Raw genomic sequence first — 109,007 nt, forward strand, 5'->3', positions numbered from 1 at the left:
AGGGAACCCAATATAGGGGTGTGTGCTAGTTTTGCCTGACTCTTGGACTATGGCCTCTATGCCCCTCTGTCCACAGGATTATCCTGGCAATAACACTGCAGTGGGTTGCCATTTCCTCCTCCAGGGCATCTTCCTGACTCAGAGACTGAACTGCATCTCCTGCACCGGCAGGTGGATTCTTTACCACTGAGCCACCTGGTGAGCTGCCAACATAAGGGAGACAGAAGTAATTCCTAGGACGATGGTGAAAAGAGATCCCAGGATGACAGCTGTGCACTAGCCACAGAAGGCAAAAAGTTCAGAATGGACAAAACAGATTATTGCTTCAGGAGCAACTTCTTCAAGATGGATGAAAGTGATAAACAACTGGTATGTCTGAAAGTAGAGTTTTGGGTTTAATTAGCAATAAGTACACAGAAACCTACACAAACAAAGTTAATTATTAAGTCAAGGAAATAAAAAGGCAGTACAGGGTAAGAGTAACATATCACTTAGCTGTACAGTGTTACATAATCTCAATCGTGCATACATTCTTAATCACAGTCAATAATGAAAGCACTGAAGTACATACACTGGGAAAAGGGGAGCAGGACAGGAAAGTGTAATGGCTGGGAAGCAGCAGAACAAAGTTTTATATTAGAAATTAAAGAAACGCCTCAAACTGGAAACAGGTAAAGCAAGATAAGCATGCTATTTAGAGATACGGTAATAAATAACAAAAAAATCAGTGAAACAGCTCACTCTGGGGACAGGAAATAGGAAGTGGTCAAGGAAATGGTAATTTTTATTAGAAAAAAAGATTTTTATAGACCTACTTGAATCTAAACTATGTGTATTTATTTGATTCTGACTATGTGAAACCTTAAGACAACAGATCTCCACCCACTGCCCGCCCCTCCCCCCGCAAACGCAGCATGGTGCCTGATCCATAAAAGTTCAGAAATGTTATGATGACAAGACAGACGGCAGCATTTTCATATCACCATTACACTCATGCTACGGATAACAATGCTTCCTCTGCTACAAATGCTACTTGATCCTTTTAAAACAAGTTATTTACTATGCTTGGAACATCTGTGCATGCTTAACCAGGTAAAAAATAAAATGTTCAAAATTTTTGTTGTACTTAAGCAAAATACCTAATTTTATACAATTTAAACACAACTTTTCACTTTAGTAATAGAAACAATGAAACTATTTCACTTCTGACATTTAACAATTATTAATGTAAGACTTCAAACTCCCCAAGACATGCACTACAACCATAGAATAGATTCTGTCATCAATATGATGGTCTTGCATCTTGCATATTATGTTTGTACTTTAAATCTTATTTACCAAAATAAAAACAGGTTAAGATAATGATCAGGCAGTTCATACAAAGAGAAAACAAACAGCCAATAATAACACTGCCATAGTAACCTTGTAATGAAAGAAACACACTTTTAAAATATAAGGTACCATTTTTAACTTATATTGGCAAAGATTAAATTTTTTTTTTTTTAAAAGATCCTATCTATGATGACCTACAGATGACCAAGTCTGTAGGCTGATGGAGGGTGGGGGTGGTGAGAGAATGATCAAACATGTAACACTAACTGGAAATAATTATGCAGCCTTTTTGGAGAAAAATTTGGCAATACTTATTGAGGCTCTAAATATATTTAATTCTTTTGGACATAATTAAACATGTACTTCAAAATGTGGCTACAAAGGATATTCAATAAACCACTGCTCACAGTAAAAACTGCAGACATTCAAAATGCCTAGCAGAGAGGACAGAATCAGTCAGCTGTGGCACACCTTCCTCATGGCAGGCAGTGGGCCTCCCCTAGGTATCACTCCCCCAGACTCTGCCTTAGGCTTCTTCCTTACTAAGAGTTTTCTTTCCACAGAAGCCAACAGTGTCAAGTTCAGCTTTCTCAGTGATCTGATCAGGGTCACCAGAAACTTTGCGGAAATTTTCTGGGGGCTCTTAAGAGGAAAAAAACCTTCCTCACTAACAAAACTGAGATGTGAGAGGCAAAACAGCCTTTTCTGCCTTTCAGATGCTTGAGGCAGACCAGGCTAAAGCAAAACAAATAAGCTAAGATGGAGGCAAAAGAAAAAAAGGCCTTAATGGGCAACTTTAAATTGTTTGTTATGTGACACAATAAATGTCCTTGGTTACTAAGTCAATTACAGTTGAACTGTATTACCTCTGGTCAATTGCATCTTGATAGTAGCTGGAAAACAGAATACTTAAGCAGCGCTAAAAGTTATGCTACACCAGTATATTTACGGACCTCAGATGTAGAGTCAAGACAAAAACTAAATACAGTATTTTCTATTAAAAAAAAAAGTATATTAATAGGGTATCATTTGCCAAGAAAAAGATCTGGGAAGATACTCCATGTTTTAAGGATAGGTACCTCTAAAATAGTTCTCTCTGAAAAACACAAATTTGAACATTCTCTATTTTGTGTATTCCGTTTTATCACTTTAGGACTCTATTTTTTTTTTTTTTAGCAAATCCAATATGATTTTGGAGAGGAAGAAGAGGTAAACACGTATTCTAGTCGTCTATCTTGATCTGAGAGTCCGCCTTTTTAATAGGAAAAGTTGTTTCTTCTTTTTAAAAATGTTTTGTGAAATAAAATTTGATACTCTCAGGCATTTATTTTAGTGAATGCAGAAGACTACAGTTTTCACTTCCCTTTGTTACTCAGAAAATCGTATCATGACTTTGTACCATTTCTTATTGAAATCTCTTCTGTAAAGCAAAAACAGTCCCAAAATGAAGGATCTTCAGGGGTCATAGGAACTGCAGATGATATTAAATCATTAAAGGTGAGAATAGTAAACTGCCTCTGGGTTGCTTTAGAATCATCTTGAGATGTAACCTAAAAGGGGGGGAAAAAAACCCTTAGATTACCTCAAAATTATAATGTGTATTAATCTTATGGTCAATTTTATAATTAGGAAAATAAACCAGTAATCACAATTCAGTAATATTAAATTACACTTCAATAACATTAAATAACACAGTGGGATTTTAGATAATTGTTTCTATTTCTTGTATTAGTGCTGTCAACATAAATAAGAATAATATGAAATAATCTGATTCTTAAACTTTTTGTAGATAAAACTGCCTGTGGTATTTGTGTAAAATGTAGATTTATTGAGCCATACGTCCAACAATTCTGATTCAATAGAAAAGGATCCCCAGATAGATAACTTTAACAAACATGTGGGTTATTCTGACAGGGAGAGACCACCAGGTAATCTTCTGAGAAATACTCTAGAGGGTGCATCTAATAAAATTCCCATAACTACTTAGAGATGCAGTACTTCATTAGTAAGTGGTTCATTCAACACTAAATCGAAATTATATCTTCTACTCTGTGATATAGCCCTTGTTCAAAAACTTAGCCCAGTGTGGACTGTCTTTAACATTCTATACATTCTAGTAAAGACAGTACTTGGGTCTTCTGCAGTGCTTTTACAGGGTCAATGTGTTTCATATGATTTAATTTTCATTATTATGTTGATACGGTTATGTTACCTCAATTCTACAGATGGGGAAACTGAGGCTCAGTAAGATCAGTCAATGTATACAAGCGTACAACATAGCTTAAATGGTAGACCTGGACCTGGAACCCTTGCCCTTTTCTCACTATGATACCGCTGCCCAAACAGACTCTCTTCAAGGAAATATGGTACTGCTATGTGCAAATGTTACAAAAAATATAAAGCTCTATGGAATCATAAGGTATCTGCAGAAAGGGCAATGCTGAGACTTCAGCATACAAGGACAGCTAACCTGTTTCAGAACATCTTCAGATAAAAGGAGTCAATTTTAACATGTTTTCCCTTTTAAAATAAAATAATTTATGAAGAATTTTACTTTTTTAATCTATCAAAGGCATGATCTGTATTGAGCTTTCATCCTAGAAGTAATGAAAATATACTGATCACACTACATTCCCTTATGCAGATTCCCTAAAATAATCATATGCATTTAATTTCAATTATTGTAACATTATCAGTATTCCTTAAATAAATACTTCTACAGAATCACAACTGTACGTAGACTAGAGTCAAGACCCTAAGGTGTCTCATAAAAAATTTCCCAACTTACCAATTAATAGGAAAAGAAAGTAAAAACAGATTTTAATTGGAAGAATTGATGTTATGCTAGAATATAACATAAGGTCTCTCACATGTTTGATATTTGGGGAATAATTTAGGAGAGAACTATAAAAAGAGGAAGGAGATCAATTTGACAGATAATCTCATTGTTCACTACCCCTCAACTTAGTACCATTATATTCATCAGTTCAGTTCAGTTGCTCAGTCGTGTCTGACTCTTTGCGACTCCACGGACTGCAGTATACCATGCCTCCCTGTCCATCACCAACTCTCAGGGTTTACTCAAACTCATGTCCATGGAGTTGGCGATGCCATCCAACCATCTTATACTCTCTCGTCCCCTTCTCCTCCCGCCTTCAATCTCCTCCAGCATCAGGGTCTTTTCCAATGAGTCAGTTCTTTGCATCAGATGGCCCAAGTATTGGAGTTTCAACTTCAGCCATCAGTCCTTCCAATGAATATTCAGGACTGATTTCCTTTAGGATGGACTGCTTGGATCTCCTTACAGTCCAGGGGACTCTCCAAAGTCTTCTCCAACACCACAGTTCAAAAACATCAATTATTTGGCACTCAGCTTTCTTTATGGTCCAACTATCACATCTATACATGACTATTGGAAAAACCATAGCTTTGATAAGACAGACCTTTGTTGGCAAAGTAACGTCTCTGCTTTTTAATATGCTTTCTAGGTTGGTCATAGCTTTTCTTATATTCAAGACAGCCCCAGTTCACCAGGAAATAAACCATTGCTAAGATGACCAAGATAGTAATTACTTGAATTTCTACTGAAAATACGAATATTGGAACAGTACTACAAAATTTTTTTCTCTGTAATACTTAAGTGTATTTGAATGTGAAGTAGCTGGTAACATATTTTAAAAACATTTCTGTGAAATCCCAAATGATCTTAAGGATTAGATAATGAACACTTCTAAAGTCTATCATTAAAAAAAACAAAAAGCTAAAACCTCTACCTGATATAAAACAAACGATTATTTCCATCAATAACAAATTCAACTTTAATACATGCTTTTTAGAAAAACAAAAAAAAGCAAACAGAGAAGTCTTACATTCTGATGTCTAGATCCACTGGGTTTCCTAAGAGCTACTGCAACAAAATGGTGCTCATCTATTTTGCTTTCCTGAAAAATAAAACATAAGTAAATAGAGAATCGGAGAAGGCAATGGCAACCCACTCTAGTACTCTTGCCTGGAAAATCCCATGGACGGAGGAGCCTGGTAGGCTGCAGTCCATGGGGTCGCTAAGAGTGGGACACGACTGAGAGACTCCACTTTCACTTTTCACTTTCATGCATTGGAGCAGGAAATGTCAACCCACTCCAGTGTTCTTGCCTGGAGAATCCCAGGGACAGGGGAGCCTGGTGGGCTTCCGTCTATGGGGTCGTACAGAGTCGGACACGACTGAAGCAACTTAGCAGCAGCAGCAAACAGAGAATACTAAATACAGAAACTTAGATACAGTTCTATTTTCATCTAAAATAATCTCACAACCAACCACCATACATACACACACACACACACACACACACTCACTTCCCCTGAATAGTTTAAGGTAAAGTCACATACATTTTGGCCCTTTACACTGAAATATTGCAATGTATCTTCTAATAGGGACACTCTCACATACCCACGGTAGTTAATAACTTCAATAAATTTAACATTGAAATAATACTTAAATCTACTCTCTGTATTTCGGATTATGTGAATAATACAATAATGTCCTTTACACCATTTCCCCACCTTCAGTATAGGAACCAGTTTGTGGTCAAGTATTGCATTCAGTTGCCATGCCTTGCTAAATGTTTCGTCTTTTATGACACTAATATTTTAAGATGCAAGCTCCACCCCCCACTTTTTTATTAATAAACACTGCTTATTTTTTGTCTGATGGCTCTTAATGATTATTTAGATTATAGATTCTTAATAGGAATACGATATAGATAAAGCATCATACCTAGAGGCGTGTCTAGAGAGTCATCTGCCCTCATTGGTGGTGTTAGTTTTGTACATGCTTAAAGTCATTAATATGCAGATGACACCACCCTTATGGCAGAAAGTGAAGAGAAGTTAAAAAGCCTCTTGATGAAAGTGAAAGAGGAGAGCGAAAAAGTTGGCTTAAAGCTCAACATTCAGAAAACGAAGATCATGGCATCCGGTCCCATCACTTCATGGGAAATAGATGGGGAAACAGTAGAAACAGTGTCAGACTTTATTTTTGGGGGGCTCCAAAAATCGCTGCAGATGGTGACTGCAGCCATGAAATTAAAAGACGCTTACTCCTTGGAAGAAAAGTTATGACCAACCTAGATAGTATATTCAAAAGCAGACACATTGCTTTGCCGATTAAGGTCCGTCTAGTCAAGGCTATGGTTTTTCCTGTGGTCATGTATGGATGTGAGAGTTGGACTGTGAAGAAGGCTGAGCACTGAAGAATTGATGCTTTTGAACTATGGTGTTGGAGAAGACTCTTGAGAGTCCCTTGGACTGCAAGGAGATCCAACCAGTCCATTCTGAAGGAGATCAACCCTGGGATTTCTTTGGAAGGAATGATGCTAAAGCTAAAACTCCAGTACTTTGGCCACCTCATGCGAAGAGTTGACTTATTGGAAAAGACTCTGATGCTGGGAGGGATTGGGGGCAGAAGGAGAAGGGGACGACTGAGGATGAGATGGCTGGATGGCATCACTGACTTGATGGACGTGAGTCTGAGTGAACTCCAGGAGATGGTGATGGACAGGGAGGCCTGGCGTGCTGTGATTCATGGGGTCGCAAAGAGTCAGACACAACTGAGCGACTGAACTGAACTGAACTGAAAGTGATTAAAAAAAAAAAAGTCTGCAACATTGGTTTATAAGCATTAAGTTAACTACATATTACAGCTTAAGGAAAATCATGTGGAAACTCATAGGTACAACTTAAAATATGCAATTTCCTATTTTCCCCTATGTGTGAGACAAATGGAGAGGGGGCTTTAAAACAGACACTGAGGCAGTTACTAGAGAAAAGTATGAACAACTATTAAAAACTAAACAAAATTTCACTGAGAAGCCACTTTACTAAGGCAGCACTCCATAAGAAATCAGTTGAAATAGGAAACTACAATCAGAAATAATGTTAGAGACTTTTCAACCTTTATCCTCCTCTGTGTATCTTCGTACCTTAAGATATCCAAATTTGTAAAAAACAAATAAAAGAAATTCAAAAGAGATAAATTTAGGAAAATATTTCAAGAGAAAAAAATAACTAAGTATGAGAAAGATTTCATAGGCTAAAGTTTGTTAGTAACATTATAAACAGAACTATTCTTTTTGAACACGGTCCTCCCATTCTTTACACTGAATATATTGATAATACAAACACTGTAACACAGAGGTGTTTTGGCTATAGTTACTATTGGAAAACTACTTAGATCAGCAGTTTTGTATCTGTATCTAAGGAGGAATATCAGTGTTCAACATGGGCAGCAGACCATTTTCATTCAGTCTGTCCTCTAAAATGCCAAGGTACCCTGCTCAATTTGTCTGTTTACTTCATAATGAGCCAAAATTTAATGAGACTGACTTCAAAATAAAGATTCACTGTATCTACTCACCCTTCATCAACATCACATAAATATGAAATTTAACACCACAAAACTAAAGAAGTTATTTGACAATGATTCCAGTTATCAAACATTAATATTTGATGTCTTACCAGAATAAAAGTTCTATGCAATTAACTTTACCCTAAATCCCTTCTGCCTAGTATGTCTATAATATTAGTTGAAAAAGGAAATGAAACTAGCAAGCCAGCTAGCTAAAGTCAAGGCAATACATTCAACACTACTGAACTTAAGACTTAATTTTAAGACTTTCTAAATTTAAAATTTTTTTCTAAGCTTAGGTTTTTATCCATAAAATTATGAATAGCAAAAATTTCCTTAAAAACACCAACAAACCCAAAGAAACAATATTTTATTTATTCAAGAGGTAGTTTAGCATTAGACTACAAAGGTTAATCTGCTTCAGTTAAATTGTGTGTCAGTCATTTTCTTAGCATAATTTTAGTTTGTTTATAAGATAAAATACAAAGTTTAACTTAGAACATTCAAGTTTTACAATGCTTTCCCAATGGTAAAGTGCTGAATAAAATCTGTCATAAATATTATGCTTTCTACGTTTATAATGCCTCCTTTCAAAAGTAAAGCAAAGAATTAATCTAATCTCATCATTTTAAACTATGATGGTAAATTTAACTTTCTAAATAGAAACTGGTTATGAAAACTGAGAGCCTATGAAAACACAAGATTCCTCTTGGCATAAGAATTCATACTTCTGAGTATTATTTTTCTAGGTGTGAGATACATGTGTGCCTACTAAGCTGCCTGGGTCGTGTCTGACTCTGGGCTACCCTACGGACTGCAGCCTGCCAGGCTCCTGTGTCCATAGGGTTCTCCAGGAAAGAATACTGCAGTGGGTTGCCATGCGCTCCTCCAGGGGATCCTTCTGACAGAGGGATCAAATTCACGTCTCTTCAGTCTACCTGCACTGGCAGGCAGGCTCCTGACCACTAGCGCACCCTGGGAAACTCCATGAGATACATCTCTCTTCCCGACTCTGGGTGTTCCCTCATTCACTATGCCTCACCAGGCAAAGTAATGATAACACTTGTTGTAATGCAGCTTTTAGAACCCTGGGTCATATCAAGTATCCAGTGTGGGTGAATTCAGTGGATGAAAAGAGGGCAGATGGGGAGGAAAGGCCAGTGAAGACCACTTACACCGCAGGTGTCCACTGTGATCACAGCCATCCCTCCGCTGCACGCCTAAAGGCTGGCTCTTTATCGTGTGTGGGTACTCAGAGATGCCCCAACAGGAATTCCCATCTGTGTTCCTTGACTCTAGGCATGCCTCCCCTGACTCCAGGCTCATCATTCTCCCCTCAAACCCTGGCTTCTGACTGTTCATACCACCAGACTCATTCTGTTAAGGTCACTCTCTCTTCCCAGGCCTGTTTACAGTATAATAAATAGCCCACACTTAAATATATGTATCTAACATATTATTTGTATATTTTCCTAACTGGTACACTGAACAGACAAAACGCTCAGGTACATTCAATTCAATAAAGAATTTTTCTTCCATAGATGTTTCCAAATGTGCCCTGCTAGATCTCCATTCCCAGTTCCTGGACAAGCTGAGGCAAACCTGATAGCTCCTCAGTCACTTTCAGCTTAAAAAAAAAAAATCTTATTTCAGTTCTTAAGATACATTCTTCCTGGCCTCACCTTCCTCTTCCTCTGGTTTCCTTCAGGCAGGTGGCAGAGAGGAAAGCGATGGAGAACAGGCAAAGTAATGACCAACACTGTTGCAACCCACTTTTTAGAACCCTGGGTCACATCAAGTATCCAAAAGCTAGGTTAGTGGGCATGTGAGGGATTTTCAGAGAAACACTATCTGTTCCTCTGCCCTATACCACTGCATGGGCCTAGCAGTGTATTTAAGAGCTGACTTCTTGTATTTCCTACCCTCAGCAATTAATACACAGTAGAATGCCCACTGCTTCTTTCTTTTGGAAATCCTCTTAGGTATCTTTTCAAGATACTGCAGGCCCTTTTTCTATAGCATTTCACAGGCCCACAGGAACTCAGACATCTTTGTCACCTAAAAAGTTGAAGCACAGCTGGCCCAATCACTGATTCTTTCCTCCTCATCCGGCTACTAGGTCTATTCCATCTGGCACCATTAAGAATAAAGGAATCTCCATGAATGAAATGGCTGACATCTGCCCCTTTCATAATGAGAAAAAAATTTTTAATTGTATTAAAAAATAGTATGCTAAATATAATTTACTCTTTAACTGATAGAATCCCTATCTTATTTGGTATGATAGCAATTTTGCTAACTTTCTGCCTTTGGATCACCTAAATCTACTTTCTGTCATTAAAAATATTTATATATATTTATTTGGCTGCACAGGATCTTCATTGCAGCATATGAGATCTTCCTTGTGTTGTGCGGGTTCTTCTGCTGAGGCACCAACTCCAGAGCTCAAGCAGCACTCAGGCTTAGCTGCTCCACAGCTCGTGGGATCTTAGATCTCTGGCCAGAGATCGAACCTGTGTCCCCTGCACTGCAAGGTGAATTCTCAACCACTGGACCACCAGGGAAACCTCTACTCTCTTTAATTTACATTTTGGTTATTCTTCCTCGGTCTCCTCTTCACCCCACCTTTAAGCAGCATTCTCAGGACTGTACTAGGTCTTTCTAAATTCTAATTTAGGTACTCTCTGTAAATCCCATGGTTTCAGCTACCACTCACATGTTAATGATTACCTTTCTTCCTTTAGCCCAGTCTTTCACTCTATTCGCCTGCTCAATGCCTTCACTTAGATGTTTCTATGTATCTCACACTTAAATCCCACTTGTTTTCTAATATTCAGTATCTCAACACAGTCCTATAAGTCACAGAATTGATAACTTCTTTGATACGTCAGATATGATTCTGATCTTACATCTATTTACAACTTGTTAAAATTCCCTCGAGAAAATGAATGAACATCTCCTATTTTACCTACTCATCATGAATTCTTTTTTTTTAATGCAATTAATTATTTTATTTTTGGCTGTGTCAGGTCGTGGCACGTGGGACCTTGTGTTGTGGCAAGCAGGCTCTAGAGCGCATGGGTTCAGTAGCTGTGGCTTGAAGTCTCAGCTGCCCTGCGGTACGTGTGCTCTTAGTTCCCCAACCAGGGATTGAATGTGTATCCCCTGCATTGGAAAGCAGATTCTCAACCACTGGACCACCAGGGAAGTCCCTCATCATGAATTCTTTATTCTGGATACTGATGTTCTCCGCACAATTCAGGTGATGACTGCAAGAACTACCACATTATAGTACAGACCATTTGGATGGGCTATGGACACTTGATACCAGTTGTAACACACTTCCTTGGCTAAATAAAAAGAGTTCTGAGTTTTCCAGTCTCTAATTCTCTAATTCTAGCCAATTCTGCAATTTGGTTTTAGGAATCACTCTAATAACCTATCATAATGTCTTTTTGGCTAAAATGAGTTTGTTAAGATTTCTCTCATTAGCAGCCAAGAACTGCTAGTGACAGAAACCAGATAAGTAAGACACCAAAATATTAACCAACTCATAATGCCCTACATGATCTTATCAGCCTGAATCAGCATCTCTCTCCAGCCTCCTCACCTCAGCACAGTGACAGAATGGCAGCCTTTAGTGGTTCTATTACAGGGGCTCCTTGCCTCTTCTCTTTTACTTTATCTACTATGACTTACCTTTCATGCATCAGCTTAAATGTTACATGTGCTCCCAGTATCTCTGACTTCACCTTCAGAGCACCCAGACTGGATTTTGAATGTGTCAAGTTTCAATGACTAGCCTCCCCAAGCTGAGCTTATAGCAATTCTGATAAATTTCTTACCTCAAATGCCCATTCTTTTTCTTCTTCTCCATCCAAAAATAAACGTGTTTCTTTATAAACTTGGCCTATATCCAGGTTTAATGGGGATATATCGAATTCAAGCCGCTGCAATTCAAATCCTAATCCAACACCTACTGCTTTTATGAAGCTTTCTTTCAGTGCCTAAGATACAGACAGACATTTTCTCTTAGAGCTTCAGTAGATAAAATTGTTCATAAAATCTTCAACCCTCAAAAAACATATGGATTTTTAATTCTCTACTACATTACAACTATAAGCTACTTATTTTCACCTTTATACTAGCACAGAAGCCAGCCAGCTGTGAAAGTTGAAGACAAACCATTGGGCTCTCCGTGCCTCCATTACCCCATGTGTAACATGCAATAATAATAGCACCTTCTTCATGGGGTTATGACAACTAACTTATGAAAGGCTTACAGTAATGTCTTTTGGTACATAATAAATATTATGTGTTTTTTAATTAAGTTCTATTCTGTATGAGATTCTTTACGACAGAAACCATTAAACTTTACTAATAATGATAAATAAAATGACTTATTTTAGTTTTAAGAGTAAGGATCTTCTAATTGAATATTGAACATATGTTAAATTTTCTTAAATGTCATTATAATATAATAATGTGTACAAAAAAATCATGAAGTTCCCAAGTAGTGACTTATGTACTTCAAACACTGTACAAAATATAGGGTTATCAATGGACTTTTGCTCCTGCTTTTAACACCACAGGGCTTACTCTCAAAATTAGAAAGAAATTATACCCAATTCCTATAAAACATATCCAGCTGAGTCCATTCATCCTTAAAGCTTCTGATTGTTTCCCATTCTTTGATGGTGAACTTTCTTTTCATAATATGAAAAAATTCTGGAATTGAACCACGACCTGTCAATTGAGGAAATAGAGAATTACCAAACTGTTAAAGATAGCACACAAAAGGAAACAACAGTCCAACATTACTTTTGAACACAGTTACAATACTGCTAATCAAAGCAAGTTGAGAATTAAAAGGATAACATGCAAGACAAGCGTGGGTTAGTCCAGAAATAGAAGGGTGACTTAAGAGAGTGGTGAGACTCTCTGAGCTACTAAATAGTTAAGGAGAAAAACACGGTTATATAAACAGATGCCCACCAAAAATCTGATAAATTTTTATAGATCTTAAAATAACTAGGGGAAGTTTCCTACATACGGTAGAATATCAGAAATCCAAAATAAGTACTCTTTAGAATTTTACTTTGCTATTTAACAGGAAAATCAGGAACAATTTCTTTACAATTTTGGGGGAATTGGTAGAAAGCTAAGAAGTGTTCCTTTAAGTGAATAACATGACTGGAAAGTTAATATACACTTATTTCCTTCACAATAACTGTTTTTAAACATGTATTCTAATATGATTTTTCCAAATAAAAATAGATTTGACTTCTGTTCTATTGGCTCATTTAAAAAAAAATACTGTTCCACATAAAATATTACACAGCATCCAAAACATCAATAGAACTCCAAGAATCTGATTCCCACAATTAAGAGCTAAATTTGTAATTTATATATTACAAATTATAATATATAGAATGCTTTTCATATTACATTTTTCAAAATATTATGTGTTTATCGTTACTACTGAACAGGAACCTTCTATCATGATCCATTTACTTATTCTACAATTATGCAGAATGTGTACTAGTATTATACCGTTATGAACTGAACTAATGGTTAAAAACAAATCGGTCATGATTCTTACTCTCACACAATTACAGCCTAAGTGGTCTATCAGAAAAATCCGGCCACAAGGTGCATGCGTGCTAAGTCATTTTACTCATGTCCGACTCTTTGTGATCCCGTGGACTGTAGCTTGCCAGGCTCTTCTGTCCATGGGATTCTCCAGGCAAGAATACTGCCCTCCTCTAGGGCATTTTCCCACTCCAGGGATCAAAACCCAGGTCTCCTGCATTGCAGGCAGATTTGTTACCATCTGAGCCACCAGGGAAACCCAGCAACGAGGTAGGTAAATCATAAATGTTTACTATATGAAAAAATTTATGTTAACTATTACCTGCTAAATTAAATGCTCTCTTGTCCTATATCTTTATTTCATGATTACATTACTTCCAGCAAGCATCTTGAAACAGTCCTTCTGCAGCTTCTGTTAACATAGTTTGTCTACTCCTGAACTTCCATTTCTAAAATACTTAACTTCAAAATCTGACATTCCCAACTGGCTGGAACTATAGCATGTCTGGAAAGAAAAAAGATGTCAAATCCCCCTACTTCATGCTTTCCTGGCATTTAATCACTAACTAACCCCATGAGAATTCAACAATTAGAATGCACACTATATTATCCACTCTAAAAGTACCTTTTCCATGGTTATCTCAAGGGCAGAAAATATTAAAAACCAGCTCTTTCACAGAATTGCCCATAATTCCCCCACCATCCTGACTTCGAAATAATAAAAACAGCCTCCTCTCGTTTACATAGGTAATATTCCTAACGACCCTCTGATGATATGTGATCTTTTAGTTCAAGGCAAAGATTCTCAATTATTTTCAAGTTCATCATACTCATTTATCTATCTACTCAGTCCTCTACTGTTTTCAAGAATGAAAACTTTACAATCCATTTTTATGAATCAACTAATGTTTATTGTTTGTATTCATATTAATGTTATAAGGCTATCATTTCTGGGACTTTCCTGGTGGTCCAGTGGTCCAGTGGTTAGGACTTCACCTTCTAATGCAAGGGGTGCAGGATCCATTCCTGGTCAGGGAGCTAAGATTCCACATGCCTCGAGGCCAGAAAGTCAAAACAGAAGCAGTATTGTAACAAATTCCATAAAGACCATAAAATTTTTAAAAAGGTAGATTACACACACACACACACACACACACACACACACACACAGAGCTATTACTTCCTAAAATAGCTCTGCAAAGCTGTAAAGTCATTTCATGCAAAAGCACTGAAATATTAAACTGGGATCTTAGGAGTCCTGGGGGGATTCTAAGCCTTTTGGGGCTATGAACACTCTTTGATAGGCTGGTGTTTATTCCTTAAGCCTCTTAATAAGACTGTCTTGTTAAAATGCAAGCATCACTAGTATATCCTGGCTTGACAGGTAAATCACTAAAGAAAGTAAAGACGGTAAGCTAAGCTTGCTTTTTCAAAAGTGACAGAAGAAAATCTGGAGATTTTAAACACTAGGAGCACTAAACACATACAAATCATAAACTGTTTTCTTTTGAATAGATTCTGTTACAAATAGGATAAATAATAACGGAATGAACAGCTACCTTGAATTTGGAAGACACCATTTTATATTTTGAGTGGAAGGGAAAGTCATTCAGTGGTGTCAGACTCCTTGTGACCCCGTGGACTATACAGTTCATGAAATTCTCTAGGCAATAATACTGGAGTGGGTAGCTATTCCCTTCTCTAGGGGATCTTCCCAACCCAGGGATTGAACCCATGTCTCCTGCACTGCAGGTGGATTCTTTACCAGCTGAGCCACAAGGGAAGCCCATTTTGAATGGAACTGCAGCTTTAACAGAATACTATCCAAAAAACCCTAAAATTTTAACAGATATGCTGTTCTCATCTATAGTGTCATTATGTTCGTTGGTTTCCTTAAGCTATAATTTCATAACCTTCAATAAGTCCTCTGATTTTTACCTAAATATGATGGGGCAATCAAGGAAAAAAATTTAGTCATGCTAGTAAAAACACTCATTTAACATAAAAAAGCAATCTAGCACAATCACTGAAAAAAGTAATAACTGATCATGCACACTAAAAAAAAATCTGCTATGACTATTTTCATATACTTTTGAGAGCATCATACGCCAGAAAAAAAGAGACTGACAGCAACAGAAAACAGCTTTGTAAATATTCAGCCAAAGAACCACAGTGCCACACTGTGACTTAAGGTGAAAATACACATGCACTGGATGAGTACTCTGTTAAGGACTCAGTTTATCTTCAATATTAGAATTTAAAATATCAGTAAGAAATATCAGAATAGAACACCCTCAAACTAGCTGAAAATGACACAATCATTAGTTACATAAATTGGCAAAGCTTCTAAGTAATACCAACACAATTCATGTCTATTACAACCTTCAATTTAACAGACAGGTGAGAACTTAAGTACATAAAAGTACATACATAAAGATAAAATAACTGAAAAACTTCTATAGAATGAATCACTAACCAGGTTGAGAAAAACAGGATTCCCCCACCTTACAGCTTAATCTTTCGGGAAAGCAGCACTAGATATTAACTAAGTGTTCTGCAATGATCAATTAATCAAGGTCACAACTAAAAAAATAATTTATATAGTTGAGCCTTGAATAAGGCGGGTTTGAACTGTGAGGGTCTAGTTGTCCTAAAACTCATGCCCACACAGAAACTTAAAATGTGACCTTATTGGAAACACAGTCTTTACAGATGTAATCAAGTTAAGATGATGTCATCTTGGATTAGATAAGTCTTATATCCAATGACTGATGTCCTTTAAGGAGAAACATTTAGACACACAAGAGAGAATACAGGGGAAAAGGAGCCCTAGGAAACTAATACATATATGCAAACAATTTAATCTATATATACAGACACATTCATATACTCAGCTTTAGTGTTATGCCACTGGAGTCAAATGTTCAAATCTTGGCTCTATCACTTCTTTCAACTTTTTATTTTATATTGGGGTATAGGTAATTAACAATGTTGTGATAGTTTCAGGTAAAGAGCGAAGGGACTCAGCCATACACATACACATATCCACTCTCCTCTAAACTCCCCCCATCCAGTCTACCACATATTGAGCAGCGTTTCATGTGCTATACAGTAGGTCCTTGCTAGTTATTAATTTTAAATAACAGCAGTGTACATGTCCATTCTAAACTTCCTAACTACCCCTTCCCCTCTTCCCTCTGGCAGACATGAACTATTCTCTAAGTCTATGAGTCTCTTTCTATTTTGTAAGTTAAGTTCCTTTGTATCATTTCTTTTTAGATTCCACATATGAGGGAATGTCATACAATATTTCTCCTTCTTTACCTGACTGAATTCTCTCAGTATGACACTCTCTAAGTCCCACCACCAACAGTGTAGGAGGGTTCCCTTCCCCAGTATTTATTTATTAAATTTCTACTTATTTATTTGGCCATGTCACACAGCATGTGGGCTCTTAGTTCTTCAACTAGGGTTGGAACCCATGCTCCCTGCTGTGGAAGCCCAGAGTCTTAACCTCTGTGCCACCAGGCAAGTCCTCAGCATTTATTTTTGATGATAGCCATTCTGCCTGGTATCACTTCTTTACTATTATTTAACTTCTCTATGGCTGTTTCTTAAGCTGTAAGATAGGGGAAAGAGTTGGATAGTTCAAGAAAGAAACATATAAATGACCTGGGCCTGGAGCTAATAAGTACTTAATAAATATTAGCTTTAAACCTGCTGCAGTAATTGTTATATATATATCGCTCCTCTTTTGTGAAATGTTTTATCAAGCCCTTCGTCCATTTGTTAGGTAAGTTTTAAGGGGCTTTTCTAGCAATACTTACAAAGTACTTTTATTAACCATATTAACCTCTGTGTGTCTTATTTGCCCCTGTTTGTGTGAGAGAAGAGACTTAACATGAAATCAATGACATCTGCTAACTTTGTGGGTTCTTCTTACCTTTTTAAGTTTAAAAGGTATCTTTCTTTCAGAAGTCTGGCCAAATATACAATTCTATTGTGTTCTAGTAACCTTTGTTAAAACCCAGTTCTAATTAACTTTGTTGTACATCGTGAAACAAGATCTAATGGCTTTCAGATAATCTTACTCATTAAAAAATGTTGACAGGTTACAATCTTCTTGTTGGTTCCATAAATTTACATCTAATACAGTGTTTCCCGAACACTAGTATGTCTAACAATCACCTGAGAAACTGTTTTGAGTATAGGATCACTGGCTGCATCTAAGAAATTCTAGTTTGAGAGGTCTGAGATGGTTTCAGGGAACCTGCACAGGCATCCTGGCTGATTGTAACATCCCGATCACTATTTCAGAAACACCATTCTATACATGTAACAACTATCACAACCACCTTAGACTAACATTTACTTATAAAGTACTTAATAATTCCAGGAACTTTATATGCTTATTCCTAATCTATCCCATGCTGATGGTGCTAAAACTTTTGTGCCGTATGATGTAAAATATATACACAAAAATTCTAGGGGAATTAAAGATTTAAAGGTAAAAGAGAAGGTACAATTTTAAAACAAAAACTAAGAGACTCTATAACTTATTGTTGGAGTAAATCTTTTACCAATTTATTTATTTTTTTCAAATGAGACAGAGTTCAGTATTTATCAAGGAAATGTTAGATATATTAATTTAAAAAAGATAAAATTCAGACACAAAAAAACAAAAACAAATTCAAGATAAATAATATAGTGGGAAAAATATTTGTAGGGGCTTCACTGGTGACTCAGTGGTAAAGAATCTGTCTACCAATGCAGGAGACACAGGTTCAATCCCTGATCTAGAAAGATCCCACGTGCCGAGGAGCAACTAAGTCCATGCACCACAACTACTGAGCCCATGTGATGCAATTACTGAAGCCTGCGATCTGTAACAAGAGAAGCCACTGCAATGAGAAGCATGCGTATCATGGCTAGAGCAGCCTCTGCTCTCTGCAACTAGAGAAAAGCCTGCACAGGAACAAACACCCAGCACAGCTGAAAATAAATATATAAATAAATACAATTAAAAAAAAGAAAATAATTGTAACAGATATTAAAGAAGTGTCACTATCCAAAGTACATAAAGAGCTTTCATATATGGGTTAGAAAATATTAACAAGCAGTTTACGGAACAGCAAGTTCAAGTAGCCAACCAGCTCGTGATTAATGTACCCTAGTGATTAATGTACCACTTAATAAATAATCTTTAACTACTGAATTGAAATATTACATATAAGAACTAATCAGTACTAGTTGTCTTTTCTTTCACTAACATCACGCTTTTTTGTTCAGGATGCCTCAGTTTAGCTCAGTTCAGTCACTCAGTCGTGTCTGACTCTTTGCGACCCCATGGACTACAGCACGCCAGGCCTCCCTGTCCATCACCAACTCCCGGAGTTTACTCAAACTCATGTCCATTGAGTAGGTGATGCCATCCAACCATCTCATCCTGTCGTCCCCTTCTCCTCCCATCTTCAATCTTTCCCAGCATCAGGGTCTTTTCCAATCAGTCAGTTCTTTGCATCAGGTAGCCAAAGCATTGGAGTTTCAGCTTCAAGGAGATCAGTCCTTCCAATGAACCCTGAGGACTGATCTCCTTTAGGATGGTCTGGCTGGATCTCCTTGCAGTCCAAGGGACTCTCAAAAGTCTTCTTCAACACCACAGTTCAAAAGCATCAATTCTTCTGCACTTAGCTTTCTTTATAGTCCAACTCTCACATCCATACATGACTACTGGAAAAACCATAGCCTTGACTAGACAGACCTTTGTTGACAAAGTAATGTCTCTGCTTTTTAATGTGCTGTCTAGGTTGGTCATAGCTTTTCTTCCAAGCAGCAAGCCTAGTATAAGTTTAAACAATAGTAAGGCCAGTTCCAGCTCACTTTTGTATACTCTTCTGAGACATCAGTTCCTTCCTCAAAACTTTAAATTCATTTAACCCAGTTCCATAGAATTTTTAAGTATTTTGTACCTGCAAATTCTTAGCATTTAACACACAGAAGTTGCTCAATAAACACTAGTTCTATGTTGTGATCCCACTGAATTCCTCTGCACAATGGGAAAGACCTATTCTATAACCTGGGAAAAGGGAAAAACTACCTGCCAGTAAACACCTGCTTTTCCAGTAGCAGTTCAAAGCACAAAAAGAAGTGTGACTTATTTAAGCTGCTTGACAGCTGTAAACTCCCAGTTTAAAAAAACCCAAAAAATCCCCCAAAACAATGCTTTAACTAAGCATATCTTTCAAAATGCAGATCCAGAAGAATGTAGATCAGCTTAAAAATGTAGATCAGAAATGACAGTGGAATGCAGTTCTTTGATTTATGATGTAGTTATGTCCTGATAAACCCACTGTTAAGCTGAAAATATTTTAGGATTGAAAACGCATTTAATATCCCTAAGCTATGACACGTCACAGCTTAGCTTTGCCTACTTTAAACGTGTTCAGAACACTTACATTAGCCTACAAATGGGCAAAATCATCTAACAAAAAGCCTGTAACAGAGCGTAGAATACTTCATAAAATGCACTGAATACCTCACTGAAAGTGAAAAAAACAATGGTTGTACTGGGTGTTTACCCTTGTGACTGTGTAGCTGACTGGGACCTATGGCTCACTGCTGCTGCCTAGAATTAAGACATACGGCTAGCCTGAGAAAAGGTCAAAATTAAAAGTATGGCTTCTACTAAACTGCTTTTAAACCATCATAAAGTTAAAAAATTTTAAGTCAGAGACTGTAGATTGCAACAGTAACAAAGTTGGAAACTGAATCTGATAGGGATGCAAATGCAGGAGAGAAGCAGCTAGGGAGATTATGGAGGGTGAGGAAGAAGACGTGAAGGAAGAACTGTTTGTAACCACAACTCACTAATGAGAGCAGTTTATACTCCAACTACAATCTGATATGAACATCACTGTTTACTGTAGCTGCAAACCAACTTTTCAACAAATTTAAGGAATATTTTAAGTGAAATTGAGAATTTCTATTATTTGTTCATTCAATGAATTTTTACTAAGCACCTTCAATGTGCTATACACACTAAGTACTAGGTCTGCATGGCTCCTGAACTTATTTAATGAAGGGGAACAGAAATGAAGGATAATAATCAAATAACTAAGTTATAATTAGAAATGGGAAAGGCCATGAGAGAAAACAAGAGCAGGTGGTTGTCAGGAAAGCCCTTTCTGAAGAGGTACTAGAACCGGTTACTCCCCAGCCTTCAGATCTCTGGTACTCAAGAAGAGTGAGAAGAACAGGCAGAGGGATCAGCATTTTTTAAATGACCCTGAACCAGAAAAAAATTTGCTACATTCAAGGTAATAAAAGATGAGTGTGGAGAACAGTGAGCAGAGAAGAGATAAAAATACAAAAGGAGAGATTAAGGAGAAGCGACAACAAGACGACACAGTCATGTTAGGAGGAATTCAGTTTTAAGACAATCGCTTTAAAAAAATTTTTAAAGACCACTCTAACTCTGTACAGACAATGTACTAAGTGAGAACAGAAGTAAAGAGGGAGAACCAATTAAGAAGCTACTAAAATAGTGCTACCAATTAGTATGGTGGAAGGAGACAACAAATAGACTCTACCAAAGCTATCATATAATACCATCACTTACTTTATACTTACTGTTCTTAATTTAGGTAGCAACTGTTCAAGAGAAACAGTTCTATGATGCACTCATTTCAAAGCTATTAAATTAGCATTAAATCTCATAACACCGAGTCATTTTTGTCCTGCCAATTAATATCCAGAAAAGTTTATAACAAAAACATGAACTACAAGTATAAACTCGTGGGGAAAAGTATATTGGGTCTTTCTCCAAATTCTAATAATTTTTGCACTGTATCTATCTTATCTTGGCCTTCTCTCATAGTTCAGTTGGTAAAGAATCTACCTGCAATGCAGGAGACCCCAGTTTGATTCCCAGGTTGGGATGATCCACTGGAGAAGGGATAGGCTACCCACTCCAGTATTCTTGGGCTTCCCTAAGACCTGGGTTCGATCCCTGGGTTGGGAAAATCCCCTAAAGAAGGGAAAAGCTACCCACTCCAGTATTCTGGCCTGAGAATTCCATGGACTACAGTCCATAGGGCTGCAAAGAGTCGGACACAACTGAGCAACTTTCATCTTTTTAAAAAATTAATTAATTTAACTGGAAGCTAATTACTTTACAATATTGTGGTGGTTTTTCACTTCCATCTTAACTTGGCATATCTTCTAAGTATGGGTACAAAACTGAACAATTTACAAAACTATCCATATACTTCTAACTGCAAAAGCCTTTAGTGGCAGACAAAAATTATTAGAAAAGGAAGGAAAAACCACCAATATTTCCCAACTGGGTGCAGCAGATTATAATGATGACCTATAAAACACCCACCCCCGGGGTTAGGATTATATTGCACTGGCAATTTATCTATACTGGAGCCCCAATATCTTATATTAATAACTCCTTCTCTGGATATTCAGTAAACAAATAATTACTGAGTGCCAAATATACACCAGTTACTTTTGTATAAGGTTCCTCTCTCCATTACGCAGAGAAAATAGTGGTAGGTGCAACAGTGTCCTTGATTGTGGGCATCTGGCTAGAAGGAAGAAGCCCCAAAACTTCTTAATCCATGATATATTCTCTCCTACCCTGTCACAGCAACAAAGAGAACTAGGAGAAGGTGAAAAATGATCTGCACCTAGTAGGAATGTCTAATGCGACAAGGAAAGACTCCACAAGTTCCTACGTGATGTTTGCATGTTAAGTCACTTCAATTGTGTCCAAACTCTTTGCAACCCTATGGACTGTAACCCACCAGGCTCCTCTGTCTGTGGGATTCTTCAGGCAATACTGGAGTGGGTTACCATGCCATGCAGACAAAATGGGAGTAATGGAACTAAGTCTTTCAATATACTGATGATGCCCCCAAAGTCTATGAAGTTAGATAATCTTAATAACAACATTCAGAACAAAGTACAATACTTCCCTTGCTGCTATACTGTTTTACCCTCCATCATTTAGCAAATCTTAGGAAATGTCTCCTGCTCAGTTTCCTCACTCTGATAAGCAGAGTAATTCAATGAATTGTCAGTGAAGTAAACCAGCGTCTACTTCCTGAGAAACAATCCTGTATCCATTAATCTTCTCAATATTAGTGACAGAGTAACAATACTAATTAAAACTGGAAAATATCTCTTCCTCAGTGCATTACCGGATATGTCAACAGCTTTTTGGCAATGAAACAGCTAAAGAGTAAAAGGCCTGGATACTGTGATTAGGCAAATTAGAGCAAAGAAAAAAAGACGGGGGATAAAAAAGGCTAATAAAATATAATTAACAGATTATATTGTGTCTCACAAGCATGATTTTCAAGCAGATATCAACCTGATGAGCCAACCATTACTATGTAATTATGCTGACTGCATTCTAAGGAGCAATGGCCTCTCCAGTAATTTCTGATTTTAAGGGAAAATTCATATAAGAAACACAGAAAACTGTGACGTTTACAGGCTCATTTGCATGCTCACTCTGAATCTTCTAGAGCAGTGGTTCTTTCACAATACACCTTCTATGACACTGCAGAAAACTAGATAATCTCTTTGAGAAAAGCATATCTGTGCATACGAAATGTAGAGAACAATTTCAGAAGGTTAAAAAAAATGCTTATTTGGGGTCAAGAACCCGTTATAATTAGTACGGCTCCCTTCTGAACAAAGAATAGAGTTTTAACAGATTTATGAATAGGTTAGAGAAAAACCAGCTGGTGGGAAAATTCAACATAAGGGAGAGATGACAGTCACAGCCATATTCTGAAGCCTTACTATTGTAGCACAGAATGCTTATTCATTCATTTAACAAATATTTATTATGTGTTACTTTGAACTAGGTAAGGGGTAGATGTGATAGCACAGCGGGAAGACAATCATCCTGATAAATAACTATAAAATGAAGTATATTATTGGAATGAAGGAAATATATTTTATGAGAGCCTAGAGCAAAGCAACCTAGCTTACTCCCTAAAATAAGACTAAAGTGGAAGCTAACCAATAAATAAGTTATCTGTGCAGAAATGCAGGTGGGCACGATGTTTTATCACAAATATTCCAGTCCAAGGGAAACACAAGCAAAGAACCTGTGGTGGATGCAGTGTGGAGATTAAGAAATTGCACAATGAAATTAAGATTGCCGGGAGCCAGCGTGAGGAATTCCACCCGTGACAAGGTCATGCGGCAGAGCTCTGATGGCAAGGCTAATCAGACCTCAGGTTTTCCCCCTGGAATTTCCTGAGCATCCACCCCCCCAAAAATAAGAATCTGCCTGCTTTTCCACTCTTCGGATATCCTCTGGAAAAAAGTCAACTCAGGGCTTTAGTCTTCTGCATTTGAAAGGGATGTTTCAGTTAAACCCCCTCTGATAACTCTCTAACTTGCCTAACAGGTTCCCCCGACCTCTTACAGCTTGTGAATTGCTTACAGCCCCCCAACCGCGAGAGGCACAAAGCTTAAAGGCATCTTAAAGATACAGACCCTTTTCTAAAGAGTTAAAAGTCATATTGGTGACGGGTTTTCACTGTTGACTTAATGACTGCTGCCAGGCCTCCATATTCTTTACCTTTTAGGCACCTGGGATGATGTTAATCAATGTAAACAGGATATGGAAAAAGATATATAGCAGTTTTGATGTTAGCAACACTAGACTTTTGAGTTAATTACTTTTCTCTTTGTTATATATCACTGCACTCCTCTTGTGTCCTTGCTATGTAAGAATGTAACTTTATTTAGTGCTTTCTGAGAATGGCACCAGACTTTGGGAAGATCAACACAAGTAAGTCTTCTGGTTGACAAACCCTTATCAGAAAAAAAGCTGTAAAATGTTAATTGGCCCTTTTGGCTGGAAGATGATGTAAATTACTTAAGACTTGTGTATACAATTAGGTATGCAGAGAGAAAAGCCTGGTTTTGATAAGAGTCTGGGCTGCTAACGCTGCATAACCTTGTGTTACCCATTGATCTACATGTTTTATCAAAAGTATAAAAGGTCTTCTGAACAATAGAGGATGGAGCCAGTCGCTGGACTGGTTTCCCCAGTGCCTCTCTCTCTCTCTCTCTCTCCTTTTCTCCCTTTCCCTCCTTACTTTAATTTCAGGCTGAATTCCCATCTGGGGCGCGGAGGCTTGCCCTGGCTGTTAAGACCCGCAAGAAAGGGAACCTAAGGCGAGGCATCCTTAGATATTCAAACTAGCGCTGGTGGCCCAAAGTAGATGGTGCAAATTCCTTGTCTGGAATTTTATTGGTCTTCCACGTAATCCAAGTTATTCAGCCCTCTTTCTCCACTTAATTTTCCTACTACACTATTTCTTCCTAATCTAATCTTATATTAATAAATAAATAAGTTTTCCTCGCCAACGCCGTCCACCCTTCGAATTCCCTGGATCCACCAGGGCTGGACCCCGGCAGAGGATATGGTTCTCTTATTTTAACAGCTTTCTTCTTACCCTGTTACTTATCTTCTGAAAAGTCCCACTCAATATGTAATATAATATACATAAAGCACTGAGTAAAATGTCTTGGCACACAGTAACTGCTCATTAATGTTACTGATGATAAAAATTACAGAGGAGTTGAGAGCCTATGTTCTATTAAAATTACTTAAGTATAGTCAACCACACAATAAATGTCAGCAGTTCTGACAGTCATCAACTGCAAATTTCTAAGGCAAAATATAAATATTTTAGTAACTATTTGCTTTTTCTTTTCATTGTATATAAATGTGCTACAAAGAACTATATTTAGATATAATACAAATACACGTTATCTCTGCTTAGGGATTATCATATACTTCACTATTGAGATTATTATTTTTTAAACAAGTTAATTAGCGTTAGTCACTCAGTCATGTTTGACTCTCTGCGACCCCATGGACTATATAGCCCACCAGGCTCCTCTGTCCACAGATTTTTCCAGGCAAGAACACAGGTGGGTAACCATTTCTCCAGGGCATCTTCTTGACCCAGGGATATCGAACCTGAGTCTCCTGCATTGCAGGCGGATTTGGAGCCACCAGGGAAGGCCACCAGTTTGATCCTCCTGACAAAGGGATAGAACCTGGGTCTCCCCTGGTGGCTCAGAATGTAAAAGATCAGCCTGCAATGCAGAAGACTTGGGTTCAATCCTGAGTTGGGAAGATCCCTTGGAGGAGGGCATGGGAACCCACTCCAGTCTTCTTCCCTGGAGAATTCCACGGACAGAGGAGCCTTGAGGGCTACAGTCCCTGGGGTCGCCAACAGTCAGACACAACTGAGCAACTAAGCACAACACAAGAACTAAGACAAGACATTTAATAACTCATGTATTACAAAAATGCAACATTACCTGGAAAACTAGTCTTCATTATATCAATTCCAACTTGTAGCTCAGATTCTGCAGCAAGTACAGCATAGTCTCCTTGATGAGAGATGTTAAAGTTGAAATTGGGGTAAGGATTCAATGAGTCTTTTGCAAGAACTGGTTTTCCTTTTGCAGTTCTTTGCAAACGAATATTATTCCAAGGTATATTCAATTTTTCTGCAACTAATTTCCTTATCATCAGACGACCAGCCTGTTAATAAAACATTTGGTAAGTACTGCTGTCTATACTAAAGATTCAAGTAAAACTGCCTATAACATACAAAGTCTGTTTTTGTGGTTTCTAAAATACTTCTTAAAGTATTAAAACTACGTAGGTATGAAATATCCTGCATTAAGATTTAAGAAGTGCTTAAGACAGAACAGTCAAGTCCCTCTTTAGCAATTCCCTTCATCCCATCAATAAGTAACCAATGTTGACAAGTATTCATCCTTCATCTTTTGTCTAAGTATCCAAATATATGCTCATTTGCATTTGCGATCCATCCATTTATTTGAAATCCCACTATATGTACTATTTTACCATGTATGAACTTTTTCATTTCTAAGCATTGGGGATTATTTTATGTCTGCACATAACCAATGGCCTGTGCATTTTTAAATGTAGCATAGTATTTCATAGCATCAAGGTACCAAAACTTGACTATCCCCCTATTACTGGATATTTTAGGCTGGCTCTGGTTTTGCTATTATATTAAAAAAAAAAATTCCCCAGTGGGCAATCCTGTTGTACTTACATCTTTGTGCACATGTGCAAGTGTTTCTAGATCACATGTACTTATCACGTGCCTCCATGATAGCAAGACATAACCTATCTTTTTTCACATATACCCATTCCACTCTCTCCGATTAAGGTCTAAAATCACAAAAAATACCCAAGGACATAAGAAAACAAGGTAGATAACATTTTGCAAAATCTTTCTCTAGTTTTTTTTTTTCCTTCAGTTCTAACACTGACTGCAACACTTTGAATTTCACGGAAATAGTCACTAGTGTGCCTTCAAAAATCAATTAGTCTACATTTCGAAAGAAAAAGTCCTTTGACAGAGGGACATTTTCAGGATAACGAGTCTTTGACGAGATGGCACCCAGAAGCTGTGCCACACTGCGCTACATAGACATCATTTGAAACCTAAGTTTCCATTTGTTGCTAAAAATATATACGTAAAATAAACGATTATATTCAAAATAGTGTTTTCAGAGCTAAATAGTTAAGGTATGCCTAAGACCGCATCCTTTCTTGGCTTCGGTTTCATCGGTAAAAGGAGGCTAGACTCTTCCAGTTCCACGGTGTGCAAGGTTACACTAAGTGATACTATCAGTATTTTTTTAGGGCCTACCACGTTCACGGTGCACACGGAGACTGGTGGGATATTTAACAGGCTCAGACTGTGCTATGGGCCCAAGCAAGAAAATTAAAAATAAGGAAAATCCTATTGACAGACCTCCGCAACAGCTATTTTAGGGTTTAGCAGGACCTCTCTTTTCAAACGCAACGAGGGAGGGGCTGACTTTTTCTGCGGACGAGGCGACGACAAAGGCGGCGGAGACTAGGCTGGGCACACCCCGGAGTCGCCCGGGGCGGCCGCCAAGGCTCGCGTGTGGGGTCTCTACTGCGCGGCCCACCACCCCGACGGCTGCTCCCCGACCCGAAGCGCGCAAGACCCGCGGTACCAGGGCGGCCTTAGCGTCCCGGGCGAAGACGAACTGGCCGATGCGCTCCTTCTCCTCGGGCTGGATCGATCGCACCGCTAGCAGCCATTCGGCGCGGCTGGGTAGCCACGTGCCACAGGGAAAAGCCCAGCGCACGCCCTCCATCGCCGGCAGCACGCAGAGTCGCTGGGCAAGGAGAACCATCCACCAAAGGCCCTCGCCGCCGCCCCGGGCTCGATGGCGCGGACGCGGGCGGAGAGCCTCCCAGCTGCCCCGGCGCCGCGTGCGTGGACTGGGCGCCGCGTGCGTCCGCAGGACCTGGGTCACGGGGGGCGGGGCGCCGCGTGCGTCCTCCCGCGCGGGGGCGGGGCGTCGCGTGCGTGGGAGGGGCGCCGCGCGCGTCCGCGGGACGTGGCTCACCGGTGACCCTCACTTCACATCACCCGCGCGGCCGCCGCCTCCCCTGTAGCGGGAGCCGGGACTCTGCTCTGCGCTCTGCGTCCTCTGCGTTCTGCGGCAGCGCGTGACCGCGCGCGGGGCGGGGCCTCGGGGGCGCGAGGGGCGGGACGGAGGCGCGGCTCGTGCCGGCCGTCGCTCAGACTTGAAGAAGAGGTAGCGCGACAGCGGCGGGAGCCAATCGCAGCCAGGCCTCGGGAGCGGGGAGGCCGGGCTGGAGACTTCAGAGACCGCGGTGCAGGTGGGTGATCGCGGGGCGCCTCGTTCCCGGGGCAGGGCCGGCCCCGTCGTCCGCAGAGAGGAGGGCTCTTTAGCCTCGGCCACCCATGCCGCTCGTCCTGCGCCGGGGCGAGGGGGCTTCCGTGACAGAGGGCGCCGCGGGGCGCCTCGGGAGTTGTTTCCCGGGCCCCGGGTTGCCTCCCCCAAGACCCAACCCCGGAGGCCTGAGCGCCCCGAGGCCCTTCCGGCCCTGTGGCCGCCCCGGCCCCCGAGCCCCGCCTCACTCCTCCTGGAGCGGCGCGGCCCCCGCCTGAAGGCGAGACTTCGGGCGAGCCGCGGAGCCGTGCCGAGGCCGTCAAGGGAGCCAGGGGCTGTTTCTGCGGTTGTCGAGCCCGGGCCGGAGCCCTGGGGAGAAAAGTGAGGTTTCTGTTGTTGAGGCGTCGGTGGTTCCGTTGTTATTACGGGTCCTGGCTCTGAAAGCTGCGGAACCAAGTTACATAGTTTCAGGAGCCCTTCATAGTTGCTCTGCGCCTTTGCTCAGTTGTTTGTGATCAAAGATCTTGCGGGTTTGGGGCCAGGGAACAGTTGAGATCTGTAGATGAATATAAATGCCCATCTTTGAGATTAAATGCCACGCTGTGTGATTCAGCCGATTCCCTTCTTTGGCTGCCAGAGAGTATTAACTAAAGGCCAGCAGTAGCACTTAACAGTTACCTGCGGCTTACTTCCATCTTTTTTAAAATGGATTCTATTCTATTTTCATTTATATTTATTTCTGTTAACTTTTCGTGATATCAGCCCCCTCCAATCATTTACAACTAAATGAGATGTTGAACACAAGCAAACACAAATCCTCAAAGGGCTTTAGAATTAATTACTCGCTTCACATATCAATTTAGCCAATACTAAAAACGTGTCAGGTGCTTTATCTGCTTACAGTCTGACAAAGAAGATGAAACATGTACAAAAAAGTACAGAAAGAGAAAATGTAAAGATATGTAAAGTATGAAGTGCTCATAGCCATACCAGCAATGATTGTTACTAATTTCTCTACTTTTAACGTTATGTAGCTAAGCATCGTATTAAAACTTTTACATTCTTGTTTATTTGAACTTTTACAATTTTGGTATATTTATGTTTCTGTTTGTAAACCTCTTATATGTTGATTATCTCGCGTGTTCTATGCAGTAATTTTTACTGATGCAGAAACTGAGATGAGAAAGAGAATTTATGGGATTACTTAAACTCAGATTTAGAAATTTATGGTCTACTCTTTTACTATTCAACTAAGCTCTGTGTATTCAATCTATAGAGCCCAATGTAGGCAGGTAATGTAGTGGTTATTTGTACTTGTTCTCTCAGAATATTCTCCGCAAATTCCATCATCGCCTTCCTTGTTTTTCTTTGTCATTCAGGTCTCAAATGTCATACCAAAGAGAATGTTTCCATGGAACATATATAAAAAGCTCACTCTTCCCATTCCCTAACCCCCAGCCCTGAGCCTTACCTTAGTCGACACTCTAATCCCCTTCCCCATCTACCTTTAAAATTCTTACTTGTCCTTGAAGGCTTAGCTCAAATCTAAAGGACTACCACAGTGTACTAAAAAATACATACATATACATATACACATATAGTCTATACAACTCGTTTGACAATTATTCTAGTACTATTTTATGACATCTCTTCTGTTGGCCTGAATTATTTATATGTGTGTTATCTTGCAAATTAGAATATAAACTGCTCAAGGGGGATTTCCTGTGTATCTTGTCCTTTACAAATAGTTTACTTCAGCAAATGTTTTTGATGAACTTTTAATAGACTTTACTCTTCATAAGCCAATACTGATATTTATACTCTACCTTTACTTTTTTCTTAAAGACGTGTAAAGTGTGCAGTTAATAGCTTGCCTAATTATATGCAATAAACCGAAAAATGTATTGCAGTATTTTTTACTGCATTGATTAGGGGAAAAAAAGGACTAAAGCTTCTGAAAGCATTCATCTTGCCAGATCCTGATCTGTGGCTTCTTAGGATTATGAGAGACTTGTGTTCTATTTCAGTTCTGTCACCAGTTATCTTTGTGACTTTGGGTAAATGACATAACCTCTCCCAAGTATCAGTTTTAGTAGAAAAGTATCAAGTGAAATCCATCTCTAAAATTTGGTGATTTTTTTTTTTTAGTTCATTAGTTTTTTATTCTATTGCAAAATCTTGATTTCCCCTATTCCTGTAATTCCTGTATCCGATCTGTCCCAAAGTTCTACTGGTTCTATTTCTAAAATAGAGCTAAAATCTATTTCTAATCTCTAGTCTAAACCACCGCCATTTCTAACCTGAAATACTGATTAGTTTTCTATCTTGTTCAGGAAAGGGAAACATTCTCTTCCTGTGTCTGTCCTCCATGACAAGCACTCCTGAACCAGTCTTCAGAGCTAAGTTTATAAGGCCATGCTATTAAGCACAGTGCTATAGGCCTCTTTATTTAAGCTAAGGAGAGAGGAAACCTGAAAGTGTTGTGGCACAGAAAAGAAGGGGGAACTAGTTAGCAGTGTGAACACTTCTGAGAGGTTATAAAATGAGGGGAGAGAAGTTAGCATTTGACTGCAAGTTGAAAGTGTGGTGACATTGACATAAACAGTTTATTTTCATTTTTATTTGTATTATTGAAGTAAGGTGGCTTACAGTGTTTCGAGTATACAGCCAAATGATTACATTATATATATATATGTATATATGTAAATGAGACTTTGAATATAGTGCCCTGTGCTATACAGTAGGTCCTTGTTTATTTTATATATGTAGTGTGTATCCTTTAATTCCCAGGTCTCAGTTTATCTCTTCCCCTATTTCCCTTTTGGTAACCATCAGTTATTTTTCTATGTCTGTGAGCTTATTTCTGTTTTTAAAGTTAAGTTTATTTGTATCATTTTTTAGATTCCACATAATAAGTGATATCATATGATAGTTATCTTTCTGTGTCTGATTTATTTCACTTAGTGTGATAATCTCTAGGTCCATCCATGTTGCTGCAAATGGTATTATTTCATTCTTTTGAATGGCTGAGTAATATTGCATTTGTATATATATCACATCTTCTTTATCCATTCATATGTTGATGGACATTAAGGTTTGTTCGTTGTCTTGGCTATTGTTAATAGTGCTGCTGTGAACATAGGGTGCATGTATCTTTTCTAATTAGACTTTGCTTCTTTCTTGAAGTGGCTGTACCAGTTTATATTGCTACCAACAGTGTAGGAGAGTTCCCTGTTCTCCACACACTGTAGCATTTATTTGTAGATTTTTTTGATGATGGCCATTCTGACTCATGTAAGGTGGTACCTCATTGTAGTTTTGATTTGCATTTTCCTTATAATGAATGACGTTGAGCATCTTATTATGTGCCTGTTGGCCATCTGTGTGTCTTCTTTGGAGAAATGTCAGTTTAGGTCTTCTGTCTATTTTATGATTAGGTTGTTATTTTTGATATTGTGTTGTATAAGCTGTTTGTATATTTTGGGAATTAAGACTTTGTTGACTGCACTGTTTGCAAATATTTTCTCCCATTCTGAAGGTTGTCTTTTTGATTTGTTTATGATTTCTTTTTCTGTGCAAGAGATTTTAAGTTTAATTAGGTCCTATTTGTTTATTTTTGCTTTTCTTTCCAATATTCTAGGGGAGAGATACAAAAAATGTTGCTGGGATTTATGTCAAAGAGTTTGTTTTCCTCTAGGAGTTTTATAATATTGGGTTTTGCATTTAGATATTTAATCCATTTTGAGTTTTTTTTTTCCTGTATATGTGTTAAAGATTATCCTAATTTTATTCTTTTACCTGTAGCTGTCCACTATTCTCAGCAGCTCTTATTGAAGAGACTATCTTCTCTGCTGTGTTGTAATTGATTGACTATAAGTGTGTGGGCTTATTTCTGGGCTTACTGACCTTTTGCATTGATCTCTGTGTGTGTGTTTGTGCCAAATTTTTGGTTCAGTGACATGAACAATGTTAATAGAGTGAAAGAGAAGAACCTGATTGTTGTGGGTTGAGATAATAACTGGTTGCAAAGTTACTGCAGACAGTTCTTTAAAAAACTTTTTTCTGGGAATAAAAGAATAGAAAGATAGCTAGCAGAGAGTGCAATGTCAAATGGTAAGATTTTTGTTTGATGTTTGTTTAAACATGGGAGATAGTAAAACTTGTATACTGATAGGAAATGTTCAGTAGAGTGGGAGAAATTGTGGATGTATGAGTTAGTATGTGTGTTCACCACTCAAAAGTGTACTCCACAGTGGAGGACCTTGTCTCTAATATTTTTGACTCTGTGTCCAATCTCTGGAACAGTGCTTACTACAATAATAGTTACTTCATAAGTATTAAATATTTGTTGAATAAATGAATAATTTAGACTATTTATCTTCTTTCAATTCATTCTTAAAAAAATTTTTTTTTATTATTTACACATCAGCCAGATGGATTATTTAAAAAAAAAAATCGGATTATGTCCCTGTCTAGTTCAGTCTTCCATAAATCCAGTAGGAAGTCAAGAAACACCTGAAGTAACAGGCAAATTTGGCCTTGGAGCAGGGCAAAGGCTAATAGAGTTTTGTCAAGAGAACGCACTGGTCATAGCAAACACCCTCTTCCAACAGCACAAGAAGAGACTCTACATATGGACATCACCAGATGGTCAACACCAAAATCAGATCAATTATATTCTTTGCAACCAAAGATGGAGAAGCTCTATACAGTCAGCAAAAACAAGACCGGGAGCTGACTGTGACTCAGATCAAGAACTCCTTATTGTCAAATTCAGACTTAAATTGAAGAAGGTAGGGGAAACCGCTAGACCATTCAGGTATGACCTAAATTAAATCCCTTATGATTATACAGTGGAAGTGATAAGTATATTTAAGGGACTAGATATGATAGAGTACCTGATGAACTATGGATGGAGGTTCGTGATATTGTACAGGAGACAGGGATCAAGATTTACTTTTCCCCAAGAAAAGTAAATGCAAAAAAGCAAAATGGCTGTCTGGGGAGGCCTTACAAATAGCTGTGTTAAAGAGGGAAAGCAAAAAGCAGAGGAGAAAGGAAAAGATATACCCATTTGAATGCAGAGTTCGAAGGAATAGCAAGGTGAGATAAGAAAGCCTTCCTCAGTGATCAATGCAAAGAAATAGAGGAAAACAATAGAATAGGAAACACTAGAGATCTCTTCAAGAAAATGAGATACCAAGGGAACATTTCATGCAAAGACAGGCTCAATAAAGAACAGTAATGGCATGGAACTAACAGAAGCAGAAGATATTAGAAGAGGTGGCAAGAATACACAGAAGAACTGTACAAAAATGATCTTCACAACCCAGATAATCACAATGGTGTGATCACTCACCCAGAGCCAGACATCCTGGAATGTGAAGTCAAGTGGGCCTTAGAAAGCATCACTATGAACAAAGCTAGTGGAGATGATGGAATTCCAGGTGAGCTATTTCAAATCCTGAAAGATGATGCCTTGAAAGTGTTGCACTCAATATGCCAGCAAATTTGGAAAACTCAGCAGTGGCCACAGGACTGGAAAAGGTCAGTTTTCATTCCAATCCCAAAGAAAGGCAATGCCAAAGAATGCTCAAACTACCACACAATTGCACTCATCTCACATGCTAGTAAAGTAGTGCTCAAAATTCTACAAGCCAGGCTTCAGCAATACGTGAACCGTGAACTTCCAGGTGTTGAAGCTGGATTTAGAAAAGACAGACGAACCAGAGATCAAATTGCCAACATCCACTGGATCATGGAAAAAGCAAGAGAGTTCCAGAAAAGCATCTATTTCTGCTTTCTTGACTATGCCAAAGCCTTTGACTGTGGATCACAACAAATTGTGAAACATTCTTCAAGACATGGGAATACCAGACCACCTGACCTGCCTCTTGAGAAATCTGTATGCAGGTGAGGAAGCAACAGTTAGAACTGGACATGGAACAACAGACTGATTCCAAATAGGGAAAGGAGTATGTCAAGGTTGTATATTGTCACCCTGCTTATTTAACTTATATGCAGAGTACATCATGAGAAACGCTGGACTGGAAGAAACACAAGCTGGAATCAAGATTGCCAGGAGAAATCTCAATAACCTCAGGTTTACAAATGACACCACCCTTATGGCAGAAAGCAAAGAAGAGCTAAAGAGCCTCTTGATGAAAGTGAAAGAGGAGAGTGAAAAAGTTGGGTTAAAGCTCAACATTCAGAAAACTAAGATCATGGCCTCAGGTCCCATCAGTTCATGGCAAATAGATGGGGAAACAGGGGCAGACTATTTTTTGGGGCTCCAAAATCACTGCAGAAGGTGACTGCAGCCATGAAATTAAAAGACACTTGCTCCTTGGAAGAAAAGCTCTGACCAACCTAGACAGCATAGTAAAAAGCAGAGACATTACTTTGCCAACAAAGGTCCGTTTAGTCAAGGCTATGGTTTTTCCAGTAGTGATGTATGGATGTGAGAGTTGGACTATAAAGAAAGCTGAGTGCCGAAGAATTAATGCTTTTGAACTGTGGTGTTGTAGAAGACTCTTGAGAATCCCTTGGGCTGCAAGGAGATCCAACCAGTCCATCCTAAAGGAGATCAGTCCTGAGTGTTCATTGAAAGGACTGATGTTGAACCTGAAACTCCCGTACTTTGGCCTTCTGATGGGAAGAGCTGACTCATTTGAAAAGACTCTGATGCTGGGAGGGATTGAAGGCAGGAGTAGAAGGGGACAACAGGATGAGATGGTTGGATGGCATCACTGACTCAATGGACTTGGATTTGAGTAAGCTCTGGGAGTTGATGATGGACAGGGAGGCCTGGCGTGCTGCAGTCCATGGGGTTGCAATGAGTCAGACACAACTGAGCGACATAACTGAAATCCAGCTGCACTTAGAATAAAATTCCAGTTCCTTGCATCTTACAAGATCCTGCACGAGGTAGCATCAGCCTTCTGTAGGCCTGTCTCTCCAACATTCTTGCTGTCATTAACTACACTCCAACAATGCTGGCCTTATGTCATATTCTAAAACTGAAGGACCCTTTCCCACTTTAGGGCTTAATACATAACTTCTCTCACCACCCCTTCTTATTTTTCAGATGTTAACTTATGACACCAGCTCAGGAAGGCTCTCCCTGAAATTATAGTGGATTGAAAGCATGTTCTCTGGAGCCAAACTTTCTGGGTTTATAGCCCATCTCCCTGCTTACTTGCTATCCATTATTATTTTCAAGATTTTGTTTCAAGACACTTTGAAACCATTTTTCATATTTTAATTTACATACATAGGTAATGACAACTATGTCATGACTTCTGCCCGACAGAAGTGATTATAAGGTATATATCCATTTTCAGGTATGTTAAGCCTCATATTCTCTGGGTCTATAAAATAGAGATAATAGTAGTATCTATTTTATAGTTGTTTTGGAGATTAAAGAGTATGTAAGGATGTAGTTACAGAGTCTGGCACAGAGTAACGTTATGTAAGTTTTCGCTGTTACCATTGCATTATCTGCAACTGAATACCATTCACTGTTCATTTTTATTTTCTTTTTCCAGTTGTTTCTTCACAGAGTTTATTGTAATTTATAATTTGTCAATCTTTTCTATATACTAAACCTCAGGAAAGCAGCGATCATGTCTACCTTTATTCTCCTTGCTATCTCTAGTGTATAATTCAGTGCCTGGCATATAGTTAGCACTCTGTAATAAATATTGAAATAGAATAGCTAGAAATGTCAGTGACCAAACTTCTGTCAGTGGGAGACTTAAAGAAATCAGAGCCTGCATCAGTCATAGCACAGCTTTAGTTTAATATTCCCCTTCTATCAATTTGCATATGTTCCTTTGTTGTTACTTAATATCAAAGGCTTGGCTATTAGGCTTGGTGCCTGTACTTTTAGTGACTAAATTTTTTAAAATCAAATTTTAATGGAAGACATTAAAAGAAAAAAAGTGAAATTTTGAAAATTGATTCAGTGTTGGTCAGCAGGAAGGTGAAGAGAAAAATGCCATTTAACTATGACACAGCTTTTCATGACTTGGAAGTTTTCATTCTTATGGCAAGCTCTTTTAAAAATAATCGTATATCAACCTTGTACACACATTTTAAAAAGTAAGCAAAATTAATTTGCTGAGATAATCACATTCAGAGTCTTAACTCTTCTGTTCACCTTCAACTTAAAGTTGCAGTGTCCAGGTTTTTCTATATAATATTGTTCTCTGTTATCAGGAACATTAGTGATGTCTCATTTTTTAAACAAAATCAGTGTCCATTTTTATCTTCATGGTTTTCTTCCAAGACTGATACACATCTTTCACATTTTGATGCACATAACACATGTAATAACAAATATGTTATGACTGCTGTTTAACTAAAGTGGTTATTAGATACATTTCTATCAATTTCAGATGTGTTAAGTATGAAAAGTTGTGTCTTAAAATTAGTGAAATATGATATTGAATTTATAGAATATTTTGGAGAAAAAGAAATGCCTACAAATCTTTTATCCAGATTTAAGAATTGTCTAACATTTAATAATGTTTATTGCTAAGTATACATTATTATTGATTTTGACCACTAATAATTATATACCACTTGACAACATTAATATTCATGTCATTTAAGCATCACTGCAGTACAGTGTAATTTAGTGTGTCCATTTTGCAGTTAAGGAAGCCAGAGCCTTAAAGAGCATCAGTAGGGGTCACTAGTCAGTGATGCATCATCTGGGAACCTATTCCTTCACCTCTCAATCCCAGGTGGTTTGCCATTTGCAAAATACACTAATATTAGGAGTGAAAGTAAAAGTCACTCAGTCGTGTCTGACTCTGTGATCCCATGGACTGTAGCCCACCATTCTCCTCTGTCCATGGGATTCTCCAGGCCAGAATACTCAACAGGTAACTGTTCCCTTCTCCAGGGGTCTTCCCAACCCAGGGACTGAACATGGGTCTCCCACATACAGGTGGATTCAGGCTTCCCTGGTGGCTCAGTTGGTTAAAGAATCTGACTGCAATATGGGAGACCTGGGTTGGGAAGATCCCCTGGAGGAGGGCATGGCAACCCACTCCAGTATGTTGGCCTAGAGAATTCCATGGACTGTATAGTCCATGAGGTTGCAGAGTCAGACATGACTGAGCAACTTTCACTTTCTTTTACCCCCTGAGCTACCAGGGGAGCCTTGTATTATTAGAGACTTACTCAAACCAAATTTAAGAATAGAAAGTTTCAGGTTCTTGGATTTATCCTTGGATTTTACCTGTTTCATTCATGATAGTGTATATATTTCAATGCTACTTTCTCAATTTGTCCTACATTTTCCTTCCCCTGCTGTGTCCACAGACCATTCTCAATCTCGTGGTTGGCATTTATTCTCCGTAAATAGGTTCATCAGTACTATTTTCTAGATTCCATATGTATGGGTTTTTTTTATATGTATGTTTTAATATGCAATTTTTGTTTTCCTGTGACTTATATTACTCTGTGTAACAGGCCTTCATCCACCTCACTACTTCTAACTCAAATTCCTTCCTTTTTATGGCTGAGTTTGGGCTTCCCTGGTGGCTCAGCTGGTAACGATTCCGCCTGCAATGTGGAAGACCTAGGTTCGATCCCTGGGTTGGGAAAACCCCTGGAGAAGGGAACGACTACTCACTCCAGTGTTCTGGCCTGGAGAATTCCATGGACTGTATAGTCCATGGGGTCACAAGGAGTTGGACTCAACTGAGCAACTTGCACTCACTCACTCGTTCCATAGTATATATGTACTACAGTTTATCCATTCATTTGTTGATGGACATCTAGATTGATTTCCGTGTCTTGGCCATTGTAAACAAGTGCTGTAGTGAACATTAGGGTGCATGTGTCTTTTTGAATTGTGTTTTTTTAAGGGTATATGCTCAGAATTGAGATTGCTGGCTCATAATGGTATTTGTATTGTTAGTTTTTAAACAAATTTCCATATTGTTCTCCACAGTGGCTCTACCACTTTCAGTTCAGTTCAGTTGCTCAGTCTTGTCCGACTCTTTGCGACCCACTGAATCGCAGCACGCCAGGCCTCCCTGTCCATCACCATCTCCCGGAGTTCACTCAGACTCACGTCCATCGAGTCCGTGATGCCATCCAGCCATCTCATCCTTGGTCGTCCCCTTCTCCTCCTGCCCCCAATCCCTCCCAGCATCAGAGTCTTTTCCAATAAGTCAACTCTTCACATGAGGTGGCCAAAGTACTGGAGTTTCAGCTTTAGCATCATTCCTTCCAAAGAAATCCCAGGGTGGATCTCCTTCAGAATGGACTGGTTGGATCTCCTTGCAGTCCAAGGGGCTCTCAAGAGTCTTCTCCAACACCACAGTTCAAAAGCATCAATTCTTTGGTGCTCAGCCTTCTTCACAGTCCGACTCTCGCATCCATACATGACCACAGAAAAAACCACAGCCTTGACGAGATGGACCTTTGTTGGCAAACTAATGTGTCTGCTTTTGAATATGCTATCTAGGTTGGTCATAACTTTTCTTCCAAGGAGTAAGCGTCTTTTAATTTCATGGCTGCAGTCACTTGTACATGACCTTTATTGTGTTGAGGTATGTTCCTCTCCTATCCACGTTCTGGAGAATTTTTTATAATTGTATTTATTTTAAATTGATTGATTGCTTTATAATATTAATTTAATTTCTCTCATACATCAGTATGAATTAACCATAGGTGTACATATGTCTCCTCCCTCTTCAACCTTCCTCCTACCTCCCAACCTTTCCCACCCCTCTAGGTTACCACAGAGCCCCAGTGTGAATTCCCTGAGTCATACAGCAAATTCCCTTTGGCTGTCTGTTTTACATGTGTTAGTGTATGTGCCTCCATGCTGCTATCTCCATTCATCTTGCTGACTCCTTCTTCTCTCCTGCCCTTGTCCATAAATCTGTTCTCTGTGTTTTCTCCATTGCTGCCCTGCAAGTAGGTTCTTTATTACCATCTTTCTAGATTTCATAAATACGCATTAATATATGATATTTGTTTTTCTGACTGACTTCAGTCTGTGTAATAGGCTCTAGGTTCATCTACATCATTAGAACTGACTCAGATGTGTTCCTTTTTATGGCTGAGTGGTATTCCGTTGAATATAGGTACCACAGCTTCTTGATCCATTCATCTGTCAGTGGACATCTAGGTTGCTTCCGTGTCCTAGCTATAGTAAATGGCACTACAGTGAACATTGGGCTACATGTGTCTTTTTCAGTTTTTGATTCCTCAGGGTATATGCCAAAAAGTGATATTGCTATTTTATATGGTAGTTTTATTCCTGATTTTCTAAGGAATCTCCATACTGTCTTCCATCATGGCTCTGTCAATTCATATTCCCAGTAGCAGTGCACGAGCGTTTCCTTTTCTCCATACCTTCTCCAGCACTTGTTTGTGGACTTTTTGATGATGGCAGTCTGACTTGTGTGAGGTGATAGCTCATTGTAGTTTTGATTTATATTTCTCTAATAATGAGTGATGTTGAGTATCTCTTCATGTGTTTATTAGCCATCCATGTATTTTTGGAGATATGTCTGTTTAGGTCTTTTGCCCACTTTTTGATTAGATTGTTTCTCTGGCATTGAGTTGTATGAACTGTTTGTATATTTTGGAGATTAATCCTTTGTCAGTTGTTTAATTTGCTATTATTTTCTTCCATTCTGAGGGTTGTCTTTTCACCTTTACAGTTTCCTTTGCTGTGCAAAAGCTTTTAAGTTTAATTTGGTCCCACTTATTTATTTTTTTTATTTCCATTGTTCTAGGAGTTGGTTCATAGATGATCTTATTATGATTTATGTTATGCAGTGTTCTGCCTATGTTTTCTTCCAAGAGTTTTATAGTTTCTATAATTTCTATAAAACTAGTTTTATAGTTGACATTTAGGTTTAATCCTTTTCAAGTTTATCTTTGTATATGGTGTTAGGAAGTGTTCTAATTTCATTCTTCTACATGTTGTTGTCCAGTTCTCCCAGCACCACTTATTGAAGAAGCTTTTTTCCCCACTGTATATTCTTAACTCTTTTGTTAAAGATAAGGTGTCCTAGGTACATGGGTTTGTCTCTGGGCTTTCTATCTTGTTCAGTTGGTCTACACTTTTCTTTTTGTGCCACTACTGTACTGTCTTGATGACTGTAGGTTTGTAGTATAGTCTGAAATCAGGTAAGTTAATTCCTTCAAATCCATTCTTCTTCCTCAAGATTGCTTTGGCTATTTGGGGTCTTTTGTGTTTCCATACAAACTGTGAGATATTTTTCTTCTAGTTGTGTGACAAATGCCATTGGTAATTTGATTGGGATTGCCTTGAATCTGTTGATTGCATTTGGTAGTTCAGTCATTTTCACAATATCGATTCTTCTGAGCCAGGATCATGGAATATTCCTCTATTTATATCATCCTTGATCTTTCATCAGTGTCTTACAGTTTTCTGAATACAGTTCTTTTGTCTCCTTAGGTAGATTTATTCCTAGGTATTTTATTCTTTTTGTTGCAATGGTAAATGTGATTGATTCTTTAATTTCTCTTTCTGATTTTTCATTGTTAGTATATAGGAATGCATGTGTTTTCTGTGTATCGATTTTGTATCCTGCAGCTGTACCATATTCACTGATTATCTCTAGTAATTTTCTGATAGTATCTTTAGGGTTTCTTATGTACAGTATCATGTTATCTACAAATAGAGTTTTATTTCTTCCTTTCCAGTCTGGATTCCTTTTCTTTCTTTTTCTTCTCTGATTGCCATAGCTAGGACATCCAAAACTATGTTGAATAACAGGGCACCCTATCTCACAAGTGGTCACCCTTGTCTTGTTTCTGATCTTAGAGTGAATGCTTTTAGTTTCTCACCATTGAGAATCATGTTTGCTGTTGGTTTGCTGTAAATGGCCTTTATTTTTATGGTAGATTCCTTCTGTGCCCATTTTTGGGAAGAATTTATTTTAACATGCATGGGTACTGAATTTTGCAAAAACTTTCTCTGCCTTTATTGAGATTGTCATATGGTTTTGTCTTTCAGTTTGTTAATATGGTGTATCACATTGATTTGTGTGTATTGAGGAATCCTTGCATTCTTGAGATAAATAAACCCCACTTGATAAGGCAATATCTGATGCTTTTAATATGTTGTTGGATTCTGTTTGCTAGTATTTTCCTGAGAATTTTTGTATCAGTGTTTATTAGTTATTGACTTCCCAAGTGACACAGTGGTAAAATAATCTACTTGCCATTACAGGAGACTCAGAATCACAGGTTCAATCTCCAGGACAGGCAGAACCCCTGGTGTAGGAAATGGGAAACCACTCTAGTATTCTAGCCTGGAAAATTCCATGGACCGAGGAGCCTGGTGGGCTACAGTTCATGGGATGGCAAAGAGTCGGACCTGAAAGCATGCATGCAGCACATGTCATCAGTGATACTGGCCTGTAATTTTCTTTTTTTGTGTATGTTTATCACGTTTTGGTATCACGGTGATGGTGGCCTCATAAAAGGAGTTTGGGAGTCTTCCTTCCTCTGCAGTTTTCTGGAAGAGTTTGAGCAGCATATGGGTTAGCTCTTCTCCAAACTTCTGATAAAGCTTGCCTTTGAAGCTACCGGGCTTTTGTTGGAAGATTTTTTTCTTAGAGTTTTGATTTCAGTGTTTGTGATTGGTGTGTTCATTTTTTTCTATTTCTTCCTGGCTCACTCTTGAAAGGTTGTACTTTTCATAGAATTCATCCATTTCTTCCAGCTTGTCCACTTTATTGGCATATAGTTGCTCATAGTGGTGTTTTATAATCCTTTGTATTTCTTTATTGTCTGTTATAACTTTTCCTTTTTCTGTTTTATTGATTTGGGTTTTCTCCTTTTTTTTTTTCTTGATGAGTCTGGCTAACAGACTTATCAAGAGTCTGTCAGTTTTGCTTATCTTCTCAAAAAACTAGCTTTTAGTTTCACTGATTTTTCCTATTGCCTTCTTCATTTCTTTTTCATTTATTTCTGATCTGATCTTTATAATTTGTTTCCTTCTAACAACTTTGGTTTTATTTATTTATTTTTTGTTGTTATTTTTCTAGTTGCTTAAATGTAAAATTAGATGGTTTATTTGATGTTTTTCTTGTTTCTTGAGCTAGGTTTATATTGCTATAAATTTCCCCCATAGCACTGGTTTTACTGATTCCAATAGATTTTGAGTTGTTGTGTTTTCCTTTTTTGCTTTTCCCTCTTTGAGATCTTCAGTGAACTCGTGGTTATTTAGAAGCATATTGTTTAGCCTCCCTGTGTTTGTGATTTTTTTTTTTTACAGTTTTTTCCTTTAGTGCATATCTAATTTACAGCATTGTGGTTAAAAAAAAATGCTTGATATATTTTTAGTTTTACTTTTTTCAAACTTCGTTAGTTAAGTCGCTCAGTCATGTCCGACTGTTTGTGACCCCATGAACTGTAGCCCATCAGGCTCTGCCCATCCATGGAATTCTCCAGGCAAGAATACTGGAGTGGCTAATTTGTGACCCCAAGATGTTATCTTTCCTGGATTTTCCAACCTAGATAGTATATTCAAAAGCAGAGACATTAGTTTGCCGACTAAGGTCCGTCTAGTCAAGGCTATGGTTTTTCCTGTGGTCATGTATGGATATGAGAGTTGGACTGTGAAGAAGGCTGAACACCGAAGAATGGATACTTTTGAAGTGTGGTGTTGGAGAAGACTCTTGAGAGTCCCTTGGACTGCAAGGAGATCCAACCAGTCCATTCTGAAGGAGATCAACCCTGGGATTTCTTTGGAAGGAATGATGCTAAAGCTAAAACTCCAGTACTTTGGCCACCTCATGTGAAGAGTTGACTCATTGGAAAAGACTCTGATGCTGCGAGGGATTGGGGGCAGGAGGAGAAGGGGACAACAGAGGATGAGATGGCTGGATGGCATGCATCACTGACTTGATGGACGTGAATCTGAGTGAACTCCAGGAGTTGGTGATGGACAGGGAGGCCTGGCATGCTGTGATTCATGGGGTCGCAAAGAATCGGACACGACTGAGCAACTGAACTGAACTGGGAGAGAAAAGTGAAATCTACTGTTTTTGGATGAAATGTCCTATAGAAATCAATCAAGTTCATCTGGCCAAATGTATCATTTAAAACTTGTGTTTCCTTAGTAATTTTTGTTTATGGATGACCTGTCCATTGTTGTGAGTGAGGTTTTAAAGTCCCCTTCTGTTATTATGTTACTGTTGATTTCTCCTTTTATAGTTGTTAGCATTTCCTTAAATATTGAAGTTCTCCTATGTTTGGTGCATATATATTTTTGATTGTTATATCTTCTTCCTGGATTAGTCCCTTGATCTTTATGTAGTGTCCTTCCTTGTCTCCAGTAATGGTCTTTTATTTTAAAGTCTATTTTATCTGGTTAGGCTACTCTTAACTTCCTTTTGATTTTCACTTGCATGGAATATATTTTTTAAGTTAAGCTCCATACTTTAAATCTCTATGTGTCCCTATGTCTGAAGTGGGTTTCTTGCAGATGGCATACATAGGGGTCTTGTTTCTGTATCCGTTCCAGTCTGTGTCTTTTGCTTGGAGCATTTAATCCATTTACATTTAACTTAATTAGTGATGCAATCACTTAAATGTAATTTTATGTAAATGGATTAAATGCTCCAAGCAAAAGACACAGACTGGATGAATGGATACAGAAACAAGGTAATTAGTGATATGCATGGAGAAGGAAATGGCAACCCACTCCAGTGTGCTTGCCGAGAGAATCCCAGGGACGGGGGAGCCTGGTGGGCTGCCGTCTATGGGGTCGCACAGGGTCGGACACTACTGAAGCGACTTATCAGCAGCAGTGATATGTATGGTCCTGTTACCACGTATTTTATTGTTTGGGTTTGTTTTTGTAGGTCTTCTCTTACTCTTGTGTTTCCTCTTTAGAGACGTTCCTTTAGTATTTGTCGTAAAGCTAGTTTGGTGGTGCTGAATTCTCTTAACTTTTGCTTCTCTGTAAGGCTTTTGATTTCTCTGTCAAATCTGAATGAGATCCTTCCTCTAAAGAGTAGTCTTGGTTTTAGGTTTTTTCTTTTCATCGTTTTAAGTATATCCTGCTACTCCCTTCTTGGACTGCAGACTTTCTGCTGAAAGAGCAGTTATTAGCTTTATGGGAATCCCCTTGTACATTATTGTTGTTTTGCCCTTGCTCTTGCCTTGCTCTTTTAATAGGTTTACTTTGTGTCTAATTTTTGTTAGTTTGATTACTATGTGTCTTGGTCTGTTTCTTTTTGGTTTTATCCTGTGTAGGACTCTATGGGCTTCCTGGGCTTGTATGGTATTTCCTTTCCCATATTAGGGAAGTTTTTGACTATAATCTCCTCAAATGTTTTCTCATACCCTTTCTATTTGTCTTCTTCTTCTGGGACCTCAATAATTCAAATGTTGATGTGCTTAATTTTGTTATAGTTGTCTCTGAGACTGTCTTCATTTCTTTTCATTCTTTTTTCTTTATTCTACTCTGTTTCAGTTATTTCCACCATTTTATCTTCCTGCTCACTTATTGATTCTTCTGCCTCAGTTATTTCTGCTCTTGGTTTCCTCTAGTGTATTTTTCATCTCAGTTATTGTGCTTTTCATTGCTGATTATGTGTTCTTTGTTTCTACTAGGTACTTATTAAACATTTCCTGTATCTTTTAAGTCTATGCCTCCATTCTGTTTATCTGTGCTTCCATTTTCCACATTTTTGGATCATCTTTACTTTAATTACTCTGAATTTTTTTTCAGGTAGACTGCCTATTTCTTCTTCATTTGTTTGGTTTTGTGGGGTTTACTGTGTTCCTTCATCTACTGTATATTTCCCTGTCTTTTCCTTTTGTTTAATTGACTGTGCTTGAGGTTTCCTTTCTGTAGCTGCAAGGTCATAGTTCATGTTGTGGACTCGGTCCCCAGCTGGTGGGTTTGGACCAGTGCCTTGTGAAGTGTTAGTTGTTGGTGGGGATTGGTGCCTATGTTCTCGTGGTTGGAGTTGGATCTTGTCTCTCTGAAAGGCAGTACTGCATCCAGTGGTTTGTGTTGGGGTGTCTGTAAACAAGATATGGCTTTGGGAGACCTCTCTGCTACTGAGCAGTGTTGTGTTCTTGTTTCGCTGATGGTTTGGCATCAGACATCTGGCATTGGAGCTTGCTGGCCTTTTGTGTGTTGCATGGTCTTAGTGTTGAGATGGCGGCCTTTGGGAGAGCTCTTGCTGTTTAATGTTCCATGGGATTGGGAGTTCTCTCATGGTGCAGCATCCTGTACTCAGGTTTCCTACCTTGGAGATTCAGGTCTGACTCCTTACTGTAGCCCCAGGACTCCACAAGCCACACAGCACAAAAGGGAAAGAAAAAGTCATAAAGGGCACAAAAAAGGAGTGAGAAAAGAGGAAAACAACAGAAAAGAAAAGAGGGGAAAGAGTGAAAAAAAAAAAAGAAATGAAAAGCAAAAGGAAAAAGAAGACGTCAGATATAGAAAGAAAAAAAAATGGACAGACAAAACCCAAGACAAATGGTGAAGCAACACGAACAACAATCAACACACAAGAATAAACAAAGGAGCTTTCATATTCACAAAGAAAATAGAAAAAAAAAAAAAAGAGCGAAGAAAAGAGAATAACAATAGGAACCAAAAAAGGAAGAGTACGTTCAAGCCAAGAAATAAATGCTGCTGCTGCTTCTGCTGCTAAGTTGCTACAGTCGTGTCCGACTCAGTGCTACCCCATAGATGGCAGCCCACCAGGCTCCCCCGTCCCTGGAATTCTCCAGGCAAGAACACTGGAGTGGGTTGCCATTTCCTTCTCCAATGCATGGAAGTGAAAAGTGAAAGTGAAGTCGCTCAGTCATGTCAGACTCTTCGTGACCCCATGGACAGCAGCCCACCAGGCTCCTCCACCCATGGGATTTTCCAGGCAAGAGTACTGGAGTGGGTTGCCATTGCCTTCTCCAAAACAAATGCTCAGTGAAAACAAATACTAAAAACTAGAATAGCAAAAATATAAGATCAAAAACGTGGGAAAAAATGGAATATATCTAGAGTACTGTAAAAATAGGAAAAAAATATATTCAAAAGTAAAAGGTTTTTAAAAAGGAAAAGTTAAAAAATAAAAATTAAAAGAATAATAAAGAACACCATTACAACAGTATGAAAAAGAAAAAATACATACATACATACATATATAGAGAGAAGAATGTCCTCCTGAATCCTCCGTTGTCCTTGTGTACAGTGCGCACTAGGCATTCTGTTTACTCAGGAAGTCCTCCAACTTTTCTGGGAAGGTCTCTGGACCTGTTGTGGGTGCTGTACGGTCAGCTCAGACTCAGATCTGGTCCTACTCCAACTTGTTCTTGTTCCCAAAGTCCACAATTGCCCCCAAAGTCCACAGCCTTAGGCTCTTTGTGGGGATTTAATCTGCTGCACCTGTGGCTAGAGGAGCACATTCCCTTCCTCTTCTTCCATCCTACAACCCCTGGTGCTCAGCTTTGGTTTTGGCCCTGCTTCTGCTTGTAGGCCACCCTCCAATGTCTGTTCCCTACCCAGAGAAGAGTCAACGAGAGTAGCAGCTGATCAGGGCTCACTTGCTCAGTTTGACTTGGGAGAGGGAGTGATACAGCAGACACACGTCGGAGTGCTCACTGAGGTGGAGGCCTGCAGGAAGTTGCTATAGTCAGACCATATGTGTTCCCTCAGGGGCATTGGCCGTGGTTCGTCCCTCAGCAGAGCCAAGCTGCAAAGGTTCCCTGAAAGGTGTGGGCAGTTACCTGTGCCTGCTCATTGCTTGGTGAAAGCTGCTGCCTCTGGGGTTGGGACCACAGTGGCATTTTGTCAACAATCTCTGGCCCTTGCCTTGGCTTTAGAGGTGGCCAGTCAGCCTGCATTCCCCGCTCTCGGATCGTAAACTGCAGTCGTGGCTAGTGCCACACCTGGCACTTTTGCCAGCTTTGGCAGTGGTGGCCAGTGTACCTGCCTCTGGGGTGGCAGTCCACATCTGTGGCTTCTCCCGTCTGTGGCTCTCACAAAGGCAGAGTCCTGTAGTCTGCATGTGTGGAAGTTTCCCTGCAGCAGTGATCCCTTGATTCTCCTGAAGGCCCATGCTTTACCCTGGACTTGCTCAGCTGTGTTGTACTAGTTCCCTCAGATTAGCATCATTGCTGTCAACCCCAGTTTTCTCCCTGGGGTCCAGTGCCTGAAACCTGAGCCTCAGCACTCAGCCCCAAATCACTGTAGTGGGCATGCAAACAGCATCTCAACTGGGAAGTGCTGGTCAGCAGTTATCTCTGTGGTGAATCTTTTTCATTTTGGCTTCCTAATGTTGCTGTGTTCCCCTTTGAGGTTCTGAAGATGCTTCTGTCCCCACCCATGAGGGGGTTTCTGAGTGTGCAGACTTTCCCTCCTTCACGGCTCCCTGGCTGAAGTTCAGGTCCCCATCCCAAGTCCTTTGTCTTTCATTTTTCCTGTATCTTTTGCCCTACTTCATTCTGTGGAGATTAGCTTGCCTTTTTGGAAGGCTGGCGTCTTCTGCCAGCATCCAGAAGGTGTTCTGAATGAGTTGTTCCACATACAGATGGTTTTATGATGTATTTGTGGGGGACAGTGATCTCCCCACCTTCCTTTATGGTATAGTCTTCATGGTATAGTCTTACTTTATGGTATAGTCTTAGTCCTCTGCCATTTTGAAAGTCCCCCAGAGAACTTCTTTATACTTATATCATTGAGTTTAAGTCTTTAATTCTTCATGAACAATGAGACTCAGTAATTGACTTAATCTAACAATCCAAATTACATTCATATTTTTAACATCAGTGAACTTAATAAAAAAAATTATGATTGAGTTTTTAAAATTGATGTTCTCAAGGTCTGTGCCACAATGAAGAAATAGAGATTTTATCCTTTTGAAAGTCTCAGATTTGGATATCTTCTTGTTGTTTTACATTCAACTTATTTTTAAAAACTGAGGAACCAGTTACACCAAAAATAAAAGGAAATTTTCTTGAAGTATTCTGAGGGTATTGAACAAGAACAAAACTGTAAGGTCAAAATAGTTTCTAATTTGAATTTATATGTCATTGTCTTTTTCTCTTCATTTTTAAAAGAGTAACTACAGATACACAGGAAGTTACAAAACTAGTACAGAGAGATCACATGTATCCTTCACACAGTTTCCCCAGTTTTATATCTTACATAATTATTGTTCAAATTCAAAACCAGGAATTTGACATTGATACAGTGTGTATATAATTTCATGTCATTTTTATCACCTGTGTTAGATTCCTGTGGCTACTGTCACAATCAAGTCTCCTTTGTGTATATCCACTTCCTCCAACCCCCCACAACAGAGTCTTCAATCCCTGGAAACCTCTAATCTCTTTCTCATGCCTATAATTTTATCATTTAAAGGATATTTTAGAAGTAGAATTATAAAATATGTGACCTTTAGAGACTGAATTTTCATTCATGATAATGCTCTTGTTGTTCCTTTTTAAAGGTGCATTATATTTCGTGGTATGGATGTACCAGTTTGTATTCACATCCGTTTGTTTAGCAATATTTTGGTTGTTTCCAGTTTTTGATTATGTAAATAAAGCTGCTATGAAAAGTTATATACAGGTTTTTATGCCCACATAAACTTTCGTTGCTCCTAGGTTAAATGCCCAGGTCTGTGATTATTGGGTTGTATTATGATATGTGTTTAGTTTCCTGCCCCTAGTTTTATTGAGATATAATATATCTCAATAAAAAAAATATATATTTTATATACATGTAATATCCTATAATAATAATACATATATATAATAATACATATATATAATAATAATACATGTATATATGTAATAATATATATAACATTGTATTTTTGGTGTACATCATGATTCCAGCAATGCATCAGATGCAGGAAACATGGGTTTGACCCCTGGGTTGGGAAGATCCCCTGGAAGAGGAAATGGCAACCCTCCCCAGTATTCTTGCCTGAGAAATCCCATGGACTGAGGAGTCTGGCAGGCTAAGTCCAAAGGGTCACAGAGAATTAGACACAACTGAGCAGATGAACACACGCATACATGTATTGCTAAATAATTACCACAATAAGTTAGCATCTATCTCCTGAAGTTAGTTTTTTCTTCTGATGTGAACTACACAGATGTGAGAGCTCTACTCTCTTAGTAACTTTCAGATATTCCACATAGTATTGTTAACTTGTCATCATGCTGAATGTTACATTTCCAGAACTTATTTATCTTATAACTGGAAATTTGTATATTCTTACTACCTTTACCCAGTTCTCCCCTGCACACACACACCCATCCACCTCTGGCTAACACTAATTTGTTCTTTTTCTATGACTTTAGGTTTTTAGATCCCACATGTAAGTGACATCATACAGTATTTTTCTCCATCTAACCTAACATAATGCCCTTAAGGTCAATCCATGTTGTCACAACTAGCAATATTCTTTTTTATGGCTGAATAATTTTCCTCTGTGTGTGTGTATGTGTGTATATCATTTTTTCTTTATCTTTTTACTTACCCATGGGCCTTTACAATGTCTCCATGTCTTGGCTATTGTGAACAATATTGTGAACAGTGAAGTGGGGGTACAGACAGCTATTCAGGATGTTGATTTGATGTAGTTTGGGTATATACCCAGAAGTTGAGTTGCTGAATCATGTGGTACTTCTCCCTGGAGGAGGAAATGGCAACCCACTCCAGTATCTTTGCCTGGTAAATCCCATGGACAGAGGAGCCTAGAGAGTTGCAAAGAGTTGCAAAGAGTTGGACGCGACTGAAGCATGAAGTGGTACTTCTGTCTTTTTCAAGAAACGTGCAGACTGTTTTCTATTTGACTATACCTGTTTACATTAACAATAGATGTATACAGAGGTTTCTTTCCTTTTATCCACATCCCCAACACAACTTGTTATTGCTTCTGTTTTTGGCAGTAGTCATGCCAATAAGTGTGAGGTTATCTATTAGGGTTTTGATTAGTGATGTTGAGTACCTTTTCATGTTCCTGTTGGCCATTTGAACATCTTTTTTGGAAGAAGAAATCTATTTGAGTTCTTTGCCCATTTTTAATGGTGCTATTTGGATTTTTTTGCTATTGAGTTGTTTGAGTTTGTTATACAGTTTGGATGTTGATGTTTTATTAGATGTGTGGTTTCATAATATTTTGTCGCATTCTATATATTGCCTTTTCATTTTGTATATTGTTTCATTTACTGTACAGAAACCTCTTGGTTTGCTATAGTCTCACTTGTTTATTTTTTTGTCTGCGCTTTAGATGTCATACCCCACCCCCCCACCCCCAAAATCATTGCTATTACTGTGGTCAAGGAGTTTATTCCTCACTTTCCTTCTCGGAGTTTTATGGTATCAGATTTTACATTTAAGTCTTCAATTAATTTTGAGTTAATTTTTGTGGATATTGTGAAATAGGGATGTAGTTTCATTCTTTGGCATGTGAATATTCATTTTTTCCAGCTCCATTTTTGAAGAAATTTGTTTTTTTACCACTGAGTTTGTAGCCTTCTTGTCAACATTAGTTGAACTTATATGTGTTTCCCATTAGTCTATGTATCTGGTTTTGTCCTAGTGCATACTGTTTTAATTACTGTAGCTTTGTAATTTAGTTTAAAATCAAGACATGATGTGTCTAGCTTAGTTCTTTCTCAGGATTGTTTTGGCTCTTTAGTGTCTGATAGTTCCATATAAATTGTAAGATTTTTTTTTTTCTGTTATTTGTGTGTGTGTGTATGTGTGTGTGAGAGAAATGCCTAGGAAATTATGATAGGGATTGTATTGACTCTATAGATGGCTTTGTGTTGTACAGACATTTTAATAATGCTAATTCTTCAAATCCAAGAACATTTAATATCGTTACACTTATTTGTGTCTTCTTCAGTTTCTTTCATTAATATCCTGTACTTTTCGGTGTGTTAAGTTTTTCACCTACATGGTTAATGTACTCCTAAGTATTATATTGTTGTTGATGCTTCCATAAGTGGGAATGTTTTATTTACTTCATAGTTAATTTCATTCTTAGCATATACAAGACCTGGAGCTGACTGTTGCTCAGATCATGAACTCCTTATTGCAAAATTCAGACTTAAATTGAAGAAAGCAGGGAAATCCATTAGGCCATTCAGGAATGACCTAAATCAAACCCTTATGAGTTTACAGTGGAAGTGACAAATAGATTCAAAGGATTAGATCTGATAGAGTACCTGAAGAACTATGGATGGAGGTTCATAACATAGTACAGAAGACAATGGCCAAAACTGTACAAAAAAGATCTTAATGAGCTGGATAACCCCAATGGTGTGGTCATTCACCTAGAACCAGACATTCTCAAATGTGAAGTCAAGTGGGCTTTAGGAGGCATTACTATGAACAAATCTAGTGGAGGTGTTGGAATTTCACCTGGGCTATTTCAAACCCTAAAAGTTGATGCTGTGAAAGTGCTGCACTTGATATGTCAGCAAATTTGGAACTCACCACTGCCCACAGGACTGGAAAGGGTCAATTTTCATTCCAGTCCTAAAAAACGGCCTTACCTAAGAGTCCTCAAACTACCGTACAGTTGCACTCATTTCACATGCTAGCAAAGTAACGCTCAATGTCCTTCAAGCTTGGCTTCAACAGTATGTGAACTGAGAACTTCCAGATGAACAAGCTGGATTTAGAAAAGGCAGAGGAACCGGAGATCAAATTGCTAATATCCATTGGATCACAAAAAGCAAGGGATTCTAGAAAAGCATCTATTTCTGCTTCATTGACTATGCTAAAGCCTCTGACTGTGTGGATCACAACAAACTGTGAGAAATTCCTAAGAGATGGGAAAACCAGACCACCTTGCTTATTTAATTTATATGCAGAGTGCATCATGAAATGCTGGGCTGGATGAATTACAAACTGGAATCAAGATTGCCAGGAGAAATATGAACAACCTCGGATATGCAGATGATACCAGTCTGTTGGCAGAAAATGAAGAGGAACTAAAGAGCCTCTTGACGAAAGTGAAAGAAAGTGAAAAAGCAAAAAACTAGTGCTGGCATCTGGTCCCATCACTTCATAGTAAGTAGATTGGTAAAAAGTAGAAACAGTGCAGATTTTATTTTCTTGGGCTCCAAAATCACTGCAGATGTTAACTGCAGCCATGAAATGAAAAGACAGTTGCTCCTTGAAAGAAAAGCTATCATAAACCTTGTCAGTGCATTAAAAAGCAGAGACATCACTTTGCCAACAAAGGTTCATATTGTAAAGGCTATGGTTTTTCCAGTAGTTGTGTATGGCTGTGAGACTTGGACCATAAAGAAGGCTAATTGCCAAAGAATTGATACTTTCAAACCATGATGTTGGGGAAGACTCTCAAGAATCCCTTGGACAGCAAGATCAAACCAGTTAATCCTAAAGGAAATCAACCCTGAATATCCACTGAAGGACTGATGCTGAAGCTGAAGCTCCAGTACTTTGGCCACCAGATGGGAAAAACCGACTCATTGGAGAAGACCTTGATGCTGACAGAGATTGAGGGCAGGATGAGAATGGGTTGACAGAGAAGGAGATGATTGAATGGCATCAATGAATCAGTGGTCTTTGAGTTTGAGCAAAGAGGTAGTGAAGGACAGGGAAGCCTGGCATGCATGAGGTGCAAAGAGTCCATGAGGTGCAGAGAGTCAGACACAACTTAAGAACTGAACAATTTTTGTATGTTGATATTGTATCCTGTAATTTTGCTTAATTCATTAATGCTTGTATTTCTTGGTGGAGTCTATGGAATTTTCTACATAGGTAAAGACTTCTATTGCCATTTTGTTAATAGTGTTGAGTTTCTTTTTTATCTCTTTTCTTTGTGACTTGACTCTTTGTAGTAATATTCTTTGACTGGCTTCCCTGATAGCTCAGTTGGTAACGATTCTGCCTGCAGTGCAGGAGACCTGGGTTTGATCCCTGGGTTGGGAAGATCCCCTGGAGAAAGGGAATGGCTATCCACTCCAGTATTCTGGCCTGGAATATTCCATGGACTGTATAGTCCATGGGGTCACAAAGTTGGCCACGATTGAGCAACTTTCACTCCACAGTCTTTGACTCTTTTGTCATAATCATTAGTGTAACTACTATAGGTTTTTTGTTTTTGGTTACCATGAGACTTACGTAAAATTTATGTTTTTAACTTATTTGTTAAAATAAATTTTAATCTGTTTTAATCTGACACAGTTTCAATTGCATATATAAACTTTATATTTTTACTTCTCCTTTTCCATTTTAAATTATTGATGTTTTAGTTTATATGTATTTTATAGTGTGCATCTAATACATTATTTTAGTTATGGTTATCTATTAATATTTATTTAAAATTTTTGAATTATGTACCACCATTATAATATTAGAGAATCTGACTTTGTATATTTACCCAGTTAGCTTTACACTTACATTCATGTGTTTTTATTATCTTTTCATTCCTACTTGAAGAACTCCCTTTATTATTTCTTTTAAGGCAAATCTAGTGGAAATGAATTCACTTTTTGTGTTTTCAGAAAAGTCTTTATCTTTCATTAATTTCTAAAAGATGATTTTGTTGGGTAGAGTATTCCTGAAGACAGTGTTTTGTTTTCTTTCGGTATTTTGAATATATCACCTCATTCTGTCCAGGACTACAAAGTTTCTGTTGAGAAATCTGACCATAGTCTATTGGGAGTGGTCCCTTATATATGATGTATTGCTCCTCTGCTCCTTTTAAAATTCTTTCTTGTCTGACTTTTGACAGTGTAATTACAATGTGTCTCTATAACTGTTTTGGAGTAGTCTATTTGGCGTCCGTTGGGCCTCATGGCTCTTGATATCCATATCTCTCGCCAGGTTTGTACAGCCGTTATTGCTTTAAAAATATTTTCTGTTCTTTTTTCTTCTGGGATTCTCATAATGCAGTTGTTACTTATTTGATGGTATCCTGTGGTTCTCATAGACAATTTTACTCCTTTGCACTTTTTTGCTCCTCCAACTGAATGATTTTAAATGCCCTGTTTTCTATTCATTGATTTTTTTCTGCTTGACCAAGTCTGATGTTAAAGCTCTCCATTGAATTCTTCATATCAGTCATTGTGTTCTTCAACTCTAGAAATTTTTTTTTTAATGGCTTATTTCTTGGTTGAACTTCTTGCTTTGCTCATGCACTGTTTTCCTAATTTTGTTTAATGTCTGTAAAGAAGCTCACTAAACTTCTTTGAGGGGATTATTCTGAAATCTTTGTACACAGTTCAGAAATCTCTGATTCTTTAGGGTCAGCTTGGAACTTTTACTTTCCTTTGATGGTGCTGTGTTGTAAGCAGGGTGGTACGTCGGTCTCAGCTTTCTGCCCCATTGCTGTTGTAAGCAGGGTGGTACGTGTGGCTGCACAGCTTCCTGAGTTTTCTGTTTAGTTTTTCTGATTGGGCAGGCATGGAAGCTGTATTCAGGCCAGGCTTTAAATTTGCTTTCCAACCTGGGGGCCACGTAACAGCATTCACAGCTGGTATGACTTGCTGGCTAAAGATCTTAATCAGTCAGAACTGTTCACTAAGTTCCGTGGTCAGACAGAATCACTGGCTTGGTGCTCTTCAAGTGTTGCTGAGCTGCTCTGTTTCCTGGATGCTCTGGGCAGGTTTCCAGGTAAGTGGGGCTGGGGTTGCATTCACCAGTAAAGCTAGGAATTAGCTTCCCTACATGGTCCAGCTTCAGCAGCAAAGCAGGCGTCAAAGCCAGCAAGGCATTGTTGGGGATCTTGCATCATAGTCTTGAAAACACAAGCTAAACCAGTTTTTAAGAAACGAGCAAATAATTTCCACTAGCAATGTATGGATGGTCTAGTGTCTCTGAATCCTCTCAAGCTTTTGGTGCTACCACTGTTTTTAATAATATATTAGCAATTCTAATAGGTAATAATATTTCCACTGTGGTCTTAACTTTATATTTTTTCATAGTGGAATATCTTGGAGGTATAGACAGGTTGGTTCCAGACCTCTGCAATAAAGCAAGTTATATGTAGTTGTTGTTTTTCCCAATGCTTATAAAAGTTATGTTTACTCTACTAATAAGTATTAATATCAATAGCACTATGTTAAAAAACACTGTACATACAACCTAGATGTCCATCAGCATATGAATGGATAAGAAAGCTGTGGTACATATACACACTGGAATATTACTCAGCCATTACAAAGAATACATTTGAATCAGTTCTAATGAGGTGGATGAAACTGGAGCCGATTATACAGAGTGAAGTAAGCCAGAAAGAAAAACACCAATACAGTATACTAATGCATATATATGAAATTTAGAAAGATGGTAACAATAATCCTGTATGCGAGACAGCAGAAGAGACACAGATGTATAGAACAGTCTTTTGGAATCTGTGGGAGAGGGAGAGGGTAGGATGATTTGGGAGAATGGCATTGAAACATGTATAATATCATATAAGAAACGAATTGCCAGTCTAGGTTCAATGCAGGATACAGGATGCTTGGGGCTGGTATACTGGGATGACCCAGAAGGATGGTATGGGGAGGGAGGTGGGAGGGGGATTCAGGATTGGGAACATGTGTACATCCATGGCGGATTCATGTTGATGTATGGCAAAACCAATACAATATTGTAAAGTAAAAAATAAATAATAAAATTTAAAAAAAAAAGAAAAAAAAAAGGTTGCCACAAATTATCAAAACTGCAATATATGTGAAGTTTAAAAGAATGAATTATGTCTTTAATGGCTAATGATATGAACGCCTCTTAATGTGCTTATTTTCCATCTGTATGTTTTCATTGGCCAAATATTTCTTCATGCCCTTTGGCTATTATTTAGTTGGATTGTTTGGGTTTTTTTCAACCCATTGAATTTCTGGAGTTCTTTATGTGAATCTTTTATCAGATTTCATTTGCAAGTATTTTCTTACAGGCCATAGCTTGTCTTTTCATCATCTTTACGTGGTCTTTCATAAAGGAAAAGATTTTAGTTTTGGTAAAATTAAACCTATCATTTTTTTCCCTCTATTTTATGGATTATACTTTTTCTTTCATATCTGAGAACTCATATTGGCTAACCCCTAGTCACAAAGATTTTCTCCTATAATTTCTTTCTTCTACAAGTTTTATAGTTTAAATTTTTTCCTTTAAATTTATGATGCATTTTGAGTTAATTTTTGAATAAAGGGTGATGGTTAGATCAAGGTTCGCTTTTTTTTCTGCTTGTGGATATCTATTTGTTTTAATATCATTTGCTTCAGTACTATTCTTTGAATTACTTTTGAACTTTGGTCAAAAATCAGTTGACTTTACTTGAGTGGGACTGTTTGTTGGTTATATATTCTGTTCCACTGATCTGTGTATTTCGTCTTCGCCAGTATCATACAGGTTGGAGAAGGCAATGGCGCCTCACTCCAGTACTTTTGCCTGGAAAATCCCATGGATGGAGGAGCCTGGTGGGCTGCAGTCCATGGGATCGCTAAGAGTCGGACACGACTGAATGACTTTACTTTCACTTTTCACTTTCATGCATTGGAGAAGGAAATGGCAGCCCACTCCAGTGTTCTTGCTTGGAGAATCCCAGGGACTGGGGAGCCTGGTGAGCTGTTGTCTGTGGGGTTGCACAGAGTCAGACACGACTGAAGCAACTTAAGCAGCAGCAGCAGGAGTATCATACAGTCTTGATTACTGTAGCTATATAAGCCTTAAAATCAGGTAGACTGATACTTCTCACATTATTTTTCAAATTTGTGTTAGCTATTCGGCTTTCTTTATTGCATCCATGTTTTGGAATAAAGTTATCCGAAGCTTAACTTTATATTAACCTTTATATTTTTATATTTTAGAAAAACCTTTCTGGGATTTTGATAGGAATTGTATTAAACTAGTCTAGTCAGTATGGGGAGAACTGACATACTTACTATGGTGATTTTTCTAACTCATGAATGTGGCATATCTTACCATATATTTAGGTTTCGTTGATTTCTTTGATTAGCATGTTGTAGTTTTCAGTGTGTGAATCCTTGTACATGTTTTATTAGTTTTATACCTGTGAATTTCTCTTTCCCTTTCTCCTTTTTTTGATATTGTAAGTAGTATTATCTATTAAATTTTGGTTTCCATGTATTCATGGCTATTTTATAGAATAACTGTTTTCATATGTTATATCCTGTGGCATTGTTGTACTTACTTATTAGTGTGTGTGTGTGTGTGTGTGTGTGTGTGTGCGTGCGCGCATGCACACGCATGTGCTCAGTCATGTTTGCCTCTTTGCAGCCCCATGGACTGTAGCCCACCAGGCTTCTGTGTCCATAGGATTTCCCAGGCAGGAATACTGAGGTGGGTTGCCATTTCCTACTCCAGGGGATCTTCTTAACTCAGGGATTGAACCCTCGTCTCTTATGTCTCGTGCATTGGCAGGCAGGTTCTTTACCACTAGTGCCACCTGAGAAGCCTATATAAATATATGTGTATGTATTTACATATACAAATATGTATTTATATATATATATGTACATAAATTTTATCAAATACTTTTTCACAGACAAGTTTAAGGTCTATAAATAGTTTATTTCTTCCTTTCAAATATGTATGCTTTGTATGGTATTTTCTTGCTTTGGTGTGCTGGCTAGAACTTCTAATATTATTATGAAAGGCAGTGGTGAGAGTGGATATCCTTGTCGTTTTATCTCATCTTAGAACATTCAATTCCTTGTTGTTGTTCAGTCGCTAAGTCATGTCTGACTCTTTGTGACCTCATGGACTGTAGCATGCCAGGCTTCCCTGTCCTCTATCTCCCAGACTTTGCTCAAACTCAGTGGTGCCATCCAGCTGTTTCATCCTCTGTCACCCTCTTCTCTTCCTGCCCTCAATCTTTCCGAGCATCAGAGTCTTTTCCAGTGAGTCTGCTCTTCACCTCAAGTGGCCAAAGTATTGGAGCTTCAGCATCCGTCGTTCCAGGGTTGTTCAGGGTTGATTTCCTTTAGGATTGACCAACCAGTGACCTCCTGTCCAGCTCTCTTACCCTTTAGTATATAATGTTATTGATAAATTTTATTGTAGATGTTCTCCATCAATTTGAGAAAGTTCTCTATTTCTTATTGGCCGAAGAGCTTTTCTCATTAATAGGTATTGGATATTTAATGCTTTTACTGTGTTGATTTTCTTTCATAGAATCCTTCAAAGGTGGATTACATCTATTGATACTTGAATATTGAAGTATTCTTATATCCCTGGATAAACCTACATGGTTGTAATATAAAGTTTCTTTTGTTTATTGCTGAACTTTAAAAAATAATTTTAAAAAGTTTTACATCATATTTGTAAAGGTATTAATTTATATTTCAGGCTTTTTTCTGTAATTTCTTTGGGATGCTACAGTAAAATTGACTTTATAAAATTAATTAAGAAGTATTCCCTCTTCTTTTATATTGTGGAAGAAATTGTATAGATTTAGTGTCCATTCTTTAAACTTCTAGAAAACTTAATTTGTTTAATAGTAACATAGCTGTTCAAATTTTATATTTCATTTTGAGTGAGTTCTAATGTGTGCTTTTTGAGGAATTAGTCCATTTCATCTGTACTATCAAATTGTTATGTGAACAGTTATTTATATTAATAATACTTCCTTATCCTTTTGATGTTTACAAGGCCTATAGTAATTCCTTTGCTTCATTCCTGGTATTATTAATTTGTGCTTTTTTTCTTCTTTCTTTGTCAGTCTTGCTGTAGGTTTGTCTACTTTATTGAACTTTTCAAAGAATAAGCTCTTTGTTTCATTGATTTTTCTCTGCATTTAAAATTTTCTATTTCATAGATATTTGCTCTTCATCATTTCATCTCTCTTGCATAGAGTTCATTTCGCTCTTCTTTTTCTAGTTTTCTAGGGTGTGAGCTTGTTATTGGTTTGAGAACTTTATTTCATAACATAGGCATTTACTGAGATTAAATTTTCTCTCAGCATTGTTAGTAGCTACATCCCACACATTTAGATATGTTATAGTTTTGTTCCAATTAAATGTAGTTTAAAAAAATTTCCCTTGAGACTTTTTCTTTGCCTCATGTATTGTTAGGAAGTGTGTTATTTAATTTCTAGGTGTGGGGAGATTTTAGTGTTAACTATTTTCTTAATTTCTAGTCTCATTTCATTGTGGCCACATAACATAGTGCTTGTGTGATTTCAATTCTTTTAAATCATTGGAAGTTTCTTTTTGTGAGTCAGAATATGGTCACCCTTAATATATGTTTTATAGGCACTTAAAGCTCATGTGTATTCTGTTCATTACCGAGTTCTTATGTATCATTGCTGATTTACTGTTTTCTTGTTAATTTTAGAGAGAAAGATATTCAGGTCTCCAGCATTAGAGCTATAATAAATACTTTTGTCTGTTCTTTTCAGACCTATCCTTTTTTGCTTCACATTATTGTAGCTCTTTTGTTTGATGTACACGCACATCTGATTTACCCTGTCTTCTTGGTGGATTGACCTTATGTGATATTTCTCTCTGTCCCTGGTACTTTTTCTTGCTGAAGTCTACTGTATCTGATATTCATATAGCCCCACCTGTTTTCTCTTAATTCATGCTTGTATAGTATATCTTTCTTTATCCTTTGACTTCTAGGCTACTTGTATCATTCTATTTGAACTGACTTACTTGTAAGAAGAATAAAATTGGGGTAACTTAAAAACAAAATATCAGCTGTTCTCTGCCTTAGATTGATATAAATATGTGGGGTGTGTGTGTATGTACAGTTTACATTTAGTACAGTTGTTGATATTTTAGTACTTAAGTCTGCTTTTTGGTTTTCTGTTTATTCTGTTTTTAATGTATTTTTTTCCTGTCTTCCTGTGGGTTACTTGAACCGTTTTTAGGATTCCATCTTGCATTTTCATAACTCTGGGTTTATCTCTTTGTATAGACTCTGTAGTGGTTGTTTTAAGTATTAGATCACTTACATATTTTGTCCTCCATATCAACAGGTTCTGCATCCACAGATTGAGAGGACTGACCATCCTTTGCCAGCCATTTTAAAAATTAATTAATTTTTTTATTGGAGGACGATTGCTTTAAAGAATTTTGTTTTCTGTCAAACTTCAACATGAATCAGTGATAGGTATACATATATCCCCTCCCCTCGGAACCTCCCTCCCATCTGCCTCCCCATCCCACCCCTCTAGGTTGACGTAGAGCCCCTGTTTGAGTTTCCTGAGTCATACAGCAAATTCCTGTTGGCTCTCTTTTTTTACATATGGTAATGCAAGTTTCCATTTTACTCTTTCCATACATCTCACCCTCTCCTCCCCTCTCCTCATGTCTGTAAGTGTGTTCTCTATGTTTGTCTCTCCATTGCTGCCCTGTAAATAAATTCTTCAGTACCATTTTTCTAGATTCTGTATATGTGCGTAAGAATATATTTATCTTTCTCTTTCTGACTTACTTCACTCTGTATAATAGGTTCTAGGTTCATCATTAGGACTGACTCAGATGTATTCCTTTTTGTGGCTGAGTTTTATTCCATTGTGTATATGTACCACAACTTCCTTATCCATTCATCTGTCAGTGGACATCTAGGTTGCTTCCATGTTCTATCTATTGTAAGTAGTGCTGCAGTGAACAGTAGAATACATGTTTCTTTTTCAGTTTTGGTTTACTCAGGGTGTATCCCTAGGAGTGGGATTGTTGGGTCATATGGTGGTTTTATTCCTAGTTTTTAAAGGAATCTCCATACCGTCTTCCATAGTGGTTGTATCAGTTTGCATTCCCACCAACAGTGCAAGAGTGTTCCCTTTTCTCCACACCCTCTCTAGCATTTATTGTTTGTAGACCTTTTGATGATGGCCATTCTTACCGGTGTGGGGTGATATCTTAATGTAGTTTTGATTTGTATTTCTCTAGTAATGAGCATGTGGAGCATCTTTGCATGTGTTTGTTAGCCATCTGTGTGTCTTCTTTGAAGAAAATCTTAGGTCTTTTCCCACTTTTTGATTGGGTTGTTTCTTTTTCTGGTTTTGAGTTGTATGAGCTTGCTTGTATATTTTGGAAATTTATCCTTTGACAGTTGTTTCATTTGCTGTTACTTTCTCCATTCTGAGGGTTGTCTTTTCACCTTGCTTATAGTTTCCTTTGCTCTACAAAGCTTTTAGTTTAATCAGGTCACACTTGTTTACTGTGGTTTTTATTTCTATTACTCTAGGAGGTGGATCATAGAGGATCTTGCTTTGATTTATATCATAGAGTGTTCTGCCTATGTTTTCCTCTAAGGGTTTTATAGCTTCTGGTCTTCCATTTAGATCTTTATTCCATTTTGAGTATAGCTTTGTGTATGGTGTTAGGAAGTGCTCTGATTTCATTCTTTTACATGTAACTGTCCAGTTTTCACAGCACCATTTATTGAAGAGGCTGTCTTTCCCCATTGTATATTCTTGGCTCCTTTGTCAAAAATAAGGTACCTATAGGTGCGTGGGTTTATTTCTGGGCTTTATATCTTGTTCCATTGGTCTATATTTCTATTTTTGTGGCAGTGCCATGCTGTCTTGATGACTGTACCTTTGTAGTATAATCTGAAGTCAGGAAGGTTGACTCCTCCAGCTCCATTTTTCTTTCTCAAGACTGCTTTGGCTATTTGGTGTCTTCTGTGTTTCCATATGAATTGTAGTTTTTTGTCCTAGTTCTGTGATAAATGTCATTGGTAATTTGACAGGGATCGCATTGAATCTGTAGATTGCCTTTGGTAGTATAGACGTTTTCACAATATTGATTCTTGCTACCCAGAAACATGCAATATGGAATATGATACATCTGTGGAGTTTGGTATTAGATGAGGTGGAGTGTCTTGGAAGCAACCCCCTTTGGTTACCAAGGGACCAGTGTATATAATATATATGTGTGCATGCTTCTATGGTGGCTCAGTAGTCAAAAATCTGCCTGAGATCAAAAACACTCTGGAGGCAAAAAATAGTAGAATAACGGAGGCAGAAGATAGGATTAGTGAAGTAGAAGATAGAATGGTAGAAATAAATGAATCAGAGAGTAAAAAGAAAAAATAAATTAAGAGAAATGAGGACAATCTTAGAGACCTCCAGGACAATATTAAATGCCCCAACATTCGAATCATAGGAGTCCCAGAAGAAGAAGACAAAAAGAAGGACCATGAGAAAATACTTAAGGCGATAATAGTTAAAAACTTCCCTAAAATGGGGAAGGAAGTAATCACCCAAGTCCAAGAAACCCAGAGAGTCCCAAACAGGATAAACCCAAGGCAAAACACCCCAAGACACATATCAATCAAATTAACAAAGATCAAACACCAAGAACAAATATTAAAAGCAGCAAGGGAAAAACAACAAATCACACACAAGGGGATTCCCATAAGGATAACAGCTGATCTTTCAATAGAAACTCTTCAGGCCAGGAGGGAATGGCAAGACATATTTAAAGTGATGAAAGAAAATAACCTACAGCCCAGATTACTGCAATATGTAAGACAAATGCTAACAAGTATGAAAGGGGAAATTAACAATAATACAATAATAATGGGAGACTTTAATACCCCACTCACACCTATGGACAGATCATCTAAACAGAAAATTAACAAGGAAACACAAACTTTAAATGATACAATAGACCAGTTAGACCTAATTGATATCTATAGGACATTTCACCCCAAAACAATGAATTTCACCTTTTTCTCAAGCGCACGCGGAACCTTCTCCAAGATAGATAACATCTTGGGCCATGAATCTAGCCTTGGTAAATTAAAAAAAATTGAAGTCATTCCAAGCATCTTTTCTGGCCACAATGCAGTAAGATTAGATGTCAATTACAGGGGAAAAACTATTAAAAATTCCAACATGTGGAGGCTGAACAACATGCTTCTGAATAACCAACAAATCACAGAAGAAATCAAAAAAGAAATCAAAATATTCATAGAAATGAATGAAAATGAAAACACAACAACCCAAAACCTGTGGGACACTGTAAAAGCACTGCTAAGAGGAAAGTTCATAGCAATACAGGCATAACTCAAGAAACAAGAAAAAAGGCAAATAAATAACCTCACTCTACACCTAAAGCAACTAGCAAAGGAAGAAATGGAGAACTCCAGGGTTAGTAGAAGGAAAGAAATCTTAAAAATTAGGGCAGAAATAAATGCAAAAGAAATAAAAGAGACCGTAGCAAAAATCAACAAAGCCAAAAGCTGGTTCTTTGAAAGGATAAATAAAATTGACAAACCATTAGCAAGACTCATCAAGAAACAAAGGGAGAAAAATCAATAAAATTAGAAATGAAAATGGAGAGATCACCACAGACAACACAGAAATAACAAGGATCCTAAGAGACTACTATCAGCAATTACATGCCAATAAAATGGACAATGTGGAAGAAATGGACAAATTCTTAGGAAAGTACAACTTTCCAAAACTGAACCAGGAAAAAATAGAAAATCTTAACAGACCCATCACAAGCATGGAAATTGAAACTGTAATCAGAAATCTTCCAGCAAACAAAAGCCCAGGTCCAGATGGCTTCACAGCTGAATTCTACCAAAAATTTAGAGAAAAACTAACACCTTTCCTACTCAAACTCTTCCAGAAAAATTGCAGAGGAAGGTAAACTTCCAAACTCATTCTATGAGGCCACCATGCCATCATCACCCTAATACCAAAACCTGACAAAGATGCCGCAAAAGAAGAAAACTATAGGCCAGTATCACTGATGAACATAGATGCAAAAATCGTTAACAGAATTGTAGCAATCAGAATCCAACAACACATTAAAAAGATCATACACCATGACCAAGTGGGCTTTATCCCAGTGTTGCAAGGATTCTTCAATATCCACAAATCAATCAATGTAATACACCACATTAACAAAGTGAAAGATAAAAGCCATATGATTTTTCTCAATAGATGCAGAGAAAGCCTTTGACAAAATTCAACACCAATTTATGATAAAAACTCTCCAGAAAGCAGGAATAGAAGGAACATACCTCAACAAAATAAAAGCTATATATGACAAACCCTCAGCAAACATTATCCTCAATGGTGAAAAATTGAAAGCATTTCCCCTAAAGTCAGGAACAAGACAAGGGTGCCCACTGTCACTGCTACTATTCAGTATAGTTCTGGAAGTTTTGGCCACAGCAATCAGAGCTGGAAAAGAAATAAAAGGAATCCAAATTGGAAAAGAAGAAGTAAAACTCACTGTTTGCAGAAGACATGATCCTCTGCATAGAAAACCTAAAGACTCCATCAGAAAATTACTAGAGCTATTCAATGAATATAGTAAAGTTGCAGGATATAAAATCAACACACAGAAATCGCTTGCATTCCTATACACTAACAATGAGAAAATAGAGAAATTAAGGAAACAATTCCACTCACCATTGCAACAAAAAGAATAAAATACTTAGGAATATATCTACCTAAAAAAACTAAAGACCTATATATAGAAAACTACAAAACATTGGTGAAAGAAATCAGAGAGGACACTAATAGATGGAGAAATATACCATGTTCATGGATTGGAAGAATCAATATAGTGAAAATGAGTATACTACCCAAAACAATCTATAGACTCAATGTAGTACCTATCAAGCTACCAGCGGTATTTTTCACAGAGCTGCTGCTGCTGCTGCTGCGAAGTCGCTTCAGTCGTGTCTGACTCTGTGCAACCCCATAGACGGCAGCCTACCAGGCTCCCCCATCTCTGGGATTCTCCAGGCAAGAACACTGGAGTGGGTTGCCATTTCCTTCTAGAATAAATAATCTCACAATTTGTATTGAAATACAAAAAACCTCGAATAGCCAAAGCAATCTTGAGAAAGAAGAATGGAACTGGAGGAATCAACCTGCCTGACTTCAGGCTCTACTACAAAGCCACAGTCATCAAGATAGTATTGTACTGGCACAAAGACAGAAATATAGATCAGTGGAACAAAATAGAAAGCCCAGAGATAAATCCACAGACCTATGGCCACCTTATCTTTCACAAAGGAGGCAAGAATATACAACAGAGAAAACACAGTCTCTTTAACAAATGGTGCTGGGAAAGCTGGTCAACCACTTGTAAAAGAATGAAACTAGATCACTTTCTAACACCATACACAAAAATAAACTCAAAATGGATTAAAGATCTAAATGGAAGACCAGAAACTATAAAGCTCCTAAAGGAGAACATAGGCAAAGCACTCTCTGACATAAACCACAGCAGGATCCTCTATGGCCCACATCCCAGAATACTGGAAATAAAAGCAAAAATAAACAAATGGGACCTAATTAAAATTACAAGCTTCTGCACAACAAAGGAAACTATAAGCAAGGTGAAAAGACAGCCTTCAGAATGGGAGAAAATAATAGCAAATGAAACTGACAAACAACTAATCTCAAAAATATACGAGCAACTCCTGCAGCTCAATTCCAGAAAAATAAACGACCCAATCAAAGATAGGCCAAATAACTAAGAAGACATTTCTCCAAAGAAGACATACAGATGGCTAACAAACACATGATATGATGCTCAACATGACTCATTATCAGAGAAATGCAAATCGAAACCACAATGAGGTACCATTTCACCCCAGTCAGAGTGGCTGGGATCTAAAAGTCTACAAGCAATAAATGCTGGAGAGGGTGTGGAGAAAAGGGAACCCTCTGACACTGTTAGTGGGAATGTAAACTAGTACAGCCACTATGGAGAACAGTGTGAAGATTCCTTAAAAAACTACAAATAGAACTGCCTTATGACCCAGCAGTCCCACTGCTGGGCATAAACACCGAGTAAACCAGAATTGAAAGAGACACATGTGCGCCAGTGTTCATCGCAGCACAGTTTATAATAGCCAGGACATGGAAGCAATCTAGATGTCCATCAGCAGATGAATGGATAAGAAAGCTGTGGTACCATAGACACACTGGAGTATTACTCAGCCATTAAAAAGAATACATTTGAATCAGTTCTAATGAGATGGATGAAACTAGAGCCTATTATACAGAGTGAAGTAAGCCAGAAAGAAAAATACCAATACAATATACTAACGCATATATATGGAATTTAGAAAGATGGTAACTATAACCCTGTATGCGAGACAGCAAAAGAGACACAGATGTATAGAACAGCCTCTGGAGTCTATGGGAGAGGGTGAGAGTGGGATGATTTGGGAGAAGGGCATTGAAACGTGTAATATCATATAAGAAACGAGTCGCCAGTCCAGGTTCAGTGCAGGATACAGGATGCTTGGGGCTGGTGCACTGGGATGACCCAGAAGGATGGTATGGGGAGGGAGGTGGGAGGGGGGTTCAGGATGGGGAATATGTGTACACCCATGGTGGATTAATGTTGATATATGGCAAAACCAATACAATATTGTGAAGTAATAAGCCTTCAATAAAAATAAATAAATTTATATTAAAAGAAAAAAAGAATCTGCCTGCCATACAGGAGACACAGGTTCATTCCCTGGGTTCTAATGTTCCTCTGGAGAAGGAAATGGCAACCCACCCCAGTATTCTTGCCTGGGAAATCCCATGGACAGAGGAGCCTGGCAGGATACAGTCTATGGGGTCACAGAAGTGTCAGAAAGAACTTAAGATCTAAACAACAATGTAAAATATACTTTGTAATTGTTCATTAAAGCTTTTCCAAGATCAGTTCAGCCGCTCAGTCCTGTCCGACTCTTTGGGACACCATGGACTGCAGTACACAAGGGATCTTGTCCATCTCCAACTCCTAGAGCTTGCTTAAACTCATGTCCATTGAGTCAGTGATGACATTCAACCATCTCATCCTCTGTCATCCCCTTCTCCTCCTGCCTTTAGTCTTTCCCAGCATCAGGGTCTTTTCCAGTGAGTCAGTTCTCCACGTCAGGTGGCTGAAGTACTGGAGCTTCAGCATCAGTCCTTGCAATGAATACTCAGGATTGATATCCTTTAGGATTAACTGGTTTGATCTCCTCACAGTCCAAGGGACTCTCAAGAATTTTCTCCAACACTGTAGTTCAAAAGCATCAATTCTTCAGTGCTCAGTCTTCTTTATGGTCCAACTCTCACATCCATCCATGACTACTAGAAAAACCATAACTTTGACACATGGTACTAACTAAATGTTAGCTCTTATTATCATCATATATGTCTTTCTTATTCAAAATGACCTTAAATTGTCATGGTAACTTTTGGCCAGTACATTTATATTTGGATATTTTGAGCAATAAAATACTTTTTGAGCTTTCAGTTAATATTAAAATCCAGGGTCAAAATAGTATTGAAAATACCATGGACTTTGAGTGAAGCAAACATAGTTCTGTTAATTTTGTGTCTAAATCTTATTGTTTAACTTGGCTTCAATTTCCCATTTTGGAAAACTGTTAATCTTAAAGTATTATGAATGTTGAATAAAATAGCTCTATAAATTGCTAATTATAAAATTTAATACTGTCAGGTCTGTTATAGCACAAACTATGAAATTTGAGTCTCTAATCATTCATTTATTTATTAATGTTTACATGTTAACAGAAAGTGGAGTTTTACCCGATAGTATTTTTCTCTAGTTTATTACTTTACCGGTCCAAAAAGATCTGCATTGATAGGGATGTAAGTTCTTAATTCCCCTTCATGGATCACTGCCTTATGGTGAAGAGGCTAGTGTAACTCAATGAAAGTATGAGCCAGGCCATGCAGGGTCACCTAAGATGGATGGGTCATAGTGAATAGTTCTGATAAAACATAGTCCAGTGGAGGAAGGAATGGCACACCACTCCAGTATTCTTGATGTGAGAACCCCATGAACAGTATGAAAAGACAAAAAGAAACGACACTGAAAGATGAGTCCCCCAGGTCATAAGGTGTCCAGTAGGCTACTGGGAAAGAGCACAGGGTAATTACTAATAGCTCCAGAAAGAATGAAGTCGTTGGGTCGAGAGTCAGTTGTAGACGTCTCTGGTGGTGACAGTAAGTCCAATGAACAGTATGTTGCTTAGGAACATGGAAAGTTCGGGCCATCAGTCAAGGTAAATTGGACTTGGTCAAGTCAACAAGAGAGTCTGAAATGCAGTACTTGGGTGCAATCTCAAAAACAATAGGATGTTCTCGGTTTGTTTCCAAGGCAGACCAATATTACAGCAATCCAAATCTGTGCCTCAGCCACTAATACTGAAAAGCTGAAGTTAACCAGTTCTGTGAAGACCTACAAGACTTTCTAGAACTCACACCAAAAAAAAAGATGTGATTCTCATCACTGGAGATTGGAATTCAAAAGTAGGAATTCAAGAGATACCTGAAGTAACAGGCAAGTTGGCCTTGGAGTGCAAAATGAAGCAGGGCAAAGGCTGACAGTTTTGTTAGGACATGCTCATAGCAAACATCTTCTTCCAACAGCACAAAAGATGACTCTACACATGGACATCACCAAATAGTCAGTAACTAAAGCAGATTGATTATATTCTTTGCAGCCAAAGGTAGAGAAGCTCTATACATACAGCAAAAGCAAGACATGGAGCTAACTGTGGCTAGATCATGAGCTCCTTATTGCAAAATGCAGGCTTAAATAGAAGAAAGTAGGAGAAGCTACTAGCCCAGTGAGGTATGAATCATATGGTGGAGGTGACAAATAGATTCAAGAGATAAGGTCTGGTAGGTAGAATACCTGAAGAACTATGGACAGAAGTTTGTACCACTGTAGAGGAGGCAGAGACTAAAACCATCCCAGAGAAAAAGAAATGCAAGAAGGCAAAGTGGTTGTCTGAGGAGGCTATACAAAAAGCAGCGAAAGGCAAAGGAGAAAGGGAAAGATATACCTAACTGAATGCAGAATTCTTGAAAATAGCAAGGAGCGTTAAGAAGGCCTTCCTAAATAAACAGTGCAAAGAAATAATCAAATGGAAAAGAGATCTCATCAAGAAAATTGAAGATATCAAGGGGGCATTTCATATAAGGATGGACATAATAAAGGACAACAACGGTAAGGGCATAACAGAAACAAAAGATATTAAGAAGAGGTGGCAAGAATATGCAGAACTGTACAAAAAAGATCTTAGTAACCCAGATAACCACAATGGTGTGGTCACTCACCTGGAGTCAGACATCCTGGAGTGTGAAGTGAAGTGGACCTTAGGAAGCATCACTATGAACAAATCTAGTGGAGGTGATGGAATTCCAGCTGAGCTATTTCAGATCCTAAAAGTTGATGGTGCTAAAGTGCTGCACTCAACATGTCAGCAAATTTGAAAAACTCGGCAGTGGCCCCAGGACTGGAAAAGGTCAGTTTTCATTGCCACCCCAAAGAAGGGCAGCCAAAGAAGGTTCAGACTACTGTACAGATGTGCTTATTTCACATGCTAATAAAATAAGGTTCTGCTCAAAATCCTTCAAGGTAGGCTTCATCAGTACATGAACCCAGAACTTCCAGATGTACAAGCTGCATTTAGAAAAGGCAGAGAGATTTAAATTTGGGAAAGGAACAGGACAAGTCTGTATGTCTCTGGTTATTTAACTTCTATGCAGACTACATCATAGGAAATGGTGGGCTGGATGACTTACAAACTGGAATCAAGATTCCCTGGAGAAACGTCAACAACTTCAGATATGCAGATGATACCACCCTTAATGACAGAAAGTGAAGAGGAACTAAAGAGCCTCTTGATACGGTGAGAGGGGAGAGTGAAAAAGCTGGCTTGAACTCAACATTTGAAAAACCTAAGAACATGGCTTCTGGTCCCATCACTTCATGGCAGATAGAGGGGGAAAAAGTAGAGGCACTGACAAGTTTTATTTTCTTGGGCTTCAAAATCTCTGTGGACTGAGATTGCAGCCATGAAATGAAAAGATGCTCCTTGTAAGAAAAGCTGTCACAAACCATGTCAGCATATTAAAAAAGCAGAGACATCACTTTGCCAGCAAAAGATGTCTAGTTAAAGCTATGATTTTTCCAGTAGTCATGTCCAGATGTGAGACTTGGACCGTAAAGAAGGCTGATCACTGAAAAATTGATGCTTTTAAATTGTGCTGGAGAAGACTCCTGAGAGTCCCTTGGACAGCAAGGAGATCAAACCAGTCAATCCTAAAGGAAATCAATCCTGAATATTCATTAGGACTGATATTGAAGCTGAAGCTTCAATACTTTGGTCACCTGATGGGAAAGCTGACTTACTGGACAAAACACTGATGCTGGGAAAGATTGACAGCAGGAGCAGAAGGGGGCAGCAGAGGATGAGTTGGTTAGGTATCATCGCTCACTCACTGCATATGAATTTTTTTTTTTTTTTTTTTGCATATGAATTTGAGCAAAGTGTGGGAGATAGTGAAGGACAGGGAAGTCTGGAGTTCTGTATTCCATGTGGTTGCAAAGTGTCAGATTCAACTTTTGACTGAAGAATAACAATAAAAAGAGCTGAATTTAGATTGTTGTAATCATTATCAAAAAATTTTCTCCACTTTTCCCCCCTTTCTTCTCAGTGTATTTGCATGCTTAAATTTCTCCCATCTAAGCAAAATAAAATTCCTTAGAATCTTGATGGTTCTCTAGTTCCAACCTCACTGAACCTAAAAAAAAGAAAATTATATAAAATACGCTCATTATCCTGTCTTAAAACCACTGTAATCTGGCCTCTCCCTATCCCACCCTCAAATCATCAGTGACTTCTTTTCAGTACTTATGTTACTTTAACTTTTTCAGCCTTTGATGATGTGGGAGCTACTTCATTTTTGACATTCTCCTCCCATGGCTTCCACCATCTCTCCAAATTAATTTTCCTCCATTTCTGTCCCTGTTCTTTTTATGTGTTTTTCTCAGCTCTAGAACTTTTTTGCCTGTGTCTTCTACAGATAATATTTCTCATATTTTGTTTCCATCTAGGCTGTCACCTGGTATGTGGCAGATGCTGCATAAATAATTCTTCAGCTTAGATTGTCTATCCCTTAAGGTTAATTATCCTTGGTGTTCTATCCTTAACACGCTTCTCTAGAAATTCTACGTGTCTTCTTTGATTGATTTTTATTAATTTCAGTGGATTTAGTTATCTTGTGGATTAGTTCCCTCTTTCCCTTTCATATATTTTCCAGGGCCCTTTGTTTATGATAGTGCTTGTAATTGTTGATTAAGTAAAGTCTACATACAGAAATTTATTCAAGCCAAATTGACCAAATAGGACATTTCAACTTCTCTGCTTAACCACTGTACATAGAGTAAACATGGAGAGTTTTAACTTTCAGGCACATTGCAAAAGTGAATACCCTTGTGTAATACTAATGTATTATTATGTCAGTACTTGAAAATTTCCAATAAAGCCATTTTACTTATATTACTAGTCATAGAAATAAAAATCACTATGTGTATATATCATTGTATTCACTTCTTATCTATGAACTATTAGCTTCAGTAATTTAGACTTACTCTAATACAAGTTCCAGATTATTTATATATTTATATAATAACAGTATAAGTAATTAGGTATAAATTAGATATACACACTTATATAGAGATATTTTTAAAAGTATTGCAACCCATGTTGCTTTTATTCATCAGTGTTCAGGAGGTCTTAGCTACTACTGTACAAAAAAAGCCATCTCAATATTTACAAATGATATATTTTTTATGCATTAAACCAAAAAGTTAAGAATCAACAGATAAATATTTAGATTAATAAATATGTTTAATGAGTTGCTGAGATTAAAATTAATACTCCTCAGTTAAGATAATCCTATTTGGGTTTTACCTAGGAGCTCAGTAGTTAAGAAGCTGCCTGCCAATGCAGGGGGTATAGGTTCAATCCCTAGTCCTGTAAAATTCTGCCTACCAAGGAGCAGCTAAGCCTGTGCTCAATAGCTGCTGAGCCTGTACTCTAGAGCCTGTGTACTGCAACTACTGAGCCCCCAGTCACTGCAACCAAAGATAGCCTGTGCTCAGCAGTGAAGACCTGGTACAGCCAGAAATAAATAAAATTTTAAAAAAAGACCCTATTTGTTATAATAGCTGCATTTCAGTGACTTAACAAAATTAGTTTTTCATTAAAGTGGATTTTAAAAAGTTGATACTCATTACCAGTGCCACTGCATAGGCATATCTGTCTCATTAGATAGTAAACTCCGTGAGCATAAGAACCTCATCTTTGTTACTTACTGCTGTATTCTTAGCAGAATTTCTAAATGTAAATCCAGTGGTATGATGCCAGTCCTTCTTAAAAGTTTACTGTATGTTCCGTATTCCCTATAGAGTGAAACCCACACCCCCTTTCATGAGGTAAACACCCTGTTTACCACTTAAGCTTTCTTTTGTCCTGTCCCCTGTCCTCAACTTTGTTTTTCTCCATAGGGCCATAATAACTCTTTTATCCATGCCTTTGCACTTACAACTTAATTTTTTTCTCTTAGAAATGTTGGTCTCACCTTCTTTGATAACCATTTTTCTTAACAGCTCAAGTACCATACTCATCAGAATGGTTTCCTCAGTCCTCCCCTCTCTACTCTGTCCTCTCCACGCTTGAAGCAAGTCTGAATGTTGTTCTTCCTCTGTGCATCCGTAGTACTTGCTCATATCACTTTTATGACCCTTGTACAGTTAACCTGGGGCTTCACTGCTGGCTCAGATGGTAAAGAATCCGCCTGCAATGCAGGAGACCAGGGTTCAAGACCTGTTTCGGGAAGATCCCCTGGAGGGGAATGGCTACCCACTCCAATATTCTTGCCTGATCCCATGAACAGAGGAGCCTGGCAGGCTACATATAGTTCACGGGGTTGCAAAATTTGGACAAAACTGGGTGACTAACTTTCACAGTTTACTTATTTCTCACCACACTAGCCTATAAACCTGTAAGAGCAGGAATCCTGTACCTCATTTATCTTATATTCCCAATGTATGTGCAGGTTTGAAAACCCGAAGATTCAAATAAAAGTTTATAGAATAAGGAGTATTAGTGTGGAGGCTGTTGGGGCAATTCAACCCCAGTCCAACCCCAAGTGAGAGTAATGAGAGCCTCAACTAAAAGAATGACAGATAGGGAAAGAACTGGTTTTAAAATGAGTGTGTATTATTGGTGAAATATGACTTCCTGTTGTCTGACTTGGAGAGTATAGAAGCCATTCATCTAGATGAGAATTAGAAAAAAATTTTATAGAGTTATGGGGGGAGAAACCCTATATTGTTATTATAGAGTATGGATGCTTCAGCCCATTGCTGAACTTGAGAAACAAGCCAAGAATAACACCTTGGCCTCATTGTGTTGTTGAGAAAATACTTTGATCCTTTGCACCACATTAACCCATGTCTGTCTGCCTAGTGCCAGTCTTGGTGGTGATTTGCTTTGTTATGCTTCCCTTTTGTGTTTAAGTACTCCCTGGCTCATCCCTATGAGTATTCCTTTCCGTCATCATGGAGTCAGAAAGAGAAGGCTGGTTCATGTCTCTACCAGCTCTCTCTCTACTCTTTCATTGTTACTCCATATAAAACTACTCTGCAGTGATAGCTCTTATGCTCAACTTTCTCTTAAGCTCTCAGTTCAGGTCAGTTGCTCAGTCATGTCCAACTCTTTGTGACCCCATGAACTGCAGCATGCCAGGCCTCCCTGTCCATCACCAACTCCTGGAGTGCATTCAAACTCATGTCCATCGAATCGGTGATGCCATCCAGCCATTTCATCCTGTCTTCCCCTTCTTCTCCTGTCCCCAATCCCTCCCAGCATCAGAGTCTTTTCCAGTGAGTCATGGAAAAGTCACCTTCGCATGAGGTGGCCAAAGTATTGGAGTTTCAGCTTTAGCATCACTCCTTCCAAAGAACAGCCAGGACTGATCTCCTTTAGAATGGACTGGTTGGATCTCCGTTGCAGTCCAAGGTACTCTCAAGAGTCTTCTCTAACACAACAGTTCAAAAGCATCAATTCTTCAGTGCTCAGCTTTCTTCACAGTCCAATTCTCCCATCCACACATGACCACTGGAAAAACCATAGCCTTGACTAGACCGACCTTTGTTGGCAAAGTAATGTCTCTGTTTTTAGTATGCTATCTAGGTTGGTCATAACTTTTCTTCAAAGGAGTAAGCGTCTTTTAATTTCATGGCTGCAATCACCATCTGCAGATTTTGGAGCCCCCAAAAATAAAGTCTGACACTGTTTCCCCATCTATTTCCCATGAAGTGATGGGACCAGATTCCATGACCTTAATTTTCTGAATGTTTAGCTTTAAGCCAGCTTTTTCACTCTCCTCTTTGCCTTTCGTCAAGAGGCTTTTTAATTCCTCTACACTTTCTGCCATAAGGGTGGTGTCATCTGCATATCTGAGGTTATTGATATAACCTCTCCCGGCAATCTTGATTCCAGCCTGTGCTTCCTCCAGCCCAGCGTTTCTCATGATGTACTCTGCATAGAACTTTAATAAGCAGGGTGACAATATACAGCCTTGCTGTACTCCTTTTCCTGTTTGGAACCAGTCTGTTGTTCCATGTCCAGTTCTAACTGTTGCTTCCTCATGTGCATACAGGTTTGTCAAGAGGCAGGTCATGTGGTCTGGTATGCCCATCTCTTTCAGAATTTTCCACAGTTTATTGTGATCCACACAGTGAAAGGCTTTGGCATAGTCAATAAAGCAGAAATAGATGTTTTTCTGGAACTCTCTTGCTTTTTCAATGATCCATCAGATGTTGGCGATTTGATCTCTGGTTCGTCTGCTTTTTCTAAAACTAGCCTGAACATTGAGAAGTTCACAGTTCATGTATTGCTGAAGCCTGGCTTGGAGAATTTTGAGCATTACTTTACTAGCATGTGATATGAGTGCAATTGTGCAGTAGTTTGAGCATTCTTTGGCATTGCCTTTCTTTGGGATTGGAATGAAAACTGACCTTTTCCAGTCCTGTGGTCACTGCTGAGTTTTCCAAATTTGTTGGCATATTGAGTGCAGCACTTTGACAGCGTCATCATTCAGGATTTGAAATAGCTTACCTGGAATTCCATTACCTCCACTAGCTTTGTTCATAGTGATGCTTTCTAAGGCCCACTTGACTTCACATTCCAGGATGTCTGGCTCTAGAGGAGTGATCACACCATCGTGATTATCTGGGTCGTGAAGATCCTTTTTGTACAGTTCTGTGTATTTCTTGCCACCTCTTCTTAATATCTTCTGCTTTTGTTAGGTCCATACCATTTCTGTCCTTTATCGAGCCCATCTTTGCATGAAATGTTTCCTTGGTATCTCTAATTTTCTTGAAGAGATCTCTAATCGTTCCCATTCTGTTCTTTTCCTCTGTTTCTTTGCATTAATCACTGAGGAAGGCTATCGTATCTCTCCGTGCTATTCTTTGGAACTCTGCATTCAGATGCTTATATCTTTCCTTTTCTTCTTTGCTTTTCACTTCTCATCTTTTCACAGCTATTTGTAAGGCCTCCTCAGACAGCCATTTTACTTTTTGCATTTCTTTTCCATGGGGATGGTCTTGATCCCTGTCTCCTGTACAGTGTCACGAACCTCTGTCCATAGTTCATCAGGCACTCTATCAAATCTATTCCCTTAAATCTATTTCTCACTTTCACTGTATAGTCGTAAGGGATTTAATTTAGGTCATACCTGAAATGTCTAGTGGTTTTCCCTACTTTTTTCAATTTAAGTCTGAATTTGGCAATAAGGAGTTCATGATCTGAGCCACAGTCAGCTCCTGGTCTTGTTTTTGCTGACTGTATAGAGCTTCTCCATCTCTGGCTGCAAGGAATATAATCAGTCTGATTTTGGTGTTGACCATCTGGTGATGTCCCTCTGTAGAGTCTTCTCTTGTGTTGTTGGAAGAGGGTGTTTGCTCTGACCAGTGCGTTCTCTTGGGAAAACTCTATTAGCCTTTTCTCTGCTTCACTCCATATTCCAAGGCCAGATTTGCCTGTTACTCCAGGTGTTTCGTGACTTCCTACTTTTGCATTCCAGTCCCCAATAATGAAAACGACATCTTTTTTTTTCTTAAGTTCAAGGAATTATTAGAGAAGGCAGTGGCACCCCACTCCAGTACTCTTGCCTAGAAAATCCCATAGACGGAGGAGCTTGGTGGGCTACAGTCCATGGGATCACGAAGAGTTGGACATCACTGAGCAACTTCACTTTCACTTTTCACTCTGCTGCATTGGAGAAGAAAATGGCAACCCACTCCAGTGTTCTTGTCTGGAGAATCCTAGGGACAGAGGAGCCTCATAGGCTGCTGTCTCTGGGGTCACACAGAGTTGGACACGACTGAAGTGACTTAGCAGCAGCAGCAGCAGCAGGAATTATAAACTGTTTCTACTCTCCTCCCCCCATCACCTTATAAACATTTTGATTAATGTCGTTTAAATGATTTTTTGACTTTTAAGTGGACTTCTAATGGAAAACTGGCTTCCCTGGTGGCTCAGATGATGAAGAATACACCTGCAATGCAGGAGACCCAGGTGTGATCCCTGGGTCAAGAAGATCCCCTGGGGGAGGAAATGGCAACCTACTCCAGGATTTTTGCCTGGAAAAGCCCATGGACAGAGGAGCCTCATGACTTACAGTCCCTGGGTCACAAAGATTGGAACTCAACTGAGTGAGTAAGCACACATGCACACACTAACTTTCATTTAGCACACAGTAAATTCTAAATTATGTATTATTTTTTAATCTCAGCAACACAACTAGATAAATAAAGTTTATCCTTATTTTACAAATGAAGAAAATGAGAATCAAAGATTAGTAGTTGCTTACCTCAAGTATATCACAAGTATATTACACAGCCAAGATTGGAACTCAGATCTATCCTATTCTGTGTGTGTTAGTTGCTCAGTTGTTTCCCAGCTGTTTGCAACTCCGTGGACTTTAGCCCACCAGTCTGCTCTGTTCACAGAATTTTCCAGGCAAGAATATTGGAGTGGGTTGCCATTTCCTTCTCCAGGAGATCTTTCTGACCCAGGAATCAAACCTGGGTCTCCTGCATTGCAGGCATATTCTTTACAGTCTGAGCCACCAGGGAAGCCCATCCTATTCCAGAGCCCCTTTTCTATTTCATATTATGTCATAGCTCTGGGACAGTATGATCTCTTAGTTATTAGACAAGGAGGAAAAACATGCATGTTTTATAAACATAGTTTTACAAATGACTTAAGTATGCCTTGTGAGGTAAAGAATTACCATTGGGACAATAGCCGTATATAATTATTGGTACACATATTTTGTACCCTACTCTGACTTGGAATATTTTTTTAATTCTTGATCAGATGTTACCAACATTATTTTTTGTTGTTGTTTTGTTTGGCCATAACATACGGCTTGGGGAAATCTTAGTTCCTCACCAAGGATTGAACCCAGAACCCAGCAGTGAAAGCACAGAGTCTTAACCATTGGACTACTAGGGAATTAACCTCAACAGTCTTAAAGATTTGCACCACTGTGATGATTTTCTCTGTAGCTCACTTTAACTTGGAGTATTCTTTTGCATCCTAGATCAGATTTATCAACATTCTTAGGATTTGCACAGTTGCACTGTTTGCAGTGTTGTGATGGCTTGGTACTGGGTGCCCAGACATTTGGTCAAATGGTTATTCTGGGTATGCCTGTAAGGGTGTTCCTGGATAAGATTAATAACACTTGAGTAGATAGACTGAGTAAATTACTGCCACTTCTAATCCATGTGGGCCTCATCCAATCAATTGAAAACCTGAATAGAACATTAGTCATTTCCTGCCTTTGGCCTTTAACTGAAAAGTAATCTCTTCCTAGGTTTCTAGCCTGCCAGCTTTCAGAGTAGAATTGACACCATCAGCTGTCCTGGTTCTTAGGCCTTTGGATTCAAAGTAAAACTACACCATTGGCTGTTCTGAGTCTCTGACTAGCCAACCATAATCTTGGGACCTCCACAATGTTATGAACCAATTATGTGTATGACAACAGACTAGTTCCAAATAGGAAAAGGAGTATGACAAGGCTGTATATTGTCACTCTGCTTATTTAACTTATGTGCAGAGTACATCATGAGAAATGCTGGACTGGAAGAAACACAGGCTGGAATCAAGATTGCCGGGAGAAATATCAATAACCTCAGATATGCAGATGACACCACCCTTATGGCAGAAAGTGAGGAGGAACTAAAAAGCCTCTTGATGAAAGTGAAAGAGGAGAGTGAAAAAGTTGGCTTAAAGCTCAACGTTCAGAAAACGAAGATCATAGAATCTGGTCCCATCACTTCATGGGAAATAGATGGGGAAACAGTAGAAACAGTGTCAGACTTTTGTTTTTGGGGGCTCCAAAATCACTGCAGACAGTGATTACAGCCATGAAATTAAAAGACGCTTACGCCTTTGAAGGAAAGTTATGACCAACCTAGATAGCATATTCAAAAGCAGACACATTACTTTGCCAACAAAGGTCTGTCTAGTCAAGGCTATGGATTTTCCAGTGGTCATGTATGGGTGTGAGAGTTGGACTATGAAGAAAGCTGAGCGCCGAAGAATTGATGCTTTTGAACTGTGGTGTTGGAGAAGACTCTTGAGAGTCCCTTGGATTGCAAGGAGATCCAACTAGTCCATCATAAAGGAGATTAGGCCTGGGTGTTCATTGGAAGGACTGATGCTGAAGCTGAAACTCCAATACTTTGGCCACTTCATACAAAGAGTTGACTCATTGGAAAGGACTCTGATGCTGGGAGGGATTGGAGGCAAGAGGAGAAGGGGACGACAGAGGATGAGATGGCTAAATGGCATCACCGACTCGATGGACATGAGTTTGGGTAAACTCTGAGAGTTGGTGATGGACAGGGAGGCCTGGCGTGCTGCGATTCATGAGGTTGCAAAGAGTCGGACATGACTGAGCAACTGTACTGATATACATATATACTATATTTACATACACTCATATACATATACACACACAACCCACGCAGATATCACACGTATAACAGTAGTTATATATATAACAAATAGGCTTATAGCCAAATATATAGCCTATTGGTTCTTTTTCTATGAAGAACTCTAATACAACTTTTCTGTGTTACGTTTCTTTGGAACCCAATCTTTTTATTACCTTTCTCCTTTTATGACACTTCATTCTTTGTGTTTATTTGTATGTGAGCTCAATTTTATTGGCAACAAATAGTCTCAGTTCTTTTCCTCAAAATGGCAGGCTCACTTCCTTCACTTTTGAGCTTATCTGCCAAATACACAAGATAGAATAGCCAGAGTGTGTCTGTCCTTTGACATTCTGTATAAATGGTGGCTGCATCTGTGCTTTTCCTCAAGATGGCGTAGTTCTTGGGCACGTAGCAGAAGTGCTCTATATGGGCTTCCCATTTTGTCACATGGAATTAAAAAGATGTATCCTTAAGGAGCAAGCTTTAATAAAATCCAGAATTTTTAGCACTTCACTAAGGACAGTTTTAAGTGAAGTTGACTTTTTCCCCCTTCCGAGTGTTTGGGGTGAAGAATACAATAAATAGGTGTATTCCTAGATGGTAGCAATTTCATTCACATTTCTTTTGTACCATCAGTGGAAGTGTCAGAATAGTGAGAAAAGCAACTACTTAATGTTAGTATGAAAATAGTTTTAACTTCACAGATTCCTGAGAGGGTTTTAGGGACCTTTGGTGGTCCATGGGCTACGTTAGAGAAACAGTTTGAGATACTGTCTCACAGAATAGATGTGGTTGCTGATGATGAATATGAGTGATACTTGACCTTCTTTCTCTCCCTTCTTGTGATTTTTTTTTTCATGATATGTCAGCAACTGAAGTTCCATCAGATGCCTGTAGCATCTCTCTAAAGGAGAGTGGCAGAACAAATTCACCATTTGTTCCTTCATATTGTATGTCTTGCATCTGCTTTGTTTGATCTTATAAATTTGAAACCAGTAACATGGAACAACAGACTGATTCCAAATAGGAAAAGGAGTACGTCAAGGCTGTATATTGTCACCTTGCTTATTTAACTTATATGCAGAGTACATCATGAGAAATGCTGGACTGGAAGAAACACAAGCTGGAATCAAGATTGCCAGGAGATATATCAATAACCTCAGATATGCAGGTGACACCACTCTTATGGCAGAAAGTGAAGAGGAACTTAAAAGCCTGTTGATGAAAGTGAAAGAGCGGAGTGAAAAGGTTGGCTTAAAGCTCAACATTCAGAAAACGAAGATCATGACATCGGTTCCATCACTTCATGGGAAATAGATGGGGAAACAGTGGAAACAGTGTCAGACTTTATTTTTGGGGGGTTCCAAAATCACTGCAGATGGTGACTGCAGCCATGAAATTAAAAGACGCTTACTCCTTTGAAGGAAAGTTATGACCAACCTAGATAGTATATTCAAAAGCAGACACATTACTTTGCCGACTAAGGTCCGTCTAGTCAAGGCTATGGTTTTTCCTGTGGTCATGTGTGGATGTTAGAGTTGGACTGTGAGGAAGGCTGAGCGCTGAAGAATTGATGCTTTTGAACTGTGGTGTTGGAGAAGATGCTTGAGAGTCCCTTGGTCTGCAAGGAGATCCAACCAGTCCGTTGTGAAGGAGATCAACCCTGGGATTTCTTTGGAAGGAATGAGGCTAAAACTGAAACTCCAGTACTTTGGCCACCTCATGCGAAGAGTTGACTCATTGGAAAAGACTCTGATTGTGGGAGGGATTGTGGGCAGGAGGAGAAGGGGGCGACAGAGGATGAGATGGCTGGATGGCATCACAGACTCGATGGACATGGGTTTGGGTGTACTCCGGGAGTTGGTGATGGACAGGGAGGCCTGGCATGCTGCGATTCATGGGGTCGCAAAGAGTCAGACACGACTGAGCGTCTGAACTGAACTGAACCGACACCAGTAAGGTTCTAAGATATGGAGATCAGAGAGAAAACAATAGCAACTGGGAAACAAAACTTTGACCTGGCTAGAGTAAAACCGTAACTATTGTACACTCACATTTAGAGCCATTCCTTCAATATGTTTTTTTTCCAGAGCTATTTCTCATCATTACTGTATATTTCAGCTTGTAAGTGGCCATTTTGGAATTTTCCTAAATTCAGATTTATAACATTTGGTAATAACATTGAATCTGTGAGGCACACAGAAAGTGAGGCATGCTGTCAGAATCAGAAACAATTCTACTTCCCAAGACCTGTAATCATCCAATTTGAAACTCTTTGCATACTGGCAATATATTAAAGCATATGTAGCAGGCACAGAAGTGAAAATGGAAATTTACTACAGGAATCCTCAGTTTATGATATGTCATGATCCCGTACCTAAATCTGCAGAAAGAGGCATCCATTTTTTATACCCTTAAAGATACTGTTTTTGAAAGTTTCCCTTTTTTCATCTCTACCTATTTGATTTATGTATTGTTTCATTTCCACAAAGTTCACTCCCACCTTCATTCTTAATATATCTCCCTCCTTACTCAGAACACTGCTCACAAAATCATCTCTGCAGGTAACTTATTTTTCTAATACTTACTGCAAATTACATCATATTACTGCCTCCTGCACATGTGTGCACACACACTCTTTAACACAGGCACATTATTTTATAGTACATCAGCTAGTCAGTAACTTTCTATGATGATGAAAATACTCCTTATTTGCTGTATAATACAGTACACTGCAGTAACCATTAGCCACATGTATTAGTGTTCTCCAGAAAAACAGAGCCAATTGGAGGGAAGATAGATTGATTTACTCTGTAGAGTTAGCTTGTATGCTTATGGAAGCTAGGAATTCTGAACATCAGAAAACTGGTCCTAGTAGTAAAACTAGCAGTAAAGTTGTAATCCAAGTTTTAGTCCAAAGGAAGGAAAAGTCTGATCCTCCAACTTAGACAGTCTGGCAGAGAAAAAATTCTTTGTTACTGGACCTTTTGTTCTTTGCAGGCCTTTAATGGATTCAGTGAGTTCCACTCACATTAAGTAAAGCAACCTGCTTTCCTCAGTCTGCTGATTCAGATATTAGTCTCATCCAAAAACACCTTCACAGACATACCCAGATACAATGTTTAGCCAAATATCTGGGTACCCCCATGGCCCAATCAAGTTGACACATAAAAGTAACCATCATATTACATATAACTGCGGACTACTTAAAATATGGCTAGACCAAGGAACTAAACTTTTAAGTTTTATTTAATTTTAAATAGTTTAAATTGGTATACATGGCTCATGCTTACTATTTTGGATAACACAGAGATGATTGTCTCAGTCTTAGAATGAAGCTTTGATTGATGTTGTAGGACAATTCAGACTGCTTCTCCATCGTTTAGCTTTCACCTGGGCTTGAAACTCCTCCTCTAGAACACAGCTACCATGTAAGAAGTCTAGCTACCCTGAGACTGCCATGCTATGAGGAAGTATTGCTTTGGCCGCCACCTGCGAAGTGTTGACTCATTGGAAAAGACTGATGCTGGGAGGGATTGGGGGCAGGAGGACAAGGGGACGACAGAGGATGAGATGGCTGGATGGCATCACCAACTCAATGGACATGCGTTTGAGTGAACTCCAGGAGTTGGTGATGGACAGGGAGGCCTGGCGTGCTGCGAGTCATGGGATCGCAAAGTCAGACACTGCTGAGCGACTGAACTGAACTGATGGATAGAGTGCATCAAGAGGGGGAGAGAGCTCTGTCTGTTCTAGCTGTCCATCCCATCTGAAGGAGATGTGAGTGAGGAAATCATACTGGACCTCTCACCCAGGTTAATCAGGCCTTCAGGTGAGCTGCCACCTGACTGACCATATGAAAGCCTGCAAATAAGAAGCTCCATCTAACCCTGCAGAACCGTGAGAGACTAAGTTGTCTTAAACCACTAAGTTTTGGGGTGATTTGCAAAGCAGTAAATAACCGGAACAGAAGTATGCTAAGGAATCAAGGTTTCCTATTTCTGTGACTCACCTAGATCGCAGTCTTACTGTTTTTCTGTTTCCTGCTTTCTTGCTTTTTGTGGTATAAACTTTAATGCTCAAAACTAAATTTGCGGTTTGGGAAAGTCGGTTAATCTGGCCTTCAACTATCTTGGATTTCTGACCTCACTTAAAAGGCTTTCCTACTTTGAAATAGGACAGCTTGAACCAATGTTGACTTTTCCTTCCTTGCTAAAGGCCATAACCAATTAATTTAACACCGTTTTCTTTTTCAACCAGTTGTTTTTTAAAAGTGTGATCCCAGAAGACACATACCAGTGCTTCAATATCAACATTTTAACATCTGGTTTGCTACCAGAAGAAAAGGATGGGAGTAGAGAGGGGTGTGTTGGATAGATATTCAAATGATACCTGCTTATAAAAGTGATACCACTTATATGTAACAAGACTAGACATGTAGTCAGGTTCTATGTCAGTTTTTAATACAGTTCGTAATTGTACTATTTAATGCAGTTATACAGCCTCAAACTTTATTTATAAATAACATTTTTATTTCAGTGAGCTCAATATTTATAAAAATTTAAAAGGAATTTACTGTTAAATGTCATGAAAACAAGTGTGTGGGACAAGATTTACCATTATGATTGTTTTTAGTGAGCATTTTTTGTGATTTACACTAAGGGCGAATTTTAGATCTGAAAATTCATTAAGATTCTGCTACATCAGTGATTTTTTTTTTTCCTTCTAGTTCTAAGAACAGATAGAAGTGGCTATGGATAATTCATATGATTTCAATCAAAAAGGCTCATGTAATGGAATTCCATCTGAGAAGAAAAACAACTTCCTTGTGTCAGAAGATCATGGACAGAAAATCTTAAGTATACTACAGAATTTTCGAGAACAAAATATCTTTTATGATTTCAAAATAATCATGAAAGATGAAATAATCCCATGTCATCGTTGTGTGTTAGCAGCATGCAGTGACTTTTTCAGGTACTTTTACCTTGTCTGTCTATCCCTCAGATTTTATGATACCAGTAATTAAGTTATTTTTGTGACTGTAACTCAATTTTTCCCCTACAGAGCATGGAATAGTAATCTTTAATACTTAAAAAGAGATACTTAGAACCTAGATTAACTAATGATTTTTTAAATATGAAAATATAAGAATACCTTTTTTGAACCTCAAGTCTTTCCAGGCTAGGATTTCCCAAAGTTGAACATTAGTCCTTATTGTTCTGGAAAAAAAAAAAGTTGTTTTGATGTGGGGTCAGTTTTGTTTGGTAGGTCCCCTGCACTGTATAATTTGGCAAAAGAGAAAAGGATAGACTGAGCAGAAATGGAAGCCAAGCTCAAAGAAAATGAGGCATCTGAGAAAAAAATACATCTTGGATATGGGTTGTATTCCATGGATTGTCCAGGGAAGAGGTACTCTAATGCAGAGAGTTTCTCTTCTCTTTAGCCTGGATCGTCCTAAAGTGGGGAAAAGTACTTCCACAGCCATTTCTGGAGAGCCCTCAACTTGTTTTGATTCTAATTCTGAGTATAATTCAGTTCCCCAAGTAGATCATCCTCCAAGGAATGCACTAGTCATAACACTGTTAGAATCCACTATGACAGTGGGTTTCTGATTCTTCGTGGTTAAGGGTCAGACACATTACCTTAGTATTGTGGTAACTGTATGAAGATAATACCTGTGAGACCTATTCATCAGACAGGCAAACTTCTCTTGCTGACATCCTGATCTTCAGGCCTCCTAGTCATACTTTAATAAACTTAAATCCTAATTGCAGTATTTTGCATTAAGTTCAGTTTTAGAAGCAATTCTAAGTAAGCAGAGTTTAAATCTCTAACAAACTTAAAAAAAAGAGCAAGATATAAGATATAAAAACATCTAGATACAAGTTAACTTATACTGGTTTTAATCCTTAATTTAACTCTTGTTTTACTACCAACATATAATTAAACCATACCCTTATTGCTCAAGATTAAATCTTATAGGTTGCACTTCATTCAGCAAGTTTATTGATATCTGGTACTCACTAAACACCTTTTTTTTTTTTTTTGACTCTCCTATGTGGCATGCGGTATCTTCATTCCCTGATGAGGGATCAAACCGTGCCCCATGCATGGGAAGTGTAGAGTCTTATCCACTCGACCACCAGTGAAAGTCACTAAACACCAGTTTCTCTAGGGTTTCCTGCTTTGAATTTGAGAGCAGTGGCTCAGTGCTACATCACAGTTTACTGAGGACAAGGGGAACTACACCTTTTACTAGCTTTTTGCCTAACTAGACTATATGTCTTCATGTATTCTTTTCATTTCTTCTCTCAGGTAACCTAAGTTGTTATTCTTCAGCCTCCACTGGGGCCCTAACTGGCCTTATGCTCTCCCAGTTTCAGATTCCACTAGTTTCTTTCCACCTCCCTTTGAATTCAGTTTTTCTTCCAAGGAACTCTTATTTGTTCCCTTACCCTTCATATCACCTCTTCACTAGAGGAAGCAGTATAGTATAATAGGTAAGTATTTGGCCTCTTTATGCACATGCCCTAAATCTAAATTCTAGCTCCACCACTTATTAGACTAAACTTTATGCTTCAGTTTCTCTTTATGCTTCAGTTTCTTTATTTGTAAAAAATTAGGATAAGACAAATAGGACCTAGCTCATAAAGTCATTAATGAGAGTTGAATGAAATAACATATATGTAATGATTAGGTCAGTCTTCCCTGGTGTCTTGGTGGTAAAGAATCCACCTGCCAGTGCAAGAGAGGCAGGTTCAATCTCACAGTCAGGAAGATCCTGTGGAAAAGGAAATGGCAACCCACTCTAGTATTCCTGCCTGGGAAATCCCATGGACAGAAGAGCCTGGTGGGCTATGGTCCATGGGGTTGCAATGAGTTAGACACTAGAGACTAAATAACAACAATTGATTAGTGTCCACTGCTTTCAGTTATTATTGTTGAATTAAATTGTTATTAAGATGAATTTAGTATTATTTATTAATATTATCATTAGCTGAATTTTTTTTAGCTGAAATTATTTCCAAATCTAGCCAAAAAATGGAAATAATTTGGTATGAACATGCAGTCTTATTTCCTTATAAAGTTTTCATGTTAACAAAATAAGAAATTCATGTGAGCATTTGAATTGGCAGTCCTCTACTCTTTATGTTGGAATTATGCCTACTGCTTAGCTTTTTAGGGATCTGTTTTCAGTTTTACAAAATAACTGTTGAAACAGTGTTTTTAAAAATTTGTAACTGTTCTGAAGTAAAACAAATGACAATTTTATAATGACCTGAATCTTTTATGATATATAATATTTTACTAAATGAGTATATAGTTCACTTAAAAATGCATACAAATGTAGTTAGAAGGTCTATATAATTTACACTCTTGTAGATAAGGCCACTAATTCATAATTTTGTGTTATGATCAAACTCACTGGAGTATTGGGCTATAAACTTACAGGAATATTGGGGTATATAAAATTAAAAATAGCAGAAAAGTACACAGTGCATGGTAAATGCCTTTTATAATGTTTTTGGAAAATGAAAATTATGATTGAAATGTAAAGTCCCTGGAGACAAGATTCAAAAGGAAGCACAGTATTGTATAACCAGTTATGATAACACAGTAAATTTGAGATAGAAGTTAACTGAATACTTCAAAGATGAATAGGATGAAGTATAGAAATGTGATATTACATGTCTTCTCAGAGACAGTGTGGAAGCTGATGGTAAATTAGAAATGCATACGATTTTAGAAAACTTGTTTTTTCCTTAAAATGATAGTAACAGCTAATGAGCTCAGTTGCAATGCAACCCCATGGGCTGTAGCTCGCCAGGCTCCTCTGTCCATGGAGTTTTTCAGGCAACAATACTAGACTGGGTTGCCATTTCCTACTCCGATAACAGCTAATATTTTGCATCAGTTAACTTAGTTGTTCCTCTCATAACTCTGTGGCATAGGTACTACTAGTATCCTCATTTTCAGAAGAATTTGAAGTATGATTAAGTTGTTAGCTCCCCAAGGTCACACAGTTAAGGCAGCCCTGAAGAGGCCATGCTTTTACTATTACCTTAAACTGACTATCAGTTCAGTTCAGTTCAGTTGTTCAGTCGTGTCCGACTCTTTGCGACCCCATGAATCGCAGCACGCCAGGCCTCCCTGTCCATCACCAACTCCCAGAGTTCACTCAGACTCGGTCCATTGAGTCAGTGATGCCATCCAGCCATCTCATCCTTTGTCGTCCCCTTCTCCTAAACTGACTATAGATATCTTAATAATCTAATATGATTATCACCACAGGTTAATGTTTCTAAGTTGATCACATTTTTGAAATATCCTGCACAATGTGGAACATGTATACATTTTTGTAACCATGTTTATTTGTTATTATATTAAGAAGTATTGAATATCCCTATTAGAAAGGGGCTTTATCATCCTTTTCCTAAGGAGTGTTCTGTATTTGGAAGCCTCCTCATATTTTTCAGGTGGACTCTAGTGTTTCTTTAGTAGCTTTAGTTACTCTCTAGAATAGACTTTAATAATGAAATTTATTTTCCCCCAGGACTACTTGGGGGCTTCCCTCATAGCTCAGATGGTAAAGAATCCACCTACAATGCTGGATATGTGGGTTTGAAACCTGGGTTGGGAAGAAACACTGGAGGAAGAAATGGCAACCCACCCCAGTATTCTTACCTGGGAAATCCCATGGACAGAGGAGCCTGGTGGGCTACAGTCCGTGCAGTTGAAAAGAGTTTAACGTGCTAACCAACTAAGCATGCCTGCAGAGTACTTGGGCACTGCTCACAAAGGTATCCTGGACAATACTGGTACAAAAACAAACCAGTGTTAAACCGGGCCCAAAGTCAGATGATCTTTAGTCTTAATGAATGTTCAACTGGCAATCTTTGTTCTTTGTTGTAGCCCTTTCCTCTTTAATCTTAATTTTTATTTGCAGTTCTACTGAAAACCATCTTAATGGGTTTATTTAAAGTGTAAACATTAGTAACTCTGGATATAAAGTTAATTAAGGATGGATGGCAATATTGTTCTTACCAAAGCCAGTCATGAAATATTCTTAGTCTCCTGCCTAAACATTTCCAAATAATTTATATTTTTGCTTAAAATGAGCCAAAAATGTTCCCAATTTCTTAGAGTGGTATAAACATTACTAGATGGGGATAATGTATATGTAAGTTTATCCTGTATTTTAAGTAATTTTAGTTATCACCTGCAGAGTTCATACTAAATTAATCCATAGGTAAATAAATTCAGCCATTAGATTTTACCCCAATTTTATGAATAATATATAAGAACATCAAATCAGACACAAAATTTGAATCTTTTTATAGCCTTTGGATTCATTGCTATGGCTTAGCTGTAATCTATATTTTTTTTCAGTGTGATATTGTATAATATATGTATTTTACAGATAAATAATATGGTGTCTATTATAGATATTAATTTATTAGAATGCTTTAAAAATGTATTTTGTAAATTTATTTTATGTCAACCTAAGAGTGAAGGAAATCTCTTTAAGGTCATATTGAAAATTGTCTTGGAATAAAATATTCCTGTTTATTTGTTCTTCTGTGTTCTTCATTTTTGCAGGGCTATGTTTGAAGTAAACATGAAAGAAAGAGATGGTGGAAGTGTTACCATTACTAATTTGTCCTCCAAAGCAGTAAAAGCATTTCTTGATTATGCCTATACTGGAAAAACAAAGATAACAGATGATAATGTGGAAATGTTCTTCCAGTTGTCATCATTTCTTCAAGTTTCCTTCCTATCCAAAGCTTGCAGTGACTTTTTAATAAAAAGTATTAATCTTGTCAATTGTTTACAATTATTATCTATATCAGATAGCTATGGCTCTGCCCGTTTGTTTGACCATGCTTTATACTTTGTACAACATCACTTTTCTTTATTATTTAAATCCAGTGATTTCTTAGAGATGAATTTTGGAGTACTGCAAAAGTGTTTGGAATCAGATGAATTAAATGTTCCTGAAGAAGAAACTGTACTGAAAGTTGTCCTTAGTTGGACTAAACATAACTTAGAATCAAGGCAAAAACATCTGCCTTATTTGATTAAAAAAGTAAGATTATGTCAATTATCTGAGGAGACACTTCAAGATTGTCTACTCAATGAAGAGTGTTTACTCAAAAGCACAAACTGTTTTGATATAATCATGGATGCAATTAAGTGTGTGCAAGGTTCTGGTGGACTTTTCCCTGATGCTCGACCATCCACAACTGAAAAATACATATTTGTTCACAAAACTGAGGAAAATGGAGAAGCTCAATATACGTTTTGCTATAATATTAAAAGTGACTCATGGAAGATACTGCCACAGTCACACCTGATTGATTTGCCAGGATCTAGTCTGTCTAGTTATGGGGAGAAAATATTCTTGACAGGTGGTTGCAAAGGGCCATGTTGTAGAACAGTTCGGCTTCATATTGCAGAATCATATCATGATGCCACTGATCAAACCTGGTGCTACTGTCCAGTCAAAAATGATTTTTTCCTGGTATCAACTATGAAAACACCAAGAACCATGCATACATCAGTTATGGCTCTCAATAAATTATATGTCATAGGTGGAAAAACTAGAGGATCTCAGGACATTAAAAGTCTCTTAGCTGTTGAATCTTACAATCCTCTTTCCAAAGAATGGGTGTCTGTTAGCCCATTACCCAGGGGCATATACTATCCTGAAGCAAGTGCATGCCAAAATGTAATTTATGTTCTTGGATCAGAGGTAGAAATTACAGATGCTTTTAACCCATCACTTGATTGCTTTTTCAACTACAATGCTACAACTGATCAGTGGTCTGAACTAGTAGCAGAGTTCGGGCAGTTTTTTCATGCAACACTAATTAAAGCTGTCCCAGTAAACTGTACACTCTATATATGTGACCTTTCCACTTATAAGGTTTATAGTTTTTGTCCAGATACTTGTGTTTGGAAGGGTGAAGGATCTTTTGAATGTGCAGGCTTCAATGCAGGTGCAGTTGGAATTGAAGATAAAATTTATATATTAGGTGGTGATTATGCACCAGATGAAATCACAGATGAAGTTCAAGTCTACCACAGCAGCAGGTCTGAGTGGGAAGAAGTTTCACCAATGCCAAGAGCCTTAACTGAATTTTACTGCCAGGTGATTCAGTTTAATAAATACAGAGACCCATGGTTTTCTAATCATTTCTAAAAGTTGTGTATGATTAGACATTCTAAAGCAATTGCAGTTCTAGAAGCCTGCAGTAAATTAATTAACTTTAATTATTATTAAAAAGGTCTTTATAGCTTAGTGAGATAAAATAGACCTTCTATAAGAGAATTACTATGAATGTATACCATATTAGAAAAATACTATGAATGTATACTATATATGAATTAGCAGTTCCCAGAAACTTAAAATACACAATACATTGTACCAAAAACTGTATTTAATCTTGGAGAATAGGATATTAGTATTTTCATATGTAAGTAAAACTCAGGCTTTGATGTTTTGATTCTTAAAGTACTTTATCCATGACAGAAAAACAAATCATGCTTCACAGAACTGTACAATGTAAATGGGAGAAGTCTCTTTAGGTAGTAAAAATGACTTATTTATACTATATTATATGAAGTGTAAAATATATTAGAGGTGAGAATCCTATCTTGTTACTATAGGTATAAGAGTAGTTGAATTCCTATTTTTTCTGATCATTGGTTAGCTATTTTTAAGCCCTTTCTTTTCTTTCACTATTTTTCAGTCAGAAAATTTTCTGAAATGAAGTGTATTTCCCCAGCCTTCTAAAACTGTACACTAAACATGTTTTTTTAATTTTTTGATGCAACTCTTCATTAAGAGCATAGTGTATTGTAGTGCTGTTGGTAGTTACTGAAATGTCTTAAAATTTGCTTATTAGTTTTCAGTGTTATTTGGTCTCAGTTTTTAGAGGTATTTTATTTTCTGGCTCAAGCTCAGTAAATTAACTTTCTTGATTTATTTAATCAGTTCAAGTTATATCTTGATTTTATCTTGACATGTAATCCTTTTAGTGACATTCTTGGATTCTGGGATGGTAGTCCTAAAATACTTTTCCATATCATTGCCAGATTCCAGTGTAATCGAGGATATAGAAAATCTGACCTCTAGATAAGTGGACCACTATTGTTGGCATTTCTTGAACTTTTGCTTGTCCAAATTTGAGTTGCAGTAAGAAATTTCAACATCTCAGTTAGTACTGTGTCAGTTTTTTGTGATGTTGTATACCAGCTGTAAAGTGCTGTGTATGTTTTCTTCTTCAGCATATTATTCATTGTGAATTATTTACTAAATTTAAAAATGTGACTGGGCTTTTGGTATTGATAGTAGATATGTGAAACTTGCAACTTATTCGATGTTTAATCATCTCTAACCCAAACAATAAAAGAGAATCATCCTTGTTCTCAGTTAAGATGATTCTGCCTTGTAAGAGGATATGTTTCTTTAATCAGTTTTAACGATACAGGTATTTTAGGTTTTAGGACCTGATTTATATCTCAGGTAATCTGTAGATTGTATTTCTCTGGAATCGAGCGAAGTTTCCCACACACTGTAGTAAATGTTAATCTGTTGTAAATATTCTTTAGAAGTAGAAATATACCTAAATGAAGGTCCTTTTATTTTACCATATAAATTTATGTAATCATAAGTTTCAAATATATTTTTCAAAATGGAACAGAATGCTAGACTAAATTATGCAATTTCAAAATCAGGGATTGTCCATAATCAGACGATAGTTGCCTAAAAATTATTCTGTAGAATTGGTGGCTTCCTCCCTTCCTACCTTAATTGGCTCTGCCCTTCTCTTTCTCTCTCTCTGTGTGGGTGTGTGTATGTGTGTTGTGTGCGTAGGAAAGAAAATTCACTGGAGGCTTTCACTGTGTGTTATGTGGCACTTTGAAAACAAGTTATTTAAGAAAGACCATAACACAGTAGGTGATTAAATTGTTAAACCTTTATAAACAAATATTTCCAGAAAGGAGAAACTAAAGCAAAATAGAATCCCTTCCTGATCTTGTTTCATTATTATATCTTGATTTCTACCATTCTTCTCACTGGCCATTGATTTTTTAAATTTTATTTTTACTTGGAGGATAATTACGATGTGGTGATGGTTTCTGCCACACATCAACATGAGTCAGCTATAGGCATATATATGTCCCCTTCCTCTGAAGCCTTCCTCCTACCTCCCTCCATACCCCACCCCTCTGGGTTGTCACAGAGCAATCACGGCCATTGGTTCCTGATGTTACTAGAAGTATCCTTGTTACCAAGCCATAAGTAACTCCCTCTACATTTGATTTTAAACACTTTTCAATGCACAAGGCTTTCTGCCTTAGTTTCCACAATTGCTGCAGGAAACTTGTTGATTGTTTTTCACTTACTGTCATCTCTTTACATCTGTACCTGAGTGTTCTTCATCAGTTATAACTAAAAAAAGTTGTCTAGTCATAAAACCTCAAACTCTTCCTTTACTTACTGTTCTTTTTCCTTGGCATTATAGCAGTCTGTGCTGGGCTTGGCTCTCTTAGCAATTAATCTTGTACTCTCCAATTTTGCATCATCTGGTAAAGGGAACACTTTCATTTGATCTACTAAATGGTTATTGAAAAATGGTTCTGGGTGTTCAAAATCCTCAAGGAACCCAGGCACATGTACACATGGTCAGTGACTTAACTGGTATTATTCTGATCTTGGCAATCACTGGCTTCACCAAGAACCACATACATTATTTCTGGCCTGGCCCTCTATTCTTGATCTCTTGCAAGTCTCAGTGATCTTTCAAGTCTATTCTGCTACCCAGGAGGAGCCGTTTTTCCTGTCTGTAAGATTAGAAAACAATATCCATTTATGACTTTTTCCCTTAGTCTTTTTTTTTCTTTAAAGTTTCCTTCCCTTTCATTATCATCCTTCAGTCAGTGCTGCATTGTAAGAGAAAATAATTAAGCTCATTATCCAGATTGCTTTCATTCTTGTAGGAAAATTCTAAGTAACATTTCCAAATTGTTTGTCATTTGTCCTGGTAAATGGATTATGCATGCAAAAAAAAAAAATGCAGTATGTAGTATCCTAGTGTCCGCTAAAATTGAAAGTAGTTATGTGTCACTATTAAACATAAAAAAGATTAAATTCAACATTTATATGATATCAAAGTTAATGAACATTTTTAGAACTATCTTCAAACTTGATTTATAATGTAGAGCACCTGTTCATGTATTGCCTGTGAAACAAAAGCAGTATGAAGAATATTTGCATAATCAAATTAACTGCACTCATATAATACTCAATTTTGGTTGGGGAGGGGGAAAAGTCTTTATCACAACAGTATCCATTTATATGTTACTCTTGAAAGCCAGAATATTATTTGAGAGCAACCACATCCTGCAACATGATTCCATTTTCCCCAGATACCAAGAAGAGCAATTGAGTATGTGTTCAGGGTACCTAAATGAAGGCATCTGTCTTGAAAATCAGAGTCAAATATAGAGGGAGACATCTGTTTACCTTTTGAGATTTGGAAGCAGTAAATGTAATGGCTAAATATATTGTTGAATATATTTTGGATCACCATTCTCAGTTTAATTGGATCCAGTGTTTGGGAAACCCCGTATATTTAGAATTCAATGTGTAAGAACAAAAAATGCCTTCCAATGGGCAACTCTTGAGGGCAACCTAAAAACGAAGGCAAAAGTTTAAATGGAAGCCAATTTCTGTTCAGCATAACAGAATTCACTCAACTTTATAAAGTCATATTTGGAATAAGACTAAATATCAAAAATGGCATGTGGTAGAAAACTAGGCCAAATAAATTCCTACACAGGAGTACACAACCAAAGATTTATATATTTTATTTGCACATTTTGATCTTAATATTTTTCTGCCTTTTGACTAATTGCTTCCTCCAATTTGTTTAGCATTTAGGCATTCTGAGTAACTTGATTTTAATTTCTGTATACTCAAGATTTTGATAAGATGTGAGTCATAAAATTACATCATTTTAGGAGCATTCTTGTTGAAGGAAATTTGTTCTTTTTTTAAAAATCACTTCGGAAAAACTCTGTAAAGGGTGCTGACATTTATAGTGAGCTGCTAATAGGGATTTCTCCTTCTGTTTACCATAAGTGCACATTTGTTTTACAGTGAATAGAAACTGAAAGACCATTACCTAAAATTTTGTCCTGAATTATTTCACCACAAATGTGGCTGTATATCTATATGTAGTGAATTTAGTTAAAGATAATGTGCTTTGAAAGATACCTTTAATTAAAAATCTGTTTATAAATTATATTTGATTACACTAAGATGCTTAATCAAATTTAATTTAGGGGTTTTAATCAGTACAATATTACAATAGGGATTTTAATCACAGCATGGTATTACACGGTGATCAAGATAACTTTTCTAAATCATAGATTCATATTCAAACTTGAAGGTAAAATCTAATACAGCTTCCAGCCTTGTATAGAAAACCTCTCTAAATTCTAAAATACCTTTGACAGATGATTTTCTTTTCAAATTCTAATTCAGTTCTTTCAGGGTAAAGAGCTCACTACCTCCATTTTTAAACAGTTCTATTAGAAAGTTCTTCCTAAGGTTGAAAGCAACTCTGCCTCCCTGTAATAACTTTCAGTCCTTGATCTTAGGTTGCTGTCTCCATAAGTATTGGAAATAGCATGTCTTCCATTCCTCTAAAATCAAGTCTTCACTTTCCTTCTTGTTCAAATGCTTAACACTTTAAAACTTGCCACAGTGGCCAAGGTTACATACCTTCTACATGTACATTTGCCTCAGAAAAATCCATCCTAGCTCTGTTGCTTTTTTGGTGTGTTGAGCATGATGAGCATTGCATAATCTAATAAAGCAAGCACTTCATTCCCTTAATCAGCTCTTATAAATCCAGTGTGAGCTAGAGCCTTGCTATCTCTCCTATCAGCTATTGACATAATAACAAACACATTTTCTGGTAGAGGAATTTGGAAGCCAGATTTTAATGTCTTGATCATTTGACATTAGATATGGTTTTCAGAATTTTAATGCTTCTAAAAGAGACTAAAGCATTTACAAAAAACAGAAACCAAAGCAGTCACTAACTAGATCAACAAATTATGCTGTTGGTTCTAAGGGTAACAACGTTGCTGGAATTACTTAAGAGTACAATTCTCTTGAGTATCATTGTAGTGTAAATACTTCTTTACATATCTGTCTTATTTAATTGGAAACTCTTAGGAGTAGGGGTATTATCATTTCTGGACCTAGCAATTAGCACAGTGCTTGCACATTAATAAGGCATCTAATAAGCTAACATTCTATCAAGCCAATATATGAAGCAAAATGTATTATATTTTGTTTTGAATGGGTTAGACTTAACTGCCTATTTTGCAATTTTTGTGTACAAAAAATTGATTTACATTAGGATTTTACATTTAAGAATGCTACACATTGTACTTTAGTTATCAATGTATGTGTTAATTCTTTTGTAATATTTGATATCCTTATATTAAAAGTCTGGGCTAGCTAATTTACACAACTTTTTGTTAGTATATGTTGTATATCTTTGTTACTATATGGAAAAATTTATAATGAAGTACTTTTTATTTGAGAATGAAATTGCATTACATAGTACATTGCCCACATTTGGAGAACATGTATAGTTGGTTGTATAGTTGTGTTGTGTATGTATATTTGGTACTTGAAAGTGAAATTATACTTTCAAAGTAATTCATTGAATTTTTTTAGTGCTTAAGAATTATTTGTTCTCCTTGAATTTTAATTATAAGATTTAATTCTGTGCTTCTTTTCAAATACAGTAATAGATAAGACAACGACTGAAAGTATCGTTAGTAGACATACAACCCCCATTTCCCCTACAAGAACATAATAGCTTTAGTGACCTTTTTCCCACAGGGGAGACTGTGCACAAAGCTACTTAACTTTGCATACATAAGTGATTTATTTCATTTTCTGTTAGTAGAATATGGGCATTTACTATATGCTATGAGAAATAAAATCATTTTTTTTCAGGTCCATGTTAACCATATTAATATGTAGTAAACATTTCAATTATATAAAATAATTATTAATGTATTAAAATGTATCTCAGAAAAGAATATATATTGTTTGTATTTATTGTTAATAGAAATAAAAAAGGTACAAAAAGGTGAATGCTAAGGCTCTCATTTTCTTACCACCCCCTTCCCCAGATGCCCTGAGAGGCTCTGATGACTCTCAGAATTCCTGAGAGAGTGGTGGTGGAGGTGGGGTTACTGTTAGAACTGGCTCTGTAACTGTGGACAGAGCAGCATAGACTTCAAGGTGGACATGTTGGGCTGAGTGAATAAAATGCAGCTAGATTTGAAATGAATCATAGATGGGGAGAGACCTTGAAGCTCTGCATGTAAGAAAGAACAGACCAAATGTCCATGAGCCACAAATGAAAGCAGTAGAAGCTAGCTGAATGTCCAAGGTCAGGCACTATCCAACCCTACTTCAACAGACATCAGCAACACAAGAATCAGCTAGATGCCAGGGTGTAAGCCTCCTTCCTACCTAATTGTACAGGTGAACTAGTGAAGAGGTCCAGAGTCTGAGAGATGATCATACCATAACATTATTTTAAGATGTTTACATTGGACAGATGCTGTCTTAATTCCAGTTCAATTTTTCCTCTTTCTGGACAGGCCCATTTGCCATCACATTTCTGGTTTTCTTACGTGATCAGTTGTGATTTACTAAACAACCTTGACTTCGAAACCCTCTTCTAGAGTACTACTCAGGTTGAAACAGTTGTTCTATGGAACCTAGCCCTTAAAAAATCAACTGTTCTATCCCACATGCTTGCATAATGCTAGTTGCTTTCTCTTCATTTCTTAGGCTCTGTTACCAAATCCTTGGTCCAACTTTACTGCTCCAGACTTCTTCCCGTATTACCTCCAATTCTCCATGTGCTTCCAGCTTCTGTAGTTTACTTGGCCAGCAAATGATGACTCACCTCCTTCTGTTTAATCCCCATAGTTAATTTAAAATGTAAGGATATTGGGGGGAATTTGCCTGTTACCAGGTTATTGGGGATGCTACCCCAAAACCAAAGGTCTCTTGGTCAGCATTTTAATACTTGGAAGTTTTCCTCTTAAGTCATTAAATAGAATGGTTCATAATCTCAGACTGATGCATTGGCATTTGAAGTTCTTTCCCTAAATTCTGAACTGCCTGAATTTATCTTACTGCAAAACAAAAGTCCCTCAAAGATAAAATTTAATCTCTATACTCAGTAAATAAATTGCAAAACATATTTAAACTTAAGTAATTAAGAATTACTTAATATTGTGTTACAGGCTCTTATTCAGTTACAGTATAAGTTGCAAATAAGTTTTGTCAAAAACTAGCTATTTGGCCAATATACAGATTTTAATTGACGTACATTTTTCAGAGAAAAAAGTAATCCTAAAATGTAATTACTCTTCACTATTAATATGGAGTTTCAAAGTAATATTTATAAAGTGCTTTGAGATTTTTGAAACTATAAAATATTGAATTTTTAGACAATGTGGCACTAAACCAATCTACCTAGTAAACATTAATTAAAACTGCAATTTATTTTAATTACTTCTATAAAACCTATGTTTCCACGGTAAAGTTTCCTTGGACTTATTAATTTTTGCAATTTTGAAGACTTCTATGAAGCCTAATGAAACTAAACCTTAAAGGGCAAACAATATTCATGAAAAACTTAAGAAATATTTGGGACCATCTTAAAATATTTAACATATCCTCATAGTATTTATAGAGTTAGATTTCACTGCACCTGATAAATATTTTTGCATTTCTTCCAAATTCAGGGCTTGTTTAACCTGATTCTGTCCTAGTAGTAATTAGTGAGTCTTTCCATGGGAAATTAATTACCCTTACCTAACTTTGAGTAAAATACATGGTGCAAAGTTAGTTTAACATTTTCAATCAAGAAAAGCCTTTGTCTAGCCTTTTCATTTAAAAATCCAACTAGCCTGATTTTTTCCTTTTAGAGATTAACCACCTTTTATGTTATGAAACATTAATTGACATTTGAAAAATACTTTTCAAATATTAAAAACAAAACTTTAAAAAACAACTTGCAACAAATGAGTAATTTTTTTGTTTCCTTTACAAATAGTGTTCACCTTGTGATCTATTCCTGAAGGAGTGAAATATACCACAATATTATTCCATTTAAATACAATTCACATTTCACTTATAAGCACAAATTAATGAACACTTGTTTCTAGCAATTTTCACAAAGAGAATTATTCTAGTATAAAGCATCTAAATTTCTTTCCTTGATGAAATATTAAGCTCTAACCAATAATTTTTGTTTGGGATGTCTACCCAGGAGTATATGTGTCAGGCAGTGTTCCTTAGTGTTCCTTAAAGTTTCCTCCGGGAAAAAAAAAAAAAAGGTCATTTGGGAGTCCCATTAAAAATACTGAACCCAGGGGGACGTGCCGCCAGGCTAGCAGGAAACATCCAATCCCTTGTGCTATTAGATGAATGGAAAACTGATTTAAACAATGTACTAACAAGCAATTGTCCTTGATTTTTGTACTTTGTAGCATTCCTCAAATTCTTTTCACATCTTCCCTTACTGTAAAAACTGCATTTAAGTTTTGCAGAAAATGAAGCAATTGAAAAGGAAAAGCAATTTCAGTGTACAAGAAACTCAGACCCTTTTGAAAGAAATTACAGAAAGGAAGGAAGGAATTTTTTCTAAGCAGCTTAATACAACAATTAATGTGATGAAGCAAATGGCTTGGGAGGAGATTGCACAGTGTGTGAATGTTGTAGGAGAAGGAGAACAGAGAACAGGGACAGAAGTGAAAAGAAGGTACCTTGACTGGCGAGCCCTTATGAAGAGAAAGAAGATGAAGGCGAACATTAAGCTAGTTGGTTCAGGGTTTCCACTTCCCACATCTGATTTAGATGACTCTCATTGAAGAGATAGATGAAAAGATTGGATTCCGAAGTGATACAAATTTTGATTGGCAAAATGTGGTAGATTTCAGGGATGCAGGTGGATCCTGAGGTCAAGGAAGAAGAGGAAGAAAGAGATCCCCAGAGTCCTGAATTTGAGATTGAAGAGGATGAAGAAATGTCATCAGTCATTCCAGATTCCAGGAGGGAAAATGAACTTCCTGATTTCCCCCACATTGATGAATTTTTTACTCTGAACTCAGCACCATCTAGGTCTGCATATGATGAGCCCCATTTGCTTGTAAACATAGAGAAACAGAAACTAGAACTGGAAAAACGAAGGCTTGATACTGAGGCTGAAAGACTGCAGGTAGAGAAGGAACGCCTACAGATTGAGAAAGAGAGGCTGCGACATTTAGACATGGAGCATGAGCAACTTCAGCTGGAGAAGGAGCGGTTGCAGATTGAAAGAGAGAAGCTGAGGTTACAGATAGTCAACTCAGAGAAGCCACCTTTGGGAAGTGAACTTGGTCAAGGGGAAAAGTCCATACATCAGCCACAGGATAGAGAGACCGAGAAGTTAAAACCTGAGAGAGAACGCTTACAACTGGAAAAAGATAGGCTGCATTTTTTGGAATCTGAATCGAAGAAGCTGCAGATTGAAAAGAAACGCTTTCAAGTAGCAAGAGACTACAAATTCAGAAGGAAAGACATTTGCAGTGATTCATCTAGGTCTCCATTTATCAAATGTTTGCAAGCCATAGGTTTCGGTTTAAAAATAATTGCAGGATTAGCTGTATTGTTGTTGTTTTTCTCCTGTTTAATACTAGTTTTTTCAATATGAAAAAGATAATTCTTTGTGGGTAATATATGCTTAAGTCTTCTATGAAAATTATGTGCCCTAGCATAAACAGTATAGCAGAAATTGTTGTACTATACACTTTTAATTTAGTAAAATTACACACAGTCTTATATAATCTATGCACTCAGAGTTTACAATTATGTCTGTAAAATTCTAGCTCAGTAGTTGTCAACTGGGGATGTCTTTGGCCCCCAAAAGACATCTGGCAATGTCTGGCAACATTTTTTGGTTGTCAGAATTGGAAAGTTGGGCACATTGCTCCTGGCAATGTAGTAGCTAGGGATGCCTACATCCTGCAATGCACAGGACAGTTCCGACTCCCCTCCCCCCCCCCCCCACCCCCGCCAAAAAGAATGATCAAACCCTAAATAGCAATGTTGCTGAAGTTGAGGAACCCTGTCTTAGCCTGCTGAGCACCTCTTTAGCTTTGTTTCAGTTTCAGAATGTTAAAACCGCAGATATTTATGTAGGGATTACTTAAATGGCCCCAAACTATGAAACAGTACTGTATAGTATATTGACTATAGGAAGTGATGAAGATTATAGATGTTTTATTGCTTTGTTTCCATCTGTATATAATGTGAGAGTCAGAAAAGAATATAGGCAACATCAGAGGTTGTCTAAAGTGGGTTACTTTCCAAAGCAGTTCACTCATCTAGCTATTGGTGCTTTAGAAACAGCACACATTTTTGTAAGCTTTATGCTTTCTTCTGTGACTCCATTGACTAAGCCAGTAGTTTAGACAAAAAGTGTCATTTCAACCATGTACTGAAATTTAATATACTTGGTTGAAGCTAGTAAGAATGTTACCAGTTTAAAAATGGTGCCAGTAGTCAATGAACTGGAACTCAGCAAGTGGTCATTTGATTTTTAAAATAGATAATAGCTATTTGGAACTGGGAGTGGGGGTGGGTGAAAATGTCCTCTGTATCGAATAGTAATGATGATGGTGATGAAATAGTGATAGTAGTGGTGTATTATGAATTAGGGAAGAACTTACTGCACACTATCTGACCTAATCTGTAGAAAAAGTCTTGAGAGTAATATCATTATTCCTGAATCTGAGACTTAGAGAAGTCATGCTTCTCTTAAATGACTGATTTTATATATCATGATGTATTTTGTCTTTGTTCTTCCCTGTGAAACAAAGTTTGTATCTTTAGCCAGTCATTTTGATATTTATTCTGAGAACAAGGGTTTACCTAATCTGGTGATTTGCCTTCAGTCCCCTGAAGGTACTTTTTCCACTGTCCAGATGATTGTAATGCACACTAAAGTTGAGAATCACTGCATGAGATCACCTTGTATTTTCCCATTTTCCTATATATAGCCTTAGTACATCTCTTCTATTGACAGATACTACCTTGATCCTAAATTGATTATTGTTAATTTAAGAATATCTTGAAACCAAATTTAGAGAAGAGCTAACACCTATTCAACTCAAACTCTCCCAGAAAATTGTAGAGGAAGGTAAACTCAAACTCATTCCATGAGGCCACCATCACCCTAATACCAAAAGCAGACAGATGCCACAAAAAAAGAAAACTACAGGGCAATATCACTGATGAATATAGATGCAAAAATCCTCAACAAAATTCTAGCAAACAGAGTCCAACAACATATTAAAAAGATCATATATCATGACCAAGTGGGCTTTATCCCAGGGATGCAAGGATTCTTCAATATTAGCAAATGAATCAATATGATACACCACATTAACAAATTGAAAGATAAAAGCCATATGATTATCTCAATAGATGCAGAGAAAGCCTTTGACAAAATTCAACACCATTACGATTAAAAACTCTCCAGAAAACAGGCATAGAAGGAACGTACCTCAACATAATAAGAGCCATATATGGTAAACCCATAGCCAACATTATCCTCGATGGTGAAAAATGGAAAGCATTTCCCCTAAAGTCAGGAACAAGACAAAGTTGCCCACTCTCCCCACTACTATTCAACACAGCTTTGAATGCTTTAGCCACAGCAATCAGAGCAGAAAAAGAAATAAAAGTACTCCAGATTGGAAAAGAAGTAAAACTCTGTTTGTAGATGACATGATCCTCTACATAGAAAACACTAAAGACACCACTTCAAAATTACTAGAGCTAATCAATGAATATAGCGAAGTTACAGGATATTAAATTAATACACAGAAATCCCTTGAATTCCTATACACTAACAATGAGAAAACAGAGAAATTAAGGAAACAATTCCATTCACCATTGCAATGAAAAGAATAAAATACTTAGGAATAAGTCTGCCTAAAGAAACAAAAATTTATGTATAGGAAACTATAAAACACTGATGAAAGAAATCAAAGATGACACAAATAGATGGAAAAATATACCATGTTCATGGATCAGAAGAATCAATACAGTGAAAAATGAGTGTACTACCCAAAGAAATCTATAGATTCAACTCAATCCTTATCAAGCTACCAATGGTATTTTTCACAAAACTAGAACAAATAATTTCACAAATTGTATGGAAATACAAAAAAAAAAAAAAAACCTCGAATAGCCAAAGCAATCTTGAGAAAGAAGAATGGAACTGGAGGAATCAACCTGCCTGACTTTAGACTATTCCACAAAGTTACAGTCATCAATACAGTATGGTACTGGCACAAAGACAGAAATATAGAGCAACAGATCAAAATAGAAAGCACAGAGATAAATCCGTGCACCTACGAACACCTTATCTTTGACAAAGGAGGCAAAAATATACAATGGAGAAAAGACAATGTTTTTAAGAAGAGGTGTTGGGAAAACTGGTCAACCACCTGTAAAAGAATGAAACTAGAACACTTTCTAACACCATACACAGAAATAAACTCAGAATGGATTAAAGATCTAAATGTAAGACCAGAAACAGTAAAACTCCTAGAAGAAGACACAGGCAAAGCACTCTATAACATAAATCACAGCAAGATCCTCTATGACCCATCTCCCAGAGTAATGGAAATATAAGCAAAAATAAACAAATGGGACATAATTAAACTTAAAGGCTTTTGCACAATTAAAGAAACTATAAGCAAGGTAAAAAGGCAGTCTTCAGAATGGGAGAAAATAATAGCAAATGAAACAAAAGACATTAATCCATAAAATATGCAAGCAACTCAGCTGCTCACCACCAGAAAAATAAATAACCCAATCAAAAAGTGGGCCAAAGAACTAAACAGACATTCCTCCAAAGAAGACATACAGATGACTAACAAACGCACGAAAAGATGCTCAACATCACTCATTGTCAGAGAAATGCAAATCAAAACCACAATGAGGTATCATCTCACGCCGGTCAGAATGGCTGCTATCAAAAAGTCTACAGACAATAAATGCTGGAGAGGGTGTGGAGAAAAGGGAACCCTCTTACACCATTGGTGGGAATGCAAACTAGTACAGCCACTATGGAGAACAGTGTGGAGATTCCTTAAAAAGCTGGAAATAGAACTGCCATATGACCCAGCAATCACACTGCTGGGCATACACACCGAGGAAACCAGATTGAAAGAGACTCTTGTACCCCAGTGTTCATTGCAGCACTGTTTACAATAGCTAGGACAGGAAAGCAACCTAGATGTCTATTGGTAGCTGAATGGATAAGGAAGCTGTGGTACCTATACCCAATGGAATATTACTCTGCCATTAAGAAGAATGCATTTGATTCAGTTCTAATGAGGTGGATGAAACTGGAGCCTATTATATAGAGTGAAGTAAGTCAGAAAGAAAAACACCAATACAGTATATTAACACATATATTTGGAATTTAGAAGGATGGTAACGACAACCCTATACAGGAGACAGCAAAAGAGACACAGATATAAAGAACCAAGTTTTGGACTCTGTGGGAAATGGGGAGCTTGGGATGATTTGAGAGAGTAGCACTGAAACATGTATATTACCATATTTGAAATAGATGAACAGTCCAAGTTTGACGCATGAAAACAGCACTCAAAGCCAGTGCACTGGGACAAGCTAGAGGGATGGGATGGGGAGGGAGGTGGGAGGGGGCTTCAGGATAGGGGACACATGTACACCTGTGGCTGATTCATGTCAGTGTATGGCAAAAAACACCACAATATTGTAATTAGCCTCCAATTAAATAAAAATATAAAAATGAAAAAAAAATCTTAAAAACCACATGTGACATTTGAGTATGGGTATATAAGGCAAAAATATACATCTTATTTATCTTGCATTTGAAATAGTGTTATTTTTCTATAATTGAAGTAAATGCTACCATAGGGGGAAAAATACCCAATCCAGGACCCTAGCCTTAGAGATTTTCATTTAGTAAGTTCTAGATTCGGATCCTAGGAACTCATAGCTTTTATAGGCACTGCAAATAATTCTTATCAGTAAGCAGGCCTGGAAATATACTAAGGTAGAGACTGAGAACCCAACTCTAAGTCAAGTAGGTTTGGGTTTGTATCTTTGTTCCACCATAGAGTGGTTTAAAAGCTGTACAAGCTTGAGGAAATTACTTAAACATTCTGTGGCCCAAGTGTTTTATTGACAAAACAGATAATAGTTATACCTCCTATAACATGATTTTGTAAGAATTAAATAACACATATGACATACTTGACAGTGGGAAATGTTCAGTAAATGTCCTTTGTCTCCTCTCTTTTGTCTTGTTTGCTTTCAGCAGAAGCCATCTTCTCCTAATTCTCTGACATGCTACTACAGCTTTACATTCTACAATTAGAGCTAAAATTTTAAATCTGAAAAGTACACAAATCTTCCTTGACAGAGGGGATTGATGGGACAAAGTAAAACTTTGCCTAATACACAGTTTAGCTTTGACTTGGCCCTAAACATTCCTTCTTAGGCTCAACTATGAGTATCTCATTTATTAATTTATTCATTTAACCGAGTTCCTAATGTATGTCATCAGTGTAGTAGGCTTGAAATAGCAAGAAAATCAGATGTGTTCCCTATTTTCCTTGAACTCATTTAGTGTTCTGTCACTTCTTCAAGTCTCTCCAGGCTTGATTTTTGCCTAATCTCTATTGATAACAAACCATTTCTATTTGGCCCCATTTTTGTTTTCAAATCCCTCTTTCAGGGCTTTGAACCTTAGAAAGTTCTTTGGCTTCCGCCTCTGCTCTGTCCAGATGAGAATTCCCTTTTTCTCTTTGACCCGCATCTCTCACCTTTTTCTCAAGTTTAACTTTGGCTGATGCCAGATAGAGAATGAAGTTCAAATCTCCTGTATACACCTGAGCAGAGGGTCAGACAACCAGGTTACAGATCCCTAAAATGGGTAAGAGCTCTTAGAAGTCTACAAGGAATTTAAAATCTATTGCATGTTTTATTTTCACAACCTGCAATGAAGAATGTATAAATGATTCAAAATTTTGAACACAATTAAAAAACTTTTTTCTCATTAATTTCCTATCCTGCTATCTGTATTCAACCCTATATAATATGTCATGTTGAGGGGGTGGTCCCGAGATGACTGAGGAATAGGATGGGGAGATCACTTTCTCCCCCACAAATTCATCTAAAAATCAGTTGAATGTTGAGCAACTTCCACAAAACAACTTCTGAATGCTGGCAGAGGACACTGGGCACTGAGAAAGCCTGCCCAATCTCTTCCAAAGGAGGTAGAACAAACTAGAAAAGGTGAAAACAGAAACAAAAGATTTAGAGATGGAGACCTGTCCTGGGGAGGGAGTCGTGAAGAAGTAGGATAACCCTCTCATAAGCTGTCTAGGTTTGTCAGCTTTTCTTCCAAAGACCAAGCATCTTTTAATTTCATGGCTGCAGCCACCATCTACAGTGATTTTGGAGCCCAATAAAATAAAGTCTGCCACTGTTTCCACTGCTTCCCATGTGTTTGTCATGAAGTGATGGGTCAGATGCCATGATCTTAGTTTTCTGAATGTTGAGCTTTAAGCCAACTTTTTCACTCTCCTCATTCACTTTCATCAAGAAACTTTTTAGTTTTTCTTTACTTTCTGCCATGAGTGTGGTATCATTTGCATAACTCCAGCTTGTCCTTCATCCAGTCCAGCATTTCTCATGATATACTCTGTCTATAAGTTAAATAAGCAGGGTGGCAATATACAAGTTTGATGTAATCCTTTCCTGATGTGGAAACAGTCTGTTGTTCCATGTGCAGGTCTAACTGTTGCTTCCTGATCTGCATACAGATTTCTCAAGAGGCAGGTCTGGTGGTCTGGCATTCCCATCTCTAAGAATTTTCCAGTTCGTTGTGGTCCATACAGTCAGAGGCTCTGGCATAGTCAATAAAGCAGAAATAGATATTGTTCTGGAACTTTATTGCTTCCAGATGTTCAAGCTGGTTTTACAAAAGGCAGAAGAACTAGAGATCAAATTGCCAACATCCGCTGGATCATGGAAAAAGCAAGAGAGTTCCAGAAAAACATCTACTTCTGCTTTATTGACTATGCCAAAGCCTTTGACTGTGTGGATCACAATAAACTGTGGAAAATACTGAAAGAGATGGGAATACCAGACCACCTGACCTACCTCTTGAGAAACCTATATGCAGGTCAGGGAACAACAATTAGACCTGGACATGGAACAACAGCCTAGTTCCAAATAGGAAAAGGAGTACGTCAAGGCTGTATATTGTCACCCTGCTTATTTAACTTATATGCATAGTACATCATGAGAAATGCTGGGCTGGAAGAAGCACAAGCTGGAAGCAAGATTGCTGGGAGAAATATCAATAACCTCAGATATGCAGATGACACCGCCCTTATGGCAGAAAGTGAAGAGGAACTAAAAAGCCTCTTGATGAAAGTGAAAGAGGAGAGTGAAAAGTCGGCTTAAAGCTCAACACTCAGAAAACGAAGATCATGGCATCTGGTCCCATCACTTCATGGGAAATAGATGGGGAAACAGTGGAAACAGTGTCAGACTTTATTTTTGGGGGCTCCAAAATCACTGCAGATGGTGACTGCAGCCATGAAATTAAAAGACGCTTATTACTTGGAAGGAAAGTTATGACCAACCTAGATAGCATATTGAAAAGCAGAGGCATTACTTTGCCAACAAAAGTCCGTCTAGTCAAGGCTATGGTTTTTCCAGTGGTCATGTATGGATGTGAGAGTTGGACTGTGAAGAAAGCTGAAAGCCGAAGTATTGATGCTTTTGAACTGTGGTGTTGGAGAAGACTCTTGAGAGTCCCTTGGACTGCAAGGAGATCCAACCAGCCCATCCTAAAGGAGATCAGTCCTGCATGTTCATTGGAAGGACTGATGCTGAAGGTGAAACTCCAATACTTTGGCCACCTCATGTGAAGAGTTGACTCATTGGAAAAGACTCTGATGCTGGGAGGGATTGAGAGCAGGAGGAGAAGGGGACGACAGAGGATGAGATGTCTCAATGGCATCACTGAGTCGATGGACATGAGTTTGAGTGAACTCTGAGAGTTGGTGATGGACAGGGAGGCCTGGCGTGCTGTGATTCATGGTGTTAGAAAGAGTCGGACACGACTGAGCGACTGAACTGATTGCTTTTTCGATGATCCAACAGATGTTGGCAATTTTATCTCTGGTCTACAAATAATCTACAGAGCAAGTCAAAACATAAGAATAATAAATGCTTTTCTTGAGTCACTGCTGTCAGAGTCCTTTCCCGCTCTGGGAGTCTCAGTCCATCTCACCTCCCGAGGATGCTCTCCAACACTGTGCTAATCTCTGGACCTGCTGTGGGGGCAGCACAAATTCTAATCTGTTTCTCCTCCTATGTGTTCTTGCCTCCAATGTCTACAGATATCAGTACTAGTGCATTTTCTTTTGTGTAAGCTCTCAATGACCTTTTATATGTTCTGTAGACACATAATCTGCCTAGTTTTTTTTTTTTAATTTTTATTTTGACTTTATTTTACTTTACAATACTGTATTGGTTTTGCCATACATTGACATGAATCCACCACAGGTGTACATGCTTTCTCAAACATGAACCCCCCTCCCACCTCCCTCCCCATAACATCTCTCTGGGTCATCCCCATGCACCAGCCCCAAGCCTCCTGTATCCTGCATCGAACCTAGACTGGCGATTCATTTCTTACGTGATAGTATACATGTTTCAATGCCATTCTCCCAAATCATCCCACCCTCTCCCTCTCCCACAGAGTCCAAAAGTCTGCTCTACACATCTGTGTCTCTTTTGCTGTCTCGCACACAAGGTCATCATTGCCATCTTTCTAAATTCCATATATATGTGTTAGTATAATCTATTGGTGTTTTTCTTTCTGGCTTACTTCACTCTATATAATCGGCTCCAGTTTCATCCATCTCATTAGAACTGATTCAAATGTATTCTTTTTAATGGCTGAGTAATACTCCATTGTGTATATGTACCACAGCTTTCTTATCCATTCATCTGCTGATGGACATCTAGGTTATTTCCATGTCCTGGCTATTATAAACAGTGCTGTGATGAACATTGGGGTACATGTGTCTCTTTCAATTCTGGTTTCCTTGGTGTGTGTGCCCATCAGTGGGATTGCTGGGTCATAAAGAATCTGCCTAGTTGATTGTGTGGGTTTAATCTGCAGCTTGTACAGGTGGTGGGAAGGGTTTGGGTCTTCTTCCTTAGCCACACTGCCCCTGGGTTTCATTTGTTGTTTTGAGTAGAAGAGGTGTTAGCTCTTCTCTAAATTTTTGGTAGAATTCACCTGTGAAGCCATCTGGTCCTGGGCTTTTGTTCGTTGGAAGATTTTTGATTACAGTTTTGATTTCCATTCTTGTGATGGGTCTGTTAAGATTCCCTATTTCTTCTTGGTTCAGTTTTGGAAGGTTATACTTTTCTAAGAATTTGTCCATTTCTCCAAGTTGTCTAGTTTATTGGCATATAGTTGCTCATAGTAGTCTCTTATGATTTTTTGTATTTGTGTGTTATCTACTGTGATTTCTCCATTTTCTTTTCTAATTTTTTTATTGATTTGATTATTTTCCCTTTTATTCTTCATGAGTCAGCTAATGGCTTGTCTATTGTATTTATATTCTCAAAAAACCATCATTTAGTTCTGTTATTTTTCCTATTGTCTCCTTCGTTTCCTTTTCATTTATTTCTGCTCTGATTTTTATGATGAGTTTCCTTCTACTAACTTTGGTGTTTTTCTGTTCTTTTTCTAACTGCTTTAGGTTGTTTATTTGGTATTTCACTTGTTTCTTGAAGTAAGCTTGTATTTCTATGAATCTCCGTCCTAGCCCTGCTTTTACTGAATCACATAGGTTTTAGGTTGTCATGTTTTCATTTTAATTTGTTTCTATGCATATTTTGGTTTCCTTTTTGATT

General features: G+C 37.9%; 2 protein-coding genes and 1 pseudogene across 3 annotated transcripts; 2 read left to right on the plus strand and 1 right to left on the minus strand.

Annotated features, from left to right (window-relative positions):
- Positions 1–286: 286 nt before the first annotated feature.
- AASDHPPT (aminoadipate-semialdehyde dehydrogenase-phosphopantetheinyl transferase) lies at positions 287–27,612 on the minus strand. Its single transcript, XM_052652648.1, has 6 exons — positions 27,401–27,612; positions 25,694–25,919; positions 12,360–12,481; positions 11,581–11,742; positions 5,202–5,273; positions 287–2,882 (listed from the first exon to the last, which is right to left on the minus strand). Exons 1-6 carry the CDS (start codon positions 27,581–27,583, stop codon positions 2,718–2,720), a joined length of 930 nt encoding a protein of 309 aa, XP_052508608.1. The 5' UTR covers positions 27,584–27,612; the 3' UTR covers positions 287–2,717.
- Positions 27,613–27,965: 353 nt separating this feature from the next.
- Positions 27,966–90,098, plus strand: KBTBD3 (kelch repeat and BTB domain containing 3). Of its 2 annotated transcripts, none has more exons than XM_052653119.1 (3): positions 27,966–28,076; positions 83,625–83,869; positions 88,496–90,098. In XM_052653119.1, the coding sequence occupies exons 2-3, from the start codon at positions 83,649–83,651 to the stop codon at positions 90,096–90,098; spliced, it is 1,824 nt and encodes a 607-aa protein (XP_052509079.1). In that variant the 5' UTR covers positions 27,966–28,076; positions 83,625–83,648. The 2 variants fall into 2 exon arrangements, with proteins under 2 accessions (XP_052509079.1, XP_052509080.1); XM_052653120.1 differs by lacking the exon at positions 27,966–28,076 and adding an exon at positions 76,483–76,600.
- Positions 90,099–98,569: 8,471 nt separating this feature from the next.
- Positions 98,570–99,587, plus strand: LOC128060980 (myb/SANT-like DNA-binding domain-containing protein 4; annotated as a pseudogene).
- The last annotated feature ends 9,420 nt before the right edge of the window (positions 99,588–109,007 follow it).

The sequence above is a fragment of the Budorcas taxicolor genome, chromosome 15 (genome assembly GCF_023091745.1).
Source record: "Budorcas taxicolor isolate Tak-1 chromosome 15, Takin1.1, whole genome shotgun sequence".
Lineage (NCBI taxonomy): Eukaryota > Metazoa > Chordata > Mammalia > Artiodactyla > Bovidae > Budorcas > Budorcas taxicolor.

Bases quoted from the DNA above. Each gene is read 5' to 3' on its own strand.
- KBTBD3 (XM_052653119.1), top strand. From the start codon at position 83,649: ATGGATAATTCATATGATTTCAATCAAAAAGGCTCATGTAATGGAATT. The intron at 83,870-88,495 runs GTACTTTTACCT...TCATTTTTGCAG, and splicing joins GCATGCAGTGACTTTTTCAG to GGCTATGTTTGAAGTAAACA.
- AASDHPPT (XM_052652648.1), bottom strand. From the start codon at position 27,583: ATGGTTCTCCTTGCCCAGCGACTCTGCGTGCTGCCGGCGATGGAGGGC. The intron at 12,482-25,693 runs GTAATGTTGCAT...CTCAATTGACAG, and splicing joins AATGAAGACTAGTTTTCCAG to GTCGTGGTTCAATTCCAGAA. The intron at 5,274-11,580 runs GTAAGAAATTTA...TTTATTTTTCAG, and splicing joins AAAAAGAATGGGCATTTGAG to GAAAGCAAAATAGATGAGCA.